Here is a 144,179-nt window from a genome sequence, read left to right as displayed (position 1 = left end):
TCCTCGGTTGCAACACTCACTACCGAGTTCCAAACTGCCTCTGGAAGAAACGTTAGCACAATAACTGTTTGTCAGGAGCTTCATGAAATGGGTTTCCATGGCCGAGCAGCCGCACACAAGCTTAAGATCTCCATGCGCAATGCCAAGCGTCGGCTGGTGTGGTGTAAAGCTCGCCGCCATTGGACTCTGAAGCAGTGGAAACGCGTTCTCTAGAGTGATGAATCACGCTTCACAATTTGGCAGTCCTACGGATTAATCTGGGTTTGGTGGATGCCAGGAGAACGCTACCTGCCCCAATGCATTGCGCCAACTGTAAAATTTGGTGGAGGAGGAATAATGGTCTGGGGCTGTTTTTCAGGGTTTGGGCTAGGCCCCTTAGTTCCAGTGAAGGGAAATCTTAACACTACAGCTAACAATGATATTGTAGACAATTCTGTGCTTCCAACTTTATGGCAACAGTTTGGAGAAGGCCCTATCCTGTTTCAACATGGCAATGCCCCTGTGCACAAAGCAAGGTCCATACAGAAATGGTTTGTTGAGATCGGTGTGGAAGAACTTGACTGGCCTGCCCATAGCCCTGACCTCAACCCCATTGGGATGAATTGGAACGCCGACTGCGAGCCAGGCCTAATCGCCTAACATTAGTGACCGACCTCACTAATGTTCTTTTGGCTGAATGGAAGCAAGTCCCTGCAGCAATGTTCCAACATCTAGTGGAAAGCCTTCCCAGAAGAGTGGAGGCTGTTATAGCAGCAAAGGGGGGGCCAACTCCATATTAATGCCCATGATTTTGGAATGAGATGTTAGACAAGCAGGTGTCCACATACTTTTGTCAATGTAGTGTACCTCTAACTTCCTTCATACTGGATGCAGAGACATAAAAATGGTATCCATGAGTTGATATGACGCTTGGGGAAGTAGATAAAAGGTCAAAACCCCTAAGTATTATTTAAATAAACAAAAATATGCAAAATAAGAACAGTTAAAATTTACTTCAAAAACAAGGTTCAAATTCAGTGCTGGAAATGCAAGAGAGGCTTGGAGAGGACTGAATTCAATGATGGGCAGGCCACAGAAACCAAGCATTCAATGCGAAGACCCCCTCAATTTTGCAAAAGAACTGAACATTTTTTTACTCCCGATTTGATTTGATCAAACAAAAGTCCTTGCAGTCAACATTATAATAAATTGTTTCAAGCAGATTTGACAAACGTGACATCAGTGAGGAGTGCCACACTATCTTTCAGGCAATGTGACAATAGAGGAGAGGGATGTCACCTCTGTGTTCCGAGGGGTCAACCCACGCAAATCTCCTGGACCAGAAGGCCTAAAGGGGAAGGTCCTGAAGGAATACGCTTCACAACTGGGAAATGTTTTCATCTGACTGTTCCAACTGTTTCTGAACACAAGCTTTGTCCCGGAGGCCTGGAAGGTGTCTACTATAATTCCTGTGCCTAAGATAACACATACCAAATCCCTCAATGATTTTAGACTCATTGCCCTGACCTCACTACTCAGCAAGGGCATGGAAAGACTGGTTATCAAATAACTAACTGTGCAAATAGACCCTCTTCAGTTTGCTTATCGGGCAAACCGGGGTGTAGAGGGTGCCTCACTGACTCTCCTGGACAAAGTCTACTCCCATCTTCACAAAGCCAACAGATATTTCAGGGTCTTACTCATCAGCCTTTAACACAGTGCAACCTCACCTGCTACTGAAACGGCTTTGTGGCCTAAATGTCAACTTGGCCTGGTGCTGTGTATCTGAGAGTTCCTGAGGGAGCGACCCTAGAGTGTCAGTGTTAAAGGCACCCTATCTGATCACCTTGGTTGTGTTAATGACGGTGATTCTGATCTAAACATAAATTCATATATTGTGCCACTGGCCTGAGACGATCGAAGTTCAGTATGTAACCTAATAGACTCACGTTAACTAGCTAGCTAACTTAGGGGGTACATTGTTGCCTATGTGAGTAAGTTAGGCTAGCAAACATTTTAGCTAGGTAGCCTATGAAAACAAAAGCTAAAAGAGTACAGAGCCATAGACCGTTTTGCCAACATGAAAGAGAGGAGGACGACATTAGCGTTTTAACTAGTCTACAAGTAGATCAGTCCCCCAAAAATGTTTTACTTACGCACACACACACACACGCACAGACAGAAATCAGTTCCATGGACAGCCACATGACATTTAGCAACATTGATTGTAATAAATAGTTTTTGGTATCTTTGTTTGTTTTCAGAAATCAGTACCATGGACAGCCACATGATCTGGTGCCAGAGGAGATGGCTGCAGTTTTACAGGCTCCTAACCAATTGTGCTATTGTGTGTGTGTTTTTTGTTGTTGTTATTTGTAACTTATTTTCTACATAATGTTTCTGCCACCGTCTCTTATGACCGAAAAGAGCTTCTGGATATCAAGACAGAGATTACTCACCTCGTACTGGACAAAGACTTTTCTTTAAGGAGTCGGACGCAAAGGATTTAATTCAGACACCGGACAAGGCCCAAATCCCTGTCATTCACATGAAGAAGAGACAGAGATATTGGGATGTAGCCCGGGGTGCCTTGTAAGGATCCGACAGCGAGTGGGTAATCCACCTCTACCATCAGTCCTATTAGCCAACGTGCAATCATTGGATAACAAACTGGATGAGCTCCGATCAAGACTATCCTACCAACGGGACATTAAAAACTGTAATATCTTATGTTTCACTGAGTTGTGGCTGAACGACGACATGGATAACATACAGCTGGCTGGGTTTTTGGTGCATCGGCAAGATAGAACAGCTGCCTCCGGTAAGACAAGGGGTGGAGGTCTGTGTCTATTTGTCAATAACAGCTGTTGCACGAAATCTAATATTAAGGAAGACTCAGGATTTTGCTCATCTGAGGTAGAGTATCTCATGATAAGCTGTAGACCACACTACATACCAAGAGTTTTCATCTATATTTTTTGTAGCTGTTTATTTACCACCACAAACCGATACTGGCACTAAGACTGCACTCAATGAGCTGTATACGGCCATAAGAAAACAAGAAAATGCTCATCCAGAGGCGGCGCTCCCAGTGGCCGGGGCCTTTAATGCAGGGAAACTTAAATCAGTTTTCCCTAATTTCTAGCAGAATGTTATATGTCCAACCAGAGGAAAAAAACTCTAGTCCACCTTTACTCCACACCCAAACACACGTACAAAGCTCTCCCTCACCCTCCATTTGGCAAATCTGACTATAACTATATCCTCCTGATGCCTGCTTACAAGCAAAAACTAAAGCAGGAAGTACCAGTGACTAGCTCAATACGAAAGTGGTCAGATGACACAGATGCTAAGCTACAGGACTGCTTTGCTAGCACAGACTGGAATATGTTCTGAGATTCTTCCGATGGCATTGAGGAGTACACTGCATCAGTCACTGGCTTCATCAATAAGTGCATCGATGACGTCGTCCCCACAGTGATCGTACATACCCCAACCAGAAACCATGGATTACAGGCAACATTCGCACTAAGCTATAGGGTAGTGCTGCCTCTTTCATGGAGCAGGACTCTAACCTGGACGCTTATAAGAAATCACGCTATGCCCTCCAACGAACCATCAAACAGGCAAAGCGTCAATACAGGACTAAGATTGAATCCTACAACACTGGATGTGGCAGGGTTTGCAAACTATTACAGACTACAAAGGGAAGCACATCCACGAGCTTCCCAGTGATACGAGCCTACCAAACGAGCTAAATTACTTCTATACGCGCTTCGAGGCAAGCAACACTGAAGCATGCATGAGAGCACCAGCTGTTCTAGACTACTGAGTGATCACGCTCTCCGTAACCAATGTTAGTAAGACCTTTAAACAGGTCAACATTCACAAGAAAAGGAGCTAGAAGAATTACCAGGACGTGTACTCCGAGCATGCGTTGACCAACTGGCAAGTGTCTTCAATGACATTTCAACCTGTCCCTGACCGAGTCTTTAATACCAACATGTTTCAAGCAGACCACCATAGTCCCTGTGCCCAAGAACACCAAGGTAACCTGCCTAAATGACTACCGACCCGTAGCGCTCACATCTATAGCCAAGTTCTTTGAAAAGCTGGTCATGGCTCACATCAACACCAATATCCTAGAAGCCCTAGACCCACCCAATTTGCATACCACCCCAACAGATCCACAGGTGACGCAATCTCTATTGCACTGTAAACTTCCCTCTCCCACCTGGACAAAAGGAACACCTATGTGAGAATGCTATTCATTGACTACAGCTCAGCGTTCAACACCATAGTGCCCTCAAAGCTCATCACTAAGCTAACGACCATGGGACTAAACACCTCCCTCTGCAACTGGATCCTGGTAAGGGTAGATAGCAACACCTCCGCCAATCTGATCCTCAACACGCGGGCACCTCAGGGGTGTGTGCTCAGTCCCTTCCTGTATTCCCTGCTCACTCATGACTGCACGGCTAGGCACGACTCCAACACCATCATTAAGTTTGCTGACAACGCAACAGTGGTAGGCCTGATCACAGACATCGATGACACAGCCTATAGGGAGGAGGTCAGAGACCTGACTGTGTGGTGCAAGGACAACAACCTCTCCCTCAACGTGATCAAGACAAAGGAGATGATTGTGGACTATAGGAAAAGGAGGACAGAGCACGCCCCCATTCTCATCGACGGGGCTGTAGTGGAGCAGGTTGAGAGCTTCAAGTTCCTTGGCGTCCACATTACCAACAAACTAACATGGTCCAAGCACACCAAGACAGTCGTGAAGAGGGCATGACAAAACCTATTCCCCCTCAGGAGACTGAAAAGACTTGGCATGGGTTCTCAGATCCTCAAAAGGTTTTACAGCTGCACCTTTGAGAGCATCCTGACGGGTTGCATCACCGCCTAGTATGGCAACTGCTCTGCCTCCGACCGCAAGGCACTACAGAGGGTAGTGCGTACGGCCCATCACCAGGGCCAAGCTTCCTGCCTTTTAGGACCTCTATGCTAGGTGGAGTCAGCCCTAAAAATTGTCAGACTCCAGCCACGCTAGTCAGAGACTGTTCTCTCTGCTACCGCATGGCAAGCCGTATCGGAGTGCCAAGTCTAGGTCCAAGAGACTTCTAAACAGCATTTACCCCGAAGTCATAAGACTCCTGAACAGCTAATCAAATGGCTACCCAGACTATTTGCATTGCTCCGCTGCTACGCTCTGTCTATCCTATCTATGCATAGTCACTTTAATAACTCTACCTACATGTACATATTACCTCCATTACCTCGACTCCGGTGCCCCCGCATATTGACTCTGTACAGGTATCCCCTTTATATAGCCCTGCTATCATTATTTACTGCTGTGCTTTAATTATTTGTTGTTCTTATCTCTTTTTTGGGGGTATTTTCTTAAAACTGCATTGTTGGTTAAGGGCTTGTAAGTAAGCATTTTACTGTGAGGTCTACACCTGTTGTATTCGGCGCATGTGACAAATACAATTTGATTTGATTTTACCCACGCACCGCTACTGAGTCCCGCTCATGACTTGATCTCAATGTCATCAAGACTAAAGAACACAACTCCCAGATCTCAACACCCACCCAGCATCCTTCCGTCCTGTCAGAGATTACAGGTGCCACCCACACAGAACAAATGTATAAAAAATCCTTTATACCCTCTGCAGGGACACTCCTCAATAAGACTATGGTGAACTGACATGGAAATGCTCAATGTGTGTAATGTTGATGTTTGTATGTCTTTCTCATATGTTTAATGTATGTTTTATGTCTCTTTTAATCCTTTAAATGCCAAGAGCGCCAAAAACTAATTATCCATTTTGTGCAAACCTAATGGGCAATAAAGATTTCTAATCTAGTCTAATAGGTCTATGCTTCCTACTGTACAGTATATAATCTTTAAGATGCCATTGCAGATCCATCGGCCTTTCCTAAGGTAATCACACTTACATATATTCTGAGCTGTCTACTTTCAAATACATTCAACAGGATGAGTTAAAAAGTGTGTTTTTACTCAAAAATGACTTTATTAAACAAAAACATTTACTGGCAATTCCACTCCTCTTCTCTCTCCACCCGGTGCTTTCCAGAGGAGATAATCAGTAGTAATCACATTTGATTTCTCTCCCCACATGGCTTCCAAACCCCACAGTGGACCATGAGAAGCAGGATGTGGTGAGGCCCCTGTAGATATGGCCACTGAGACACATTAGAATGTGGTCTCTCTCCCAGTGCTTCGTCTGATTGTGGCAAGAAGAAGTGGCACTGGCTTTGGGAACTCCATTAGTCTGAATCCTTCAACATGAAGGGCCTGTTGGCTCCCAGTAGACCGATAGAGAGGCACATGAGCACATTTCAAGTCTAACTACACCATTTGTTGTTCTATAATCATCTGTTCACATTACATAGGAGACAGGGGTGTGTGTGGGTGTTGGAAAGGAGCGCATTAGATCCTTAAAAAGGAAAGGAAAATCATTTTAGTATAAACTAAATGTAAATAATGTATAATCCTGGCTGAATCGCAGTACTAATCTCTATGTTGGACTAATCACTGAATATTTGTTATAGATATTAAAGGGACACTCCACTCAAAACAAACACTCAACCCCTCCAAAAATATTTATTGCCATAATGGTGAGTTATGTCAGCTTACACCAGTCTCACCTAAAGCAGCAACTGTAAGACTTGAAACCAAACATTGGCAAACCACAATCACATGATTTTCAACAGGTCTTTAAAAATCATATGGCATGTGAAACAGTTGCACCCAAAGAAAAAAATATGAAATTATGCACTTACAAATATTGTCAGCTAGGTGGAGCTGTCTGACTATTGGAGTTGTCTCACTACATAAAGGAGCATTGCCATTTAATTCTACTGAGATGTATTGGTGCCTGAGCACAGTCTGCACACTCTCAGCCTGGCCATGGATGGCTCTTCAAAGGGAGTCAGTAACAGAGCTGGGTTTTCTATCCAAGTTTCCACTATAGCCAGAAAGTAAAGGTGGTAAAAATCCCTGTTGGCCATTGGTTTTCTCTGTTCTTTAACTATTTATGTGGAACTCAACCTTTTTTGCATGAATGTACAAATCTCCATTAACAATAGTTGCAAATCAGATAATTGCATGTGCTTTGATAATATTATTGCTATGATACTTTGAACTCTCCTCTATTTTGATATGTTGTACAGTATGCCAACATTGTGGTGGTGTGGAGGTGAGTATAGTTCAATCCAGAAACAGAAGAGGAAGCAAGTCATCCCGCTCCCTAATTTCTAGGAAACTATACACAAGATTAATCATGTGACCAAATATTTAGGAAGAGGTCATCATTTCATGGAGTCTGTGAAGGAGGAAGCCACATCGAAAAAGTGGTAAGCAGGTTAGGTTCAATGTTAAAAAGCCTATGTTAAAAAAAAAAATTCTACAAGTGTTAGAAATGTGCCCCTATGCTTACCCTGTCCCTATGCTCAGTTTACCCCATACCAATACTAAGTCATACCAAGAGACCCCTTTTTTTGGACAACCTATGTTTTCTTAACTGTAATGTTTACATGAATTCTGATTATTTCCAGGGATACACAACATCCTGAAATATATTTTTAGATATCTTTGTTAGAAAAAATATTATATTTCCCTTTTAAAAGGTAAAATGAGAAAAGAGGTAGACTAAATTGATTACATTTACATTTTAGCCACAATATGAGAAAGTAGGTTTGGTGTCTCTAGCTTGAACGGTTTAAGAGTTACTATTGGTGAGGGATTTTATGCACATTTATGCAAATGTATATCATTATAATTGATACAAGTTTTTAAGAATTGGAAGTTAGGATAGTCTGAACATGTGAAAGTTGGTTTCATATCTTTAACTTGAACGGTTACTGTTGGTGAGTTATTTTTTTCCAATTTGTGCAAATGTCTATAGTTATAGTTGATAGAGATCTTAAAGAACTTGAAGTTAGGATAGCCTGAATGTTTTAAAGTTGGTCTTACACCTTACTTGGCCAAGGATTAGGACCATTTTAAATAGATACTGTACCACTGTATTACTGTGGTTCTAATTCAAACCCATGCGACCAAATGATGTGCTGGTGCCACCAACTGAAAAAATTGATTGGATAAAGTTAGTGAAGAACCTTATATATGATTTAGTTGATAGCTTTCAGAGTTCAATACAGGATTGTAACATTAGCTAGCTAGCTAGCTATCTTACCTTGTCCCGCTAGACTAGCAAGGTAGCTAATTTTAGGTTACCTCTAATCGAGAATCTTTAGAGGTAACTATCTCAGCTTTCATTGGAATGGATTCCTCATCAGTTCACCCTGAAAATCCCTGATAATCTTTGATCACCATAAGCATCATTCTTGATAGCTGCAGCCCACTGGCAGCATCGGGGTAAATCTGTAGTAGGTAGAACGGAAAAATACAACTTTTTTGCGCTTGTTTGTAATTAGCACAGCCAGCCACAGAACACCACACAGGCATGATGACAAACGTTAGTGAAAAACAAAAATCTTACCTAGAGAAGTTCTGAGATTACTTTGTGTTGTTCGTTCGAAGGTAACAACACCATCATCCAAGTTTGTTGGCACTATGATTGCCGGCGCTATGAATATGGTTCACCATGAGCAGAGGAATACACAAGAAGTCGAAACTTCCCAATTTACCAGTGAAATTAAAATGTGCTCATTGCAGCTGGTGGTTTGGATCATTGTGATGTTTATGACAAAAACTTGATGTTGTTAATATAGTAATGACTATATGCTGTGTCAGAGCCAGGGTGAACTGTCCCTTTAAGTTTGGATAATGGTCCTAAGAGATGCCAAAGAGATAACCTGAAGTCAAAGTTCTATTTGACATTTTACCAGATGGCCTTCGCGATTTTAAGATCAAAACTTTGTGGCAGTAAGGAGGTGAGTAGTGTTCAATCTCTCAATATGAACCCTGCAAGTTTCAAATGCATGAGGTGATTTGTAGAAACCAATTAAATTGGCTTATATTCTAGAAACGTCTGCCAAGATAAGGGTGTCAAAGAAATATGTGAAAAACAATTTTATCCTTCAATATTTTTTTGTAAGCACAGTCAAAGCTGTGGATTTTTATTATCTTAATTTGAGACTGACGTTTTTGGTGGTTTTGGTGTTCGGCAGTGTTCAGCAGGGTTTTTTACCAGCATTTTTCTTGGGGCAAGCCGAATTTCAGTAGTCAGTCTACGCCACTTTGTCGGTGATTGGTCAACAGTAGGGCTTCTTCAATTAAGTGTTTGTTTTTGTTCAACGACAGTTTCCACACAATTTTTTTCTCTTGAGAAATACTGCACCAAACATCTTAGTTAGATGTAACATTTTGTGACTAAGACCTCAGAAAAAACAGAAATGAATGACAAATTTCTCGATTTATCTTAGATTTTATCTTAGATTGATTCTGACTGTATGTTGTTGCTACGGCGTCTCAAGAGAGACAAGCAAATGTCTTTTTGAGGGAGAATGGGAGGCACAGACATTCATGTCGCCTAGCTGAGCTCTGCCTGGAGTAAACCAAACCTAGTATGGGGAGGCCTTTAGCCACAACAAGAGTGAGGTTGAGCCATTTTTTATATTCAACACCACTCCGTCAATGAAAATGTATTATTCTTTCTAACAAATATATCTACATATATTTCAGGATATGAATCCCTGGAAATGATAAGAATTAATGTAAATCATTACAGTTTTGAAAAGATAGCTTGTCCAAACAAAGTGGTCTCTTGGCACAATTTATGCCGGGTATGAGATAAGTTAAGCCGCGGAACAAGATAAGTTAAGCCACCTACAAATTTCTCCACTGAATGAAATATTACCACCACCTTTTTAAAACCATGTCTATCTTTATTACCCAAGCACAATTCAACACAATCACAATCACGTTTTTGTCTTTTAATAATTTTAAGCATCTTTTGGCACATATTTAACACCTAACAAACACTTTGTACTTATTTTTTTTACACTTTTAGAATAGGCCAGGCCCTGTTGTTATCTCATATCCCAGCGATAATGCCTGGGAAGAAAACACTTTACTCAACTTGCCATTGGCTCAACCGCTGGCTTAACTTACCCCAAGGCAACCATTTTGACTATTTTAGCCCACACAGCTACAAGGATGCACTTTCATGCTAGGTTTAGGACCTCATATTGAAACGTATAGAGACGCCAACTGATGAACCCAATCTTAAAATTATCTTCTTTGGTGTAGATACAAGGATCATGAAACCTCAATAAATTGATAACACAATAAATTTATTTGAATTGTTAAAAATCGGTTTTTGGACCTAACTTGTCCATGTGGTTTCTTCCTTTACAGACTCTTCCTGTATATTTGGTAAACTAATACATTTTGTGTATGGTTTCCTAGAAACAAGGGTTGCTCAACTAACCCTTTAGGCTCAATTTACCATACTCTCCCCTACTGGGCAGAATGCATTATGAAGAAAATCGTGTGCCTGTCACATATTTCATGTAAGTAATTTGATTATTTTTCACGATATTCTGTGATAGTGTGTTGCGCATGCAGGAACGTACACACACATGCAGGCACACACACCCATCCAACCAAATACACCGGTGTAGACGTAACATAGTAAATGTAAACCCAAGACACTCCAATGAATATGATACAGTATGTTACGTTTCATATAGTATGTATTCATTTGTGGCTGTCCATTATCCATTTTGTATGATATGTTACAAATTATAATTTGTATGATATGTTACAAATTTCAATTCGTACAATATGTAACGAATTGAAATTTGTATAATATGGTATGAATTTGCAAAACATATATGTTGTGAATTCTAATTTGTTGTAACTTACGTTAGCTAGGTGGCTAACATTAGCTAGGCTAGGGGTTAGGTTTAGGGTTAAGGTTAGGGTTAAGGTTAGGGTTAGGAGTTAGATTAAAGGGTTAGGGTTATGGTTAGAGGAAGGGTTTGCTAACATGCTAAGTAGTTTCAAAGTAGCTAAAAATAAGTAAATAGTTGCAAAATTGCTAGTTAGCTAAAATGCTAAAGTTGTTTGTGATGAGATTCGAACACGCAACTTTTGGGTTGCTAGACATTCACATTATACACCCACCCATACGGTTAAGGTTAGGGTTAGGTTAAATGGCTAAGGTTAAGGTTAGGGGAAGGGTTAGCTAGCATGCTAGGTAGTTGCAAAGTTGATAGAAAGTAGTAAACAGTTGCTAATTAGCTAAAATGCTTAAATCCGTGATGAGATTCGAACACGCAACTTTTGGGTTGCTAGAGGTTCACATTATAAGCCCACCCCACTTTCGTTTGTGCCTTTCTGTAAACTTCTGTCTTATGTAACCATACCAAATGTAACATATCATACTAATTCGAGTTTCTCGGATTTACATTTTCTATGTTACGTCTAGTCTATGAGACCATATGCCTGGTCACTAGAAAACACAGTATCTGTCTAAACTACTGGCACACTTTGTGATGGCTGTCCTGCCTTTGTGACATGTCACATATTTAAGGATTAGTCCTTCCCTTTGTAGATGACATTATTTATCAACTGTTTTCTGACATGATTCGCCTGTTTTACTTGCCTTGAATCGCTCTCCAATAGTGTCCTTTTGTGCTTTCTGATGTCAGTCCAGGCAGTTAATCTACATTCTTTGGACCGTTTTGTCTAGTACTCTAGTGGTGACGCTCATGTTTTCGGTCTATTCAGGAGATCATAGATCAACTTTCCACTGCAAATTTGAAAGTTTAGGAGTCTATCTGCCCCCAGAGAAGGAGGTAAGAAGGTGAAAATATGATATAATTAGCATTAATTTCCCTCAGCTGACCCTACAGTCCTAGTCACACTTCAGGAACTGGCTCCTGTTATCTAAGTATCGATGCAGAAAGAATGAAGCTCTGGCTGTAGCATTGGTGCCAAGATAAATTAGTTGGAACCATCTGTATTGGGAACACACTTACTGCAAGTGTCCTTAGAATTAGATACATGTAGTTATTGGGTTATGGCTAGGGTTAGGGTTGAGCCAGGGTGAAGCTTTGTGTTAGTATTAAGGTTAAGGTTACACACCGTAGGGTTTCAAACACTAACCTATAGCCATAACCCTAACCATTAGGGTTATGGCAAGAAATAGGGTTTAGCGGGGGTGTGGACATTTAGCTGGGCTTAGGGTTAGAATTATGACTAGGATTTGGGTTGAGCCTGGGGTGTGGACATGAAGCTAGGGTTAGGGTTAGAATTATGACTAGGATTTGGGTTGAGCCTGGGGTGTGGACATGAAGCTAGGGTTAGGGTTAGAATTATGGCTAGGATTTGAGTTGAGCCTGGGGTGTGGACATGAAGCTAGGGTTAGGGTTAGAATTATGGCTAGGATTTGGGTTGAGCCTGGGGTGTGGACATGAAGCTAGGGTTAGGGTTAGAATTATGGCTAGGATTTGGGTTGAGCCTGGGGTGTGGACATGAAGCTAGGGTTAGGGTTAGAATTATGGCTAGGATTTGAGTTGAGCCTGGGGTGTGGACATTTAGCTGGGCTTAGGGTTAGAATTATGACTAGGATTTGGGTTGAGCCTGGGGTGTGGACATGAAGCTAGGGTTAGGGTTCATAATGCACATTGTGTAGCCCTGATAGGATAAGATATCATGGACATTTTCCAAATTTGGTGTGGTTGTGTGACTGACTGTGACTGTCCTGGAGTGACTGAACATGTGGTCAGTCTAATTCTGGTTGGAGGTCAATGGAGTAATTGTACTCAGGACATTTGAGAATATCCTCCTAAACCCAAAGCTGTCATTTACTAAATCACCCAATAATCATGATTTACAGATGTTTATCATCATCTGAGTGAAATAGAGGGGGGAGTCATGCTGTTCTAATTGCTCTAGTGATCATCCACAAGGTCTTCTTGTTTTTCTGCAAGTCAATTAAGTCTGGATAATAGTAATAAGAAATTCTAACGTTTTATCTTGACTTAAAACTTGAAGTCAAAGTTCTATTTGAGATTTTACCAGATGGCCTTTGTGATTGTAACGATTCAGTCAAAAACATATTCAACAGAGGAGGAGAGAAAGACAGAAACATCTTACAAAAAATAATATGTATTGTGTAAAACAAATTCTGAAATGATGAGAAATGGACCGTGAAGTCATGTCTCATGAGCCAGTAGAAAGTGTAGCCAAGGGATCACACCTATGAGTCACAACACAAAGTTGCCCCTCACCCATACCTCTTAAAAAATAAATTAAATGTCTCTTTCTGCCCCTCCTTTGATCAAAACATACCAGTAAACTATGCCCTTTACTTTAGAGAGACTTGTAGGGTAAATTTAGGTTTTACATTCTGCAGCCACTGTTGAGATATCCCTGCAGCGCTAACCCTGGGAGCCTAAGTGAGTGAGTGGCCATATTTACTGACAGTTGATGACAACCTGTTCATTAAATCTTCCGCAGACTTTGCGGAAGAAAAGTTGAGCTGAAAAGTCTCTGAAGTTTTTTGTCTCCCTTTTTCCCCCTTCATCCATTCCCACATCATCTCACCTCAAGTATCTAATTGCTGTAGCCAGGGGCACAGTGAGCAAAGATGTTGTTTTGTGTTTCGCCAAGCCTTTAATTATCTCTCCTGAATGCAAAACTAAGCCTAATCTCAACTAATGAGAAGTCTAAAACTCGGCTAAATGGGAGTGAGGGTAGGAAGAAATAGCCCCTGTGGTGGGACTCAGAATACTCCAGTATACCTACTGTGATCATGTTACAGGCCCCAATGAAGAGTGCTCAGGGAAACTTTCACGCGGAGGGTCTTTCAGCATTAGGATACTCTCTCACCTTCACAGTTTCTAGATATCACACACAACCTCCAGCAACACAAACCACAACAATGATGTTAGTGCATCTGGGCTTTGATAGGATCCAAATGTGATGTGCAAATGGTATAGCCAAAGGATGGAAAATAAATCAACACTCTAACAAACAAAAAGCACAGGTTAAAGAGAGGAATATGTGAGTACTGTAAACTATTTTGAAGGCAGCAAAACTTTACCTAATACAAGACCAATACAAGACCCTGGCTTAGAGCAAGTAACAAAATGTCTGGCACACAGATGCGTTAATTGAGATGTTTCAATGGACTCTTTATTCTTTTAATTAAAATGTTGGTTTGCCACAATGGGTTTCCCTTGGTTTGGCTAAAAGACATGGTGCTAGACATCTTCCCCATATGAATTTGAGGATTTCCTCCAAAATACTTTTTTTTCTAGCTCCATGGACTTGTTCTTTAGACCTCTCTATGCCAAACATATCCTCAAAATCCACTGCCTGCTGGGAATCTGACAACTAATTATTCCCCAGTTCCCTTCCCACTATAACATCTGCTTTCCTTGTGCTCTGGTGCTGGACTCACCACAGTGCTCTATTCTAATCCCTACTGGCTTGGTCCTGTGACAACACCTTCAGCACACCTTTCGGTATGTGGTCAGAAACAATCCTCTCTCAAGGCAGCTCTTTCCTGCTGTATGTTATCAGTAACAGGCAGGCCTGCAGCACATAGCAGAGATGTATACACTTGGTGTATTGTATCGTTGCGCGCACACACACACACACACACACACACACACACACACACACACACACACACACACACACACACACACACACACACACACACACACACACACACACACACACACACACACACACACACACAAGTGTAGGGCTGTTGTCCATGTGTGGGACTGTGGGGGAGAGGAGAGGCAGAAGTAGTGACAGAGACAGAATCTGGGGAGGAGGAAGGGAGGGTGTGCTGGTGTCTGAGGTGCTGCTGCTCCAGACCAGTGCCTGGGACTGACTGTAGAGCTTGTCCATGCTTCACTTCTCACTGGTCCCTGCTTCTGGAAATATTGTCACTACTATTTTTGAATTTGGAGCTGTTTGTACGCACAGCTGTTTGGAACATTGGAACAGAATAATGGATCTCACTACTTTTTACTTCCTGACCACTACTTTGGTTTTGATACTGGAGCATGAAGGTAAAGACCTTTCTCCTACTTTTTTATTTTAGTTATGCTGTATTTAACTAGGCAATTCAGTTAAGAACAAATTGTTATTTACAATGATTATTGAGACCGTATGAGAAGCTTGCCCTTTTTGTTTTAACTGGCATAAAGTGTGCTTTACTATCCTGTGGGGTATACATGTTGCACCTGAGCTGTGGTTTAATAGAGATAACATGTAGTAGGGGATTGCGAGCGCTCATGTTGGTCATGCCTGTGAGAAGATGCAAGGGTCAACTGTCAGCTTTAACTGTGTGCTTTTATCTCTGTCTGTTTTGATATGTTCTTCAAAGGAGCAGTGTGTTAAATTGATTTATTGAATCTACTTTGGAACGAAAAAGCCTATTTTATATAATTTTTACTACAGTTGTTATGAAGGAGATGTCTGTATCCCCTGCTCAAGAGTCACAATATTCTGTATGAGATTAGAAAGAAATAGTTTGCATAAAAATTACCTCTGATATAATCTTTGCTGCTGATGCAATGGTGTGAACTGATCTAATGTTTGTGCCGAAGTCGAATGAGGAGAGTGTTATATATTACAAGTATCAAAACATGGTTCTGCGTGGTTCAGTTGGTAGAGCATAGTGCTCGCAATGCCATGGTTGTGATTTCAATTCACACGGGGGACCAGTATGAAATGTATGCACTCTCTACTGTAAGTCACTCTGGATCAGAGCATCTGCTTAAAGTGTAAAAATAGGAATAAACTCCAATGGATGAAATGTATTTATACTTGAAACTACAGTATAAGCAAAGCAGCATCCCACTTTAGAATTGTATCATATATGAACATATAAAGGGGAGAAATGTGGAGTTTCTGACCACCCAAAGGCCTTATCTATTCTTGAGGCCCATGTCCTGGACCATAAGAGTTAGATGGCCAGCTAATGTAAACCATAGTGTTCTGATTTATTTTCCAACCTTGCACTTAAACTTCAAGGATACCTTAACACATCCACATTCCAGTGGGCAACTCCTTCAATTTCCCTATAGCATTTGCCCAGGTTGTTGCTTTATCTATTTACCTGGTAAGATAAGGTCAAGTAAATTAATAAAATGGCTCACAGATAAACCGTCAATCACAACTTCCACATTTCTCATTACATAACATTTTACTTTAATCTAACATATCCTCAATAGGACTACGTTCATCAACCAAACAACATTTGATTGTGTGACCTGCTAGTATTGGTCTGCAGGACATTCTAAATGAGTGTGTTTTTGATCCATGAAGAATCCGAAACCACTCTGCCGTTGTGGTAGCCAGACATCTGATGCTTATTACAAGGGGTTAAAAAACAGCCATCTTTTTTTTTAATCTGAGGGAAAAGTTCAAACCACCTAGCTACGTTCTCCTTGATCGAAGAAGGACAAAACTGATACATTTAGGTCAGGACACAAATGAAAGTAAGAGGTAACTATCTAGAGATACGTACTCTATAGCTATGTACTATTTCTATAGATAGCTCGAGATTTTTAATATCTCTAGATCAAAAGATACAATGAAACAGGTGTTCACAATGGGGCTGTTGCCTTACTTCATGCAGTTCCTTTCAGGAATTTGGACTACTCATTCAGCCCAATATAAAAAATATACTGTTCTTTTGGTCTGAATATATCTACATCATGGGTTGCTGACCATGTGTGCTGCACATTCCCTTAGGAACCACAGACCATAAGTCAGTTCTATAACAGAGATCCCCAGGCAACACCCCACCTCAGTGTACAGGGCTTTAGCTGCAGGAAACAGGGATTCAGCTCTGGTGGTGGGCTGAGTTGAATAAAATGGCTTACAGATAAGGTATCAATTACAACTTCCACATTTCTCATTACTTGAAATTGAACTTTTTTGTTTAATCTAACATATCCTCAATATGATTACATGTATCAACCAAAACAAAATGTTATTGTGACTTGTTATTGGTCTGCAGGGCATTCTAAATGAGTGTGTTTTTGATAAACTGCGTATTGGTCATCCATGAAGAATCCTAAACAACGTAGTTGTGGTAGCCAGACATCTGATGCTTATTATAAGGGGTTGATCAATAGCTATTTTATTTTTTTTAATCTGAGGGAAAAGTTAGCTAGCTACGTACTCCTCGATCAAAGGACAAAATGTATACATTTAGGTCAGGGCACAAACAAAAGTAAGGGTTAGCTATGTAGAGATAAGTACTCTCTCTACCTCAATATCTCTAAATCAGAAGATACAATGCAACAAATGTTGGGGCTGTTTTTACATCGTGCTTTCGAGGAATTTGGACTAGTCATTTAGCATAATATTACAAATATATTTACTGCTCCTTGGTCTGAATATTTCTACATCATGTGTTGCTGCTGCAAATTCCCTTCGGAACCATAGAGCATACATTAAGTCAGTTTTATAATGGAGACCCCCAGGCAACACCTCACTGGTTTAGAGGGCTTTAGTTGGAGGAAACAATGATTCAGCTCTGGTGGTGGGCTGAGATTCTAATGCGTCTGTGTGTAGCTGGTGTAGATGAGTCAGGTGCAGGACAGCAGATATGAGTAATGTACGCAATTTTACTCAACAATTATAACAAAACACGTCAATAAATCCCAGGTCACAATTACGGACCGCAATACAATAAACAATCACTCACAAACAAACATGGGGGAACAGAGGGTTAAATAATGAACAAGTAATTGGGGGATTGAAACCAGGTGTGTAAGACAAGGAGAAAAGAAAATGGAAAATGAAAAGTGGATCGGCGATGGCTAGAAGGCCGGTGACGTCGACCGCCGAACGCCGCCCGAACAAGGAGAGGGACCGACTTCGGCGGAAGTCGTGACAGAGATTTAACCGCACCCCAATGATCTGAACCAGGAAAAACATTCTCCATTAACGTCAATCCTAATTGTATGGAGAAGGAGACTTTATGACTTTATGAAGGCAAATAAAAAATATATATAACACAAATTAAACATGGATTATTATTGTGGATTATTATAATGGATTTCATTAGATAGATACTTCTAAAAACTATTTCCTGTGTTATGGGTGTTGTTAAAGTACACTATGGTTTATTGTTTCTGATACATGATAATATGAGTTTAACATTGGTTAGTTCAGCAATGTCTGGAATCCATATAAACCATTATACACAGCAAAACTGTTGCTTGTGGTAACATTATTCATACCCCTTGAATTATTTCACATGTTGTTGTGGGACAGTCATCTACACACAATACCCCATAATGACAAAGAGAAAACTTGTTTTTAGAAATGTTTGCACATTTATTGAAAATGAAACACAGATATACAGTTGAAGTCAGAAGTTTACATACACCTTAGCCAAATACATTTAAACTCAGTTTTTCACAATATCTGACATTTAATCCTCGTAAAAATTCCCTGTTTTAGGTCAGTTAGGATCACCACTGTCACGGGTGTCGTAGGGTTGAGACCAAAACGCAGCGGGTATATGTACACTCATCTTCTTTTATTAGGACAAAGAAGGGAAACCAAAACAAACACGTATACAAAAACACAACGACGATAAACAGTCCTGTAAAGCATAAAGTTAAACACGGAAATAACCTCCCACAAAGTGACAGGTGAAAACAGGCTTCCTAAGTATGACTCTCAATCAGCAACAACGATGTACAGCTGTTCCTGATTGAGAGTCATACCAGGCCAACACAGAAATACAAAAGTAGAACAGCCCCTTAGAAATACAAACACAAGAACATACCCAGAACACATAAATCAAATACCCCTCTACAATACACACACACCCCGAACCACCTAAATCAATTTCACTCTACATCGACACTTACACCAATAAACCCCAGAAACACTCTACACAAAATATCCCTCTATCTAAACACATACACAAAACCATGAAAACAAATACCCTCTGCCACGTCCTGACCAAACTACAATAACAAATAGACCCCTTTACTGGTCAGGACGTGACAACCACTTTATTTTAAGAATGTTAAATGTCAGAATAATAGTAGAGAGAATTATGTATTTTAGCTTTAATTTCTTTCATCACATTCCCAGTGGGTCAGAAATGTACATACACTCAATTAGTATTTGGTAGCATTGCCTTTAAATTGTTTAACTTGGGTCAAACGTTTCAGGTAGCCTTCCACAAGCTTCCCACAATAAGTTGGGTGAATTTTGGCCCATTCCTCCTGACAGAGCTGGTGTAACTGAGTCAGGTTTGTAGGCCTCCTTGCTTGCACACGCTTTTTAAGTTCTGCCCACAAATGTTCTATAGGATTCATGTCAGGGCTTTGTGATGGCCACTCCAATACCTTGACTTTGCTGTTCTTAAGCCATTTTGCCACAACTTTGGAAGTATGCTTGGGGTCATTGTCCATTTGTAAGACCCATTTACGACCAAGCTTTAACTTCCTGACTGATGTCTTGAGACGTTGCTTCAATATATCCACATAATTTTCCTGCCTCATGATGCCATCTATTTTGTGAAGTGCACCAGTCCCTCCTGCAGCAAAGCACCCCCACACCATGCTGCTGCCACCCCCGTGCGTCATGGTTGGGATGGTGTTCTTCGGCTTGCAAGCCTCCCCCTTTTTCCTCCAAACATAACAATGGTCATTATGGCCAAACAGTTCTATTTTTGTTTCATCAGACCAGAGGACATTTCTCCAAAAAGTACGATCTTTGTCCCCATGTGCAGTAGTCTGGATGTTTTATGGCGGTTTTGGAGCAGTGGTTTCTTCCTTGCTGAGCGGCCTTTCAGGTTATGTTGATAGAGGACTCGTTCTACTGTGGATATAGATGCTTTTGTAGCTGTTTCCTCCAGCATCTTCACAAGGTCCTTTTCTGCTGTTCTGGGATTGAATGGTGGTTAGGAAATATACTAATATACTAAACAAAAATGTAATGTGTTGGTCCCATTTTTCATGAGCTGAAATAAAAGATCCCAGAAATTGTCCGTACACACAAATAAACTTTTACATTCCTGTTGGTGAGCATTTCTCCTTTGCCAAAATAATCCATCCACCTGAAGATGTGGCTATCATTACACAGGTGCATATTGTGCTGGAGACAATAAAAGGACACTCTTAAATGTGCAGTTTTGTTACACAACACAATGCCACACGTCTTAAGTTTTGAGGGAGCGTGCAATTAGCATTCTGACTGCAGGAATGTCCAACAGAGCTGTTCCCAGAATTTTCATTTCTGTACCATAAGCCGCCTCTAAAGTTGTTTTAGAGAATTTGGTAGTACATCAAACCGGATTCACAACTGCAGACCACGTGTAACCACACCAGCACAGGACCTCCACATCCGGCTTCTTCACCTGAGAAGGGGGAGTGGGGTGCTGAGGAGTATTTTTGTCTGTAATAATTCCTTTTGTCGGGAAAAACTCATTTGGATTGGCTGGGCCTGGCTCCACAATGGGTGGACCTGCCTCCCAAGTGGGTGGGCCTATGCCATCCCAGGCCCACCCAAGGCTGTGCCCCTGCCCAGTCATGTGAAATCCATAGATTAGGGGCTAATGAATTTATTTCATTTGACAGATTTCCTTCTATGTACTGTAACTCAGCAAAATCGTTGAACTTTTTGCATGTTGCGTTTATATTTTTGTTCAGTATAGAAAGCTGTGAAACGACGCAACATGTTTCTGATCAGATTTCAGTTCTGCTTGGATGCATATTTTACGTGGTTAAAATACTATCAGCTTTTATGATGCTGATAAAGGTAGCACCTTTACATATTCACGGGGGGGGGGGGTGAGATATTTTCGGAAGACACTGTATATATACAGGATTACCAGGGATATAATCTGTGGTAGTTCATAACGTTAGATCCAGAACTAATCTTGTAAAAACAAGGCCAGGGGCTCTGACAATGTTGCCTCAACATTCTGCCAGAGACCATTTCTCACTTAATGGGTTGGTATGGATTAAATAGTAATCTCATGGATGTCTTTGGCAATCAACTCCTGAACCGCTAAAGCAGTGAACTCTCACTTCTCCAAACAGGTCACTAAATAAAATGTAATCTCAGGAGGCACGCAAGGCTTATAGTGTAACATTTCCATAGTAAATGCCAATACAGTATAATCCATGGTCCAGGCGTCCGTTTGGCGCGGAGTCTGTAAGACCCCAACCTTTAATTTCCTTGCTATAAGTCTAAAGCAAGAAATCCACCATTAAAACAGTTCCATGCTCAAAAGATGATTTACCTTTAGCTATTTGCATCAGTCAAAGCTACTTACGTAAATCACTCGACACCTGTATGATCAGACTCTCTGTTGGGGCATTTTCCCTGAGACTTGTTAATAAAGAGCTGAAGAGGACCGCTTGGGTGTACAAGGGAAATCTGGTTTCCCTCAAGTGATAAAAAGTCAAACCCCAACCCAATTATCAGAAGCTGCACTCGTGGCTTGCCCCAACAGACGCCTGAATGCACTGCATGAACTTGCAAGGAACATGCAGGGTACAATGTGGTTGGCCACTGATTCATTGGAGTGCTTTAAACCCAAATCCACATGGCATTTGGAATTCTCCACCACTTGAGCTTTATAGCACATTTATTAAACTATTGACCTTTACAGGGTGTAACAGTTTGATACAATTTACAAAAGAAAATATAAAGCGTAAGAAATATATTAGGGTTAGATGTGGGAAACATAAGAACGTAGCTATGTGTAGACAGTGTCACTATCAGAAAATAAATCCCTGTCTATACTGGACATACAGTGGCAACCTAATCTAGACTTAATCTGGGCTATCAGACTGTAATAATACAGTTGAAGTCGGAAGTTTACATACACTTAGGTTGGAGTCATTAAAACTCGTTTTTCAACCACTCCACAAATTTCTTGTTAACAAACTATAGTTTTGACAAGTTGATTAGGACATCTACTTTGTGCATGACACAAGTCATTTTTCCAACAATTGTTTACAGACAGATTATTTCACTTATAATTCACTGTATCACAATTCCAGTAGGTCAGAAGTTTACATACAGTAAGTTGACTGTGTCTTTAAACAGCTTGGAAAATTCCAGAAAATGATGTCAGGGCTTTAGAAGCTTCTGATTGGAGGTGTGCCTGTGGATGTATTTCAAGGCCTTCCTTCAAACTCAGTGCCTCTTTGCTTGACATCATGGAAAAATCAAAAGAAATCAGCCAAGATCTCAGAAAAAAACATTGTAGACCTCCATAAGTCTGGTTCATCCTTGGGAGCAATTTCCAAACTCCTGAAGGTACCACGTTCATCTGTACAAATAATAGTATGCAAGTATAAAAACCATGGGACCACGCAGTCGTCATACCGCTCAGGAAGGAAGGAGACGCGTTCTGTCTCCTAGAGATTAACGTACTTTGGTGCGAGAAGTGCAAATCAATCCCAGAACAACAGCAAAGGACCTTGTGAAGATGCTGGAGGAAACAGCTACAAAAGTATCGATATCCACAGTAAAATGAGTCCTACATCGACATAACCTGAAAGGCCACTCAGCAAGGAAGAAGCCACTGCTCCAAAACCGCCATAAAAAAGCCAGACTACGGTTTGCAACTGGTGGGTAGAAGGATTACTTAATGGTTTGCAACTGCACATGGGGACAAAGATCGTACTTTTTGGAGAAATGTCCTCTGGTCTGATGAAACAAAAATTGACCATTGTTATGTTTGGAGGAAAAAGCGGGAAGCTTGCAAACCGAAGAACATCATCCCAACCGTGAAGCACGGGGGTGGCAGCATCATGTTGTGGGGGTGCTTTGCTGCAGGAGAGACTGGTGCACTTCACAAAATAGATGGCATCATGAGGGAAGAAAATTATGTGGATATATTGAAGCAACATCTCAAGACATCAGTCAGGAAGTTAAAGGTTGGTCGCAAATGGGTCTTCCAAATGGACAATGACCCCAAGCATACTTCCAAAGTTGTGGCAAAATGGCTTAAGAACAGCAAAGTCAAGGTATTGGAGTGGCCATCACAAAGCCCTGACATGAATCCTATAGAAAATGTGTGGGCAGAACTGAAAAAGTGTGTGCGATCAAGGTGGCCTACACACCTGACTCAGTTACACCAGCTCTGTCAGGAGGAATGGGCCAAAATTCACCCAACTTATTGTGGGAAGCTTGTGGAAGGCTACCTGAAACATTCAACAATTTGGCCAGTAATTAAACAATTTAAAGGCAATGCTACCAAATACTAATTGAGTGTATGTAAACTTCTGACCTACTGGGAATGTAATGAAAGAAATAAAAGCTGAAATAAATCATTCTCTCTTCTATTATTCTGACATTTCACATTCTTAAAATAAAGTGGTGATCCTAACTGACCTAAAACAGGGAATTTTTACGGGGATTAAATGTCAGGAATTGTGAAAAACTGAGTTTAAATGTATTTGGCTAAGGTGTATGTAAACTTCTGACTTCAACTGTATGTCTGACTGACATCAAATGAATAACCAGTGATGATCAGTGTCTTTCTGAGGGCTGGATAAAAGGCTGTCTGTTGCCAGGTGTAGCCCAGTGGCAGTAAGATGGCCTATAGACGGTGACATGGCTGGAGGACACTCAATAAGTGAAATGTTTTATAGACTATTGGCCCTTATGAGAAGCACATAATAGGATCGATGTGTCACGATTATAACAGCATTAGCAGTGCCAAATGAGCTACAGAACACACTGTTCTTCAGAAACTAATACAAATGGAGTGACCGCAATCTCACAATTCTGTACCCTATGTCCTTGTAAAAGTTTCATTAGCGTGTGTTATCTTTATATAATGCTTTATTCATGGGTTTTCCCTTTCTCCCAGCATACTCAGACTCCACCTCCATCCCTGGGACTGGTCCAGAGGAGGGCCCCGTGAAGCTGCTTAACCACAGGCCCCATCGGCGGGAGAAGCGTTGTTCCTGTGAGAACCTGAAAGATAAAGAATGCGTGTACTTCTGCCACATCGGCATCGTCTGGGTCAACACTCCTGGGTGAGTCCATCGAGACACTCACCCACTCACATCACAACTGGAAATCACCCTCACAAACATACCATAGCTAGAAAGATCTGGAAGACACATCTCTGTGTTGTGAAATCAGAGATACGTCTACACATAGTTTTGTTGGATTGAAAAGGTGGAAATGCATAACATTTGAATGATAAATTCTCATGCTGTATCATATTTTTGGATTGAGCCATGGTGTGTTGTGACAGCGCATTGAGAAGCCACAGGGTTTTTTTTTTTTTTTTGCGATTCATTATCACATCAGGGTGTAAGGAGCTGGATGATTTGTGGTACTCTGTAAATCTCAAAACCACAAAGTGTCAAGGATTTATTTTAAAATAAGAGACAGCTACTGTTTATCATCAGCTCAGACTGTCTCTCAGCTCTTTCCTGCTGAAGCTTCTTGTGTAACATAAATAAAGATATCTACTCACATTTTTCAAAAACAAGTAGTGTAACTCTTCAACATTTACTACAGTCAACCTACAATAAGATGGATCTGAACATACTTCCTGACCCAAATATCCCACATCCAATTAGTTGGAGCAGTGGTTAGGGCATCTGTCCTCTTGTTAATTCCTTGTTTCTTCAAAAGAGCTTTCATATGTGTTCTGGAAGTACCAGGTTTCTATAAGTTTGCCACTATGCTGTACTTCCCCATGGTTAGCCAAAAACAGCTACTAAAAACTAAGGCCTATACATTTTAGGTACTGTACTATGTTTAAACATGGAATCACAGTAGTAGTATGCAATTATGTAATCCCTTGTTGTTGCCATTATCATATCATTGGTAATACCACACGTCCTCCTACCAAACATTATTAAAACAAAGGGATGGATATCGGCAGTTAGGAACTGATATTACATTTCATATTAATGTTCACAAATAACCATTCATTTCCAAAATTAGCATAGGGTTTTATGAAACTCATGTGTGGTTTCTATTAAATTCTGTTGACTCAAGCTATCTACTTCCAACGCCAACTCTAGCAACTACGACAGGTCACAATTCCGAAAAATTCGAGGACATTTACTGGCAGTCATAGAGACAGGCATTCACCGTCCAAAAAACTACAACAGGGAGAAAGAAATGAGAAAAGAAAGGGTCACCTTTCAACAGCTGCCAAAAACACAGTATGGAATGCAGATGTGTTGGTGCTTAAAGAGCAGGCTGCTCTGACAGACAGACAGACAGACAGACAGACAGACAGACAGACAGACAGACAGACAGACAGACAGACAGACAGACAGACAGACAGACAGACAGACAGACAGACAGACAGACAGACAGACAGACAGACAGACGAGGTGCATGTGTGTGAGTGTGAACGTCAGCGTGCGAGGGATGAGTGCATGTGTGTGATGGTGTGTGGAGAACACAGGGAGGAGGTGACCCTGTTTGATGGGGATGCTTTGAGCCGTGCATGGCATCTGGAATCAGTTGACGGTTTGCATGGTCTTGTTAACATGTTCCAGGCATAAGATGGGCATCGAGCCATAATGGCGGGCAGGCAGACATGCTCTGGTTGGCATCAGGATAAAGGTTAATTCCCAGAGCAATGAAAGAGCAGCTTCAGGAGATATAGATGTGTTATTACAGACTGTCGTCCTCTCTGTATCCTGTAAGGCAGGTTTAGTACATTATACCCTCGAGACTCATTAGACACCAGTGTTTGCCCAGCTTTTCAGGGCCATGCAGTGGTATACTGTATATGGTATCTGCTTAATTGGTTCTGTAAAAGCATTTTGTGAGTGCCAATAGTGATAGGATATTGAGCTATTATGAGCGCTTCAAGATAAAATTCCAGACATCCTGTGCTGTGATAAAATAAAACAAAACACTGAGTTCCCTTTGTAGGTTAAGAAACACATCCATTCAATTCAAAGATATTGTTTATCCTTCCATGTACAAAATGTGCTCATCAATCCCTTAACTCTGTCTCTAGTCAGATAGTTTCATATGGAGTGGGTTCTTTCCCTGTTCGACTGAGGAGAGAGGTGGGACGATGCTTCTGCGCGGAGAGAAATGACTTTGAGTGTCTTCACTTCTGCTCTGCCTTGCGTACACTCAAAGAGTAAGTGTTCTTGAATCACATTTCAAGTGTGTTAATGTCATTGCTATGCCATGTCAAATGTTGCTAGGAAAGGAGTTTAAATTGTCATTTTTGTCCTAATTTCCATAGAGGTGAAAATGATTTGGACAAGAGGAAGTTTGCGACAAAGTTTAAGAAGAGATATAAGGCTGGAATCTCGGATAAAAGGAACCAACAAACACTAATTCAAGAAACCTGAAAGGAGATAATGGACATCACCCTAGTTCCATGTGTCATCCACTTTCATTGGTCTCTTTTACAATATGATGCAAAAGAACATTGTACAATGGTGGCCTGTGTCTGAAATGTATTTATGAAATTATGCCGTAACTTTGCCTTCTTTTTGTCATTGTGAATCATTTTTGAATGATTTTATTGTTGTACATAAATATTTCTACTTTACAACATTCAGTACATACATCATTTTGAAATCAGATATTGTTACATTAATGCAGAAATGATCAGTATTAAGAGAGTAAATGTAAATGTCTTGTATCTCTGTCAAAAGTATCTGTCATTTTAACATGTTTTGACCCCTTACATCCTTTGGACATGTTTTCTGTCATGAAGTTTGAAAGTGAAAGATGTACATGCCGTAGATGCAAAGCAATGCTGTTCATGGTTCTTCACAGTGAGTTATATGCCAAACCAGACAGGAAATAAGCTGTGTGATCGAGGACAGGTGGAAGTAAAACATTTACAGTTGAAGTCAGAAGTTGACATACACTTAGGTTGGTGTCATTAAAACTCGTTTTTCAATCACTCCACAAATTTCTTGTTAACAAACTATAGTTTTGGCAAGTCGGTTAGGACATCTACTTTGTGCACGACACTCGTAATTTTTCCAACAATTGTTCACAGACAGATTATTTCACTTATAATTCAATGTATCACAATTCCAGTTGGTCAGAAGTCTACATACACTAAGTTGACTGTGCCTTTAATAAACCGCTTGGAAAATTGCGGAAAATTATGTCAGGGAATTAGAAGCTTCTGATAGGCTAATTGACATAATTTGAGTCAATTGGAGGTGTACCTGTGAATGTATTTCAATGCCTACCTTCCAACTCAGTGCCTCTTTGCTTGACAACATGGGGAAATCAAAAGAAATCAGCCAAGACCTCAGAAAAAAAATTGTAGACCACAAGTCTGGTTCATCCTTGGGAGCAATTTCCAAACGCCTGAAGGTACCACGTTCATCTGTACAAACAATAGTATTCAAGTATAAACACCATGGGACCACGCAGCCGTCATACCGCTCAGAAAGGAGACGCGTTCTGTCTCCTAAAAGTGCAAATCAATCCCAGAACAACAGCAAAGGACCCTGTGAAAATGCTGGCGGAAACAGGTACAAAAGCATTTATATCCACAGTAAAACGAGTCCAATATCGACATAACCTGAAAGGCCGCTCAGCAAGGAAGAAGCCACTTCTCCAAAACCGCCATAAAAAAGCCAGACTACATTTACATTTACGTCATTTAGCAGACGCTCTTCGCCAGAGCGACTTACAAATTGGTGCATTCACCTTATGATATCCAGTGGAACAACCACTTTACAATAGCACATCTATATATTTTTTGGGGGGGAGGGTGGGGGGGTGGGTAGAAGGATTACTTAATGGTTTGCAACTGCACATGGGGACAAAGATCGCACTTTTTGGAGAAATGTCCTCTGGTCTGATGAAACAAAAATAGAACTGTTTGGCCATAATGACCATTGTTATGTTTGCCGAAGAACACCATCCCAACCGTGAAGCCTGGGGGTGGCAGCATCATGTTGTGGGGGTGCTTTGCTGCAGGAGGGACTGGTGCACTTCATAAAATAGATGCCATCATGAGGGAGGAAAATTATGTGAATTTATTGAAGCAACATCTCTAGACATCAGTCAGGAAGTTAAAGCTTGGTCGCAAATGGGTCTTCCAAATGGACAATGAACCCAAGCATACTTCCAAAGTTGTGGCAAAATGGCTTAAGGACAACAAAGGCAAGGTATTGGAGTGGCCATCACAAAGCCCTGACATCAATCCTATAGAAAATGTGTGGGCAGACCTGAAAAAGCGTGTGCGAGCAAGGAGGCCTACAAACCTGATTCAGTTACACCAGCTATGTCAGGAGAAATGGGCCAAAATTCACCCAACTTATTGTGGGAAGCTTGTGGAAGGCTAACCGAAACGTTTGACCCAAGTTAAACAATTTAAAGGTAATGCTACCAAATACTAATTGAGTGTATGTAAACTTCTGACCCACTGGGAATGTGATGAAAGAAATAAAAGCTGAAGTAAATCATTCTCTCTACTATTATTCTGACATTTCACATTCTTAAAATACATTGGTGATCGTAACTGACCTAAGACAGGGAATTTTTACTAGGACTAAATGTCAGGAATTGTGAAAAACTGAGTTTAAATGTAGTTGGCTAAGGTGTATGTAAACTTCCGACTTCAACTGTATATTCAGCTTCTTGCGAATTGAAGGAAATTTATGAAACACAGAGAGACAAAAGATAAATTATTTTGCATCTTTTTATATATTTTTCTTGGTCAATTTTTTGGGGAAGCCTGGCTTCCATTGGAATCTATGAATACACTCCACTGCCCAAATGTCAAGTCCTTATGATCATGTTGCACAGTACTGCAGCCAGACAGCAATCGCTCACCCTTAGGAACTACGGTGACGTCCTCTCTTGAGACGGCGAAGCTGATAATTATATTTTACTGTCTGGAAATTATTCCTTTCTTATTGTGATTTTACAACACCAACACAGAGCTGACAATAAGGGCTGGATTCCATCCGTATTGCCAAAGTATCGTGGATGGTCCATGTTAAAATGTCATGGTCATTTCCGATTGAGCCTGCGTACATTATACAGCATTGAATGCAGTCTCCGCGACCACAGGAACATTTAATGACAATTAATGCCATTCATATAGCCCTTACTAACAGGAAGCAGTAGGGTGAATTAAGAAAAAATGGGACACTTTTTGCCTTTCTGTCATCTCTAACATCTTTTGACATCTATCCAACAAATGAACCCCACACATGATACATTTCTGAAATGCCCAAGGTGTTGCCTAATCACACAAAAATATCAAATGTTTATATCGTATTCACAGGAGGCATTACACACCCATTTGTGTATACTTAGCCAAAATCATATTTTCAGTTCGCATTTAGTGAACTGGGACAGAAGGATAATAAACTGGGTCACCATTAATATAGTCCTAATTGTATCCCAATGACAATTCAATTCACACTTTGTTGTTATATAATCATCTTGAGGATTTCAGAAATGCATCTTGTCTTGGGATGGTGGATGCTGGATAGAGGTCGAAAGAGGTTACAGAAGACGGAAATGCAGAAAGTGGGACAGCTTAATCCTGACACGACTCTTCCACTTCCTGACGGGCCGCCCCCAGGTGGTGAAGGAAGGAAATAACACCTCCACTTCGCTGATCCTCAACACAAGGTCCCCACAAGGGTGTGTGCTCAGCCCCCTCCTGTACTCCCTGTTCACTGATGACTGCGTGGCCACGCACGCCTCCAACTTAATCATCAAGTTTGCAGGAGGCTGAAGAAATTTGTCTTGGACCCTAAGACCCTCACAAACTTTTACAGATGCACAATTGAGAGCATCCTGTCGGGCTGTATCACTGCCTGGTATGGCAACTGCACCGCCTGTAACTGCAGGGTCTCCGGGGGGTGGTGCGGTCTGCTTGTCTGCCCTCCAGGACACCTACAGCACCCGATGTCACAGGAAGGCCAAAAAGACCATCAAGGACATCAACCACCACAGCCACTGCCTGTTCACCCCGCTATCATCCAGAAGGCGAGGTCAGTACAGGTGCATCAAAGCTGGGACCGAGAGACTGAAAAACAGCTTCTATCTCAAGGCCATCATACTGTAAAATAGCCATCACTAGCTGGCTACCAGCCAGTTGTTCAACCTTGCTGCCCTATATACATAGACATGGAATCACTGGCCAATTGTATATACTGTATTCTATTCTACTGTATTTTAGTCAATGCCACTCCGACATTGCTAATCCTAGTATTTATATATTTCTTAATTCCATTCTTTTACTTTGAATTTGTCCAAATACTATTGACACCTTCAACTGGGGGGACTAGATACATACATAAAGTGCATTCATTTCTAAATGGTAAATCAGATATGTATGAAAATACCCTCAAATAAAAGGTGACATTCTGTACTGTTGCCTCATATAAAACATTTGATCTCAAATCCAAAATGCTTGAGTATAGAGCCAAATTAAAAGTTTAACCTTCACTGTCCAAATAAATACATTTTAGAGTGCATGTATAGTGTTACAACCGGTACATACAATTGTAGTAACCTTGGTGAGTAGCACATGTGACCTGCAGATCAGTGTAACCAGTAACGTTGTCTGTCTAGCCAGACAGAGTTTCTAAATGGCCCAATCATCTGGCTGTGTAATTACCCTTCCATTTCTCTGAGTTCCTTTCTTCCATGATGTTTTTTGGCTGCTGATACTTTGTTGACTCTGACTGCACCTACCACATCAGTGCCATGTCTGGGGAAGAACAGACACCGTCATACTCCCACACAGCCAGTTGAAGTTGTCGGGGAATGAATTCATTCCAGATAATTGTTGTGAGTGAACCCTGTCTCCACATTGTGGAGAAAGAGGAGGGGATGGGAGAATGGTAGGCAGGGCTGCTGCAGGCCAATAAAAGTGTCTGTGCCAAGGAGCCCTGGCATCAAACAGGAGCAAAATGATGGTTGAGATTAATGGGGAAGGCTAAATGTTTCCACAGCTCTAGGTACCTATTTTAAAACCCGACAATGTTGACTGCCTTTTGTCATTGTTGTTTGTTCTCCGTGTGCCACCCTTCAGTCTCAGGTAGGCTACTGTAAAACAAGTCAGGACAACAGGCAGATAACTGGAGAGCTATAGGCCACCCATACTTATGTACATGTATGAAAGTTTAGTAGTGTGTTACTAATATCTGATATCTATACCTTCATTTAGAATACACACATAAGTGAATTTGTCCAAATACTTTTGGTTCGCTAAAATGGGGGGACTATGTACAAAAAGTGCTGTAATTTCTAAGGAGTTCACCCGATATGGATGAAAATACCCTCACCTGTCAGTCTGCACTTTAACGTCAGCCATTGTATCATTTAAAATCCAAAGTGCTGGAGTACAGAGCCAAAACAACAAAAAATGCATCACTGTCCAAATACCTTTGGACCTCACTGTATGCACCAAACCACATATTGGATCTTCTGAGTAAACCACTTTGAAAAGACTTGATGATTGTGCAGAGAAGAGCAGACTGTAAGAGTAAAGGGAGAAAGAATTGAATTAAAAAAGACAAAAAAGGACAAAATAAATTACATATTCGTAGTTGTTATGTCTTGCATCAAGTTAATCTAGTACCGGTGTACAGTGGCTTGCGAAAGTACATTTTTCCTATTTTGTTGCCTTACAACCTGGAATTAAAATGGATTTTTGGGGGGTTTGTATCATTTTAATTACACAACATGCCTACCACTTTGAAGATGCAAAATATTTTTTATTGTGAAATAAACAAGAAAGAAGACAAACAGAAAACTTGAGCGTACATAACTATTCACCCCCCCAAAGTCAGTACTTTGTAGAGCCACCTTTTGCAGCAATTACAGCTGCAAGTCTCTTGGGATATGTCTCTATAAGCCTGGCACATCTAGCCACTGGGATTTTTGCCCATTCTTCAAGGCAAAACTGCTCCAGCTCCTTCAAGTTGGATGGTTTCCTGCTGGTGTACAGCAATCTTGAAGTCATGCCACATATTCTCAATTGGATTGAGGTCTGGGCTTTGACTATGCCATTCGAATACATTTAAATGTTTCCGCTTAAACCACTCAAGTGTTGCTTTAGCTGTATGCTTAGGATCATTGTCCTACTGGAAGGTGAACCTCCGTCCCAGTCTCAAATCTCTGGAAGACTGAAACAGGTTTCCCTCAAGAATTGCCCTGTATTTAGTGCCATCCATCATTCCTTCAATTCTGACCAGTTTTCCAGTCCCTGCCGATTAAAAACATGGTGTTCTCGGGGTGATCAGAGGTGTTGGGTTTATGCCAGACATAGCGTTTTCCTTGATGGCCAAAAAGCTCAATTTTACTCTCATCTGACCAGTACCTTCTTCCATATGTTTGGGGAGTCTCCCTTTTGGTGAACACCAAACGTGTTTGCATATTTTTTTCTTTAAGCAATGGCTTTTTTCTGGCCACTCTTCCATAAAGCCCAGCTATGTGGAGTGTACGGCTTCAAGTGGTCCTATGGACAGATACTCCAATCTCCGCTGTGGAGCTTTGCAGCTCCTTCAGGGTTATCTTTGGTCTCTTTGTTGCCTCTCTGATTAATGCCCTCCTTGCCTGGTTTTGGTGGGCGGCCCTCTCTTGGCAGGTTTGTTGTGGTGCTATATTCTTTCCATTTTTTTTATAATGGATTTAATTGTGCTCCGTGGGATGTTCAAAGTTTCTGATATTTTTTTATAACCCAACCCTGATCTGTACTTCTCCAGAACCTTGTCCCTGACCTGTTTGGAGAGCTCCTTGGTCTTCATGGTGCCGCTTGCCTGGTGGTGCCCCTTGCTTAGTGGTGTTGCAGACTCTGGGGCCTTTCAGAACAGGTATATATACTGAGCTCATGTGACACTTAGATTTCACACAGGTGGACTTTACGTAACTAATTATGTGACTTCTGAAGGTAATTGGTGGCACCAGATCTTATTTAGGGGCTTCATAGCAAAGGGGCTGAATACATATGCACACACCACCTTTTAGTTTTTTTGTTGACTTGTTTTTTTTATAACACGTTTTCCCCCCCATTTCACTTCATCAATTTGGACTATTTTGTGTATGTCCATTACATGAAATCCAAAGAAAAATCAATTTAAATTACAGGTTGTAACGCAACAAAATAGGAAAAACGCCAATGGGGATGAATACTTTTTCAAGGCACAAATATTAGGGTTATCATTATAACAATTAGCTAAAGTCACCTTTGTACATTTCAGTACTTTTAATTCCCTTTATTGGTGAAACACAATTCATCAATGGTGTTGAGACATACAGAGACAGCTTCAAGAAAATATATTATTGACAAAAGTTGTGGAAAAACTAATAACAGGGTTTGGAGAACGTTTTCAAATAGACCCAGACCATCCGTATTAAATCAGTGATACATCTTAAGTACAATATTGGTTTGGATCTAACCATCGTAATTTCCTAGCTCTTTGTCCTGGAAACATTATTTAATTATTAGGGAAATGTACAAATGAATCAGAGAAAATTATGTCTGGATTCTCTCTGCATTGATAGAACAATGTGCACCTCTAAATAATAGCCTATAACAAATAACATTACTTAATAAAGGTTGATTACTACTTTTCTGAATATTGGGAAATGTGTATTTTGGGATATCTTATTCAAATATGTATAAAGATGACGCCCGCAGTCATTTTCCAATTCATTGTAAAGATGAGAACTTCATCTTACGATCTCAAACCACTGTAATCCCTTCCCACAAATTCTTGAAATGAAGACCCCAAATCTGTTCAACACCACATTACCTCTTGAAATTTGGCCCCTGAGGGAATTTCTCATTGATGCTCCAATTATTTTCCCGATGCTGGAAAATAACAGTTGAGAACACTGACAGCTTCCAAAACATAACTGGCCCTATTCGCCTGCCCAGGTCAAGAGCGATGCTTTGTTTACCCACCAAGTTCCATCTTTCCAAAAACAGTATATCTATCTATCCAGGGGCATAGTCCTGATCAACTGGCATTGGGGATTCAAGAGGAACAACAAATGCAAAAAGCTCTATAGAAATAAATATAAAGACACTTTTAAACAACATTGTTCCATCGCTTCACAAACACAAACAACAATAGCTCACACAGCAACATTTATCATAATGCAATATATTCAGTTCCCCTATTGGTGGGACAATAAGACTACCATATTAAGTGAACTAAAACAACACTGAAGAGCAGATTAACATGTTGCCATTTTAAAATGTTGGCATGAACGTGGATGAACAAATAATGCCAGTGTTTGTCGTCCCTTTTCAATCATTACAGTATGTTGTGAGTTGCTGTATTGTGGAATAATTCAATGTGGAATGTTTATGAAACTATCTTACCAAATCTAAGTTTAATGGCTGCGGGTTTAGTAACCTCTACAGCCATATATTTATTTAAATACATGGCTCTGGTGACCTCTATCCATAGAAGAGTCAGACTAAATGACACTTTAAACACAGATCACCCACAGAGGTTGTCCTAAATCGAAGTGACCAAAATGAAGTAGTAGTGAATGGACCAATACCAGACATCCATTTCTGCATGTGTTATTCAGTAGTAGAGCATCTGAAGGTTTAAAAAATATATACACGACAAATATAACCGTTTTGATGATGATGTTGGTAGGCTGACCAAGATAAAGTACTTTATGCAAAACCTCCTCATGCAAGGCACTGTAAAGGAACATAACATTGCTTTCCAGCAAATAAACACATACAGGATTCACAAATAGATGACTAAAACCAGAACTACACCTCAACCTGTTCCTTTTGAGCACACATTGACAACGCTACAGCTTTTAAAAACTCCCTGATGTTTGGTAGTCTTTGGGATTGAAATATAGGCCTAAGCCTGAATATTTGGTCCAGATTGGAGGATTTTGCTTCCCTGTTGCTCATACTGGAGTTCGACAGATTGCAGAATGAGAACAGAACAGTTAAGATTGTTGATATTTCTGTACAGGAAAGGTGACCCTACTGAAAACCCAAGGCATGTGCAACACCAACTGAGAATCAATTACAGGGGGCGTATTAGATATACCATAAATATTTACACAACACATAGCCAGTTAAAGATTAATGTCACAGTATGTAAATCCCAAACTCCATTCTCCACTTAGCCCTTCCCTTTTCTACAGGACTATGCATTTCCCCACTTCCCTTTTCAGTACATCTCACTGACTGGACCAGCTGATTAAGTCAAATATTTGACAGTAAATACAATACAGCCCTGCTGCTCTGGAAGCTACAACCCTGGGGTGACACTGTGGACTGGGGGAGATCACCACTGGTTAGAGGCTAGCAGAAAAAGCAGGAGGAGGAAGAGAAGTGCTGGGTGGTCTAGAACTTGGTGCTGTGGCTGAAGCTGTCCGACATGATGATGTTCTTGTAGAAGTTGTCAGAGCGCGCCGAGCAGTAACCTTTGACCTTGTCAATGACTTGGTGCACTGGGATGATGGAGGAGGAGGAAGAGGAGGCCTCACCATCCGAGGAGACACTTTTAAGATTGGTCTGGTTGGAGTAACCTTTACCTGTCCAAAGGTGAGGAGAGATAATGTCAAGGTTCAGAAACAACACACTGATCTTTGTGCTCTTTAACAATAGTGCACAGTACATTTAATAATTTTCTTTCCTTAAACTCACAATGACACAAAACTAATGGCAAAAGACATTTGAAAAATAAGCAAGTGAAAACCACATCACTGAACACATACACAAAGTAGATCTTTAGGCCTAGATTCAATCAGATCAAGCGCTGACCGGCGATAGCAGACACCCGATGAGCAGATGTTTTGGCTGTGTCGGAGGTTGAACTGTGTTGTAGCTGTCAAATCGGTGAGCAGCTGCTCTTGCGATCACTGTCACAAAGCCACACCCGCCCACTCGCGGTAGAAGTTCAGAACAAGAAAGTGTATGCTATATAGAAATAATTTGCCTCAAATTGAAAAATTATTAAACTCATTTATAAGGATTTCTATCAGCCTTATCAAGGTGTAGATTACATTTCACATTTCAGTGTTCGAACTTGTAAACAAGGCTGCATGAGATTTCTCTTAACGCAACTCCGTGCAGCCAATGGCAATGTCCTCTTTAGGTATAATGCCTGGAGCCGGTTGTGGATTTGACAGCTCTAATGCAGTTCCACCTCCGACACCATCAAAACATCAGTTATGCGGATGTTGGCCAAAGCAGATATGATTGAATTAGGCCCTAAATCTATATACAATGATTGTGTATATATGATTGTAGGTTGAATATGTGGCACTCATTTTAAACAATTCTAATGCATAGGCTTTGCAAAGATGATTTGCCTGTGTTTTCCTGTAACACAGCATGTTTCTTTAGCTTAGAAAATGTTTCAAGTTTAGGTTTATGTCTAGTTATTGTTTAAATGGAGTCCCAATATTTTCTGAGCAACAATTCTCATGCATCTCTGCATTCTTGTAGAATTCATTCCTATACATGCATGCACATTCAAACAATCTTGAAATTCAACCACACACAACGGACAACTACACACATCCGTGTATCTTTCCAACATGTTTGAACCGTTTTCATCTGTTTTTATCTTATTCTTGTTTTGTTTGCCAAGTGATAATACATTTGGGTTGGTCTTTGACATTTGATGATGTCAGGGCTAAAACATCCATTGCAGTTTTGAATAGAATGACTTGAGTGGGTCAATTAAGCACAGAACACAGGCTATGCAAAGCCTTTGGCATCTTTAGTAACAGAACCGCTGGTCGCCTCCTCACCTCCTCACTCCTGACACGATATGTATGTCTATTTTCAGTTTGAGCGATAAACAGCTATAATCACGATCACATATTAATCACTGGTTATTCATGAAATGGCATCCTCACTTTGATCCTACAAAACAGTTATTTCACCAAACCAGTAATCAACTTATCTCATACACTCATTAGTCCTCACATTGCACATGTGTTCTTGATGAGGTAATGTAAGGTCATCCTTAAAGTGTGTACACTGAACCCATCCTATTACTCCTTAAAGTGTGTCCACAATAAAACCAAGTTTATTCTGCTAAGTCCCTGAGCTGCTATGTCAAGTAAGGTATTGGAGGACACCTTGTTGGCAGCTTCACACACGATTCTCACCCACTGCTTTATAGGCTCTGTCAGACTAGATTAGTCCACTAGCCAGGGGATGGCATTAATCATTGGATCAGTCCAATATGACAACATCACAGAGTAAATTGCAGATTATCTCACCAAGGCACACATCTGGAAGCAATAGGATAGTGTACTGCACTGCACGCCTGACACGGATGCACAATGATTTTCTCTTGACAAATTATCTTTCACATTACCTGAGATCTCCGTGAAATGAAGATAATAAATCATCTTATTATCACACGGTCTGTGTATACACATGTAATAAGGCACAAACATCATGCTTGAATTGTGCATTTGGTTGTAAAGTATAGGTGAGGGTGATAGCACTATCTCCATTCAATGGGTCAGGGATGCACACACACACACACACACATCTACCATTTTCCATGTGACAGTTGAATGCTGAAATGCAAGCTGTGTGTTTTACTGTGGTATCATTGCTGCTAGCAGAAAACAGAGGCATCCTAGGGGAGCAGAATTAGTGTGGTATGAGTGAGTGAGACTGACATCCAGAACCACTGAGAAGAAGGCAAAGCAGCTCCTCTGCCAAACTCTCTTATTGGTCAGATGATATTACTACAACTGTATTTATATTACTTCATGTCCATGTTTAAACCAAGTTAAACATGAATGTTATTAAGTTGTTATAGCATATTATCTTTGATTCAAATCTCGAAATGTTTTTCAATGACTTTAGAGAGAACAATGGCAGAATAGAGGTCTTTGTCATACAGGGTCTTCATGTCACCATTCAGTCTGGATTCAATCTAACTATCAAAGGAAGCATTTGGCATCGTAACTAAACGCACATATGCCAATTTTTGTGTTAATGTCAACACAATATTTCTGTTTTAAACGGTAAAATTTGTTATTGTACTGTGACACACCAGTGTTAAGGAAAAGTGCAACCGCCAGCTGTTAGGTTGAATCCAGGCCTTCATGTTCAAAAGGCGAAAGGCCAATAACACAACATTACATCACACTGTAAGGAAGCATGGAGTCAGGCTAGCTTTGATGCAGTTCAGTTTACCTCAGGAGGTTTTCCTTCGTGCTATTGGTGGGCTACATCTACACACCACAAACATAAATACATACAGGAGATCAGCCACCATGTAGCCCAGGAATAACTATTGTACACTAAAAGCAAGAAAATAAATGTTTCACACAGTCCTTGTAGACATACAGTGAGGGAAAAAAGTATTTGATCCCCTGCTGATTTTGTACGTTTGCCCACTGACAAAGAAATGATCAGTCTATAATTTTAACGGTAGGTTTATTTGAACAGTGAGAGACAGAATAACAACAAAAAAATCCTGAAAAACGCATGTCAAAAATGTTATAAAATGATTTGCATTTTAATGAGGGAAATAAGTATTTGACCCCTCTGCAAAACATGACTTAGTACTTGGTGGCAAAACCCTTGTTGGCAATCACAGAGGTCAGACGTTTCTCTGTAGTTGGTCACCAGGTTTGCACACATCTCAGGAAGGATTTTGTCCCACTCCTCTTTGCAGATCTTCTCCAAGTCATTAAGGTTTCGAGGCTGACGTTTGGCAATGTAACGGCTGTCGTAGGAGAGAGAGGACCAAGGCGCAGCGGGATGCGTGTTCATCATATCATTTAATGAATAAAGATGACACGAAACAAAACAATAAACAAAGAACGACAGGTGACAGTTTCACAGGCTACAATAATCACTAGCAGTGCAAAATACAACTACCCACAAAATCCCCAGGTGAAAACAAGCATCTAATATATGACTCCCAATCAGGAACAACGACGTACAGCTGTTCCTGCTCGGGAGCCACACAAACCACACAGAAATAGACAGACTAGAAAACCATAGAAAACCAACACTAGAACAATTACTCAAACCCCAGACTACATAAACCAAACATCCCTTAAATAACACACACAACCCAAACCGTATGAAACAAATACCCCTCTGCCACGTCCTGACCAAATATAATACAATTACTCCCTCTGCTGGTCAGGACGTGACAGGCAACTCGAACCTTCAGCTCCCTTCACAGATTTTCTATGGGATTAAGGTCTGGAGACTGGCTAGGCCACTCCGGGACCTTAATGTGCTTCTTCTTGAGCCACTCCTTTGTTGCCTTGGCTGTGTGTTTTGGGTCATTGTCATGCTGGAATACCCATCCACAACCCATTTTCAATGCCCTGGCTGAGGGAAGGAGGTTCTCACCCAAGATTTGACGGTACTTGGCCGTCCATCGTTCCTTTGATGCGGTGAAGTTGTCCTGTCCCCTTAGCAGAAAAACACCCCCAAAGCATAATGTTTCCACCTCCATGTTTGACGGTGGGGATGGTGTTCTTGGGGTCATAGGCAGCATTCCTCCTCCTCCAAACACGGTTGATGCCAAAGAGCTCCATTTTGGTCTCATCTGACCACAACACTTTCACCCAGTTGTCCTCTGATTCATTCAAATGTTCATTGGCAAACTTCAGACGAGCATGTATATGTGCTTTCTTGAGCAGGGGGACCTTGTGGGCGCTGCAGGATTTCAGTCCTTCACGGCGTAGTGTGTTACCAATTGTTTTCTTGGTGACTATGGTCCCAGCTGCCTTGAGATCATTGACAAGATCCTCCTGTGTAGTTCTGGGCTGATTCCTCACCGTTCTCATGATCATTGCAACTCCACAAGGTGAGATCTTGCATAGAGCCCCAGGCCGAGGGAGATTGACAGTTCTTTTGTGTTTCTTCCATTTGCGAATAATCGCACCAACTGTTGTCACCTTCTCACCAAGCTGCTTGGCGATGGTCTTGTAGCCCATTCCAGCCTTGTGTAGGTCTACAATCTTGTCCCTGACATCCTTGGAGAGCTCTTTGGTCTTGGCCATGGTGGAGAGTTTGGAATCTGATTGATTGATTGCTTTTGTGGACAGTTGTCTTTTCTACAGGTAACAAACTGAGATTAGGAGCACTCCCTTTAAGAGTGTGCTCCTAATCTCAGCTCGTTACCTGTATAAAAGACACCTGGGAGCCAGAAATCTTTCTGATTGAGAGGGGGTCAAATACTTATTTCCCTCATTAAAATGCAAATCAATTTATAACATTTTTCACATGCGGTTTTCTGGATTTTTTGTTGTTATTCTCTCTCTCACTGTTCAAATAAACCTACCATTAAAATTATAGACTGATCATTTCTTTGTCAGTGGGCAAACGTACAAAATCAGCAGGGGATCAAATACTTTTTTCCCTCACTGTACAGTACCGGTCAAAAGTTTGGACACACCTACTCATTCAAGGATTTTTTTTTTATTTTACTATTTTCTACATTGCAAAATAATAGTGAAAACATCAAAACTATGAAATAACAAATATGGAATCATGTAGTAACCAAAAAAGTGTTAAACAAATCAAAATATATTTTATATTTGAGATTCTTCATAGTAGCCACCCTTTACCTTGATGACAGCTTTGCATATCCTTGGATCTTCACTATTATTCTACAATGAAAATGGTAAAATGGTAAAAAAAAATGTAAAATAAAGAAAATGAGTAGGCGTGTCCAAACTTGTGACTGGTACTGTATATTTTTTGGTGAATAAAATTGAAGGGGAGAAAAAGTAATGTAAAGTATCCTTCTTTTCATAACTACAAAAAGTTAACTTTGGTATGATCAAAATGTGGTTCAATGAAACAGACCAACTGAAAGTAAACAAACAGCTGTGTGTGGCTCAATATTAGACCCTCCCATAGTGTCTTACCTGCATTACTGTTGCGCTTTGCAAAGGGGTTTAGAGTTGCTTTGGCCTTGGAAGTCCAGTTTGCTGTACTAGAGCCAAAAGAGCTGGAGGACAGGGACTTCCCCACCGTGTCTGAGCTGACCTTCTTGGTGTTGTTAGTGGCCGTCTTGCTCCAGTCTGCCAGGCAACAAGAAACATTTCACACATACTTATTCAGGCAAAATTAACAGTGAAGTGATCTTTGTTACTTCAGGGTTTTATGGAGTTTCTGTGTATCATATTTGATTGCGTATAAAGCTAAGACCTCTCAGGTTTTATAGTTTAATAACCATTTTTCTTTGTTACTGTGAGTCCACAGGGCACTTTTACTGGACTCCTGTGCAGATATGTACTAGCTTATATTCCAGTGACTTTCACTTCAATAGGAATTCTATTAACATTAGACAAGATTCAATATAAAATGTCAACTGAAAATATTTTAACAAGATTTTTAGCTTATATTCTTTATCACAATCATATAGCAAGTATGCTATATGCTTAGCATTGCTTAGCAATGTACAAGTACAGCAACTTCACCCCTCTCATAATAAAACCTGTTATGATAGTAGTGTTCTGAACATCAGGCCAGATATTTTCCCTGAAAAGGAGAAGTCTCTTTCTTGTCTGTTTTTTGTTAGATCTTTACCTGAGTTGTCTGCCAGGCGGAATCTGCCACAACACAAGTATCTCCTCCACTGTTTCTGGACATTCTCTTTCAGTGCACAGTGGAATATGAAGATGAATAAACCTGTTAGCCATAAAATAACAATGGAGGAAAAGGCTGTTTAATAACAAGGAAGATGACAGAGAGGACAAATAAAAGAGAGCAAGTTTGGTTCGTCTTTCAGTTGCCAGATGTTGTACCAATGAGACCTCTGGTGGAACAAATAGTATATGACATGACAATGAGGAGATGACTTATTATTGGTACCCACAGGAGGCTGCTGAGGGGAGGACAGCTCATAATAATGTCTGGAACGGAGCTAATAGAATGGCATTATGAATTCGATACCATTTCACCTATTCCGCTCCAGGCATTACCACGAGCCCGTCCTCCCCAATTAAGGTGCCACCAACCTCCCTTTGGTCTTAACATATAATACATTAGAGACCTGCTTCGTATAAGAGTTTAAAAATAAACAAAATACGCCTTTGATCCAAACATTCACATATTAGTAACCAATACTACTGTGTATTTTCCTTTAGGGTGCACAGCGCACCATAGGGTGGCCCTGTACCTTGCAGTGAGTTGAAGATGGAGAAGAGGTACATGAAGGCCAGGTTGACGGGTCCCCAGGCAAAGAAGGCGAAGCCCCAGGTCATGCCCAGGAGGAAGGTGAGACTGATGACGCTCCTCAGGTTCCTCAGCACCTCCTCACGCAGTGTGCGGTTGCTGCGCTTCCCGTTACGACCGCAGATCTGGATCATAACCACGATGAACATGGCGACATTCAGGAGGAAGATGACACAGAAGTAGCCCACACACGTTACATAGAACACCACATGGCTCCGGATCCAACAGCTGGGAGGAGAGGAGGAGGAAGAGGGAAGGAGGAAGGGGCCAGGAGAGGAGACATTAGTCAAATTGTTTGCCGTTGGTTAACTTACATGTTTTAGCTGGAAGGCTGGGCCAATATCACATATATTACATTCATTATGCACTATAATACATAGTCCTGGTCCTATGACTGACATATGGGAAGACATAAACTTGGATTACTCAAGTCTAAGACTCCATCTACATACAGAATGTCATGTTTTCTATCCTATCTCTTGAACTTGATGCAGGACTTACAATTCAGAAGAGCCTTGTCCAGTCTCCCCCTTCCCATACTCCATTTTCCCATAGGAGTTTTTGTCAATAGCTACCACTGTAGCAACTATCGCAGCAGGCAGACCTGGAAGTGAGACATGGGGGGAAATTATATATTTTTAACATTCAGGTATATGCAGGGTTGCAAAGAGAGGGTATATTACTGGTAACTTTCAAAGTTCACCAGTAAACTACCAGAATTTTGGTAACTTTCAATTGTAATTTTTGGGGTACTTCAGATTATAACAGGTTTCTGTAATTATCTCTGGACATCTTGTTTAAAATAATTAAATAAGATTATTTGAAAATAAAACAAATTGAATGACAAAGCTGTAAAACATTATTCTAGATATAAACCATCAACTAAGTGAATACCATTGGTGTTTAATATGAGGATTTCAGCATGAAATATCCTTCTATCTTTTTTTTACACACTTTTACTCATTTTATAATGTCAATATGTCTTTGTTGTAAATATTTTATCACCAAATTGGTGGCAGTGAAAAAGTAAATTGTTGGAATTCTGTAAACTGGCCGTTGGGGTGGGCTTGTTGTGGGATGTGGTATTTGGGGTGGGCTTGGTGGACTTGGTGTGGGATGTGGTATTTGGGGTGGGCTTGGGGTGGGATGTGGTAATTGGGGTGGGCTTGGTGTGGGATGTGGTATTTGGGGTGGGCTTGGCGTGGGATGTGGTGTGGGATTTGGTGTGGGCTTGGTGTGGGCTTGGTGTGGGATGTGGTATTTGGGGTGGGCTCGGGGTGGGATGTGGTATTTGGGGTGGGCTTGGTGTGGGATGTGGTATTTGGGGTGGGCTTGGTGTGGGATGTAGTATTTGGGGTGGGCTTGGTGTGGGATGTGGCATTTGGGGGTTCGTGGATGGCTTTTGACCATTTATTTGGATTCCTCACATCTTAATTATTGTTAAAAAGAGGTTTGGTACATTTTGGATATTGGGTACTACATTTATTGAATATTAAATGAATCCTATAAATTGAAACGACCAATCTGGGTTCAATTGTCTTTCAACAAAATAATGTTTCAGGAATTATAATCTTATCTGTTTCTAACTATAGAAACCGTTTCAGAACAATCTGAGATGGTGGGTGTTGAAATCCTCTTTCTTGTGCTTATTGAGGTGGAATGACTCGTTGATTAGATGCTTTTTTCATTAATTAAGCTATTTTCAAGAATACATTACTAAAGTTACCATAGATTGCCATAGACTACCTGTTAATTAAAAACATTTGAGACAGTTCTGGTAACTTTGGCAAATTACCGGTAGTTTTGCAACCCTAGGTACAAACTAAGTTTGAAATTCAGTGTATAGCGAGAATAATGCATACCATGCATTTGCATTTTAATAGGAATTTGATCTATGACATAGCCAGCATACTGCATAGTAATTAGTTTATCCAACTTTAGTGCCACTTACCCCAGCCGACGATGCAGAACTTGAGAATGTACCTCCGAATGTAGGTGTTGAAAACTTTGACCAGGGCGATGTACATGTGGATGGACTCAAGGCCCATCCAGGTGAAGGATGTGAGCAGGAAGAAGTGGAGGAAGACAGCCACAGCCACACACAGGCCCTCCATTTCGAAGGAGGCCAGCCAGCCATCCAATAGGAACACCATGTTGAGGAAGAGCAGTGACGTGCTCAGGTTCATCAGGATCTTGGACGGGTAGTCACGACGCAACTTCCTGTAGAGAGGACAGACACTGAATAACACTGTCTGACTACTACAGTTCTGGTTGTCTTTCTTATAATAACATGGCCAATAACTAGGATCAATAGTCCACCTGACGTAGACAGGAAGAATTCATAAGACTAGTTATAGGAGTATTTCCTGGTCACATGTTGGAGTTGTCCAAAATGGCAATATACTCACTCAAAGGCGATATAAGTCAGAAGCGTTACAGCAGAGAAGATGGCCGATATGCCACAGCCGATGTAGGTGATGAAGGTAAGAATCTTGGTGTTTTTCTCATCAATCTGTGCAGCGGATCCAGAGATATCCTTCACAGAGAATACAGAAAATAAAAGTATTCACCAAACAAGCAAGTCAAGCTATACTTCCAAGTTATATTGTAAGATTCATACTATACAAGGACAAACTGCTGGTTTAAATGAATCAGAGAGTCACAATTATAAGGGGAAAGAGTCTCCAACTGGTTTAATGTGAACACAAGTCTTACCATTAGGATGCCAAAGTGTGTGAGATGGTCACAGAGGCAGATAGTCTTGTTTCCATTGGACATGGGACTAACCCTGCAGCCTTTACTGTTCCAGCCACCTGAACCATCTTGTGGAGACAAACACAAACTCTATAGTATATTCTAAAATTGTAAGGCTTTAACTTAAATTGAGATTGACATACTCTGAGTGTACAAAACATTGTGCTCTTTCCATGACATAGACTGACCAGGTGAATCTAGGTGAAAGCTATGATCTCTTACTGATGTCACTTGTTAAATCCACTTGAATCAGTGAACAGGTTAAAGAATGATTTTTAAGCCTTGAGATAATTGAGATATGGATTGTGTATGTGTGCCATTCAGAGGGTGAATGGGCAAGACAAAATATTTAGTTGCCTTTCAGTGAGTTATGGTAGTAGGTGCCAGGCGCACCGGTTTGTGTCAAGAACTGCAACACTGATGGGTTTTTCACACTACACTAACAGTTTCCAGGTTGTATCAAGAATGGTCCACCACCCAAAGGACATCCAGCCAACTTGACACAACTGTGGGAAGCATTGGAGTCACCATGGGCCAGCATCCCTGTGGAACGCTTTCGACACTTTGTAGAGTCTATCCCCAACGAATTGAGGCTGTTCTGAGGGCAAAAGTGGGTGCAACTCAATATTAGGAACGTGTTCTTAATGTTTTGTACACTTAGTGTATATTTCAACAAGCAAAATATGAGTTTTTTTCCCGACTTACTTTTCATGATAAAATCCCAGAACATGCAGGTTGGCTTTGGCTTTGGCTGAAAGACACAATCACTGTCTGATTACAGGTAGACGTTCCAGGTGTTAATTTGTATTGTACTTACGACTTTAACTGTTGAACTACGATCAGGCATAAACAATCATCAATTGAGTGGTTACAGACAAAATGTTTTTACCTAAGTGGAATGAGAAAAGAAAAGAGAGGGAGGACAAAAAGTAAAAAACAGGGGGACTGGAGGGAAGCAAAGAGAGGAGAAAGGAACAGATTATATGAAGTTTATTTCCAAAATGCTATTTTTTCACATTTGTGTTTTCTCATCCAAATGATTGCTTATGAGTACCTTTATGTGTGTGTAAAGTATTACTGTTCTCAGATGTATAATTCCTAGATTTTAAATGTGTATGAATTTATTGAAAAAAATTCTAAACTTTCTATATATCCATTGTTTAGCTGTAATGGAATATTCGTATCCTGTATATTTGACTGTGATATGTGGTTGTCTCACATAGCTTTCTTAAGATGAATGCACTTACTGTAAGTCGCTCTGGATAAGAGCATCTGCTAAATGACTAAAATGTCAAATGTAAATGTTTTGCATACAGCTCCTCTCATATTACTGTATTGAAATGGTTTAAATATTGATGTCAATAATGTATCATTTGCACAGTTCTTTATTAAAAATGTAGTTATTTGTTACATTTGACTGTGCAAAGCCTAGCAGTACTACTTATTTCTCTGAGAGTGAGGAGGCATTTCGCCCCCCAAAATATTATTTGTCTCTCTGAAATGAAACCATCAAGTGATAGATTTTAAACAAGTAAGTTACATACGTCATTAAACACCCCCATGCCATGATTAGCTAGTGAAAAAACACCAATGTTTTTAAGAATTTCCTTAAACAATAAAAGCTAATTTACCAACATTTCTGAAAATTGATATATCATTTTGGAATGAAACTCTTCATATAGAGGTGAGAGGAGGAGGGCGGGTCGACTACCTGGTAGTTCAGGTGTAATATCTCAATCTCCACGGGATCCTGCAGGTTACTGATGGAGTAATTGCCCACACTACTGGCCACAACATAGCTGTTAAGAGACAACCCGTCCTGTTTATCCTGAAAATGATAAAAGAAAAGTTTGATTTCGAAATATAAACACATAACACTCAAAACTATAGATTCACATACCAGGCATACGAATTACCATGCATTAGTAGGAAACAAGAAAAATCACAACATGCTAAGTTGACACACCAGATGTATTGAATTGCATCAAAAAGAGGTATAAACCTGAAAATATCACTGAAATCTATAGATTCACATACCAGACACATGAGTTACCATCCATGAAAAGGATGTGTGAGAAAAGAAAACATATTGTTATATGCTGAAAATACACTAAATCAGATACATTCCACCAAAAAGAGGTATAAACCTGGAATAGTCCTATCTTGCTGAAGAACATGAAGTTAATCCTGGAGATGGCAGCGGTCTCAGCGTCGGTTAGGTTTTTGAGCAAAGTAGCTGGCAGTGTGACCTGAGCCAGGGGATTCAGCTGATTAGACTCAAAGTCAATCTGGTGGGAGAGAAGTTAGTTAGACCACTGACTTTGCCATTAACAATTTGAATTTGATCATCCAACGTAGACAGAGGTATGCTGATTATTATGCTGATTATATAATGAGTCCCCTGCTGTGCCATCTGGAGGTCACTTCCAAACCTCTGTGGTGGACAGGTGGCTTATGACTAAAGTGTGCCCATTCTGCTGGCACAGCATTGGCACAGCATTGGCACATATGGCAGGGGCATAGGGTAAAACACATGAAACCGAGCGTGAGGGAAGGCTGTGGTGGACTTGACGTTAGTCAGCTGTATCATGTTCGCTTAACTCTACGATCCTTGCAGAATGATAAATGACAGGACTCCCACTCCGTCCATGCGCGTCACAAGGTTGCGAGTGTGTTGTGGCTACAGAAAACACTCTTAACGACTGAAACAAATAGACATCCTGCCATTTATGTTAAATGGACTCAACAGGCCTGATGGGTTGTGAGTCACCTTTAACACACAACTAGAGTTTCCACGGGAAGGCTTTCCTGGAAGCCCTGCCTGACTGGTAGGACTGGCTCACACACACAGTAGGAGCGAGGCATAACATACCCTATTTACTCTCAAGGCACATTGACTGTGAATGAAACAATAACCTCAGCTCTCATCTTGGCAAGTATGTATGTTATGAACAGTCCCTGCATATATAGTACCACACGCCCAGTACAGTACAGTGCAGCAGATAATACTGATTTCTGTATTACACTTCTGTATATCACTGACCCTAACTGTCCGTACCTGGAGGTCTGTGGTGTTGGGCTGTATGAAGGCACTGAAGGAGGTCCCGTTGAACTTGCCATGGTTCAGTGTTGAGATGCCCAGAGCCAGATTTTTAGAGGTGATGCTCACTGAAGGCCCATCAAACTCTAACTTCTGAACCAGCTCATCTACCGTCTTCAATGTCCTACACGCAGATAGAGAGTTATCATACTAATGGACTGGATAGTGACTTTCACTAGGGTCTCACAGTGCTTTACTTTGGTAGAAAGAGACCACACAAAGTCAACATACAGTACATCTACCTGGGAGATATAGTCATAACTCATTTATGCTTACTCCCAGCATGCTGGACACAGTAAGAGGTGGGTTCTGAGGAGAGGAGAGACAGCGGCAGTGGGAGCAGACAGGGGGAAGATGAGGAGAAGGTATCTTACCTCTCTGAGGCTACAGCCAGGGCTGACACAGAGCTGGTCATCACGTTGGAGATGATGTTCAATACGGTGGTGGCCAGAGTGGTGTTGATCTTGGCCACGTTGACCAGCTCCTTCACTTTGTCCACCACCTTGGACACCTCGTCTGTGGAGAGCTCGTTGTTGGTGATGTCAGCAAGCTGGTCGGCAACTTCAGCAGCGTTCTCTGTTTGGGGAAAGTTAGGCAGAGAGATAAACAACTAGACGAGGGCTGTCAATAGATAATCATTATTAGTTGTCTGCTGACTGTCCACGCTCTGCCATGGTGAGGCTGTAAACACGTTTTATCTCTAAAACCGCATCTCAGTGGGCATCTCTGTCCCTCTATCGTGTTGAGATCAAATATATCTCAAGTATTCATTCTTGCAGCTGTTTTGATTCTATCTGCTGTGGAATCATTAAAGTGATTTAAGATGTCGGTGGCCTACCTGCCGAAACATTGATGGAATCGATATCAGTGCAATTACTGAGGTCTGGGGCGCCCCAAAACGCAGTGTAATTCAGGGGGCTGATCACACTGGGGACAAATCAACACAAAATCAGATCTAGTATTTTAGATTGATCCAAGATGAATTACCTCAAACAAGTTCATGCATACAATGTCAGAATATCAATAGTTTGACATAGTTTGATATAGTGAACGTGTCAGTCTCACCATGTTCTGGATGTGTTCTGGTCTTTGTTGGGGAAACAGGGGACATACTGAGTGACCGTTGGTCTGCTCTCTGGCCAGATATAATGGAGGGGAGTTTCCTCCGGGCAGTTCTCTGAATGGGAGAGAGAAAACCATGCAACTTAAAAATGTTAACACCGCACATCAGCAATATATTAATGTCCAATGACTACAAGAGGAAGTTGGGAAACGTTACAGGAATTCACATTTCAAACCTAATCAAATTAGGAGGTGCTTTAGAGACGATGTGCGACTGCGCACCATGAATTACATTTTTTTCTCTGGGCTGTGGGAGTGTCATGTTTTTTCCACAGTCACTTTCTGCAGTAAGAAGAGAGGCATTGAAATGATTAAAGCGGGTCTGGGTGAGATCATGTCCTACCGACAGACTGCACGGCGACAGTTTCTAGTTCCAGTCCATTGCCAATGTTAGTGCTTCTTCCCACCACCCTGGTGGAGATGGCTACTTCTCCCAGGGTCACATTGGTAGAGGTCTGATAGACCAGCAGAGCCTGGCAAGTGTATCTGGAGGGGGAAGAGGATGAGGGAGAGGAGGAGGGAGTAGGAAGAGGAGGAGCGATGGAAGTGGAGGAGGGGTGGGGAAGAAGGAAGCGGAGGAGCGGTGGGGAAGAGGAGGAGGAGGAGGGGTGGGGAAGAAGGAAAAGGAGGATGGAAGGAAGGAAGAGGAGGAGGGGTGGGGAAGAAGGAAGAGGGGTGGGGAAGAAGGAAGAGGAGGAGGGGTGGGGAAGAAGGAAGAGGGGTGGGGAAGAACGAAGAGGAGTGGGGAAGAACGAAGAGGAGGAGGTGTGGGGAAGGAAGAGGGGTGGGGAAGGAAGAGGGGTGGGGAAGAAGGAAGAGGGTGGGGAAGAACGAAGAGGGGTGGGGAACAACGAAGAGGGGTGGGTAAGAAGGAAGAGGGGTGGGGAAGAAGGAAGAAGAGGAGGGAAGGAAGAGGAGGAGGGGTGGGGAAGAAGGAAGAGGAGGAGGGGGAGGAGGGAGGAAGAGGAGGAGGGGTAGGGAAGAAGGAATAGGGGTGGGGAAGAAGGAAGAGGAGGAGGGGTGGGGAAGAAGGAAGAGGAGGAGGGGTGGGGAAGAAGGAAGAGGGGTGGGGAAGAAGGAAGAGGGGTGGGGAAGAAGGAAGAGGGGTGGGGAAGAAGGAAGAAGAGGAAGGAAGGAAGAGGAGGAGGGGTGGGGAAGAAGGAAGAGGAGGAGGGGTGGGGGAAAAGGAAGAGGAGGAGGGGTAGGGAAGAAGGAATAGGGGTGGGGAAGAAGGAAGAGGAGGAGGAGTAGCAGGAGACTTAACACACATGGAAAGGCAGGCCTAATGAATTACTATAATTTTTTTGTCACGTGACGTGGTCAGGAAAAACTCCGATCCTTACCTACTACAGTATACCATAGTAAAAATTGGCCTTACTTTTTACTGGCACTCCTCTTAAGCTGTGAGTCACTGTTAGGCTGGATACTGGAAACAAGATGAACAAATTAGGGTGGACATCATTATTGACCAGTAATACAACTCTAAAGAATAATACATTGAATGGACATGGAAGTGCATTTTATGATGGTACAAATATCTAATTGCTTACCTGAAATTATCGACATAGACCACATGTGTCCAGTTTTGGAATGTTTGATTGAGCTGTTAATGAATCAGTAAATCAGTCAATTCAGTGAGTTCATCTGGTATTCTATCCATGCTTTGATCCAAGATGAATTGAACATGACAACAAGCCTTACCCATTGTGCAACAGTTTTCTCAACATCAGACTCTGTTAGTTTGGCCTCCTTGTCATTGACAACAAAGGAGATCCTGTAGAAAAGACCCTCTGCAATTGAAAAGCAGAAGAAAAAAAAATCTGTATTTGACACAGGTAATTTACAACACTTAATGGAACATTTGTCTGTGCTGCATAGCAGGAGTGCAGGGGTTGAGACAAAATTTTGTCATTTAAAATCCAATTTCATATGACAAATGATGTTGAAAGGCTGCTACTCCACAGATAAAACATGTGGGGGGAGTGTTTCATCAGGAAAAGGATCAATTAAAATACTCGGTTATCATCCTAGATGACACTTATCAAAATGGAACTAATGGCCATAGTGCATTGTATGACTGATGTGTATTCACGGGCCAAATGGGTGATTGTAAATTACAGCATATCAGTGGAGGCTGCTAAGGGGACGACGGCTCATAATAATGGCTGGAACATAGTAAATGGAATGGCATCAAACACATGGAAACCAAACCTTATTCTGCTCCAGACATTATCACGGGACCAACCTCCCCAGTTAAGGTGCCACCAACCTCCTGTGGAGCAAATACTGTGTGGTACGTCACTCTGTTTGATTGTGTTGGTGGTCTGCTGCTATGCCTCACAGCCATCACAAGATGGCTCCCAAGCCTCTCCTGTTGTTAGTGCTGAACTAGCTGCAGTACGATGCTGTTTCTACTCCATGCCAAGACTGTTCTTAAGAGACTCCAGTGATTGCCGATCAGGAAGGAAGGCCACCTCAGAATGTTTTGAAGTATCCAAAATGTATGTGGTTTATCTTTGTTGATCAAGAGCGTTCTTTTCCTTTGATTTGCTATAGTATAGCAATAACATATTACATTTAGATGAGCAGTTATTTGCTCTAAAATCAAATGATAACAGCATTGGAAGTCTCCAAAGAAACAGGAATGATTGAAAACTTAAAATCACAAGAGGAGAGCTGCGCCCCCATGAGGGACGCCCCATCAGCCGAGCAGAGGCCACTATAGAGCTTAATGATTGGTAAACTACAGTACACGCCTATGTTAATGTTCTACGCCCCATCCAAAATCACAACACAACCTCAATCATCAACCTCCTCCAACAGGGCACCCCATTTTCACCAGATTAGATTTTCCCCTATCAACATACCACCACTACAACAGTAGCATTCAAAGCAGAGATTAGGTGGTCGAGAGGCTCTCTCTCTTTTTGTTTCTACATCTACGTTATTATTGCAAAACATACTGTTCCCGGTTGAAAGTCCACACAGACATGATAAATGAAAGCGAGCTTTACATTGGCATGGGGCAATAACAGGGGTGCCCGCGGTGCCCGCTGAGGTCTGTGGGGTGGCATGTGTGGTGGACACTGTGCCACTGCCTGCATTCACCCCTCTATGTGGAGTGGTAAGAGGCAAGTAGGGGCCCTTTGTGGCTACAAAAGACTGCTCATCCATGCCAATGACGGCTAGTGGATTGGAAGTTGTCTGTGTCTCGGTCTCTCGGTCTGTGTTGGTGTTCTGATTCACAGTCACATTGTTGCCAGGGACCATACTGCTTACTGACGTGCTTGCAGCAATAGAGGGTGTGTGATCGATGAGGGCCGGTCCATGTTTACCACCCTGTGTGTCCTCACTGTGGTTGGCCCTCCAGGGGACTGATAAAGGGCCAGCCCCAGCAAGGTAAGTGTTTAGGGCCATAGGAGGCTGGCTGTTGGAGGTATAGGTGGACTGGATATTTGGGAAAACAGTTGGCTGTTTGTTGGCAGTGGTGAGTTGTATGTTTGAGGCAGAAGAGGGGAGGATATTTCTGGTAACAGCGGTGGGCTGTATAATTGCAGCACTAATGGTGGGGTTACTGAAGGCAGCAGCAGTGAGCTGTGTGTCTGGGGCAGCGAGTGATACTGTGCTCTCTCTGCTCTCTCCATGCCAGGCCAGTGTTCCGTCAGTTCCAGCAGGCTGAGTGGGCTTTGATTGGCTGCCAATGAGTGTGGAGGATTGTTGGAATGCAGCCGTTGATCGGGTGGGCAGTGAGGCGCCAGCTCCCGAATCAGCCATGTTGGCTGCTCCGGCAGACAATGTCCCACTCAGAGGGGGGATATGGGTGGGAAGGGGAGTGGGGGTAGGGGTGGGGAGCAGCCTCTCCTCTCTAATACGAGGAGGGTTTGTTGTCATCGGTCTGTGGAATAAGAGGGCTTCAGAAGCGTCTGACATGAGCTGGTCTGCCCTGGAGGTCATGGTAGAGAGGGGCTCAGACACTGGGGTGTGTGTGTCTGTGTGAATCACACTGCCAAGACCACTGACCGGCCGTTTCCAGCCTAATTCATGCATGTAAGCATGCCGCTGGGGTTCATGGGTAACAACACTGCCATATTCTGATGCTGTGCTGCTGATGAGTGGCGTTGGCAGAGTCAGAGCACGAGAGGGGGCTAGCAGGGAGTAGAGGTGGAGGCTGGTCTGGGAGAGATATTCAGATCCATCATCATTGATGTGTGAGGTCCCATGGTGTCCAAGCTGGGCTACAGATGGCTCGCTCTGCGTGCTGGGGCGGAAGAGCGAGATCAGCGATGGAGAGGAGGACGAGCCACTTATGGGTGACATGTGGACTTTTTCTCCTTCCTGTCGAGCCGAGTGTCTCTCCATCCCATCTGCACTTTCCCATTCAGTAACCGTGGTGATATTAAGCTGCTCTGGCAAGTCTGTCTCAGACAGGAGGTCAGAGCTGAGAGAGACCAAGCTGAACGTGGTGCGCAATGCATCCCTCCACTCCTGTCTGCTTGGGGAGATTGTATTAGGAGGTGAGGACTGAGAGAAAGTCCATTCGTCCGTCACGGTGGCTGGGAGGAGGGCCTGGTGGTGTAGTTGCTCTGTGATAGGAGTGACAGATAGATGGGATGTATGTGAAAAACCTCTCAGGTTAGAACTGAGTGGATTAAAGCCCTCCTGCCCCTCTAAGCTGCCCAACACACTGTCTGACACACTGCTCATATACGACGATGGCTCCAGAGCCAGAGGTGAATATAAACTGATCCCCTCACTCTGGCTACCTGACTCAGAGGCAATACTCTCACTGGGAACCATACCGTCCACAGGATGAGAGTTAGTCAAGAAGGAACTTAATTGATTCCTCAAAGAGGGTAAAACCAGGTCACTGTGGTGTTTGCCAGAGGAAGAGAGGTATGTTTTCTCAAGGACGGGTGTCAGAGCTGTAGCGGCATCAGTAGGGACTGACAGAGACAGTGGACTGGGCCTTGTACCCTCCCGCATTAATACGTGTCTTTGAATCTCCATGGAAGGGAGCGATGTCTCTGTCTCAGTGGCAGCTGGCCTGACGTGTCCTGAATGACTAACATCACCTTGTTCCATACTGTGAACGGAAGAGGGGGAGAAGGCAGGATGGGGAGAGGTAGGGAGAGGTATGGTTGGAGTGGTGGGGAGGGAGTTAGGGGCCGGTATCTCTGTGATCACGGCTGTCCATAGGCTATTTGGCATAGCAGACGTGGTAGGTATGGATATGGGACTGGGACTGGGTGTGGGTGTGTAGTCTTTAGGTATAGAGACCTCCATTGTGGGGTCATTGTCAGTGGTAATCCCGACCCTCTCAGAGAAACAGAGCTTGGCTACTGTTAATAATGAGGGAGACTGTGTGGCGATGTTTGAGAGGGACTGAGTGGTTCTCTCTGCTGTTTGCTCACTGAAGCTGCTGCCGGGCCGGGCCTGATCCATTTGCACACCTGTCCTCTCCAGAGTCGTGCTGAAAGGATGGATTTGAGCCCAGCTGCTGTGTGCTGCCACCACCACACCCTGCTCCCCAGTCCTAGCCTCTCTCCCAGCCTCTGCCAGCGCGCCTCCTGCCAACGCCTCCTGGGGCAAACTGGGCTCCGATTGATTGTGTAAATGTTCCCCTCCTCCCATGGCGGTAACAGGGTCGCTCACAGTCACACAGCCTGGGCCCTCAGTACTGACTCCAGTCCCAGCGTGGGAAAGGTTCTGTGGGCCAGAGGCGGCCAGAGCCAGGCCTTCATCCAGGGAGTAGGACGAATCATATTGGAAAAGGCTAAAGGGGTCATCCCCTAGGTCCAGGTCGTAAATGAATGGCTCAGAGCCTGATGTGTACTCCTCCAGGGGCTCAGTCCAGTTCACAGTGCTGCTGTTGCTGTTCTCTCTGCTGGGACTCAATGGGATCCAGTGGGGGGGAGCCATGGGCTGATTCTTCTTACGGTTGCTGAGTGATGCTGACGCAGCTGCTGGGAATGACTCCACGTCCTCCGCATCGCTACTGTTCCCAACATCCACCGGTCGCCATGGGAACGACCCCTGGGGACTGGTCACGGCCCTGGATACAGCATGCGTTTTCCTGGCCACGGGCGCTGTTGTTGTTGTAGTCAACTTGGGCCTGAGGGACATAATTGTTGCTGGTACAGGATGAGGCTTGGTTAGATAGAGGATGGGTCTGACTGGGAGGCGGGTAACAGAGGCCTCAGGTTTCTTCCTCACGGGCCAGATGAGTGGGGTGGAGATGTAGCCCAGGGAGGTTTTAGAGCTGCGGGGGCCAGGCAGGACGTGAGGCCTGGTGTGGGGGGTGGTGGTGGTGGAGGGGGTCACTGGACGGGGGGTGAGCCGGAGCACAGACCACAGATACACCGCTCTCTCCTTCTCTGTGGCGCCTCAGTCCAGTCAATATAAAAACGGAGGGGTCAAAGCAGGTTACATATTTTAAATACAGACGATTTTGGAAACAGGGTCTTCTAGCTTATACTATAGCTGAATAAACAAATACAAAATAGTAGCCTATGGTCCTATTCCATAGGCATTAGGCAGACTGCATGGAAGAATACAGTATTTGGATCACCTATATTTACAGCAGTCAACTAGGCCTTCCCTGATATTGTTAACATCATCTTGGCTGAGAATAGGATAGAGTGGGAGTGAGAGGGAAGCAGACAGGTGGAAGCAGGCTGAGAGAGAGAACAGGAAGCTGCAGAGTCTCATTACAAACAAGACAAGGACAAGCTTAGTGAGAGTGTGTGTCTTACCCAGCTTAATGATGTTAGTGGACATGACAGTAGGAGACATGTTAGTCGAGGACGGTGGGGTAGTAGTGGCATTAGACACTGTTAGCAAGAGTGACAATACAACTAAGTCAGCAAGGAGAGCATCTCGAGATTTCCCATGTGTACGTCTTACCCAGCTGAGCAGAATTTTTGCAACGTTAGAAGACATGCCAGTAGAAGGAACCAACAATAATGTAAAAACTTCAACTACTGAAAAAGTGGAAGATAATATGTGTGATTAATCACAGTTCTTTTTTGAAGATGTGTACAGTAACTACTCATAAGCCTTTCTGAAATACGTAAAGCGACATTTAAAAAATGTTCAGCTTCATATTCATCATCTCCAGCACCACCCCAACGTCAACATATGTGAAAATGGTTCACTTCTATGTTTTGTTGGAAGAAGGATAGAGGAAGATAACTGTTTCCAATTACATCACTGGTGTGCATCATGCGATTTTAACCAATTACGAGTAGGAATTGCCTACTAATTGGTTGACAGTGGTGTAAAGTACTTAAGTAAAAATACTTGAAAGTACTACTTAAGTCGTTTTTTGGGGTATCTGTACTTTACTATTTATATTTTTACTCTACTACATTCCTAAAGAAAATGATGTACTTTTTACTCCTTACATTTTCCCTGACACCCAAAAGTACTCGTTACATTTTGAATGCTTATCAGGACAGGAAAATTGTCTAATTCACGCACTTATCAAGCAAACATCCCTGGTCATCCCGACTGCCTCTGATCTGGCATACTCACCAAACACAAACTGTGCCCCTGGCTATCCGTAAATTAAAAAAACAAGAAAATTGTGTCGTCTGGTTTGCTTAATATAAGGAATTAAAAATGATTTACACATTTACTTTTGATAGTAAAAGTCAATTTAAAACCAAATACTTTTAGACTTTTACTTGAGACATTTTCTTTTAAGGAATCTTTACTTTTACTTGAATAAAGAAAACTGGTACTTTTTCCACCACGGTCGGTTGATGATGTCATTGGAAACAGTTATCTTCCTCTATCTTTTTTCCTACTAAACATAGAAATGCACCATTTTCACATATGTTGATGTTGGGGTGGTGCTGGAGATGATGAATATGAAGTTGAAAGTTGTGAACCTTTAAACACTTACTAAACCCTTTTATCGTGTAGCCTACCTTGGTTATTTTAGTAATTCTATAGTTGTATCATAGATGCAAAACTTTGAAAAATGGACTCTCCATGTCCTACACTTTGAGATCTGTTTGCCCAATGTGTTTGAAAGTTACAGTGACATATGCAAATTGTACTGAACAAAGACAGCAGGTGTGTCTTACCCGGGGTAGTAGTGATATTAGCTGGGGTGTTAGTAGTAGGGGATAATGGGGGAGTAGTCGTTACTGTTAGCAAGAGAAAAGGGACAGAACATTTTATTCAAAAAGAAGAATAACACATTTGAGAAAAAAGTGAAGAAGTAAAAAAATATTGAATTCTCCCAAGTCATTCCTTAGTCAATAAAAGGCAAAAGAGAAAAGTGGGGTGTCTTACCACGCGCTGTGTTGTTAGTGGTAGGCAAGTTAGTTGTAGCTGGGTTTGAAACAATGGTTGTAGCAGAAGCTGTCAGTGCTGGTAGAACATGGGGGGTGCAAAATGGTTACAAAAAAAATAGAAGGCAATTACGGCAAAACACATGATACAGGGCTACAATAGGTGGCTACTATAGGGGTTTTCAAAAATAGAAGCCTTATCAAGAACCACTTAGACAGCATTCACTACTGAGTCCATTGTTTAAAGCGAGCTACATGAGCAAACATACCATACTCCCATTGAGAAGCCATGACAATTGCTTCTCAGCCTAATCCATCTGGAAAGTTCCAAGTTGGTCAAGGATGGAACCGCTTTCAAACCCATTCCCCACACATAAAGAAAAATGCCACAAGCAGATTTTTCCATGAGTACAAAACAAGAGAAAAACAAAAACACATCTTACCATTGGTTGTGCTGTAGAATAGAGTTGTGTTAGTAGCGGCTGCTGCAGATGGGATAATGGTTTGAGTAACTGGTGACAAGGACAGCAAATGTGAACTAAATGGTTTGAAAGAGTGAAATGAACACACACAAACAATAAGCAATGCTCTAGAGTATGCATGGGGTTTATATGGGTCAATACGTTGCCATGCAATTTTTAATTATAAGACGCAAATGGAATAAACAACAAACAACATCACTGGCAAGATCTCTCATCTCTACCTTTTCTCCTGAAGGTAAATGACAATGCAGTGACTGCCAAATGTCATGTGATCTGACTAAATTACGTAGACATATATGAAGGTAGCAAATTGAAGCATTCAGAAAAAAGATATTTGCACTATAACGATAATCAGATCAAATTGTCATCAACTGAGATCAGATCCATTGCTAGAGATACCTTACCAGTGGTTGTGCTGGGTAATGTCGGCACATTAGTTGTAGCTGCAGTAGTGGTCGTGGTAGTGGTTTGAACTGGTGACATTTACAGCACAAGTCAGCAAAAAGAGGGTATAATAACACAGTGGTTAAATAATGAGGGGAAATAATGTTGCGAACTAAAGATGGCACCTTACCAGTTGATGAGCTGGTAGTTAGAGGCATGCTAGTAGTGGTGGCAGATGAAGTGGTAGCAGAGAGAGCTGGTGATAAGGATGTACAGCAGACACAGTATGAGATGAGATGAGTAAAGGAAGGTGAAGTATTGAGAGCAAGAGGTTGAGATCATGGAGTTATGAATTGGCCATGAAGCATCCACATCTGATCAACTATCAGGACAGTTACACATTTGACTGTCAAATGAACCAGTGTACTCCGTTTTGGATAGGGGCTTAGCTACAGTGAGTTAAATCAACGTTGTTCCTTCATACAATTGATGCCATGCCAATAGTGGCTCCAAACTTGAAATGGAAACCCCAGGACCTTGTTTGCTTTACTTCAAGGAAGAGTCAGATATGAGAGAGATGGAGATCAAACGTCTTCTGCCGCAAAACTATTAGCTAGTACAGTATCAGAGGCATGGTGTTAACCTGCTGTATGGCCAGCAAACCACCAAACGGCCAATTAACTCATCAAACAACTCTTCTTCATTTTTTCATCAAACATGTCTTATTACGAGGCTTCCCACAGTATGGAATCCCACATGCTAAAACTGGTGGCTGATTTTCATAAATCTTTATTTTATTTGGGCTGGGAAATTAACTATATTTTAGAAATGAATCAAGTGTTGCAGATGTGCCTCTGGCGGGGTTAATCAAATCACAAATACGTTTTATTAACTCATTTTCTTAGGTTAGGTCGAAGTTTAAGTGAATGCACCTCCATGCCGCCAACAGTGGAGTCAGTATTATATGGGTTTAATAGACTGGAATTGGCTGTGCGTTTTTTTTAGAGGGAGCCATGAGAGCAATCACTGAGACCATTTTTGGATAAGACTGAAATATCTCTAGTTCAATGGGCCACCTGTCAATATCCCCTCAATCAGTTAGAGTGGCCATTTTCCATATTGATTAAAACACCCATCAGCTGCACTCTGTGTGGAGTAGATAGTATTGGTTTACCTTCACAATAACAAGACAGGCTGAAAATAACATGTGCTCATTACAAACAATGGGGATGAGGGATGGATGCTTACCGTGGGTTGTTGAATTAGTAGCAATCATGTTAGTGGTGACAATGGATGAGCTGGTGGAAGTTAATGTTGCTGGTTGCAGGGAAGGATGGAGAAAGGTTACATATGGATTAAATGGGTGTAAAGTGAGATGACACAAATGCAAGATGACTGATGAGGCAATGAATACAAGCGTAGCATGAGGAATATGAATACAAATATGCAGAGAAATCTTGTGGAGTCGCGTAATGCAGTAGATTGAAAAGCGATTAAAAGCTTTAAAAGTTGTAATAATATTCAGTATAATGTGGATTCTACCAGGATAGGATCACCAGATGAAGAGATGAAATCTATTTCTCTGTCAAATACAGTTGAAGTCGGAAGTTTACATACACTTAGGTTGTAGTCATTAAAACTCATTTTTCAACAACTCAACAAATTTCTTGTTAACAAACTAGTTTTGGCAAGTCGGTTAGGACATCTACTTTGTGCATGACACTAGTAATTTTTCCAACAATTGTTTACAGACCCCATTCCCTCCCTTCCCGCCTCTCTCTCTCCCCACGGAATGGAAGGTCTACTTCTCATGGTTCTTCAGTTGAATTTGGAAGCTTTATGGCAAATGACAAGGTGTGGAGGGTCCCATAACTAGGAGATCAGGGTACAGAGAGTATGTTTCCAGTGTACACACTACATCACTGGCAAGATCTCTCATCTCTACCTTTTCTCCTGAAGGTAAATGACAATGCAGTGACTGCCAAATGTCATGTGATCTGACTAAACTACGTAGACATATATGAAGGTATCAAATTGAAGCATTCAGAAAAAGGATATTTGCACTATAACGATAATCAGATCAAATTGTCATCAACTGAGATCAGATCCATTGCTAGAGATACCTTACAAGTGGTTGTGCTGGGTAATGTCGGCACATTAGTTGTAGCTGCAGTAGTGGTCGTGGTAGTGGTTTGAACAGGTGACATTTACAGCACAAGTCAGCAAAAAGAGGGTATAATAACACAGTGGTTAAATAATGAGGGGAAATAATGTTGCGAACTAAAGATGGCACCTTACCAGTTGATGAGCTGGTAGTTAGAGGCATGCTAGTAGTGGTGGCAGATGAAGTGGTAGCAGAGAGAGCTAGTGATAAGGATGTACAGCAGACACAGTATGAGATGAGATGAGTAAAGGAGGGTGAAGTATTGAGAGCAGAGGTTGAGATCATGGAGTTATGAATTGGCCATGAAGCATCCACATCTGATCAACTATCAGGACAGTTACACATTTGACTGTCAAATGAACCAGTGTACTCCGTTTTGGATAGGGGCTTAGCTACAGTGAGTTAAATCAATGTTGTTCCTTCATACAATTGATGCCATGCCAATAGTGGCTCCAAACTTCAAATGGAAACCCCAGGACCTTGTTTGCTTTACTTCAAGGAAGGGTCAGATATGAGAGAGATGGAGATCAAACGTCTTCTGCCGCAAAACTATTAGCTAGTACAGTATCAGAGGCATGGTGTCACGTCCTGACCAGCAGAGGGAGTAATTGTATTAGTTTTGGTCAGGACGTGGCAGAGGGTTTGTGTTTTGTATGTATTTCTACGTTCTGTCTAGTTTAGTTTTTCTATGTTTAGGTTTGGGTGTTGGATTCTCAATTGGAGGCAGGTGTTTCTAGTTGCCTCTGATTGAGAGTCCTATATATAGGTGTGTGTTTGGTTTGGGTTTTTGTGGGTAGTTGTATTTGCACTGCTGTTTGTCTAGCCTGCAAATCTGTTAGCTGTCGTTCTGTTTCTTGTTTTTCCCGTTACTCACTTTAAATAATAAATTAAAGTATGAGTATTCCGGTACCCGCTGCGCCTTGGTCTCATCTCTTCGACACTTGTGACAGAACTACCCACCACAACAGGACCAAGCAGCGGAGGAAATCTGGCGAGGACCGGGGAACACGGCTGGTAAAGGAGCCCGAGAGGCAGCCCCAATAAAACGTTTTGGGGGGGGCACAAGGGCAGTTTGGCGGGGCGAGGATGGAGCCCCAGGCCAGCTCCCCGTACCCTGTTTAGGCAGAGACGAACTGGACAGGTCCCGTGCTTTGGGGTGATGGGTACGGTGGCGAGACCGAGCATTTTCAGGCCAGTACGCGCAGTACCAGCGCCCCGCATGTGCCAGGGGAAAGTGGGCATCCAGCCAGTAGGGGTGATGCCAGTCCTGCGCTCAAGACCGCCAGTGCGCCTCTACGGTCCAGTGTTTCCTGCTACACGCACGAGCCTTGAGGTGCGTCAGCCCAGTCTGACTCGGCCTGTTCCCGCTCCCCGCACTAGCCCTAAGGTGCGTGTGCCCAGACTGGCACATCCTGTACCAGCCCCACGCATCAGGCATCTAGTGCGACAGCCCAGCCTCGCCAGTCTGGTGCCGCCAGAGCCACCCACCAGTCAGGAGCCGCCAGAGCCGCCCGCCAGTCAAGAGCCGCCAGAGCCACCCGCCAGTCAGGAGCCGTCAGAGCCGCCCGCCAGTCAGGAGCCGTCAGAGCCGCCCGCCAGTCAGGAGCCGCCCGCCAGTCAGGAGCCGCCAGAGCCGCCCGCCTGTCAGGAGATGCCAGAGCCGCCCGCCAGTCAGGAGCCGCCAGAGCCGCCCGCCTGTCAGGAGCTGCCAGAGCCGCCCGTCTGCCCGGAGCTGCCAGAGCCGCCCGTCTGCCCGGAGCTGCCAGAGCCGCCCGTCTGCCCGGAGCTGCCAGAGCGGCCCGTCTGCCCTGAGCTGCCAGAGCGGCCCGTCTGCCCGGAGCTGCCAGAGCGGCCCGTCTGCCCGGAGCTGCCAGAGCGGCCCGTCTGCCCGGAGCTGCCAGAGCGGCCCGCCGTTCCGGATCTGCCAGAGCGGCCCGCCGTGCCGGATCTGCCAGAGCGGCCCGCCGTGCCGGATCTGCCAGAGCGGCCCGCCGTGCCGGATCTGCCAGAGCGGCCCGCCGTGCCGGATCTGCCAGAGTGGCCCACCAGCCGGGCGCAGCCATCGCCGCCCGCCAGCCGGGCGCAGCCAGGGTCATCCGCCAGCCGGGCGCAGCAAGGGACACCCGCCAGCAGGGCGCAGCCATCGCCGCCCGCCAGCCAGGCGAAGTCAGGGTCGCCCACCAGTCCTCCGATGCGGCCAGGGCCGCCACCTAAGTGGGCGACGCCGAGGGTGGAGCGGGGTCCACGTCCCGCACCTGATATAGGTGCGGGACGTGGAGGGGTGTAGCACAGTGGGTTGGGGAGGGGTGTAGCACAGTGCCGTCGTTGACGGCAGCCACCCTCCCTTCCCTCCCTTTAGTTTAAGGGGATATTTTTTGTTGTTTGGGGGTTTTTGTCTTTTCTTTTAGGTGCATTCGGGGTGTGCACCTTTAGGGGGGGGTACTGTCACGTCCTGACCAGCAGAGGGAGTAATTGTATTAGTTTTGGTCAGGATGTGGCAGAGGGTTTGTGTTTTGTATGTATTTCTACGTTCTGTCTAGTTTAGTTTTTCTATGTTTAGGTTTGGGTGTTGGACTCTCAATTGGAGGCAGGTGTTTCTAGTTGCCTCTGATTGAGAGTCCTATATATAGGTGTGTGTTTGGTTTGGGGTTTTGTGGGTAGTTGTATTTGCACTGCTGTTTGTCTAGCCTGCAAATCTGTTAGCTGTCGTTCTGTTTCTTGTTTTTCCCGTTGCTCACTTTAAATAATAAATTAAAGTATGAGTATTCCGGTACCCGCTGCGCCTTGGTCTCATCTCTTCGACACTTGTGACACATGGTGTTAACCTGCTGTATGGCCAGCACCACCAAACGGCCAATTAACTCATCAAACAACTCTTCTTCATTTTTTCATCAAACATGTCTTATTACGAGGCTTCCCACAGTATGGAATCCCACATGCTAAAACTGGTGGCTGATTTTCATAAATCTTTATTTTATTTGGGCTGGGAAATGAACTATATTTTAGAAACGAATCAAGTGTTGCAGATGTGCTTCTGGCGGGGTTAATCAAATCACAAATACGTTTTATTAACTCATTTTCTTAGGTTAGGTCGAAGTTTAAGTGAATGCACCTCCATGCCGCCAACAGTGGAGTCAGTATTATATGGGTTTAATAGACTGGAATTGGCTGTGCGTTTTTTTAGAGGGAGCCATGAGAGCAATCACTGAGACCATTTTTGGATAAGACTGAAATATCTCTAGTTCAATGTGCCACCTGTCAATATCCCCTCAATCAGTTAGAGTGGCCATTTTCCATATTGATTAAAACACCCATCAGCTGCACTCTGTGTGGAGTAGATAGTATTGGTTTACCTTCACAATAACAAGACAGGCTGAAAATAACATGTGCTCATTACAAACAATGGGGATGAGGGATGGATGCTTACCGTGGGTTGTTGAATTAGTAGCAATCATGTTAGTGGTGACAATGGATGAGCTGGTGGAAGTTAATGTTGCTGGTTGCAGGGAAGGATGGAGAAAGGTTACATATGGATTAAATGGGTGTAAAGTGAGATGACACAAATGCAAGATGACTGATGAGGCAATGAATACAAGTGTAGCATGAGGAATATGAATACAAATATGCAGAGAAATCTTGTGGAGTCGTGTAATGCAGTAGATTTAAAAGCGATTAAAAGCTTTAAAAGTTGTAATAATATGGATTCTACCAGGATAGGATCACCAGATGAAGAGATGAAATCTATTTCTCTGCCAAATACAGTTGAAGTCGGACGTTTACGTACACTTAGGTTGGAGTCAATAAAACTCATTTTTTAACCACTCGACAAATTTCTTGTTAACAAACTATAGTTTTGGCAAGTCGGTTAGGACATCTACATTGTGCATGACACTAGTAATTTTTCCAACAATTGTTTACAGACAGATTATTTCACTTATAATTCACTGTATCAGAATTTCAGTGAGTCAGAAGTTTACATACACTAAGTTGACTGTGCATTTAAACAGCTTGGAAAATTCCAGAAAATGATGTCACGGCTTTAGAAGCTTCTGATATGCTTATTGACATAATTTGTACCTGTGGATGTATTTCAAGGCCTACCTTCCAACTCAGTGCCTCTTTGCTTGTCATCATGGGAAAATCAAAAGAAATCAGCCAAGACATTGTAGACCAACACAAGTCTGGTTCATCCTTGGGAACAATTTCCAAATGCCTGAAGGTACCACGTTCATCTGTACAAACAATAGTACGGAAGTATAAACACCATGGGACCACGCAGCTGGAAGGAGACGTGTTCTGTCGGCTAGAGATGAACGTACACAGGGCGGAGCTAGCAGGTTGGAGTGAACGGATGTTTGTGAGATTGGCTCCTGCAACTTTTTTGCGAAACAATCTAACTTAACCTACTTCACGGCACTTTTTACAACAAACGACTCTTTCTAATACAATATTGTGACTTTCTATGTGAATATGCCGAGTAATAAGCGACCAAAGGACAATAAATCCTCATCGGAGGCCTCCTCCCCACCAAACAACGAGACAGACATGGCGGATGGCACAGGTAACAACGTGACACTTACAGAACTTACCCGGGCTCTGGGCGAACTACATGTTGCTATAGCTGAGGATTTTAAGGCTACTATTGCTGAACTGGACACCAAAATTGAGAGCACTATTCGAACAGTTGCTTCGCAGGGCCAGAGTATTGTGGACCTTGAGAAAGCTTCTGAATTCAATGCTGGTAGGATCGACGAGTTAGAGAAGCTATGCACGTCCTTGCAGGATAGTGTGCAGAGGCTTTCTGTGAAAGTGGTCAGTGTAGAGGTGCCGATCCAGACGTCATAACCTTCGCGTTGTAGGTCTGGCAGAAGGGGTGGAGGCTGGCTCTCGCCCCACCGACTTCTTCGCCAAGCTATTGTGGGATGCAATGGGGTCGGATGTTTTGGCTTCGGATCCCTAGCTGGACTGCACATCGCGCTCTTGTCCCAGTGCCTGGACCGAGCCAACGTCCTCGCCCAGTAATCATCTGTTGTCACAGTTTCAAGACCAAGGATCTTATCCTGCGCGAGGCTCGAATGAGGGGTAACCTGTTACATAAAGGACATCCCTTCCATGTCTCTGAGGATTATGCACCCGATGTGGCAAAGCATCATGCCGGCTACAGAGATGTCTTGCCCAAACTCTACAAACTCCATCTTTGCCCAGCCTTGCTCTTCCCTGCTAGACTCAGAATTACCCCGCCTTCCGGTGAGAAGATTTGGCTCTCCTCAGTTTTGGACGCAGAGAAGTTTATCCGGGAATATACACCAATCCCCCGTACGGGTTAGAGCGCCTTGTCATTGTGTGTTATGGTCTGCTCATGGACTCGAATCCATACTATACCATAATGGGTGAAACCTTATTAAACTGTCTCAGCAAGGGCTGCCGACTGAAGGTTTATTGTCGCTACCGAACATGTAAGACGCTGAGCCGACCAATGGAGGGTGGTCAGAGCTCTCATTTAACGTTCATTTCACTTTCAATCCGGCTGGACGACTGACCTGTCGTTGGAGGTCAGAGCGATGCCTGTTTGAGTGGCCTTCCAGGTCTGATCATTGACACTTTCAGATGGATATACTTATATTCCCCCATTTTTGTTTTGCTTCATTGTTTATTTCTCAATTCTTACATTATTCTTATTACCATACCATTTATTTATTGCTTGCAGAGGAATGGGGGTGATGGTTGGGGCGGGGCAGACACAGACACCTGGATAGCAAGTTGGTGTTTTGTGCCGTTCTGCTTCTGTCATAGCCGTGGGCCGCTCTCCCGATTAGATTCCCACCAGCCTTCTGTGCTTGTGTCTACGTGTAGGTGTGCATACATGTAATTATTATTTGTACTTTATTATTATTTAAAAAAAAATCTCTTAGCATTTTATTATTATTATGTATGTGTATATTTTAAATGATTGTAGATTATTATTTTGGGGCATGAATGTTTGTGTAGATATGTATGTATGTGTACATATATATATTTTTGGTGTGTATATATATATATATATATATATATTTATTTATTTATTTTTTGATGGGGGTACGTTTAATTTAGAAAAATCCTTGTTCCGATCTCCTAACACACAATATGTAAATGTACTGCTGTCTATGTCGGTTGCTGATGGTTTATGTTTAGACCAGCATTTCTTAGCAATATGATCTTGCGATGCTATATCTTGCTTATCTCAGGGATTGACCAAAGATGACACTTAAATGCAAAATATGTTTCAGTTGCAACTTATTCTGTTTAGGTTTAATAGATGCTATCTGAACACTTTATTTGCGGGAGCCTCCTCAGTTCATATGTTAGTAGAAGTTCTAGGATAGTGAGAGGTGAACGTATAGTTGGGATTTTATTTTTGTTTTACCTCTTGTTCGAGGTCCCGCCATGCATTTTTGGCATCGGCCAGACAATGTGTTTATTATTTTTATTTTAAAAATGTTTCTCTCCTATTTGTGTATGCCTGTCAAAGGTGGGTTGGGGGGGGGGGGGAAATGTTGGGGAAAGTTGGGGGACAGGGTGGAGAGCAAAGGTGCTTGCCGGGGGGGAGGGGTCGGTTGGATACTGCTCGGGTGTAGGTGCTATATATGCTGATCGTGATGATTTGGTGCGCTCTCTTACCTTTGTAGTGAGTTACATGTTATGCAGGCCACCATAGGAACTACAAATGAGAGGAGGGTGGTGCTTACATCCATACTTTCTGTAATGTCAAGGGTTTAAACAAACCAATTAAGAGAGGCAAGGTCCTAGCCCACTTGAAAGCACTCTTGTCTGATATTATATTTTTGCAAGAAACTCATCTGAAAAACAATTCTCATAGCAGACTTAAATGTAGGTGGGTGGGTCAAGTGTATCATTCTAACTTCTCTGCCAAAACGAAAGGCACAGCGATTCTGGTACGGAAAGGAATTCCCTTTCTACATAAAACCCCTATTGCGGATAAAGAGGGTCGTTATGTGATCGTAATAGGAGAGATCCACTCTACTTCTGTAACTCCACTAAATATCTATGGGCCAAACATTGATAACCCCTCTTTTTTCAAAAGAGTCCTTGCCTTCATTTCAGATATCTCCCATACTAATTTGGTCATTGGAGGGGACCTTAACTGTGTGCTAGACCAATATTTGGATCGATCCTCTACCCGGCGTACCCCTACCTCTTATTCAAGCAAATTCTTGAAAACCTACATAAAAAATTCTAACTTATTTGATATATGTAGGATCTCTCACCCTAAGGGAAGGGAATACTCCTTTTACTCTCATGTTCACAATGTTTACACTCGAAATGACTACTTTTTGGTTGATGCGAAATTACTCCCCTATACCTGTAATGTGAGGTATCATAATATTATAATCTCTGACCACAGTCCACTCACCTTCTCCCTGAGATTGGGTGACATCGTACCAAACGAGAGGGTCTGGAGGTTGAATCCTCAGCTCCTCACATAACCAACATTCTGTGAACATCTTAAAGACCAAATTACATTTTTCTTTGATACCAACGACAACACAGAGACTTCCCCAGCATAATTCTGGGAAACACTGAAGGCTTATTTGAGAGGCTGTATCATCTCCTTTCAGGCTGCCAGGAGTAGGCAAAACAGAGAAAAATTGGTAGAATTGGAGAGACAAATTCACTTACTGGATAGGGCGAATGCTAGCCATCCATCTATGGAAAAACATAAAAAAATTACCTCTTTAAAATTTGAATATAATCAGATTCTCTCAGCTAAAGTTTCTAAATCTTTTCTCTATGCCAAGCAAACATATTTTGAGTTTGGTGACAAACCACACAAATTACTCGCCAGAAAACTTCGAAAAAATGTGAGTGACCGAATGATTCACAAAGTTACATCTGCATCTGGGGAATTACTCTCTTCCCCCAAAGACATCAATGACAGATTCCGTCAGTTTTACGAGACTCTATATACATCTAAAGCGGATCCTAACCCCTTAATTATGCAAAACTTTTTGGAGGACTGTAATCTCCCTGCCTTGAATCAGGAAGATTCCAACTTCCTGAATAAGGAAATATCTCTTGGACAAATTCAAGAAACAATTCAATCTCTAAAGAGTGGCAAGACCCCAGGCCCAGATGGATATTCTGGTGAATTCTATAAAACATTCAGCAACATGCTCTCTCCCTACCTGCACAAAATGTTGGTTCAGGCCAATGAGGATGGAGCTCTCCCACCTACTTTGGAAAGGGCGTTCATTTCAATTATACATAAGAAGGGTAAAGATCCAGAAGAGGTAGGGTCATAGACCAATATCTCTCCTTAATACAGACCAAAAGATTTTTGCAAAAACTCTGGCTAACAGGCTTAGCACTTTAATTAGCAAATTGGTCCATTCAGACCAGACCGTCTTTATCCCTAACAGAAACTCATTCTTCAATCTCAGGCACCTCTTCAAGATTATGTGTTCTCAGAGGTTACCTAACGTGGACCTTGCCGTTATATCGCTTGACGCCAAAAAGACCTTTGACCAAGTTGAGTGGTCCAATCTATTCAAGGTCCTACAGAAATGTAATATTGGAGATGGGTTCATAAATTGGATCCAGCTTTTATATAGGAACCCCTTTGCGAGAATACTCACTAACCAATCATTGTCGCCCTGATTTAACCATGATAGAGGGACAAGGCAGGGTTGTGCGCTGTCGCCTATGCTCTTTGCTCTAATTATTGAACCTCTCACTCAGGCAATCATGCAGGAATACACAGCTATAATACTAAAGATACTCTAAAAAAGATTTCCCTATACGCAGATGACATTCTCCTCTATGTAACAGAACCCCAAACTAGTATCCCAGCTATTCTTGATGTGATTAATTTGTTTGGTACCTTCTCGGGATACAGAATAAATTGGAACAAAAGTGAATTAATTCCCATACGGTTGCAAAACACCTCTTGGCTAGAACATCTTCCAGTTAAGTTATCTTCAGAAAAATGTACCTAACTAGGAATTGTAGTTACCAAACAATACTCCTCACTATTTAAAGAGAATTTCCCCTCTCTGATGCAAAAACTCAAGACAAACATATCATTTTGGAGAACACTCCCAATTTCCCTGCTCGGAAGAATTATTGCCATTAAAATAGTCTTCCTCCCACAACTGCTCTACCTATATCAGAACATCCCAGTATTCATACCTAAGTCCTTTCATAAACAACTGGACTCAATTATCAATCCATTCATCTGGGATTATAAAACACACAGGATAGGTAAAAAAAACACCTCTGTAAATCCAAGATGGAAGGAGGATTGTCTCTCCCCAATGTTATATTTTACTATTGGGCCGCTAACCTCTGCGCTGTTATGTTTTTGCTGGATGACACACTTCCGTCATCCAGCTGGCTTAGTATGGAGCGTGAGGAGTGTCACCCCTTCTCTATTGGAGCTGTGATTTTGTCTCCTGTCAATCTGGAGATGATAACAATCCTATTATACATAGCACAGTCCGAATCTGGAAGCAAATTAAAGTCCACTTTGACCTTAGACCAATATCATTAATGCTCCCTGTTGCGAGGAATCCCTCCTTTGCCCCCTCTAACCTTGATAACACCTTTGAGCGACGGGGAGAGCTAGGGATAAATACCATAGGGTATCTATATATAGAAGGGACCTTTGCCTCCTTTGAGTTGCTGAGGGAAATTTATAATCTTCCCAGAAGTAACTTTTTCAGATACCTACAAATTAGAGACTATGTTTGGAAACACCTCCCGACATTTGGAAATGCTAAACCTTCCATGTTTGACGGATGCATAAAAATATGCCCCACCTCAGACAAACTGATATCTCGTCTATATGACGCTTTTCAATCTGTTAGCATACCTTCTACCGATGCCATTAAGGTAAAATGGGAGGAAGAACTAGGGACTGACATTTCTGTGGCAGACTGGGAAGATGGCTTGGAGTATATCCACACCTGCTCAATTAACTCCAGACATCATCTCATACAATTCAAGGTATTACACAGATTACACTATTCCAAAACTAAACTGCATAGGATATTTCCTGGTACATCCCCTATGTGTGATAAATGTCAGGCTGAGCAGGGTACACTACTCCACTGCTTTGCCCTATGCTCTAACTTGTATGGTTATTGGTGTGGAATTTTTAGGATCCTCTCTGAAGTTCTGGAGACTTCAATTGACCCAGACCCGCTTCTGATAATCCTGGGAGTGTCTGATTCCCGAAACGGATTAACCAACCCCCCAAAACAACTCATCTCTTACAGTCTCATTTCAGGAAAGAAATTCATCTTGTTGTTTTGGAAAAGGAGGGAAGCTCCCTCTACCAAATTATGGCTCAGCGAATTGGCAAACACTGTACACTTAGAAAGAATTAGATATATTCTGAACAATAAGTTATCAACATTTGATCAAATCTGGCAGCCTTTCCTCTCTTACTTGGACCAGTCGGCGCTGTGAATTTGTACATTTTAACACATTCTCAATTGTAATATTTTAATCTACCTTTGGACAGCATGTGCTTGCCCCGGCACCCGAGCAGTTGGGGGGATGGAGGGGTGACATCTACCCTCTTTCTACCTGTCCTTGTTCTGTATGTCTTGTTTTGTAATATTTGTTTTGTACCTAGAACTCTGGGTACAGCACATGGGGACAAAGATTGTACTTTTTGGAGAAATGTCCTCTGGTCTGATGAAACAAAAATAGAACTGTTTGGTCATAATGACCATTGTCATGTAAGGAGGGGTGGCAGCATCATGTTGTGGGGTGCTTTGCTGCAGGCGGGACTGGTGCACTTCACAAAATAGATGGCATCATGAGGGAAGAAAATTATGTGGATATATTGAAGCAACATCTCAAGACATCAGTCAGGAAGTTAAAGCTTGGTCGCAAATGGGTCTTCCAAATGGACAATGACCCCAAGCATTCTTCCAAAGTTGTGGCAAAATGGCTTAAGGACAACAAAGTCAAGGTATTGGAGTGGCCATCACAAAGCCCCGACCTCAATCCCATAGAAAATGTGTGGGCAGAACTGAAAAAGTGTGCGCAAGCAAGGAGGCCTACAAACCTGACTCAGTTACACCAGCTCTGTCAGGAGGACTGAGCCAAAATTCACCCAACTCATTGTGGGAAGCTTGTGGAAGGCTACCCGAAACGTTTGACCCAAGTTAAACAATTTAAACGCAATGCTCCAAATACTAATTGAGTGTATGTAAACTTCTGACCCACTGAGAATGTGATGAAAGAAATAAAAGCTGAAATAAATCATTCTCTCTACTATTATTCTGACATTTTACATTCTTAAAATAAAGTGGTGATCCTAACTGACCTAAGACAGGGAATTTTTACTAGGATTAAATGTCAGGAATTGTGAAAAACTGAGTTTAAATGTATTTGGCTAAGGTGTATGTAAACTTCTGACTTCAAATGTATACTGTACTCTGGGCCATCATAAGCCACAGTGCTGGTCTTCAAGAGGTCACCCTCTTCCTTCCTAGTCTCATTTATTTCCATCCATTTCCATCCAACCTTGTTGATTCTACAGCAAAGTCTGTCACAGGGGACTTTCTCATAAGCAAAGCATATAAGAGTTAACCTTCAAATAGTTGTCTAAATCCATCATCTCACAACGCTTAATAGATTTGCTTGCAGGGAGAGAACTGACTTTTGGGGAAGTGTCGCTTATCAGTCAACATGCATCTGTGGCTGATGTCTATGGAGAGCATATGCCATAAACCCTGCATCATCTCTGCAGCTGCGACCTCATCCAGAACAGGGGACATACTGGACAGGAACACTAATTTCCCCATTCCCTCCTTCCCGCTACTCTCTCTCTCCCCACGGAATGGAAGGTCTACTTCTCATGGTTCTTCAGTTGAATTTGGAAGCTTTATGGCAAATGACAAGGTTTGGAGGGTCCCTTAACAAGGAGATCAGGGTACAGACAGTATGTTTCCAGTGTACACACTACTGGGTGAATGGGTACAGAGAGTGTGTTTCCAGTGTACGCACTACTGGGTGAATGGGTACAGAGAGTGTGTTTCCAGTGTACGCACTACTGGGTGAATGAGATAGTGGTGTCGTTTTTTCCACAAAGACTGCATAAAATGACGTCATAGTCTTGTTATGTAATTGATACCGTGGTCAAGACTGCAAAGTGACGTCGAGGAGAAAGACTGATGTACCGTGTGCCTATTAACATGATGGCATACTGTATGTCAATATGTCTAAGATAATATGATGACTAAAACAGAAAAAGGGAGATAACACACAAACACACATTAGAGGTGAGATCGGTAAAATGGTATGTCTGTTGGTTGTTTATCAATATGAACTCATATGTAATACGAATGATAGTGTATGATTGGGGGGTGCTTAATAACCATTGTACGGTCTGTTGTAAATTATTGACATGTGTAACAGTCATTGGTTTCCTACCTGGGCAGCCCAGTCCAGGAGAGGCACAGCTGGTGATCTGTGATGTATAGACGGGTACAGAGGTACCTTCAAAGTGGATTGGAAATAAACATGTTAAATCACCATTATCAACAGCATTTACAATGGTGAGAGGTTAAAGAGAACACAAACAACTCTATGCAGTTTTATATTAATTTCAGTACAATCCCACACATGATAAATTCATGAAAAATAAAGATTTGGCACGACTTCGGCCCTGGGTATTAGGTACCTCCATTGTAACAGGATTGACAGTATTCTCAGCAACTGCTCAGCTCAGCTAGCTACATGCTCTCAGGCTGGTATGTGACCCAGAAATGTCAATAAATATTCAGTATGATCTGCCAAATAAATGTTGGAATATCATAAGCCTGAATAGTTGTCATCTTGTTGAAAAGGGCAGGGAGTTTGATCTTTTACCCACTGTTCTGAAGCTGTGCCCATTCCTACCGCCAACACCTCCTGTGTCATATAAAATATGCAGCACTTTGTGATACAGCGATGAATGCTGCTTTGTTTGCCCCCCCCCCCCCCCCCTCACATATTTGCTAATGCTGTTGTACACGAAAGTGCTCAGAGCAGAACACTGCGAGACAGACCCACCTGGACTCGATGGACATGGCTAATAATTATGATAATCGCTGGCAATGAAAAGTAATGACTTGTCAGAGGAGAGAGAGGGCATCTTTAATATCAGTTAATGGATGTGAGTTGTCATTATTGGGACTGTCCTATGGTCCAGTGAACCATTGTTCTGGTGGACCGTGGATTCCAGTCTTCAATCTTCAACTATTACCTCATGCACTGCTGAGTTCTAATCATTGAAGTGAAACTGAAGAAACTAGTCTCTCTTATCACTCGCAGGCCAGTACCCATAACTCCCACCCAAAGGTCTTGTGCCTTTAGGGGATGTGAATGAATGGCTAGTGCTATTCCATATATCTGAACTAGTAGACCCACAAGACTAAACTACCCCATCGTGCCTGGGCCAGGACCGTGAGGAATGTGAAGACTCAGCGGGTAATGGATCTCTGACAGAGTGTAGCCATGCAGACAGTCACTCCCCCGCTGACCTCACAGAGAGATGAAAGGAGACCCAAAGAGCTTCACTGGGCCAGTCCTATTCACAAGCCTGATAATTAGCCCAGAGCTAGTTTACCCCAGGTAGACTACAGCTACAGCTGTGCGCGCCACACTGCTGGCCAACCAGACTACCAACCAGACTACCTAAACTAAAATTTGGGCACCTCAGCCTCCTGCCAACATCATAGGCCTCGACTGGCATTCACAGTGTACAGGGGGGTTGTTACATGCTAGTTCCTAAGAAGTCACTGTTTGGTCTTGTAAAAAGTAAATGTTCTTCCAGCATGAGAACCCCTGGAAAGACGAGACAGGCAGATACAGTACATTGATGTTATTCAAAGCAAGGACGGACGGACAATTAGTAAGAGTACCACTGCTGGTCGACTTGCGTCATGCAGAAGAGCCTTGTTATGTCACGGCACAAAGTCTGCAAGCAAAAAAATTACTTATAACTTTACCTGGTTGGTCTTGAATGGAGGCTTTTGATGCATGACACAAGACTAATAATCGTCTATTTGTGTATAGATTTGGCATATTGACTGTAGATGAAGCAAACTTAGAATTTATCATTGACATGTTACGTCCAGAGGCTTGGTAAAAAAGTGAATCCATAATATGACTAATGCAACTCTCTGTTTCCTGGGAAACCTAAAGTCTACACTTTATAGTGATTAGCACCGTATTTCTCATGCATCCTCTTGCATGGTACTCAAGCAAGCAACTTTCACGAAGCAATCAGGTTGTTAGCAGCACACTCACCACTAGATGGAGCAGCCGTTGTTAAGTGTATGCAATGTGGGAAACAGACTGTAAAGAGAAGACTTAACATTAGTAGGTATCATAGCAATCAGACACAGGCAATTATTAAGCAGCAGCTGCATCAGCCAGTGACATGTAAATAAACTCATGTGGGCAGAGCAAAGCATTTATTGACTAATTAATAAGTTAATACATGTTGAATAATCTAATGGACCACAATGAAACATGGAGGTGTTGATGTAAAGACAAACAAGGACACAAGGACTAAACTCCACTCCTTGGTGAAGGAAATTTCTGATGAACTCCACCGACTGCGTGGAGCAGAGACCGGGCTTTTTGGAATTCAGCTCAGACTACATTGATTCGCCCAAGGTCAATACTTAAACAAACTGTAAATTATGAAATTCTTACTATTTACCTATGTTTGTCCTCTGTAGTTGCGTCCCTTTCTTTATTTGCTGAAATCCATACTTTTTCAATAAATGTTAATTAAATACAACCACTGACTGTTTCTGTAGAGTTTCAGAGATAAGTAGCATGTAATTATGCACATCTGGCTAAAATAGTATGCGCTTGTTCAGTGCATGATATTGGAAACATGTATCTGATTGGATACGCATAGCTTAATTGGCAGGTCCTCATTGGTTGTTGGCCAGGGTATTCAAGTGTGCTACCTTTGAGAGGGTGCAGATGAACTCAGCTTGGAACAGGCTATGTTGAATCCGCTGTCATGTTGGAAATAACCATCTTCGTGATGTTAATGCTTTATACTGTCGAGTTTCCCTTTGCATAAACTAAAAAGAACCCGCTTCCTTTAACCGGGGATGCAACAGTTTCCTTGTTGAGATTCAATTGGCACATGCATTTTTGCGCTGAGTTGCCATCTTAGAGCAATGAGCAAACGGTCAGTGGTTGTATTTGACTAACGTTTATATAAAAAGTATGTATTTCAGCAAACAAAGAAAGGCATACAACTACAGAGGACAAACATGAGTAAAAAGTGGGTATTTCATAATATTTTTTTTTTTAAGTATTAACCTTTGGCGAATTGATGTAGTTGGAGCTGAATTCCACAAAGCCTTGTCTCTGCTCCCCTCCGAAACTTCCTTCACCATGGAGGGGAGTTTAGTCCGCTACTATAGAGATGATATAATGTAATGGAATTGTAATGTTTGTGCTTCTCTCATAACTAATTTCTGTGTTCTATTCATGTGCAGTTTTATAAACCAATTTCTGTGTTCATGCAAGTGGCTGACAATACAAATCCTCACTATCAGTAGCTGCAATTTGGTAGTACGCCCAGACCTTGTTTTGAGAACGAACGAAAGATATCTCCATTTCAAGGTCTCGGCTTAGAGAGAAGAAGCCTTGTGAGGTGTTGGTCTGTCACATGTTATGAAACCGTATTGGTCGGTCACATGAATGAAACAAAACGGTAATGATGAATTAATTAGGCTAAATCATGCAACTATAATTTCACTGTGTATAGCGCTAATATAAGACAACTGCTGGGTCTGCCCAGGCAGAGCTCCTGATTGACATGTGTACTATGGTGCATTGAGTTGGTTGGAAGCTCTCCAGCGCGCTGACAAATAAACAATGATTCATTAAGATTGACATCGAGTGTCCCTGTGTAAGAATTTCCACAACAATACTCAAACAACAGTTAGAGCTGGCACAATTACCATATAACCGTGTAACCGACGGTTATGAAAAAAGACTGTCATGAAAATAAATAACCGTCATAACCGCTTATTTTGTAATTTTTTGGTGAAATGAACAGCTGACTGAAGACAGGTGGCGGGGCATTAGTGCGGTTGAGTCCGTGGACTCTTAAGAACTTGATGAAATCAGAGAGGAAAAGGCGAAGCGAGAGGATTTACTCTGCCCAAAATCTGTCTGCATGAGATAAGCCCTTTTTTTGTCTATGACTTACTTGAGGCGTATTTGATCGAATATACATTTCGTAATGTTTAGGCTGTCACAAATGTACAGATATACTGTAAGTGGATGCACGTGGCATTCTGGCAACCTGGAAAAATGTCTTAGTTTTGCCTGTTGTTCACACGTGTATCTGTCCTCTCATTGGCTAGAATGGTCCCGCCTGATCTCGCCTGCCTTAAATCATTGAGAGCATGTATTTCCATTTTTAGAGCGGTCATCCGGCTATCTTGCCAATATAATATATCATCTTTGATGAAACTCTGTTGCTCCTTGCTGAAATGTAGAATGTTCATTCAAATGATGTTAACTGATGTGGCTCATGCAATTTAATGTAGTTTTTGTAATGTCAGTTGAATCAACAAATCACAGCACACATGATGGGTACATTTCCTGCTTTTACTTCCTGCTTTGCTCCTATGGGTACACTTGGGATGGATACCAATCCACCCATTATGACATCATTGACTAGAATGGGGACACCCAAATTATGAATTATACTTCTATGGCTGCACATGCAGTCAAGACCAAAGTAGAACATATATTTTTTCATTATTATTTATTATTTTGCTATTCAAACGGATATGACAGTGACTGCGGTCATTTGGCTGGCAAATTACCGTCATCCAACATTCCATGACAGTCACAGCCCTAACAACAGTATATTGTTTACCCTACTACTCTAAACAGTGTACAGTATAGTAGAACTAGCCTATCGGTTTTAACATCTGGTATGTATGATTTTCAACTGGAACAGCAGCAGAGATGTAAACTCAAAGAGTACCCAAGGGGAGTTGGTTGTTCCAGATCATCCACACCCATGAGCAGTTCCAAGACTAACACAGAGCAAGCTAATGTTCAGAGAGACAGGCATCTTTCTCTGTGCACCTCTGTGAAAGGGAGAGCTCAGCACTGGGAAGGGAACTCCTACCATTTGGTCTTAAAAGTCCTCTGAACACCCCTCTCTTTCACAAGCTCTCAGGCCAAAGCTGTGGCAGAGCAGATAGTGTTTTAGGAATGGGGCTAGGTAAAAAGATTCCTCAGCCATGGGGCCTATGTGTGTGTGTTCCTGTGAGCCTTATAATGGGTTGGAGAAATGCATGATTCTGCACTTCATACTTTCCCCAGCTAAACCACACACAGCACCATTTTCTAGTCGGCTCCGGGCGGTTGGGCAGACATATCCCGACACCCTTGGCTCCTTCGCTGTGGCTACCCTCCTATCGCTACAAACAGATTCCTAATACTATCATTGTTAGAGACATCGAGCATATCTTTGTCCTGCTGCTTTCATCTCCCTAAGCAGTTTAGATAACCTTGGACTGTTTGAGTTACTAAGGATTTTTATGTCATTTTCGGCACTTTCATAACTGGTATGCATTAACTGCTACTAATGAACCATGAAATTGTCCCAATAACAACATAAAGACTATTGTCAGTCAAACTCTTTTGAATAATAACAATTATTATTTTCAGAAGTTCTGCTGACTGGAAATCAGTAATCATAAATACAATAGACCAGTGTGTTGAGGATGACTATATTGGGATACTTACTGCAGCTCAGTGCGCTGTCCGTCTGTGCCAGTGAAGAGGGGATGTCCCAGAAGCTGTTGTCCCAGTCGATGACGTTGCCGACGGCGTCACAGGTGAGGGCGACCAGCTGTGTCCTGTCCATGGCGTAATCCCACAGGCGGAAGTTATAGATGGTCCCATCAAAGCTGCTATGGGACCCCAGCCTGAAGAGCCCCCCAGCCCCCACCGAGCGCCCAATCGTGTTGGAGCAGGTCTTGACACTGTAGTTGCTGTTGTAGTAGAGGGTCACTTTGCCTGTGGTGGAGGCCCACGTGAGACAGAATTGCTTCATGGTGGAAGTGAAGTCCGAGGCGTTGAGGATAGAGTCTATCAGACATGTCTCGTTACTCATGACCAGCGCCACTCCATTCTGGTTATTTCCGAAGCTGAGGGCTTCTTCACCGCTGCTGTCCTCCTGCCGGGTGTAAGAGAAGATAGTCTCCTTGCTCTTTTGGTTGGGCTGGGCTATCTCGAAGCACACGGTGAACTGCTGAAGGGTAGGTATGGTCACCGAGTTGGAGACTTGGACCACTTTGCCTGCGCCGTTGGACACTGTGACCTTCTGGTTCCTTAGTGCCACGGCAACTACAGCACACAGGTAGAAAGAAGAGCATTAGAGAACAAAGTGTTGTTCAACTACAGGCCTAAGGACTCACAACCACCTGATTCAACCAATCAAGTCATCAACTAATCATAAGCCTTTGATCAGTTGAATCAATGTTAGTGCTGGGCTGGAACAAAGACCAGCACTATGGTTCTCCTGGATTGGAGTTGGGAACCACTGCATTAGATGAATGTCAGATGTTCAGTAGAACCAGGGGCTCTAACAAACTGTACAGAACATCTTGTCTAAAGCCCGATGCGACTAATAACATACAGTATGTCTGGGTAAACACACCACTTACCTGCCATTACTGCTATACAGTCATACTCTGACTTCAAAACAAATTATCCTTTCAGCATTCAAAAGGAATGCTGAAAGGCCAATTCATGCTATGTGAATCCAAAGGCTACAGGTTGAATAATCCTCATTTGTCACTCTCCTGCTGTCTGTCATTATTCACTATTTGCATCTAACAAGACACCGTTTCCACATCATCATAATTTGACCTCAGACAGTGTTCCACAGCCCAGAGGATGAACGGTGCCAGTTAGGCAGGGACCTCAGCTTCTAACATCTCAGGCCTACCTCTTATCACTAAGATTAAATGTCAACCAGCACTCCATTTCCACATTCCCACCAGTCAATGAGGCTTTTCAACAGGAAAATTAGTGTTCTATTCCTTTTTAAATGTACATATGCTCATGCCATACTTTCTGACATTTCATTTAATGAAGCTCAGATTTGGTCGGCAGGTTTGTTGCTGTTGGCCATCCCATTGCCAGAGTGACAGCCAATTTGGAATGGAAAAACACAGCTCAGCTTTGAATGTGGTATCAGGATTTGACACAGCTGAGAGGCCCTTTTTGATATGTCCTGCAGGGCTTTGTTTGTGTTGTTGATCTCCGATCTGCTTTGCGAGCCGTACGGAAAGACCAGGGCTTACTGTGACAACGTCATATGATTCCAGAGCTCCAGGCAGGACATTGGGCTGCCAACAGGTTGAAAGCCAAGTTCAATAGGTTCGCCTGCCGGTTGGGATACCACCACAGAGCCCAAACCCAATAGGAGCTTAGACCCCAACTGATGGGTGTGGGAGAATAAAGGTTCATGTGATGTGGTGTATAAATGACTCAATCTAACTCATCTAACTCAATCTAGCTCATCTAAATCGTCTGGCGACGACAAAGGAGCCAACTAGAACCAAGCATTGTGGAAACCTCCCAACGCCGGTTTTCCTTAGCCTCCCTGGTGTTTCACAGCAAGATTGCTTGCATAATGCAAAGCATACCATGTTCCAACATGGCTGGCTGAAAATCTCTCACAGTAAAATGTTGTGAAAATGTTATTGAATCATTTGAAGGCGTTGGAAAGCTACGGTACCATTCCCTGACACTTCATTCACACTTGGACTCGTTGTGAATAAGAGGTTCTATTCATGCTGGGAGAGATTCGAATTGATTAGGCCATGTGAAGGGATAATGTGGTGGAGGAGCTATGTGTTATTACGTTTAGTGTACCTCTTTGATGTGGAGGGTTTATGGTGCCTAGATAAAGGCTGGGACTAGGATTCTATAAACTGAACATAGACTAAACACTATAAAACACTCAATTTTATCATTCACTCACCCTGTCATTGGTTTCTCTGACTACTATATTGAGAATTCAAAATTATTTTATTTTAAGTCGCCTGTGCTTATTAGAGTCCTTTATATATGAGAAAAGGGAACTGAATATTTTTGAAGGGAGACGCACATCATTGTGTCAGGAATAAATAAAAAAAAGGTGTAATTGTGAAGTTAGCATAGTGGATGGAAGACATGTTTGTCCTGAGCCATGTTGATGTTTGGTTAGTAGAAGGGCGGAGATGTTTGATGCTTGCGTAATGTTTCTTTGGGGAATGACTTATAAATACCATGAAGCTTACAGTCATAGGACATGGCTAAACCTTAACATCTAAATAAGCATGTTGAAAATAGAGAAGAAAATGTAATGTAAAAACATTCAAACTACAAACATAAGAAGAATCATAATAATCATAATAAACTTAACAATCAAGATAACCATAAAAATATACCTGTAAAAACAGAAGCAAGTAAACAGAAAAGAAAGCTTGCCTGCTTTAAAACATACCTTGCCTGTAACTGACACTGAATCCTTTCTTTTGGACGCTAAAGTCTGAGTTAAATGACACCTCCATCACATTGCCGGTGGAGTTTAGCGTCAGTCCGTTGGCTGTTAAGCCACAAAATTTAACATCTTGGTTGCCGGTGTTGACAATGATGCGGTCGTAGATGCACCCAAGGGCCTCCTCAAGCTCAAAGTCGAGGAAGGTTATTTGCACAATGAATCCAGCTGGAGCCTGCAGAGTCCACTTGCAGGCCTGACTACTGGGGTAATCTTGGGGGTAGCAGGGGGAGGTGAATGCACCCTGGGAGTCCTTGAGCACCACAACGCAGTTGGAGTTACTACAGCTCAACACTGCTGAACCAAAAACAGGGACATGTTGTCACTACTACACCCCAGGACAGGAAGACACCAGGAGACACCAGGGGACACCAGGACAGGACAAGGGACAAGTAAGGCAGTGGAGGAGGAGTCAGGTCAGTAGTGCAACAGTGCAAGGCCAGGTAATAAGGTCAGAGGTCAGAGAGACTGTGTTAGTGGACTAGTGACAGAGTCAGACAACAGGGACCATCTCAGGTTTAGACTCACAGGAGACTTCAATTAGGAGTAGCAAAGATTCAAGAGTAAGTCAGTGGAAAAAGCTACTCACACTACACATGCAGTTGAAAAATGTATGTTGAGATGATAAAATACCAGAGGTATGATTTATAGGTAACCTGAAGACTATGCGCAGAGAAAATGTTTAAGAGGCTGGAAAGAAATCTTCACTCAGAAAACAATGACTTCTGTTTACCCAGGCCAGTCTAATATGTGAGCCAAAACCATTGCAAACATTGGAGTGGGGCAGAAACATTCAAGAGCAAAAACCCACTGCGGAGCAATTAAAGTTGGTCAAGTGGCGTTCTTGATCGGCATCCAACACAAAGTACAAGACCGCTTATTCTATTTAGCATAAACAAACAATAAATGTGAATAAAAATGAGAGCGGTCTGCAGACATCTAAACATAAGCGCAACTCAAACAAGTAGTACAGTCAGAGAACACATAAAGCCTGCATAATGACGGGATCTCTTTCAGAACTGTTAACAGTCATTTAACTTGGGTATGTAATACAGTCTTCTAGAACTTTAATAAGACAGAATTAAGTTCCGCAATCTCAATATGGCCAGTAATCGTTTTTGTCTCTTCTCCATAAGCTTCCTGATCCAACTTTTGAACTTGATTGTGAGCAACAGTAAATCTTCTGTAACTATGTCTTTCTCTATGAAATGTCAGTAAAATTTGGATTACACATCAAAAGCCAAACCCTGGACAAAACCCATACAATGGAAATCAGCAGTGGTTATGTTGGGTGTTCTCGTTTGCTCGCCTAACTCTCTGATCCTGGTGGCTGATGGCTTACAGGCTGGAACAATGCTACCTTTGCGGTGTCATTTCTCTACAAACTGAATCAAATCAGGGATCAGGAAACCTGGATGGCAAAAATCCAGAGAATTCTACCCTTGGAGAGGGTCGAGGGAATTCTCTATAACAGTAAGAGCAAAATCTCCAATTACTGGAAACAATTCCTACCAAAACCACACGTTTTTGTTTATCGCCTGATCCAGGCCAGAGTTGTCCTTGCTTCAGAAAATCGACTCATTAGAAGTGTTATGCACCCCACAATGGATGGCTGATGCTGGGTCAGATTACAGCCTGGTCCTCCTGTGGCACTGTTATACCTGCCAACATGTGCCCTCTTCTCAGCTGAGAGGGTCAAGAGAGCCCTAAAAACTAAATCCACTCACTCAGGCTGACCGAATTACAGCATAGAGTGGCTGTTCCTTGTCTAAAAACACCTCCTAATATGTGAGGCCTAGTCAAAGAAAAAAATATTACTGCCAACAACGTCTCAAGCATTCTTATACATATCACATGATAGATAATCATGGCAGACTAGCTTCAGAACCTTGTACCTTTAAAGGTCAACTGCATCCCACATCTACCTGTCATCTAAATATGAAGCTGACTGCAAACACTATCCACTTGTCTTCTTTTTTTTTTTATCCATTGAAAATTAACAAATGATACTAAGTAACAGCCACACGTATCTACAAAATAAACACATATTGATACAATTATAGTGCTTCAAGTGAAAGATATTATACTCTTATGGATGTAAGGGATTACCAAACAGTCCAATTAACGTCCTAAACATAATTGAATGTGGCATACTGGCGCTGTGCACTGGTTTCATTAGGAGTATTTGAGTGAAAGATTAAACGCAGAGCGAGCGAGAGCCCCTCTCATTTGCCTCTATGATTCATCAGGGTCATAATCCTGGGCACAGTCCCAAAAATCTAAGATAAGTGACGTAATAAAGTGGCTGGGTATCTTTTTTTAACCAGTCAGAATAGCTAGTGATTTACCAGCTATGCCCAAACAGAGAGAAATACGAAGGATGACATTGGGTATTGTGATATGACTTTAAAATGGCACAAACTGCTACAAAGGGACAGTGAGATGAACAAACACTGGCGAGGAAGTAACACCAATGCAAATGATGATCGTGATAGCCATCGATAGGAGACATGTAAAAAGGGAATTAAGGTTACAATGGCGCACATTTGTGAGCTCAGGAGTTGTGGTTGGGTTTGCAAAACGGTTTCTAGATTGATCTCAGGAGAAACAACCAAGTTCTTTGCCTCATTGATGACAGACCGGTATTTTTTACGTACTTGCCATAACAAAAGCGCTTGTAGGTAACTGTTTAGTGAACGCAATTGTCATGATGACAAGTATGAATTATTTATTCAAATGTTTAAATGCTATGAAATTCCATTATTTCTTTCGTAAACCAAACATAAACACATCTAAATGTAAATGTTGTTCTTAAATAAAGGAGATAAGTCCCAGAGGTATTTAATCCAACAAGTATTAATGATTTATCCTAGCAAATTTACTCTCAGAATGTAGGTTTGGTATTTTCTGTGATTCCAATTGCACAAAGCAATTAGCCTCAGTATCTAGCTACACTGTAGGTTACATTATGTGGGATCCCCACATTTCTATGTAATAGAAGACTGGCCTCTGAGAATCATACAACTTTAATAAAACATTTGACAAACAGTATCAGTGTCACGTCCTGACTATGGTAAGCTGTTATTTTCTATGGTAGAGTAGGTCTGGGCGTGATAGGGGGGTTTTGTAGTTTAGTTTTTCTATGTTGTTATGTTCTAGTTTTGTATTTCTATGTTGGGCTTTGTTTGAGATGATCTCCAATTAGAGGCAGCTGGTCATCGTTGTCTCTAATTGGAGGTCATATTTAAGTTGGTGTTTGTCCCACCTGGGTTTGTGGGAGATTATCTTTGAGTAGTGTATGTTTCACCGCTGCGTCACAGTTTGTTGTTTTTTGTTAGTTCAGTTTATTGTTTATGTATTGCATAGTTTCACGCTGAAAATAAAATGTGGAACGACACACACGCTGCACTTTGGTCCGCTCAGTCTTCTTCCTACGACAACCGTGACAATCAATCAGCTTTATTTCCACATGTCATGCCAGCACTTGAATAAAATTAAAATACGACTGAATTAGAAAAGTAAAAAGTGAGTCAACATTAAAATACTGATTTTGGACAGTCTTGGAACAAGCACAACTGCAAGGAATAAAGGTAATTTGTTTTATTACCCTTCGCTTCTAAATGTACCACTTAGCACGTTGGCAAGTCTGAATCTTTCTTGATTCTGCCACCAGTAGGGAGTTCTAACACAATGGTTTGCCATAAAATGAAATACCTGGATCCACTATGCTTTGAACATGTTTTTTTTCTCCCTTTTTCCATGTTATGAGAATAATATGAATCATAAGGCTTTAACTAAACTAATGCAAAACAGACACTCCATGTAATTAAATCATGTTATTGAAAATGTGAACACATGTTGGAGAGTGTGTCAGGATGTCCCGACGAACCATCTGTTTTACTTCCACAACATCAAAAAGAAGATACATTAAACAACGAGTGATTCCTCAGAATATGACATAACATAGACAACAAGAATACCAACAGAACTGTGGTTGTGCTGCTGTGGTTCTAATTAAGTGGAGTCAACTAGAATCCCTCCCAACAAAATGGTGGCATTTTCATAACATTTGGCAGGGTCCAGAGAAAAAACAACAGCATGAACGAACTCCCTTCACGCTAAGGAGTTGAATAAACAAGTAATGGGATCAACGTTTGACAACTGGTCTGGGTCTGTGTTTGTGTGTGTGTGTGATGCTGTCAGCCACTGGTGTGGTGTGGTGTGTGTGTGGTGCGCAAAAGGAAAAACAACATGCCAAATGATGTTTACTCAGTTTGTATGTCAAAAAGAAACACTAGAAACACTAAGCCCTGACCGCTGCTGAGGGACTGACCAAGCCCCTCTGTACTCACATGGCCCAGAGGACACACACATCCACACACACTAGAAACACTAAGCCCTGACCGCTGCTGAGGGACTAACCAAGCCCCTCTGTACTCACATGGCCCAGAGGACACACACATCCACACACACTAGAAACACTAAGCCCTGACCGCTGCTGAGGGACTGACCAAGCCCCTCTGTACTCACATGGCCCAGAGGACACACACATCCACACACACTAGAACCACTAAGCCCTGACCGCTGCTGAGGGACTGACCAAGCCCCTCTGTACTCACATGGCCCAGAGGACACACACATCCACACACACTAGAAACACTAAGCCTTGACCGCTGCTGAGGGACTGACCAAGCCCCTCTGTACTCACATGGCCCAGAGGACACACACATCCACACACACTAGAAACACTAAGCCCTGACCGCTGCTGAGGGACTGACCAAGCCCCTCTGTACTCCCATGGCCCAGAGGACACACACATCCACACACACTAGAAACACTAAGCCCTGACCGCTGCTGAGGGACTGACCAAGCCCCTCTGTACTCACATGGCCCAGAGGACACACACATCCACACACACGCACGCATGCAGACATACACGTTAAGATCCACATCGACACACGTACACATTTAGACCCACATCGAAGTATCTCTTTTTCAGTTAATGCAGGTTATGAAGTAAGTCAATGAACATAATTACTACAACTGATTGCTGCCAATGTGAGAGTCAACTATAGCTGGCTTCAGCACATCGTGTGCAGCAACTCCTGGAAAGTAATTTTATGTTAAATAAAAAGGCATCTTTGTTTTCAATATTCAAAGTCTCTTCCATTCTGACTGGCAATGTGTTCAATAATTGCGGGTTTCAAAAAGTGATTGTGTACAGTACAGAATTTAAAAGAGCAACATTTGCATACATTTAACTTTCAAAGAGATGGGAATCTGCATTTCCATGATTAAAAGCATTCTAATCTTAATGAGACATTAACATAAGAACACAAAACCCCATTGTTACTGTATAAACCTGAAGACGCTGACCTGTAATGAAATTCGTACGGTGTTGTTGCTGCAGCATGACTGAAATGTGAAGGGCGATGAAGGTCAGTGAAGAGAGTGCCTAAAAAACAGGGTTTGATCAGAAAGCTCCTTTGAGAGGCGGCAGGGCAGGCTGCAGTGGGATGGTGCCAAGGGATGGAATGCCAGATACGCAGAGACGGGCAGAAAGGGGCTCAAACATTCACTGATTCTCCCACCGCCTAAAAATAGACTCTTTCAGATAGAGGACCTCTGAGGAAAGTTTAATCCTCCAGATTACTCGGTTGCTCTCCTGGTCTCCTGGCAGCACACCTGGGATACCTGTATCTCAGCTGGTCTCTGTCCCGCCCCTGTCTTTCATGAGAGGGGTAATTGAGTGGGGGAGTGAGGCCCATGCAGTTTAATCACATATGACCCCATCTTCTTAACACACGGGAGTTGTGCTGCTGTAACATGGCGGAGCACGGAACAGCTCTGCCAATTTGTATTTTGTTTTCAAAGGTCTGCTGAGACCATAGCTCATCACCAGGAACACACCCACGCATGTTATGACAATGTCAAAACTTTAACATAGCGTAGATCATATTTTGTGGAATGCCAATTGATGGGGGGGAAACTTGACATTCTGTTCATTTGTGGTTGTAAGAAGTGTCCTATCACAATTAAAATACAACAGAAATGGGAGTTCTCTGCCGTGTGGTGCCAGACACCCATGTGGATTTAATCATAAACTGTTGACATGTCTGAGTCAAAATTCCTCTCTTGATGTCCTGCTTAATAAAGGAACTCTATTGACATTTTCCTTGTATCTTCAATTTTATATTCTTTTTTTGTGAGTATATATCTTTCTCCCCTGTTTCTTGTGATAGATGGTATATATTTAATAGTCAAAATGTGGCAGTATCTTATGACAATAATTGTTTGCGAGTTGAGATCACTCTGTTGATTCTCTCTCTGGCACCAAAAACACTTTAAAAAAGGCCCCGTTTCCCGGCACTGAATCTCCTATGATCCAAGCCTTATCTGAAAACCAACCAGAACTATAAATGTCTCTGCTTCAGGTCTGCCTGCCAATACCAACCAACACAGCCAGCTATGACATGTAACAAATAGAAAAAAGACTATGCTTTCTAAAATACTACAGAACACACAGAACTGCATAAAATACCCAAGTCAGTCAGACTTACAACATGCAGGAAAACAATGTTTTATCTCCTAGGTGTGAGAAGTGGTGTGAGCTTTATAAAGCCGGAACTGGACCAGAGTGGAGACCTTTTTCTGGCTTCAACAGGGCTAGCTCGTGTGGTAAACACATTAGCCTAGACCTACAGACATGCTGAGCCTAAAGACTCTTAGCAGAACATCCAACGGCACTCTCGGGAGAAATTATATTTTGTCACGTGTTTGTTTTTTTGCTGTCAAACATCGCACGTGACAAAATGAAAACGCACTAAAGCAAAGTCATAAACATTTTTATTTGTCATTTGGGAAACATTCACCCTGTTTCAGAGTCTGTTAGGGTAATGAAACACATATTTAAATCCCCTTTCGGGATTACCTGGTGGTGATAAATAAAAAAGTGTCTTGTCATCGCGGTTTAAAGTGACACTATCCAATACTGCAGAATGACTGCATTTATCCATCACGGGTACTGCCACAAGTATTTATCCAAGACTTAACTGCCCATGTACTGTAAGACATTTCTTTAGATATCATCACTGTCTTGTGCTTTCATGGAATCTACAGTACTTGTATATCAGTTATCACCAATGAACGGATTAATGAAGGTAACACCAATGTTTCTGCCCAGTGCATAGTTTGACTTGCAACAAAGTTTTAAAATAGGCCTGATAGCTACTGGTAACAAACTACTGTACTGTGGATAACAATTGCCTTTCGGTGTCCAATCATTCTGAAGGTGCATATGTAAAACAATGACTGCCAGTGTTAACCGAAGCAACGAACATGAGAAAGCAGAAGCGCAACAAGCACAATCATTGAAACAGAAAAAAAGACATAGAATGAAAGGAGGGCAATGTTGAGAGAAAGCAATGGTATACAGTTTAACAATCATAATGAAACAATCATAAATCAATATCCATTTGTATTTTTTTTCTTCAGGAGGCATACTATTCAAAACATAAGAAAACACAAGCGACGCCAATAGTTGAATCAATGTGTACCTTGTCTTTGCAGGGACATCCACAGCAGGGCAACTGGCAGGACGTTACGGAACTTCCATCGCCACCATCCTCCACGGATGTAAGACTCCCTGTCAATCACCAATCACAATTAGGACGGAGACATACTGGTTATCGTCTTATAGTCGTACACATGCAGTAACACAAATGACATAAATACACACACACGTACAGTATCTTTATTCATACTGATGGGTCTGCAATTTGAGTCCACTTTGAAAGTTTGAATTATGTATTTGTGGTATGGAAAGATATTTTTTCTGCACAAAGAGGGACCACAGCGAAGCAGATGCAGTTTTGTTATATAATTGTAAATAATTATCCCATGTCAGTTGTAATGACTTCCAGAGTTGGACAGCACCCGTGGTAAGTATCCGACAGACTGCATCAGTGTGGTGGTTCATTCAATGCTCCTTGTTTGGATTTAACATGAAAATTGTATTATAATAACGAAAGGGAAAATACACCAATTACTGTTATTAGCCATGCCCATAATAACCAATGTGGCTGTTTTGATCTCTGGGTACATACAGTATATGCAACCCCCTTGCCTGTAGACTTTACATTCCAGGAATATCATTCAATTAATAGATAAAAGCTGTGTCTTTAATATTTAATAAATAAATAAAACAATTACATCTGAAATGTCCACATTGTCTGAGAGGAGTTCACCATCGATATATAAAAATGTATACACAAGTCAGTCAGCATAAATTCACTGAAATCTTATCTAACATGAACGGAAGTGAATTCAATAAATCACTAACAAAACAATCAAACAGTACAAATCTAAACCAGGTTCACAGCAAGAATACAAAATGAAAAATGCAATGTGATGGGAACAGAGAAGAGAAAAATAGCAAGCAGAGTCAATCCATTCTTCTTAACACATTTTTATTGCTGGGTCTCTGCTGTCCAGATACTGTACATCGATGTGGGGTTATTACAGAGATACTACAAAACCAACCTCTTGTCATGTGAGGATGTTTCTCTTTGGTTTCTAGTTGTCATTTTTCTCTGAATTCACACGTGACCCATGACCCCATCTGAATCTGCTTCTCAATCAAGAGTCATTTTAACATTTCTGTATCACCTCATTTTCTAACGTTCTCCCAATCAACTCAAGGCCACACAAACAAACCTCTCAGTCAGTCAGGAAATTACAGTATACTCCAAACCCAAGTAATTTCACAGAGCTGGGTTAGCTACTATTAGCTACTCATATGGTTGAGCTGCTGTGGGCCTAAACTATAATGGACAGGATGGAGCATCTGCCAAGAGGCCCTGTTCGCCTCCTCAATCTTGGAGAGGAATGGGCCTCCTCTGTTAACTTCCACTACACTGAGCGATACTCTATCTGGACGGACTGTTTTTCCGCTTCACCAAACACGTCTGGTCTGGGCTTAATTGATACCAATTACTCTAGGTGTTGCCTGAGCTCTGGGTGGTGCTGGAAGAAGATTAAAAATAACATTTCAAAGCTTCTGTGAGTCTTTCTATGTTGCATTTTCTCAGTAGGCAGTAGGTATCACCCATTGAATGATTCCTCAAGAGATGCATTCACTGTAGTCACGGGATAGTAATTTACTGACATCAATGTGATCCTGGTGACTCAGAGCATCTTCGCAGCGACAGCATCAGATTATGGAAAAATACCAAACCCTCTCCCTCGCTTCCATGAAGACTTTAAATAACATCATTATATTCACAAAATTCACTAAACTTGACCCACTGTTGTTTTGTTCACTGTGTGCCCTCCCAAGTTCACTGCGTCCTAACTCAAAGCCCTGCCGGGGAACTCACTTAGACAAGATGATGAGTATCGCAATTCAACTTCCTCGCAAGCAGAAGGAGCACCGAGAGAAGTGATATGGAGTATATATAGGCCAACCACACAAAGGACATAATCCCTGGTCATATTTTATTCAGACAACAGTATTTTGCCTCATTACGTTCATCATGGCTATCAGGAAACAAAGATCAAGAGAGGTGATCTCATCAAGAGAAGGAAGGAAAATCTTATCTTATAGTCATTCAGAAGACAATACTCAGTAGTGAAGAACTGGCGTGTTTACGACTCCACGACCTTATAACTCCACGACCTTATCTCAAAGGACAGTCAATATTCTTTTTAAACAGACTCAGTATAAACAGTATACATATGGCAAAGTAGACTATTCAAATTTCACACAAAAAAAGCCAAGTATATACTTTCTCATAATTCTAAAGTCATCCATTGTTACTTTGACTATTCAAATAGTAACTAATATGGTTATTGGAAATGATTGGATATGATTGTGTGTTGTACAAAGGAAGGAAACCTCTAAAATAAAGTTGACATTTCTAACAATCCCCTTTTTTAATTTAGTAGCCTAAACAGTCGAGTAGACAGTAGCCTTTTCAAATGTAGAAGAAAAAAATAAGGAAGTGAATTACATCTTTACACATATTTTATAGCATTAGGCCTAGAGAACAAGACTCAATTAACTGCTTGCTTATTACATTCATTCATGCAATTCCTGACATTAGAGAAAAAGTGTTCTTTGTTGAAAGTTGTTTCTCTCAAAATATGTAAATATTAATGCAAAACAAGCAGAGAGAGGTCAGTGCTTTGGGTCCCATGGAGAACACATAAAGACTGATTCATCTGATGGCTAGGGTGGATTTTCATTGTACGTACGTCCATCAAACCCATTGACGCCAGGCCCTCATAATAAAAAATGGCCAGTAGTAACATAGATGAAGACGGTATTGTCAATATCCAAACTAGTAGGAATACATGTTTAGAGTGTACTTATAGTAGAGAAGACTGGTTGGACAAGAGTCATGAACCATCTTCAGACATATTCATTATGATAGCTAAACGCCTGTCTTTCTCACCCTTCACAGGGCTCTCCTTTGAGGATGCCTTATAATGGTATAGTGTCATCACTGACGTCTGGGTCTCAGGATATGAGAGCCATCAGATCAAGACTTTGATTTTTAATTAAATCCTCCAGTTTATTGGAGTGACTGACATCAGCCACCTGGGGCAGGTATTGGCTTTTCATCTTCTTTTCAACAGATTCCCTATGACTTCATTTCACATCTCTTAATATTTGCTGTCCTGTCAGAGAAGTCCCACATTGAGGACCTGGTGGAACTGGCTGGAAGTTGTGAGTTTAGTCTGTAATCGTTCAGTTTACATCACCTTTTGGAACACATTCTAGGGTTGTGTAACACCAGTGAAGAACATTATAAGAACACTCTTTCAACAGCAATTTCTCACATGCTGATTACACTTCAGAAGACAACACATGTCATTGTATAGTCTTTAGGAAGATACAAAATCTGGTAGAAATGATATTTAAAAAAAAAGTGGTATACATCAATACAGCATCCAGAGAGATGAGGAAATAATACGAATTTCACTCATTTGATTGTTCAGTAATGTCAGTAGTGTGTTCAGTAGAGCTAGGCGGAAATCCATGTTAGTGAAAAAGCTGTTCTCTATAGTGTTAGCAACTTTCACTTCTTCTAAAGTAGTTGAGTTTACTTTGTGTCATAATCATGTAGTTTGCATTTAGCATGTAATACTTTACCATGTCTTGAGTGCTATTGAACATGAATTTATGAAAACCCTATAGCAATATGGCCAGCGGCGTTACATTAGCAGTCAAATGGGTTAACTATACAGAACAAGTTGTTGACTGTGTTTTGAAAACATTATGACCACCCTCAAAGTCAATAGGCTAATTAATACCTTTAGTAAATAAACACAAAGTGTAGCAATGTAACATCCATGAAGTTATCCTCTGGTCACACTCAGAACAATCTCTAAGACAATGAAAAAATCAAGCATTGACAATAACGCCATGAGCAATCCATTTTTTTCAAAACTTACATTATCTTATTGGAGAGGGAGCTGGTCTCCTTGAAGAATCATATTATCTCCTCTCCTGTCGTCCGACTGGAGTTTGCGATTTTGGAAAACTTTTGTAAACTTCTTCAAATTCGTGACACGCCGACGTTTGAAAACTTAATTCAGGCAATCACAATTCAGTGTATAAACGCTAAACACGCACTTATCCCAAAGTCGAAACTCAAATCGATTGATGAACCTTTTCCCCGTCCCGCAAGATGCTTGAAACAGCAGTAAAGCTGTTTTACCGTTCAGGGCCGTGTCCTTGCACACAGCTAGAGGACGTTCTCTCTCCCTCTGGCGCCCCACCCTCAACTAAAGCCAGGCAGGCAAGTCCCAGGGGTTAAGAAAATGTGCTCAAAATGCTACAAACCCATCCAGAATTCTACAGCAGTTGCTTCTCCACCACACTGTGAAAATTGACAAATTGGACATTCACAGATTCCACACAATTAGGTCCCATGATAATTATTTTATTCTGTGTCTGTGACACATACTGTTGCAGCATGGACTGACAGACATGCCACAATGAAAGTAAACATTCTTTAAAGGGGTAATCTGCGATTGCTACATATATTTTTTTACTTTTAAATTCATAATACACGGAGTAGTCAATATTGAGTTGCACCCCTTTTGCCCTCAGAACAGTCTCAATTCGTCGGGGCATGGACTCTACAAGGTGTCGAAAGCGTTCCATGGGGATGCTGGCCCATGTTGACTCCAATGCTTCCCACAGTTGTGTCAAGTTGGATGGTATCAAGAATAGTGGTGGACCATTCTTGATACACACGGGAAACTGTTGAGCGTGAAAAACCCAGCAGCTTTGCCATTCTTGACACACTCAAACCGTTGAACATCGCACCTACTACCATACACCATTCAAAGGCACTTAAATATTTTATCTAGCCCATTTTCCCTCTGAATGGTACACATACACAATCCATGTTTCAATTGTCAGAAGGCTTAAAAATCCTTCTTTAACCTGTCTCCTCCCTTCATCTACACTGATTGAAGTGGATTTAACAGGTGACATCAATAAGGGATCATAGCTTTCACCAGGATTCACCTGGTCAGTCTATGTCATGGAAATAGTATGTTCCTAATGTTTTGAAGAATATCTTATAAATGCTTAAGGAGCTTAGTTCAACTGTCTAACACCATCAGAACCCAAAACCCCAAAAGTTGTGTTATAGATCTGTCATTCTCATTGAAAGCAAGTCTAATTGGCATTCTATGTGCGCTAATTCTATGCTTCCCGTTCTTAAGTTTTTGCCTGTTTTACATTACACCAGCTTCAAACAGCTGAAAATACAATATTGTTGGTTATGGAAAATATATTTCACAGCGGTTTAGATGGTACAATGATTATCTACACTATACTTGCTTGTTTTGCCACATAAACTGAAATTAACTATTAGAATTTTAGCAACCATGAAATGGCGGAGTGATTTCTGCATAGTGCATCTTTTATGGAATCTATTGTGACATTGAACTGAGGGAGGACAGGACTGAAACAAGTTCCTGCATAGTGGAATTTAGTATGTAGGCCATGAATGAAGTAATTTGCTTTCAATGGCAGTTTAGAATGATCTTCCTTTGAGATAACAGGGTTGGATATCTGAATTCAGCCTGGTCTCATAGACTAGATGTAACATAGTAAACATACATCTGGGACACTAAAATTAGTACGATATGTTATGTTTGGTTACATAAGACAGGTTACTTAAAGCAAAAATGAAAGCAGGGTGGTTGGAGGGGTGTCTATATAACGTGAACGTCTAGCAATCCAAATTTGATCACGGATAACTTTATAATTTTAGCTAATTATCAACTTTTCAACGAGTTACTACTTTTTAGCTACTTTGCAACTACTTAGCATGTCAGCGAACCCTTCCCGTAACCCTAACCTTAACCCTTTTAGCTAACCCTTGTCCTAACCCTAACCCCTACCCTAGCTAACGTTAGTCACAACAAATTTGAATTCGTAACATATAAGTTTTGCAAATTCGTAATATATCATACGAATTATTATTTGTAACATTACGTACAAAATGGATGGACATCCACAAATGAAGACCTACCATATGAAACATATCATACTAAATGGAGTGTCCTGGATTCACGTACAGAATAATACAGGTTGCTGAATTCGCATGCCGTATACACTTTTTCATCTTTTCGTTCTCCAAAGCCATCACTTTTGTGTAGTTGAGGTTTAACCACAGCCAAAATACAAAATGACATGTCTTCTATTGTTGATAGAACTATTGACTTTATTGTAGCTCCTTAATTGGGTTGGGGGGTTCTATTAAGATAATTAGACATGACAGATCTTTGAATGAAACTATGGGAAGCACTTTATCCCATCTTCCAAAACATCCCAAAATAGAATAGAACATTGACTGTTTTATGGGGTGACAATACAGCTGTATACTAACTTTCAGATATGGTTCCCTAAATGACGGACAATAGCCTGGCAAAAGTGATTCCCTTTCCAGTTGTGACTTATACAGTTGGGGACACAGCTGATTTCTAATGGCAGGGAGGCTTTAAACTATTACAAAAGCCAAAGAAGTAGCTGTTCTCCTACCAGTACATAATGAATCATGACAAAGGCATGATCAAACCCAGCTGATGTTCCCACAGTACTGTCATGTGAGCTAAATAGGGCCAGTATTGATGTCATGTGAACAGTGTTTACATTGTGTGTATGGGTGGTATACTAACCATAACAACAATATAAATTGAAATGTTGCAAAATAACTGTGGAAAGCAATACATCTCTGCATCTTGTCCCTATCACCTCCAGTACTTACCATACCTCAAGCCACTCATTGGCTGACTGGACATGGTGCACAGATTTAAGGTGCAGTTGCTCACGGCCACAGAGAGAGAATTATCGATTTCAATTGACGTGTGACTTTTCTCCCCCATTAACTTTACAGCTAGAAATAAATACGTAGAAGGAATCCACCTGATTTCCATTTGCATCAACACCATGCCCATCAACAAGGAAGGAAGGGACTCAGGCAAATACAGATGCTGGTGGTGATAGTCCAGCCAGTCGAGAGATAAAGGGCCAATGCCTTTTGTATAACTCTTAAGGCAACAGGCAGGCAATGAAGAAAAACAATGAGCGTGATGACATCAAGAAACTAGGCATAGTAATCACATTGAACGGGGTGAGCAAACCTAGACATGAACCCAGACGACTAATTATTTATTACCTGAATGAGTAGAAGCCTAAGGACACTCAAAGGACTTGGTATTCATGGTACCTCTCCTGTCTCATTGATATTTGAATGGAGAGTAACCTGATTGATTTAATAAACAAAATGTGCTGGAAGGTATCAGTGTGGTGTTTTGGAAATGCAGGACTCAATGTCAGTCAGGGATCATGCCGTTCATTAAAGGTTTCATTTCCAGCATTTCATTTCAATGCCCCTTGTAATGCAGCAGACGACTCCCTGGTGATATTACACATGTTCTAAATGTAATTGTTCACTCCTTTCATGTCATTGATTTACACATTTAAGAATTTTTTTTATATGATGAGACTTCAGAGTGAACATTCCAGTGAGGTCCACTCAATTATCTGCTCTTAGAGTTTCAGCACATTTTAATAATCGCTAATGGCTGTACATTACAGTTCAATTACTGTTATCAAACAAACACTAAAAGAGAAGAGAAGGTCATCAAAGCTTGGCTGGATAAATCTATTCAAATAACCCATCAGACTGTTGCCGTCTCTACGGTGTGGAGCACTGGCATGCTTCAATATTTCCCAGTTCAACATCACTATGGAAATGTATAAAATGATGACCCAAATACTTTCATTGATTTGTTTTAATAACGGGCAAATGAGTCCTTCCTTTAAGTAAAACATCGATAAATAAAAGGAACAATTTTGAAATATTAGAAACACAAAATTCACTCAAACTTCTGCATATTTGAGGATGGACCGATCTACTGCTCAGTCAAAGATAAGAGCGTACAAAAGTACAAGTTTCGTGAAGGGCGTTCAACTAAAGTGACATTACTGTACCCATGGAATTACTTCTCTATGGGGCGGTTTCCTGGACACAGATTAAGCCTAGTCCTAGACTAAAAAGAATGCACAATGGCTAATCTCCCTTAAAATAGCTTTTTCGTCTAGGACTACGCTAAATCTATGTCCAGAAAACCAACCGTATATTTCCCCTTCTTGTTGAACAAAAGTCCTCCTCTTGCTTGGACAGTTTTGTTTACTAAAGCAGACAGTATCAGTATATACAAACAGGTCACCAACCACCAATCAATTTACACATTTTATTTAAATTGTGTTGATGCAGAAATGACAGTCCTTTCACCCGAGAAAATAAGACAAATAGATACTGTATTGAAAACACAGTAAAGGGCAGATCAATGTCGCCTGAAAATAGGGGATTATATCTACTGTCTACTTGAAGCATTGGGCTACTTACTGTACATAAAATCCATGAGAAATTTGGTATTTTTTGAACTGCAAAACGAGTACGTTCCCAAAACGTGCATGCAGACAAAAGGGGATATGTGTGTTACACAAAAGTGTTATCAAACTACAGTGAATAGGTTGTTTGTGTAAACTAATATAAGGAGTATATTAGCAGGGGATAAATGCACTGTTTTAACATACAGGCTCAGGAAGTCTTTAGTGAGCAACTCACTAGTTATAGACAGCCATGTTGGAAGCTCCACAGCAGGAGGCCAATATGGAGACACAGATGTCATTGTTGTTTACAGTGATGTTGGGACAGAATTGCTTTCTTCAGACGGATACAGCTGGGGTTGCTGTAGATTATAGGGTAACGGTCTCAGTTCTTCTGGGCCAGATCAGCGCTATAGTGATACAGTGACGCCGGGGGACAATGGGTCTCATTCTTTGCCAGTGGTAAGCAACTTCAGGGCCTTCTGCAGATTCTGCACCGCCGTGCCCACGTCTTCGTACTGCAGGGCACTGCCGGCGTACTTGCAGTACTTCTGAGCTCTGGTGTAGTCCTCTGGCGTGAGGCGCACGTCACCTGCCGAGACGAAGAATAAGGAGTTCCTTTGAGACAAGTGTAATTATTGAAAATAAAAGTTACATTCTATAATGTGATCTCTTAATTAAGAGAGATTGTGTGTGAGTAACACACACCGCTCCTATTTTACTCCCTCACTGACCCGCCCTATTAGGTCATAAATTGTCTGAGGCAGACGAGCCTGAAACAGCTCTCTGATTTCTCCCTTAACTCAAAACGTATTTCACAAATCCAACCACACTCTGCAATATCACCAGAATTTGAGACACTGGCCATGAGTCCCATGCCCATTTTTACAATATAAGACACTATTTAAAACTCTTAAAGAACCATGTCGGTCTAGACACATATGCTAAGCATTTTCAATTTCTTCAGAATTCAAAATGGTTTAAAGCACATTTGCGGTAACATGAGCATAAACATTCAATGGTGTGTCTCAAAATTATAGGTTTCTTGTGTATATGTTAAGTAATGTTAATTCCTAGTTATCGGTATGAACAATGACTAAGAACATGTGGTTTTGAAACTTGTTAAAAACTAGAGGGAGGAAAAACTGAGGTGAATAATAACATGATTCAGGATAATTGCTTACCCTTTCACTCCGCTACAGTGATATACTAAAATATGATGATCATGGACCAAATTTCCCCAATCTTGCATTGTCTACCGGTCCCATTTACAAAAATGTTTAAATAAACATTACGGGCAGAAAGTATTCATGTATTAGCCACATGGCAAGGGATGCATTTGTGGCTTGCCACAAGAAGCTCCCATTTACCACCAGGCATTTAAATGATAGGGTTAGGCTGAGGTTGGGTAGATTCTGAACACTTGTGTTAAATCAAGGCAGACGCTGGTGGGCATTAAGGTAATTTTATAACCTTGGCCCTTCAGAATATACCACTATGCAAATGCTGTTCCATCTGAGGAAAGATCTGCACAGCTCTGAGGGTGGTTACTCTGCTTAATATTTGGGGGCAGGTTAAATGGTCTGGTCAAAGACCATCACTGCACTCTCAACTGTTTTCAAAACATCGCCTAAAGCCTCCTCAAATAGAGAAACAGAATGTCAATATTCTAACGTTTATCTGTTTCTTCTTATTTTGCTTGGCTTTGAAGGTCATAAATTAAAGTGATACTTCAGGAATTTGGCAATGAGGCCCTTTATTTACATCCCTAGAGTCAGATTAACTCGTGGATACCATATTTATGTTTCTGTGTCCAATATAAAAGGAAGTTACGAGGTAGTTTCGTGAGCCAATGCTAACTAGTATTAGCACAATGACTGGAAGTCTATGGGTATCTGCTAGCATGCCAGTCATTGCGCTAACGCTAGTTAGCAATTGCGCTAGTGCTAGGAACAGATCAGGCCAAATCACAGGTGAACAGCATTGTGTAAATAATATACTGACACTTTTATTCTATAAACTTCTAGCACAGAATTTTTTAATTTGCCTCAGTGTATTTGGTAATGTTATGTAAATAAGTTATGCTGTTTTTATTTTTAAAACATTTGCAAAAAATTCAAAAAACTTTTCTTTGTCATTATGGGGTATCGTGTGTAGATTGATGAGGAAAAACATGAATTTGATCCATTTTAGAATAAGGATGTAACGTAACAGAATGTTGAAAAAGTCAAGGGGTCTGAATACTTTCCGAATGCGCCGTACGTCCTGTGTAACACTATCACACTGGTTCCTGCTGAGTAAGCCATGTAATTATCACCTCTCATGCCAACCAAACGCTGTGTTTTCTGCTCTCTATTCATTAACATTTATTAAGGCTGCATTGTCATGACACTGCAATTGGTAATGTAGTCATTTTCTTTTCATCAGCATGTGATTATTTGGGTTTTGTCTGTGGTCATATTTTTCCCACCAGTGCTGGAAACCAAGAGCCCAAAGTCTGTTTTCCATAAAGCATTTTATGAAGAGACCTGCCGTGTGCCAGTCTTTCTCCACCCCTCACGCCCCCCACCCTTCGCCTCCTCACAGCCAGGAGGTGGTGGTTTTGGGGTGTGGGTGAGGTGAGGTGAGTTGAGCCCCAGGGTGCCTGGTGAAGGGAAGGGGGTACTATGCAGTCCCTGTCCTGTTCTCACTCCTTACCTTCCTGCTCTTACTCCTTACCTTCCTGAGTGGCACTCCGCAGTGAGGGGTCGACCGCTGGAATGCTTCGGGGAACAGGCACTGGTTTAATGGCTTCTCCTGCTAACACAGGGGAACAGGGCAGAGTTAATCCAGTCCACCTTTCTAGTCCACCCAGAACCTCTAGAGTCCAGGAAAAACAACACAGGGAACTTTCAACTTCTGCTACGCCACAACCAAGAAATGTGTTGGCTAACGCTGGGATATGACTTTATGATGTATAAAGACAAGTGGTTTGAATGCACTTGGAGACCAGCCCTCAGTCCATTCCCTCCAGCCAAACGGATGATTGACTGCAGATCTATGATGAAAACAAGGTCACATTTGATGATCATAATCTGGAACAATGTTCATTTTTCTCCTCACAGCCAATGTATAGACTCCCGAAACAGGTTCCAGCTACATTGGTCCAAAAAAACAAGGAAAGTCCTGGGGGAAATCTGTGCAGCTATATTTCATGTGTTTGTATTGCAGGATCTGGGGTTTGCAGCGTGGCGTGCCGCCCCCGATTCAATTAGCGCCTGAGCACCTCTGGGGTCACTGGGTGGAGACCAGTCATTTCCTCTGTGCCTGGGAGCCAGTGGGCTAATCACAGAGGACACAGGCAGGCCCTGGGCCTACGGGGGAAAGCACCCTATCAGGGCTTCAGAATGGACCCTGCTCTCACTGACCCCCTGCCTTCACCCCTGGCTCTGCTCTGGCTCTGATCTTTAAAAGGTAGAGTGAGAGATTGATAGCAGGGAAAACAGGAAGACACGCAGGGTAAAGTCAGCAAGGCCAAGACCAGGAAAGACCTCTCCCGCCCACGGCCTGCCAAGACTGAGTCAATAAGGAAACTATGATAAATCTCAACTGTCCATATTACATCCACAACCTATGTTGGTGTCCTTTATCATCAACAGCAACCTTAATGAGCCTGTGGCATATTAATAATAACCACTAGAGAATGAATAAACAAACATATCTGTTGGTCTTTGTCTGGTGAGGCTGTTACAAATGACTGAGTGTTGGCTGCTTTGTGTGAGGCAACTGTCCCCTGGGTGATATGGGACACAACAAGTCAGCCGCAAAGAAAGCAGTCATTAGGGTTCATTACACAATCCTGTCTCTCCGCTCACAAAAGACCTGCCACAAGACGGGTATAATGGCAAAGTGTATCCCATAGGCTTGAGCAGAGCTGTACTCAAGTTATGCCAGGGGGAACACCACTCTGTTATAGATCAGGAGAAGTTTGCGAAAAATGGTCAGATGAAGAATTAGCCTAGTCAACCTAGGCAGGCAAATAATTAGTCAAGTCTATGTAGTCTTCATCATGACCATTCTGTCTCTCTGCTAGAGCTGATCATGTTTGTAATCACAAAGAAAGACTGCACTGATCCATCTAAAGATATGAACAGCTCATGGGATGCAATCTAAAGGCTCTGATGAGTGTTGTGGATGACAGGGTGATGTGTTGAGCTCCTATACTGTACCTGCAGGTGGAGGGAGCTCTGCAGGTGTGTTGGCTGGGCAGTGGGCTCCAGGGGGGATGTGGATATTGTTGTAGTTGGTGGGGGGGTAGGGTGGACCCCCCATGGACCCAGGCCCCTGGTTTGGATCCCCGAAGCCGGGCTGGGAATGAGGTGGAGACTGGGGCTGAGCAGACTGGGAGGAGGGTCCCCCTCCACCCTCAGCACCATACTCCTCATCTGGGGAGACGAGGAGGGAAAAAAGAAGGGAGGAATTTAAAGATACAGTTGAAGTCGGAAGTTTACATACACTTAGGTTGGAGTCATTAAAACTCGTTTTTCAATCACTCCACAAATTTCTTGTTAAACTATAGTTTTGGCAAGTCAGTTAGGACATCTACTTTGTGCATGACAAGTAATATTTCCAACAATTGTTTACAGACAGATTATTTCACTTATAATTCACTGCATCCCAATTCCAGTGGGTCAGAAGTTTACGTACACTAAATTGAGTGAAAATTATGTCATGGCTTTAAAAGCTTCTGATAGGCTAATTGACATCATTTGAGTCAATTGGAGGTGTACCTGTGGATGTATTTATAGGCCTAACTCCAAACTCAGTGCCTCTTTGCTTGACATCATGGGAAAATCAAAAGAAATCAGCCAAAACCAAGAAAATTGTAAACCTCCACAAGTCTGGTTCATCCTTGGGAGCAATTTCCAAATGCCTGAAGGTACCATGTCCATCTGTACAAACAATAGTATGCAAGTATAAACACCATGGGACCACGCAGCCGTCATACCGCTCAGGAAGGACACGCGTTCTGTCTCCTAGAGATTAAAGTACTTTGGTGCGAAAAGTGAAAATCAATCCCAGAACAACAGCAAAGGACCTTGTGAAGATGCTGGATGAAACAGGTACAAAAGTATCTATATCCACAGTAAAACGAGTCCTACATCGACATAACCTGAAAGGCCACTCAGCAAGGAAGAAGCCACTGCTCCAAAACCGCCATAAAAAAGCCAGACTACGGTTTGCAACTGCACATGGGGACAAAGATCGTACTTTTTGGAGAAATGTCCTCTGGTCTGATGAAACAAAAATAGAACTGTTTGGCCATAATGACCATCGTTATGTTTGGAGGAAAAAGGGGGAGGCTTGCAAGCCAAAGAGCACCATCCCAACCGTGAAGCATGGTGGTGGCAGCATCATGTTGTGGGGGTGCTTTGCTGCAGGAGGGACAGGTGCACTTCACAAAATAGATGGCATCATGAGGATATATTGAAGCAACATCTCAAGACATCAGTCAGGAAGTTAAAGCTTGGTCGCAAATGGGTCTTCCAAATGGACAATGACCCCAAGCATACTTCCAAAGTTGTGGCAAAATGGCTTAAGGACAACAAAGTCAAGGTATTGGAGTGGCCATCACAAAGCCCTGACCTCAATCCTATAGAACATTTGTGGGCAGAACTGAAAAAGCGTGTGCGAGCAAGGAGGCCTACAAACCTGACTCAGTTACACCAGCTCTATCAGGAGGAATGGGCCAAAATTCCCCCAACTTACTGTGGGAAGCTTGTGGAAGGCTTCCCGAAAAGTTTGACCCAAGTTAAACAATTTAAAAGGCAATGCTACCAAATACTAATTGAGTGTATGTAAACTTCTGACCCACTGGGAATGCGATGAAAGAAACAAAAGCTGAAATAAAATCACTATTATTCTGACATTTCACATTATATAAATAAAAGTGGTGATCCTAACTGACCTAAGACAGGGAATTTTTACAAGGATTAACTGCCAGGAATTGTGAAAAACTGAGTTTAAATGTATTTGGCTAAGGTGTATGCAAACTTCCGACTTCAACTGAATGTAGTTTGCAGTCCCTCAGACCTCGGTCATGGAGCTCATATTGTTTGCACACAGATTTATACTAAACTTTTCACGTTGACAATGGACAACTAGCCTGCCCCATATCACGTCAGTTATCATCTGATAAGGCTGAACTTACGCAAGACTGAATGTTAAGTACTGATATGAGGTATAAATCTATAAACAACCCAATAAAATATATTACGGCAGATGAAGTCAGAGGAAAACATGCAGATTTACTGCTCACTGAGTTATTTAATTTCCTTGCTGTGGCAACAATATTAGAGGCTGACTCAAGTTTGTAGGATACAACAATAACTCAACCAAATAGGCCACAAACACTTTTTCATCAAAGCACAACAGGATGTTACACTTTATCTCGGTAAATCTCTGAAAAACATTTCCCAAATATTTATTTTCTCCAATCATGTGGATTTTACTTCTGAAGCTTAAATTCGCAATATGCTTCAATCTAATCCGAAGACCATGATTGGTTCATTTGTCACTGTGGAGACCGTGGCGTGGGTATGTTTCAAGATGAAACCACGTGCACCACCAGGTCCTAGACCAGCCATCCTCTCCTCACGCCGTCTTGCGCAAACAGGAGGAATGAGTCACCAAGGAGGCCCTTTTTTCCTTCATGCAACCAGTGATGCAAAGGAACGTTACAGGAAACCTTACAGCCATGGAAGTGGATATGAGCTTCCAACACACAAGGACAGCTTCTTGGCATAGATTGGCTGAGATGAATTAGAGATGGCCACTTTGGGGCAATGTGCCAAGTGCCGACATACTGCTCAAACGGAACGATGTGAACACTAAGTTGTGGAGAAACATACCAGGCATTAAGCCTAAGTTTTCTTATGCAAAGATGAAACCTAAGATTGAAAGAGAAGTACTTGAGTAATGACAACATATAAAAGACTAAACATATTTGACTTTAAAAGACTTGTTTTTGTCTGAATAGACTTCAAAAAGTGTCAAGTGTTTTGTGTGTACTGAACTTCAATTGGCTTAACAGGAAAAGGTTATCCACTCAGTCTTTGAGCTGCGATATACACCATATGTTTCTAAAGCACAGTGAGCCAAATCCCAGAAGAACAAGCTTAAATCCTGTAATGCAGAGAGAAAAAAAAAAAGAGGAAATTCCATTTCATGGGTATGGCGCCTGTTTTTTTAGACTCATTAAAAGTAATACTACGCGCCAAACATATTTTGGAGTGACCAGATTTCATTTAAAGAAAATATTAACCTCAAACATATTTTCAGAGATTAAAAATATTACATTGTATGTGCCTACATGTGCTATATTTGACACCACTTTGGACATAGATCCCTAACCTCCATAAAATGACATTATGAAAAACAGACCTCAACACATTTTCATAGATGTTTCTGTGTCAGTCTTAAAACCATTTCCTCTGCCAATATTTGTGTTTCTCTAGCATATTGTTCCGTTTTCCCCCAGACTCGAGGTGAAATAATATGGCTGGGGGAGGCTAACACAAATAAACCGTCTAGGCTTATGTGACAACGTCGGCATTTGTCGTGGTGCGAAAGGCCGTTAGTCTACGGGAAGACCCAGAGGATTGAGGTGGCTAATTGGAGGGAGTAGGCCACATGAGGATGGGGAGGCCTGGTCCCAGAACATCTCTCTGAGATATGGAGAACTATGGAGCTGTGTAACCGGAACCGGGTATTTTCCCTGCAGACACTCTCCTTGCTCTGCTCTGGTCACTCACAGCCCAGCTCTGCACAGCCTCAGCCTCACACACTGAGCAGCATTGTATCCTACTTACTTACAGAGGGGGGATCTTGATTGCTCCGAGATAAAACCCCCCTACCTCGCTCCTCTCTTTGGATCAGATGAAACTCCCACGATTAGAGCCACGTGAGAGAGACAGACAGTAAAGATAAAGTCTCACATTATGTCTGAATCAGTGAAAGGAGCAGAGACAGGAGCTGTAGTTGAGTGTTTCGCCAATGGCCCACTTAATCTTGATTTGTGCCAATAACAGTTGGGAGTGATGGGCGTTTTAAATGGGTGTTGACAGCGACTCTAGCACAAGGGCTTGGTTCAGTCTGACCCAATAAATGGCCAGCAGGGTGAAAGAATGCACAGGGATAATGAGTGACAGAGACTGTGAAGAAGCGATCGTAAACAGATGGAAAGATTTTATCGAATGCAAGTCTCGAGGCTCGGAATGATGCCTTGTGCATAGGACAGACAATCCCAAAGACTGAAAGGATATGCATTCAATTCAGTCCTGCAGTCACAGCCCAGTGATACACTGCATAGAAACTTTCCTCCTCGTAATGACACTCCGAAATGATATATCAGTATCTCTACTTGCACATTCATCTTCTGCACATCTACCATTCCAGTGTTTAATTGCTATATTGTAATTACTTCACCACCATGGCCTATTTATTGTCTTAACTTTCCTCATTTGCACTCACACTGTACATAGACTTTTTGTTTTCTTTTGTTCTACTGTATTATTGACTGTATGTTTTGTTTATTCCATGTGTAACTCTGTGTTGTTGTATGTGTCGAATTGCTACGCTTTATCTTGGCCAGGTCGCAAATGAGAACTTGTTCTCAACTAGCCTACCTGGTTAAATAAAGGTGAAATAAAAAATAAAAAATATATATATTTTAAACCAATAATAAGATTCAAACAAAGTAGCCGCAAGGCAATTTTTGTGCTGCTTCTTATCAGAGTTGAGCTGGTGACAGTCTTCTACTTGGCCAAAAGGACAACTCTCAAACATGGCAGATGATGGATAATGTAATTGATTGGCAACTGCAGAGGTACTGAATGTTCTGAATGTTCTAATCCTAATGATAGCCTCAAAAAGACACTTCAGCACATTGATGCCCTGTGAGAAAACGTTGACCGTATTTGTAGCTTGTGAAGTTGAATTGGAGTTAAACTCTACTTTCCATGCTTTGCCCTGAACACATTGCTTATTTGAGATGTGACCTTATTTTTCGTGAAATGTTAAGGAATCAAATACGTCTGTACTAGTTTCCATCGTTTGGTGGCATGGCTACAAAACAAGCGTGCCTTCACTGACTGGACTGGACTTGTGGGCAACATGGCAAGCAGCTTGCACTTGTTTGTTCTGCCTCTGGCTCACTCTTCCATTGGGACAGGGTTCAGCACCACGGTTGAGGCCTGGGGAAAATATGCTAATCAACAAAGTTGCTTCCTATTGGCTCTCTGTCATTTCAACAGTGTTTTCCTCCATTCCGTTCCCCTTGCTAATCATCTCTTCCTCCTTGGAAGTGGAAAGTCAAGCAAATATGTATCTGAGACAATGCAGTCACTGTGGGCCCTAAACAAAGCAAGATTTATTCCCACACGTAGGTTTCAATAACCTACTAAACAGGTCAAATATAAGACAATAAAACCAATAAAAATGTCAAAATGGCTATGAATCTAAAATAAGCTAATAGAAAAATCTGAAAATCTATCCCATATCAAAATACAGTAAAAACAATCAAGAGCAAAAAGGCCAAAATCCCAAAATGAACACCCAAAGTACAGTCTCTGCTCATCATTGTAACACGTGCTATTTTATTTTCCATTTACACTCTGTTTTCATGTAATAATGAGCAACGGACCACCCTCTTCCTGAGTTTTTTGACAGACATGTGGAAACAGTGAGATGCAGTGATAAGATCCTGATGTGTGTGGACTGAGTTAGACTCAATACGAGGGAGAGGAGAGAGTATGATATCAGCTTTTTCTTGGCAATGTTACACATCAGTGGGAATAACCATGCATGATGTCACCACTTACAGAGGGAGGCCCACATTCAAAACAGGCGGAGAGGGAGGGAGGGACGTTACTCTCCCCACACAAAGAGATGAACTACACCAGAAAGTAGGCTGTGTCTAAAACTAGCCTTCAGACAGTCATACTGTAACTTCTATACATTTGTGTGGCTAAAACAAAAGAGATGAAATAGGTGACAGACCAGCCGCATGTTGATTTAGAGACCCTGTCCCCATAGTTTCAGTCTGAGTGCAGGTTGGGTCGCAGTAGAGTGGAGGGCTCCAGAGATGACTTCATCGCTGACACGTGGTGCTCAGGTCAAAACGTACTGTATCACGCCCAGCAGATGTTCGGAGAGGAGCACAGTGATCTAACCGCGCCATGCTCTGCTTCATATCACACTCTAACCGGTGGTTAGGAGGGTCCCCCGGCCCTGTCCACCACAGGCAACATCCGTCCCGCCTGGCCGACCACTCAGTTCTAAGTCTGAGATGTTGTTACTCTGGGAGTCTTGGTCTCTAAAGGGTGTTAAAATGTACGCTGACAGACACACATGGGCCCTCACACACAAACCAACATAAGACTGACGTATGTAACACAATAATACACACTCATTTTAAGACTGTTCTTAGCCAGTGGATGTCAGCCGCAACCTTCAATCCAAAGGTTTAGTAACATATACTTCTTACACCACAGCCACGGGGTAAAACTACCTACCCTGGGCCCTTCCTGACCCTCTAAGGATAAGGGGTTGAAAAAAAAAAAAAATCATTAAACAAATATCAGCTCTCTCTCACACACAAACACACACAAACACACACAAAGCCACTGCGAGCCCCCGCTGCTGCACTCTCAGACTTGATAAGGCACACAATGACGGCCAACCTTTACTGACTGAAGCAGCACGTCACCCAGACGGAGGAAAGCGGGTCTAAAAGGTTCCTGAAGGAAAGGCCAGGAGAAGAGGTATTTTCTTAACAGGTCATAGTTTGTTTGGGTGGCTGTGCTGATAGAATATCAGTCCTTACCATATGTTTCCTCTTCATAGCCAGCAGGGCCAGCCTGTGGGGTTTCACCACTCTTCAGACAGTTGTGGATGTAAGTGGCCTTCCATCTCGCATACTTCCTGTGCTGGATGTTCTGAAAAAGGGTGAGGAGAGAGGGAGGTGGTGGTGAATAACACAGAAATAATCAAGATAAGAGAAGTGAATTAAAAGCAATTAGATAAACAATGGCGACTGGAGGAAAAGGGCTTATGATACGACTGTTTTGATTTTCCTTTGGTTTACGGTGGAGGGATGGGGACAAGGTGAAGAAATTGCTGTGGTTTCTAACACCAAGGTCACGAAATTCATTAGAAGTTCTATGGACCTCATTTAAAAGTTCCCTCCTTGGTAATCTTATCTGTGGATGAATTAACTGGAAATTCTTTGGAGGAGCTAGTGAAAAACTTCACTAAAGTACAGATTGACTTTAGTCAACAAGCAAATCCAGGTAGTTTCTGATTTACCACAATGAATTCAATTAGATGACTATCAGTCATAGGCACAGGGTCGCAGACGTAATTGCACGGTACAATGAAAACTAAAAGTCAAGTAACTTCTAAAGCAACTAACACTATCATAATTCTAATCTAATCTACCCCTGGAGATAACAATATACTAGACCTGAGAGAAGGTTTGGGACTGATGATAGCTACGATTTAACAGGCTCACATACAATCTGAAGAAGCTCTCTAGATCACCATCCACTAAAAAAGTTTTGTCCCTCCTCTCTCTGGTGCTGAAATGTCCCTTTTTTTTGGTAAGAAATCCAATCTCCCACAATGCATTGTGACGTGCTTTGTATAAAAACGTATCTCCAGTAATCAGCGAGTGGGGGACTCTGAGGCGCCATTGTCTGGGTTAGTGTTACAGAGAGAATGCTCCGTGTTAAAGCAGCCTGTCCAATGAGCTTTCTACAGAGGGAAAATGCCTGGCCCTTAGGGGGGAGAGAGCAGCCATTCAATGAAACATTGTCTGTCATCTGCCACAGTACATCTGCAGCAATGGAGACCCATGGAGATGCTTTAAAAAAGGCCTCTGCTGCGGAGATATAGTCGGTCTAGTTGTCTACTGTCCTGGAGAGTCTATACGTTACAGTGTTCACTATTTTCCCCCTCTTATTCTTTCCATGTCTTGGATTTTTTATGGTTTTGAGAGCAGCTGTGGACCGATGGAAATGTGGATAGCCAGTTCATAATACTTCAGACACATTCACACAGTGTAAATGTATTAATGTGCTGAAATAAAAATGTAGATGTATTTACAATATAGTCTATAGGGCCTATAGGGTCGTATAAGGGTATTCCATATTGATGACTTACCTCCTCCGATAACTCGCCAAAAACTGACAGGACATCTAACAAAAGGCTAGATGTGTAGAAGGACTTAATCATATTCCTGCAAAGACAGACAAATATATATTTTTTACATTTTAAAATTCATCACACTGTTGGATTCTTAATTAAAGCATTCTGAAGCCATTAAACTCAAGTGTTGAAAACCTGCCAGCCAATTGTGACAAATGTCTACAACAAGAAATGCTGCTTCACAGAACATGGATAATTCAATAATTCTCAAATAAACTCAGCAAAAAAAGAAACTTCCCTTTTTTAGGACCCTGTCTTTCAAAGATAATTTGTAAAAATCAAAATAACTTCACAGATCGTCATTGTAAAGGGTTTAAACACTGTTTCCCATGCTTGTTCAATGAACCAAACAATTAATGAACATGCACCTGTGGAACGGTCATTAAGACACAAACAGCTTACAGAAGGTAGGCAATTAAGGTCACAGTTCTGAAACTTGGACACTAAAAAGAGGCCTTTCTACTGACTCTGAAAAACACCAAAAGACATCTGCGTGAACGTGCCTTAGGCATGCTGCAAGGAGGCACGAGGACTGCAGATGTGGCCAGGGCAATAAATTGCAATGTCTGTACTGTGAGACGCCTAAGACAGCGCTACAGGAAGACAGGACGGACAGCTGATGGTCCTCACAGTGGCAGACCACATGTAATAACACCTGCACAGGATCAGTACATCCGAACATCACACCTGCGGGACAGGTACAAGACGGCAACAACAACTGCCCGTGTTACACCAGGAACGCACAATCCCTCCATCAGTGCTCAGACTGTCCGCAATAGGCTGAGAGAGGCTGGACTGAGGGCTTGTAGGCCTGTTGTAAGGCAGGTCCTCACCAGACATCACCGGCAACAACGTCGCCTATGGGCACAAACCCACCGTCGCTGGTCCAGACAGGACTGACAAAAAGTGCTCTTCACTGACGAGTCGCGGTTTTGTCTCACATGGGGTGATGGTCGGATTCGCGTTTATCGTCAAAGGAATGAGCGTTACACCGAGGCCTGTACTGGAGCGGGATCGATTTGGAGGTGGAGAGTCCGTCATGGTCTGGGGGCGGTGTGTCACAGCATCATCGGACTGAGCTTGTTGTCATTGCAGGCAATCTCAACGCTGTGCATTACAGGGAAGACATCCTCCTCCCTCATGTGGTACCCTTCCTGCAGGCTCATCCTGACATGATCCTCCAGCATGACAATGCCACCAGCCATACTGCTCGTTCTGTGCGTGATTTCCTGCAAGACAGGAATGTCAGTGTTCTGCCATGGCCAGCGAAGAGCCCAGATCTCAATCCCATTGAGCACGTTTGAGACATGTTGGATCAGAGGGTGAGGGCTAGGGCCATTACCCCCAGAAATGTCCGGGAACTTGCAGGTGCCTTGGTGGAAGAGCGGGGTAACATCTCACAGCAAGAACTGGCAAATCTGGTGCAGTCCATGAGGAGGAGACGCACTGCAGTACTTAATTCAGCTGGTGGCCACACCAGATACTGACTGTTACTTTTGACCCCCCCCCTCCCCCCCTTTGTTCAGGGACACATTATTCAATTTCTGTTAGTCACATGTCTGTGGAACTTGTTCAGTTTATGTCTCAGTTGTTGAATCTCGTTATGTTCATATAAATATTTACACATGTTAAGTTTGCTGAAAATAACCACAGTTGACAGTGAGAGGATGATTCTTTTTTTGCTGAGTTTATGTGGGTTTGTCTCTTATGTGGTTGCATGATAATTGGATCCAAGGATCCAAACAGGTCCAGAATGACTAAACTAACTGTCTTGGGATTCAAATAGCAAACTATTTGCCCTGATACAACATTAGTCATGACACTAAGAGAGAGGACTGTGGGTCTGGAGCTAGAGTTCAGAGAGGACACCATTTGTGGGCATTCAGTGTAGATCACACGAGCGGAACCAGGGAAGGTAAACATGTCATAAAATCCCACAGCTGGTTCCAGAAAGCATAAAAACAGGGATGTAAAAAAACACAGAAACATAGGGGCTTGCTTTCTAGGGGCTTCCAGTCCAGAGGTGTGTCATGTCAATGTAAGCCTTGTATTGGAGCCGAACAGAGCAGTGCAGAGTGGAAAGTAGACCAATGTATTGAAAAGCTGAAGGAAGTTTCTTATTTCAGGGTTAGTTCCCATAAACATTCAACTCTGCACCTCCACACATAACATAACATTTATGGCTTGTTTATATAGGTCCAGTTTCTTGTAAATCAATACTTTTTGTGCCGGAGTAGAATATTAATATAGCCTAATTCTCGTAATACAGATATGTATTTTGAAAGTTTTTCCCAAATGTGGTTCTACATAGAACTGATGGCACCAGTTTCACTACAGACAGAAATTATGACAATCTATCCATCCATATACCCATCCATTCCTATATACAGTGCATTTGGAAAGTATTCAGACCCCTTGACTTTTTCCACATTGTTACATTACAGCCTTATTTTAAAATGTATTAATTTGGTTCCCCCCCCCTCAATCTACATACAATACCCCATTATGACAAAGCAAAAACAGTTAAAAAAAATGAACAAAAAACCTGGAAATATCACATTTACATAAGTATTCAGACCCTATACTCTGTACTTTGTTGAAGCACCTTTGGCAGCGATTACAGCCTTGATTGTTCTTGGGTATGACGCTACAAGCTTGGCACACCTGTATTTGGGGAGTTTCTCCCATTCTTCTCTGCAGATCCTCTCAAGCTCTTTCAGATTGGATGGGGAGCGTTGCTGCACAGCGGTTTTCAGGTCTCTCCAGAGATGTTCGATCGGGTTCAAGTCTGGGCCACTCAAGGACATTCAAAGACTTATCCCGAAGCCACTCCTGCATTGTCTTTGCTGTGTGCTTTGGGTCGTTGTCTTGTTGGAAGGTGAACCTTTACCCCAGTCAGGTCCTGAGCGCTCTGGAGTACGTTTTCATCAAGGATCTCTCGGTTCCATTCATCTTTCCCTCGATCCTGACTAGTCTCCCAGTCACTATCGCTGACAAACTTCCCCAAAACATGATGCTGCCACCACCATGCTTCACCGTAGAGATGATGCCAGGTTTCCTCCAGAAGTGACACTTGCCATTCAGGCCAAAGAGTTCAATTTTGGTTTCATCAGACCAGAGAATCTTGTTTCTCATGGTCTGAGAGTCCTTTAGGTGCCTTCCGTCTGGCCATTGTACCATAAAGACTGTTGGAAAGGCATTCCAAGTGACTACCTCATGAAGCTGGTTGAGAGAACACCAAGAGTGTGCAAAGCTGTCATCAAGGCAAAGGGTGGCTACTTTGAAGAATCTCAAAAATAAAACACGTTTTTGGTTATTACATTATTCCATGTGTTATTTCATAGTTTTGATATCTTCACTATTATTCTACAATGTAGAAAATAGTAAAAATAAAGAAAAACCCTGGAATGAGTAGGTGTGTCCAAACTTTTGACTGGTTCTGTCTGTATATACACAGATTAGATTAATAGATTAGATTAAAAGATGAGAGAGAGAGTCGAGAGAGAGAGTCGAGAGAGAGAGAGTCGAGAGAGAGAGTCGAGAGAGAGAGTCGAGAGAGAGTCGAGAGAGAGAGAGAGGGAGAGAGAGAGAGTAGAGAGACACACACATACACATTGACCTTAAGTGCATTCAATTATTAGACACTGGGTTCATTTAATGTCTTCAATTTCCTATAAAAACACATTTTGTGAGCCTGAAACCATACTGCGTCAATATACAGTGTAGAGCAGCCACTCTGTCTGTGGCCATCATTAATCCAGGCTGACCACATTTCATCCATTCCCATTTAATGGACGGCTTCTCTAAAAACCAGTCCTGCACAGCGCCGTGGAAACCATCCTGATGTCTGGGACAATCACAGTAAATGCCTCCACACCGGCTCACTTAAACCTGAGGTTAATTAAGATCGGATTCAGTGAGAGGACGATTCAAGGCCAGACCGCTACTTCTGCAGACCTAACTGAAGGTTGTGCAATGTTTTTGTGGGTTTGTTGTTCATCTCACTGTGGTGTTGTGGAAAGCCTGTTGACAAATGGAGACCCAGGCCTATTGCAGATTGTTCAACTCTGCCCATTTCTCAGCTGTACACATCTGATGTACGTCGTTGGCATTTGGTGTCATGTCGCAGAGGGTGGGGAAGGGGAAGTAAATGTGAAAACAGGAAGAGCTGAAACACCATGGAGGTTCATTTACAGCACATTCCAGCCTATATTCTCAACACAAGTGTGCGCTTTCATGGCTTTTATCTGGCTGTTCAGCACATTGGACAGGAACTGGGCCTGCCTCAGGCTATTTACATGCATTATGTCAAAGGCTCTGGACAGAGATCCTCACAAGAACTCAGCTATGAGATATTTTATCTCACCCCACTTTCATGCACTGTATTTCTTTTCAATATGAGGAAACAATCTTTCACTGGAACAGATGGATTTGAAAACACTTATTTTTTTTTACAACTGACCTGAGCTTAATTCTGAAAGATATGTCAACACTGGTAACCTCGTCCCCAGGCTTAATTGACACCGTACTGTATATAGAGCCTGGTAACACTGTGCTTCAAAGTGGAAGTTGAAAGGGTGTAGTACAAAGTTACAGTTGCATTAGATGTGACTATGAACAATTTAGAAAATCACCTAGCAAAATGAATGTATTACATTGACCATATTATTTAGAAATTGATTCGGAGTTCGGACATATAAAGTATAAATGTGAAAAATATTTCCAGATGCATACTTTGAGATTTTCCAAACTCACTTATTTGTTTAAATCACTTGCGCTGCCCGCTTTGAAGTCCACAATGTACAGTAGGGGGAGGTTCTAAGGGTTATGCTAGATGGTAATGGACTGTGAGATCAGCCAATTAAAACCAGCAGTTGTTTCATCCACTTCTGCCATAGGCTTTCTTTCAAGTTCCATTCTGAGGCGTTGTGAAACCAGACGGTTCGACAGAGAAAGAGCCAGCTGGTGGACGAGATTAACACTGGTACTGACAAGATTTTAAGCCTTTGAAATTCAAACCCATAACTGGACAGAAACATAATAGGATAAAAGTCCAATGCATGTTAAATTATTTCCCTTTTATACTCAATGGATTCCCTAAAATACGTGACCATGCTGTTATTCCTGCAATTACCACCATTTAAGACTAGACTAAGTTATGTACACACTTAATGGCAATCAACAGATGAAAAAAAACACACATTTTTAAAAATGATGCATTTAGGGAAGCTACTTTTGTTTCATCAAAAGTTCACTTGTTGAGAACAGGATATGAATCATCAGAACCGTCGATTTTTCTTGCAACTCAAGTGATGAGTGAGTTTAATGAGGCTTTAATAAAAACATTGCTTGTTGCTTAGAAACAAATAAGCGGATTAGTGAAAACTTGTCAGCTTAAAATATGGGAGCAACGTTTTTAAAATCTAAATTGCTACCTTGCACAGGATGAATGGGGGAGAGAGACATATGCAAAACGGATTGTCTTTAATTAGACCTGCTAAACTAACATTTTCAACTTCTCTCCAGTGTTCAGGACTGTGGCTGGCACTATATCTGGGGCTTGGAGTCACCACATAGGAGACAACATCCTGTACGCCAGGGTTCTCCAACCTTTTCTAGCATGAGAGCTCCTTATAAATTGGCACATTATTTTCTTCCCCTCTCCACTGCAACTCTTCCCCAGGTTTTTTCCTGTCAATATACCTGGTAAGATCTGTGTTTTTGTCCCCCACATTTCTGTTTTATATTTTCCCAAATTATGTTCTCAGTTACATTTTTGCTGGTTTTAGATGATTAAAAAAATAAAATTCACTCTTAAAATGTCAATTGTTCATAGATAAAAAAAATAAATAGGATGTTGAGTCCATGTCAACGCTTAAATTCTTTTTAGGTCTGGAAGAAAACTAACACATTTAGATTTGTTGGTGTAATTCCCCTTTTTAATTGGTCATCTGGCCCTTTATTGCGCATCTAGCGAGAGAAGAATGTGTGTCTAATGTGCCGGTCTAGTGATGGCTCTGTACTGCTGCTCATTTCATGCCAAAGTTTGCAAATAACAAATAATACATACAAATGATATACTTCTGCCAGGTAAGCCTACTTTGCAGTTAACATTTAATTGAGAAGGTTTTGAGGAAGTATCTCTGTCAACCCACAGGACGGTTATCACATCAACTGGCTACACGTGGAGTGAGACACGTGGAGTGAGACACACAGACACAGGCAATATTGCTGGAAATTAATTGGCACGTTTTGTGTTAGGTTTGGCTTTTTAAACCAGTAGTGGCTAACTAGGGGTGGAATAACGTCAATGTTGCGTTGATTAGAATGGTAGCTTTGCGGATACTTCTGAGATTCGTTTACGACAGTTTGCAGTGAAACACATGAACATTGCATGAACTTTCAGAATTGTTTGGCGAGCTACTCATACGTGGGCTGCGAGTTACTGGTAGCTCGCGATTGACCTGTTGTAAACTTCTGCTGTACGCATTAGTGTTGATTGTGGTTCCTGAAGTAATGGGAGTGCTGCTGTGTAAAACAGGGCTGTTATCTCTCACAGGCAGTGGAGCTGCTCCAGTCCAGACCCGGACTGCATAAATGGAGACCCTGGCTGGCCTGGCACCCACAGTTTATGGAAGACTCTGCTTTACTGTCCAGTCCTGCTGATGTTGTCAGTACCCACAACACACTCACAATGCCAGCCAGACCTGTAACGCTACACCTGAATGGCCAATAGGAATCATCTGGCCCCTGTGGCAATATATTCACACAGACATGGCTTTGTTGCTAATTTTAGACTCTGGACTGGACTCCATGTGCAAAAGCAACAGTGTGATTATTTTGTGTCGTGGTTCAGTGAAAGGAAATGGTAATCATGAGGGCTTACGTATTGGAACCAGAAGAAGATGAAAAAAAACCTACATTGGAACCAGTCCATTACCATGCTGAAATTCAAGAGGCAGGGAGCGGCCTGCAGCTACAGTACAGCAGGCTGACTCTACACAAGCTACGCGGGTAGTAATGGTGAGTGAAGACATAGCCTTACTTGTGGAATCTTCCTGACCGATCCTCGTTGTCAGCATAGAGGAACATTTTTAAGGCATAGTTTTCGATGTGCGCATTGCCGACAACTTCATGGGTGATTGAATCACTGTCAGTCAGCTCCTTCTTCATCTGAAAAACACAACAGCATCAAATCACACCACTATGTCCTGCAGGCAGGCACATCCAAACTGAAAAACCACAGGCTCTAAGTGGCAAACATTTTTCAAAAGGCAAATAAATCAATACAGAGTAGTTTGGAAACGCACATTCACTACTTTTTCAGGTGTTAGAGTGTCTTCAGAAAGTATTCACAACCCTGGACTTTTTCCACATTTTTGTTGTGTTACAGCCTGAATTTAAACTAGATTAAATTGAGATTATTTGTCACTGGCCTACAGACAATACCCCATAAATGTCAAAGTGGAATTACGTTTTTCGAATATTTTGTAAATGAATTAAACATTTAAACTATTCAACCCCTTTGTTATGGCAAGTCTATATAAGTTCAGGAGTAAAAATGTAATTAAGTCACATAATAAGTTGCATGTTTAACATGATTTTTGAATGACAACCTCATCTCTGTACCCCACATATACAATTATTTGTAAGGATCCTCAGGTCGAGCAGTGAACTTCAAACACAGATTCAACCACTAAGACTCTTTGAGCATGGTGATGTTATTAATTACACTTTGGATGGTGCATCAATTCACCCAGTCACTACAAAGATATAGGCGTCCTTCCCAACTCAGTTGCCGGAGAGGAAGGAAAACACTCAGGGATTTCACCATGAGGCCAATTGTGACTTACAACAGTTAGAGTTTAATGGCTGTGATAGGAGAAAACTGAGGATGGATCAACAACATTGTAGTTACTCCACAATACTAACCTAATTGATAGGTTGAAAAGAAGGAAGCCTGTAAAGAATATAAATATTCCTAAACATGCACCCTGTTTACAATAAGGCACTAAAGTAATACTGCAAAAAATGTGTCAAAGCAATTGACTTTTTGTCCTGAATATAAAGTGTTCTGTTTGGGGCAAATCCAATACAAGGTATTACTGAGGACCACTATATATTTTCAAGCATAGTGGTGGCTGCATCATGTTATGGGTACGTTTGTCATCGTTAAGGACTGGGTAGTGTTACAGGATAAAAAAGAAACGGAATGGAGCTAAGCACAGGCAAAATCCTAGAGGAAAACCTGGTTCAGTCTGCTTTCCATCAGACACTGGGAGATTAATTCACCCTTTAGCAGAACAATAACCTAAAACACAAGGCCAAATCTACACTGGTGTCGCTTACCAAGACAACATTTAATGTTTTTACTTAACTCTACTTGAACATGTATGGAAAGACCTGAATATGGTTGTCTAGCAATGATCAACATCCAATTTATTAGAGCTTGAATGATTTTGAAAAATTCAGATTTTTTTTTTTAAAAGGGCCAATGTTGCGCAATCCAGGTGTGGGAAGTTCTTAGAGACTTACCCAGAAAGACTCAGAGATGTAAATCACGTATTGACTCAGAGATGTGAATACTTATGTTAATGAGATATTTCATTCTCAAATGTGCAAACATTTCTAAAAACATGTTTTCACTTTGTCATTACGGGGTGTGTAGATGGGTGAGAAAGAAACAATCCATTTTGAGTTCAGGCTGTAACAACAAAATGTGGAATAAATCAAGGGGTATGAATACTTTCTGAAGGCACTGTAAATCTTTCAACTGACACAAAGTGCTCCTCCTAGATTCCTGGATGCTGAACAGCACACACAGACGCAGTGCATACATAAAGGGAGCCTGTGTACTGTTCTGTGCATGGACCGTGTGACAAATCTGCAATGGCTGTGTTTTTTTTCAGAGAAGTGAGGCTTTCCATGTGTGACTCATTGATTCCTGGGATGCAGCAGAGAGCACACACTTTAATTCCACTCCAGAACACTCTTATAATTAATAGAGTATAGCATGGTGGGGTGGAGGGTCTCTGGAGACGCACCAACAGATAATAACATGGACAATAACCAAGGGATGGTTTTACCACACTCATTTCAACAACGCTGGACAATAAACCTTGTACAGAAGACCACTAGTAAACCACTGACCAAAAGGACATTGGATTTCCCCGGAAACATCAAAGCCAGTGGCCAAGAACTGGCACTTAACTTTATTACACCTCTCTTACATGGCAATGAGTCATCTATGACAATACCAGTGACTTTAAAACTTAAGTCATTCTTCTCTACCCTAATTGTGATTGGGTAGTGTTGTCAAGTTGATTTTGTCTACATCCTTATATGTTCAACCCGTTTGCCCCTGACAAGTTAAATGATTGCTGTGTCTTAATGCTATTGTGTCTTAATGGTTTGTAGTGGCCAGTGCCCAAAAATGCATCCGCAAAGCTCACTTACTGCGGCGGAGGCAGCCTCTCTCTGAGATGTTACAGTCTGCTAGAGAGCGTCAGGTTTCCTTGTAAAATCAGTAAAGCAAATAATACTGGTTACATTTCAACAGGTGGACTCTGCTCTTCTGAATGGACGTACTGTTCACGTTTTAATGAAATCTCAACCTATCCTTAAGGCAATACACAGCACAGTACATCACTTGTGCTAAAGTGTAGCGGAGGACTTTAAAACCAACTTGGAAGGAAGCATGCCGACTTTATAGAAAGAAGAGTCAAGGATCAAACTCCTAATTAAATCAAAGGATTCAGTTTGGATCACACCACCACTCTGGGTTCTCTAGAAATCCATGTGGTACTAGAACAGCTTTAAAAAACACAATTTCCCATAGTTCAGGACAACATTTCCATGAAGGGCCGCTTCTTCTTTGATGGTGTGAGTGACATGTCTTGTAGGGTTTTCTTTAAGACGCTTGAAAAGGGCTAACAGACCAGAGCTAGACCTATTGACACTCTTGTAGAGGGACTGTAGGAGAACAAAAACAAAAACAGCCAGTGCATTGAAGTGACTGGGCATGCAATGTTGAAGACGCCCAATGCTGCGATCAGGAAAACAACAACAGCCGTTTCCATGAAACCGTTGCCCATTACTGTATAGCCTAACTACTGGCAATATCTTCCACCAGACCTTTCTTGCCTAATCCACTGCTCTAAGAAAGCTAATTAAACGATGCAGGGAACGAGCCAAGATTGCTTCTACCCCGGCCCAAACAGCAATCAGCAGCCTGAGTGATGGCACTCAGCCAGCCATACTGGTCAATATGCTGAGGGCTGGGCTGCGGGCACGATTAAGCTTTTCAATGCCAGAACAAAATACCGATTGTCATCTTAATTATCCATTCTCTGCTCAAAATAACAATAATGGGTTGTTTGTTTACCTAGAAATGTGTGGCTTTAGTGGAAATTAAACTGTCATTTGGTGAAATGAGAAAGTTCCACATGGTGTGGTGTAAGATTTCTGTTTCTTCAGTTTCATACCCCGCATCCACTTCTGGAATGAAATGAAAGTCTTCCTTACTCATTTTCCCATGATTAGGGAGGAAACATAAAACAATGATTCCACATTCACTTCCAGAAATATCATACAAGGCGCAAGACAAGTTTTACAATCTGTACCGAGTCCATATTGACCTAATTTGCGATAGTGGGTTAAAAGTTAAACGTGTATTTCATGGTTTCTTCACCACCTTTTTAAAAGCCCTTTAGACCGGATGTATCCACTGGGGCTGGCTAAGACATCCCGTTGCTGTGACATTTAATGAATCTTACTACAGCAACAGTAAAACCTGGCTCAGGGGACAAGAAATCCCAGGGCTTTCTTTAATTGGTTCCAAAATGTCTATAAAAATCCCTGGGCACAGGAGCAAACAGCATCCCGAGGTTGCTTCCTGCTCCCCATTTTAGAGGAACACCATAAACCCTGTCTTTTGAACTCTGATGTGAATACAGTGCTCTCAAAACGTTGGGGTCACCACATTTCTCAAAGGAAACCATTTAAAAAGATAGAATAGCTGTTCAGAAATTGCACTTTTTTCATAATTACGTAAATAGATGATATAACAGTTCATTTTTACATGAGAATGTATTGGTTTATTATTGGAGCTTCCTTTCCACGACATCTCACAAACATTCTTCAATGAAGGATGTACATATCAAAGAGTGAATGTTTGACAGAGAATAGATAAAGAGAACATTAATCGTCATATGCCAAATCTTAGTTTTCATGCGACTCAACCACCTATGGTGCATTAAAACCTTTTTTGAAAATCTCTAGGAAAATATATGGTGATCTGGTATTACAATAAAAAGCAGAGCTTGAAACTTCAAGTAGATATTATGCATTTTTCATTACATTTCACAATTGCACTCAAAGGATTTCTGAAGTACATTTCTGAAGGAATTCATTATTCAAAACATACAGTGCATTCGGAAAGTATTCTGACCCCTTGACGTTTTCCACATTTTGTTACATTACAGCCTTATTCTAAAATTGATTCAATGTTTTCCCCCTCCCCCTTATCAATCTACACACAATACCCCATAATGACAAAGCAAAAACAGGTTTTAAGAAGTTTTTGCAAATGTGATATTTCTGTTTTTTTTTATTTTTATATACATTTACATAAGTATTCAGACCCTTTACTCAGTACTTTGTTGAAGCACCTCTGGCAGCGATTACAGCCTCGAAACTTCTTGGGTAGGACGCTACAAGCTTGGCACACCTGTATTTGGGGAGTTTCTCCCATTCTTTCTGCAGATCCTCTCAAGCTCTGTCAGGTTGGATGTGGAGCATCGCGGTACAGCTATTTTCAGGTCTCTCCAAAGATGTTCGATCGGGTTTAAGTCCGGGCCCTGGCTGGGCCACTCAAGGACATTGAGACTTGTCCCGAAGCCTCTCCTATTTTGTCTTGGCTCTGTGCTCTGGAGCAGGTTTTCATCAAGGATCACTCTGTACATTGCTCCGTTCATCTTTCCCTCGATCCTGACTAGTCTCCCAGTCCCTGTCACTGAAAAACACCCCCACAGCATGATACTGCCACCACTATGCTTCACCGTAGTGATGGTGCCAGGTTTCCTCCAGACGTGACGCTTGGTATTCAGGCCAAAAATTTAATCTCGGTTTCATCAGGCCATAGAACCTTGTTTCCAGAGTCTTTAGGTGCCCTTTGCCAAACTCCAAGCGGGCTGTCATGTGCCTTTTTCTGAGGAGTGGCTTCCGTCTGACCACTCTACCATAAAAGGCCTGATTGGTGGAGTGCTGCAGAGATGGTTGTCTTTCTGGAAAGTTCTCCCATCTTCACAGAGGAACTCCAGAGCTCTGTCAGAGTGACCATCGAGTTCTTGGTCATCTCCCTGACCAAGGCCCTTCTGCCCCTGATTGCTCAGTTTTGCCGGGCGGCCAGCTCTAGGAAGTCTTGGTGGTTTGTTCTGGGGACCTTCAATGCTGCACAAATGTTTTGGTAACCTTCCCCAGATCTGTGCCTCGAGACAGTACTGTCTCAGAGCTCTACGGAGAATTCCGTCGACCTCATGGCTTGATTTTTGTTCTGACATGCACTGTCAACTGTGAGACCTTATATACACAGGTGTGTGCCTTTCCAAATCATGTCCAATCAATAGAATTTACCACAGGTGGACTCCAATCAAGTTGTAGAAACATCTCAAGGATGATCAATTGAAACAGGATGCATCTGAGCTCAATTTTGAGTCTCATAATAAAGGGTCTGAATACTTATGTAAATAAGGTATTTGTTGTTGTTTTTTAATATATACACATTTGCATTTCTAAAAACCAGTTTTAGCCTTGGCATTATGGGGTATTGTGTGTAGATTGATGAGGGGGAAAAAAACATTTCATCCATTGTAAATTCCATAACTTACCTAAGCTTTGACTAAATGCGTGAGCCGACTTTCTCAAAAATTCCAAATTGTCCTTCGATAACTTTTAAAAGTTTACCTAATCAAATTTGAGCTACATTATTTATTTTAGAGAGATGTGAATACCTGATGGAAAAGCTAAATCATAACTGCTAGACATTTGGCATCTGAAATAAAACATTTGGCATTCACCTTTTGAGAACATTGCGAATGTGAATCAAGGAATTCATCTTCAAATTGGATTACACAGCAATGACTGTACATTACAGATGTTTAGTTGAATCAAAGAGTATCTCACTCCTATAATTGAAAATGAGGTGCAGACATTTCAATCATGTCTGCAGAACTCAACCATGGGAGACTGCCACTGCTGTTAATGGCCTTTCTGTGAGGCAGTGCCATAATCCACTTCTGAAGGGAAATTGAATCTGCTAGAAGGCCTGTCCCTGACTAGCTTTGAAAAAAAGTTAAATGCCAATACTCCTAAAGAGCTCTTAGCAGCTAGGATGGGTTTGAAGATATTCATTACTAGAGTTCCCCAACAGACATAAGTGGTGTGATAAGTTTTACTTAGTGGATATTTGTACAGAGTTGAGGAACTAGATAGCATTATCCATCTAGCCTACCTCACATTCTAGTGTTTAGTGCATTATGATATCTGACCAAAAATCTATTAAATCAACAAATAATAATGTGAATACAATGGGACAATAGTAGATAGACTTGTTCTACTGTGAGCAAACCTGTTTAAACATTGCAAATTGTAGGCTAGCTGATATCTTACCGTTTCTAACTGGTCCATCAGTTTCACAAGAAACTTCCGACATTCTGGGGTTTTGCTGTCCAGTTTCATTCCCGTCTGCATGGCATAAAGCCGACCTGACAGAGAAGGAAACAGGTATCACTATTTAAATCTCAGAGCAATGCGTCACTGGTGATGCTTCATGTTTCACTGAAAATGTTTCTACAATATCAAAATGTCAACACCCTCTGGTTCCCAGATCTGATCATCTGTCAAGTATTTCATTTTAGATTTTTGGTTATCGTAGATGTTTTAAGATTAAAACACCAAGTTGATATGGTAAGAGCAAAAGTGGACTGGGTACATTGTTCTGTATGTTATGTGGAGGAAAGAAATCCAAAATGTGTTTTTGCGTTCACGATGAGGTCTTTCAAATTAAAAGTACCCTAATAAATTTGTCCAGCATGCAGTCTGAGAACCTCTAGAAATAGGCCTTACTAGTTTCTTAAAACTTGAGCCTTACTTGATTGTTTTCACATTCTTCTGTTAGTTATGCCACTCACTTTGGGTGAAATTATTCATCCTCTCAACAGTGCAAGTCTGTGAAAGAGGCTGTGTAAATATTAGCATTATTGCGGTTGTCTCCTTAGCATTGTACCACTGAGCACATAACAGCCTGGATACACAGTCTTGGCTCTCATGTATTTAAAAACACACTGTCCGTCCACCCTCTCCTCCATGTTGCCAGATCCTTGCATGCTTCAATTGTATGCATCCAGGCTCTGGACCATTAGCGCCCTTCTCTCAGTTTTCAGAGATTTAAAACATGCGCACACCCAGACATCTGGTGAAGGATAGTCCCATGAGCCTTAACGTCTTCGCTGTGTGCAACTTTTGGACGCACACTGAATGTTTGAGTCGTCACTGCCAAGTCCAACAACTCTGGGCTTACAGCTGTTTCGAGTGCTGCAGTTTCCAACCAACAAAGAACTGTCTAAGTTCAGGTCCTCTTTTTTGGACTTGGTGGGAGACGTGTGTGTGTGTGTGGGGGGGGGGGGCTCGGATGGTTGAAGGGTTGAAGGCAGCTCTCGGGGAACTGTGGGGTGATCTTGGAGAGTTGGTGGCCTGGCGCTTGGGAGCTTGGACCGGTGGCCGATAGGTCGCTGGTTCGGGTCCCCGTTTTTGACCTTGTGAGAGATCTGCCCACTTGCCCTTGGGCAGGGCGTTGACCCTGGTTGGTCCTGTGGGTCGCTCTGGATGGGAGTCTGTTAGATGACTGAATGTAATGTAAATGTTGGGCGGCTTCACTGCAAGTAGATTGTATGTTTTAATATTCCATAAAAAATAATAAAGCAAATAACATATAGGAGGATAAAAAGACAGACAACATGACTGTCAAAAAGAGGGAAGACACCTGGGTCGTTTTATGCAATATATTTAATGGATTGACAGATTAAAGAGAAGAGGGACACAAATCAGATGAAGGCGTGCTGGAAAAACTTAAAAGCCAAAAAGGATGTGGCAGAGGAGAGGGTGGGGGTTATTTCAGACCGGAGGGAGACATCCATCCAAGGGAATTGATCCTCTCCCCCAGAAGATATGCAAGATGATTCCCCAGCATTCTGACCCTCTCCTTAACCCTTATGATGATGAAGGACAACTCGACCCACCAATATTTAGTAAGCATAAATAACTGGTATGACTCAACGACTATAATGCATGTTTTCACTAACGTTAATGCTACTTCACTACAATATCATTATCAGTCCCGTTAGAGCATGTTGCCTAACATCATCATTTGTACCAAGGCTGGGCCTACCATAAACCCCAATTAAATCTACTGCAGATTGAGGTCCTGAATTTACAAAAAGAGCTACTGCAAATTCAGGAACAACCAAATTGACAGTTCTATTCACACGTGATACATGAATGAAGATGTGGGAAGTGACACCTATGACTACAGGTGTTGGATCTTAATTTGATCAACCGGTTGCAGAAATTGGTCAAATTAAGATCCTACATATGTAGGCTGTAGAACAATAATACAAAACAATACTTGGAAGAAGCCAGTGAGAAAACGAGTATAACCAGAAAAGGGTAGAATAAAAAGCAGAATACTGACTGCTTTGAATGTGTAGTCTAGAGCCTGAGGTGTGAGGCTCTGAGTCCCTGAAGGACTTCAGTCAGAGCCTTAATAATGTGCCGTCTCCAACCGGGAGAGAACAACAAATCGCTCCAGCTGTAGTTCAAAGTCATTAGCTAGACAAAGTAAGGCAGGCAAATGGACTCTGCTTACCCAGAACCCATGTAGGTGTCCTCCTCTCTAATGAAGATAACACCTTTCACCACCCACACATTTGCAATTTAAATGAACACAGGTAGATGGATGCTGCTGTCCCAAAGGAAATTAAAAGGTGTGCCACTAGAACAGCTTGTAGCCTATACCCTGTCTAGCCAAGGAACATGGAACAAGGGTCTGCCATTCTTCAAAGAGTGACCATGCAATTTGCTAAGCAGGGGATCATAGAATAGGCTACACCAAACCATGAGCAAGCACAATATTTCAGCTAATGTTTGTTACCAAAATGACAATGTAAAGTACTGTATTTTATTGAGCTCTTCAGTAAGACCAGTGATGCACTTGTCATTCTGACCTATAAGTTTTGACAACTACCTGGCCAACTGTCTTTGCCTCAAATGCAACAGGCTTCTATAGACCTGCCTGTGAGCTGAAGAGGCCAGAACGTAGGTAAGCCAACATCAGCTTCCATTTCAGCAGCACATCAATAGGCCTTTTAGTCAAATAAAATATTCAGTTAGACTAAATCAGCAAAAGTCACATTTCCAGTCAGTACATTGTAAAACACGGTGATTCCCAGCAGAAAATAAAAAAGCAAATATGCCCAGCTGGGAGTGCTCTAGGTAAGGCAAAAATACAGTGGGTTAATTTAAATAAAGGCACCTGTCTTTGATACAAGGCTGCTCTCAGTATGAAGCCTATGAGTGGGCAAAATTAAATGTTTTACTGTAAATGTCAATGTTTACAGACCAAGGAATTCAGTAATCATTCTTGTCCAGATGAACAGTGATAGGTATGAGGCAGTGAGGAAGTAACAGATAGCTTACAGTGCATTGGAAAGTATACAGACCTTCACTTTTTCCACATTTTGTTACGTTACAGCCTTGTTCTAAAATTGATTAAATACATTTTTCCTCATCAATCTACCCACAATACCCAAAAAGGACAAAACGAAAACAGTTTATTAAAAATAAAAAACAGAAATACCTTATTTACATAAGTATTCAGACCCTTTTTTTTTATGAGACTCGAAATTGAGCTCAGGTGCACCGTGTTTCCATTGATCATCCTTGAGATGTTTATACAACTTGGAGTCCACCTGTCGTAAATTAAATTGATTGAACATGATTTGGAAAGGCAGACACCTGTCTATATAAGGTCCCACAGTTGACAGTACATGTCACAGCAAAAACCAAGTCATGAGGTCGAAGGAATTGTCCGTAGAGCACCGAGACAGGATTGTGTCGAGGCACAGATTAGGGGAAGGGTACCAAAAAATATCTGCAGCATTGAAGGTCCCCAAGAACACAGTGGTCGCCATCATTCTTAAATGGAAGAAGTTTGGAACCACCAAGACTCTTCCTAGAGCTGGCCACCCGGCCAAACTGAGCAATCAAGGGAGAAGGGCCTTAGTCAGGGAGGTGACCAGGAACCCGATGGTCACTCTGACAGAGCTCCAGAGTTCTTCTGTGGAGATGGGAGAACCTCCCAGAATGACAACCATCTCTGCAGCACTCCACCAATCATGGTAGAGTGGCCAGACGGAAGCCACTCCTCAGTAAAAGGCACATGACAGCCCGCTAGGAGTTTGCCAAAAGGCACCTAAAGGACTCTCAGACCATGAGAAACAAGATTAAGTGGTCTGATGAAACGAACACTTTGGACTGAATGCCAAGCATCACGTCTGGAGGAAACCCGGCCCTATCCCTAGGATGAAGCATGCTGATGGGATGTTTTTCAGCGGTAGGGACTGCAAGACTGGTCAGGATCGAGGGACAGATGAACGGAGCAAAGTACAGAGAGATCCTTGATGAAAACTTGCTCCAGAGCGCTCAGGACCTCAGACTGGGGCGAAGGTTCATCTTCCAACAGGACAACGACCCTAAGCAAACAGCCACAATGCAGGAGTGGCTTGGGGACAAGTCAATGTCCTTGAGTGGCCCAGCCAGAGCCCGGACATGAACCCGATCGAAAATCTCTGGAAAGACCTGAAAATAGAGGTGCAGAGACGCTCCACATCCAACCTGACAGAGCTCGAGAGGATCTGCAGAGAAGAATGGGAGAAACTCCCCAAATACAGGTGTGCCAAGCGTGTAGCATCTTACCCAAGGAGACTAGATGCTGTAATCGCTTCCAAAGGTGCTTCAACAAAATACTGAGTAAAAGGTCTGAATACTTTTTTTATTTATTTAACTAGGCAAATGTGATATTTCAGGTTTTTAAAGATGTAAGCATTTGCAAACACCTTTTTCTGCTTTGTCATTATGGGGTATTATGTGTAGATTGATGAGGGAAAGAAAATATTTTATCAATTTTAGAATAAGGCTGTAACGTAACAAAATGTGGAAAAAGTGAAGAGGTCTGAATACTTTCCGAATGCACTTCAAGTCTGTTTCAATTATAAATGAGACAATCTAGGCTAAATTCCGCATTCAAGGCGGCTATATTACACGGCCTAAAAGAGTGAGAAAATACATATATTTCTTTGTTTCTCAAGTTTCTGACAGCAGTACCCCACCTGGAATGCCATCATAGTGTATGGCCGGTTGAATGCGGCTGCATTAAAAATGAACAAGGAAAAGCCTGGGGCTGGAACCAAAATGCCAGACTGGGCCTGTTAAATGGTTATCTCCATCTCTCCAACGATAACACTGACTCAATTCAAATGACAATTGAACATAAAACCCCGGAAGGACACGGGTTAAGGTCACCAACTTATGAGACAGAAGCAGAACATAATAATACAGTCACTACTTTAAGGTTACTGAAGGCATTCAATTTGATTCTATTCAGTTCAGTTTAGATAGACAATATTTAATATGCGCACCATAATTACATGTATTGTTAATGGGCTTCACCCTCTATCATCTATCAAAACAAAGCATGTCAAAAAACAGGAGAATATTAATAATTGAGAACACTGTTCAAAGTTTAGGGGGAAAGAAATCACTGTCTTTAACTACAGACAATGGCAAGCTGAGAATGAAAATGTCTCGCAAAACTATGCCAAAGTACGCCTGTCGATATTTCCTAAACAGTTAACCACAACCAAAGCCATGGGGATCAATTTGCTCATATGATGTTGGTCACAGCACATCACAGTGGGAACCCACAATCTCATCCTTTGTCAAGCCATTACGCTCATACAGCTTAACATCCAATTTTCCTCCCGTGAAACAATGCTACACTGAGACCATTCACGATACAAGGCCATGAAAATAAAAAACATAATTCAACTGTACTTCAGGGGGAAAAAATGATTTTGCCATAGGCAGAACTTTTTGTGCGAGTGTGTTGAGTAAGGGAACAACATGGACGGCCAGAGTGGTTACAGTATTCTCTCACAAGTTTTTGGAAATCATCTCTCGCCCAGACTGAGATGAAGGAGAAGGACAAACTACAGTGTCCAATGATATGTTTTCTTAAAAAGGTAACACAAAAATAGACAGTCAGCAGCAGTCATTCGTCCTCTAGCCTACTTTGATTACATATAAATATGGAATGCAGCTTAAAAGGATAACTCTTTTCATTAGTCCATTGTTGACATAGTCACAAAATGTTTTGCTTGTCAGCAATCAAGTTGTCAAGATATTTAAACTGTCAAAATACAGAAATCATCCCTGTGTGATGCACTATGTGGCCAATTTTCCCGGGATCAGTGTCCTCTACTGTAGACAGTTGTCTTCGAAGAGAATGTTCAATAATACTTCGCAATCTTACAAGCAGCCATTTAATATTTTTCCCCTACAACGGTTCTTTCACAGAAACAGGAGGATGGTAGTTGAAACACAACTATGTAGGCCTACACTAAGACATCCTTGTCAATATATCTTGAAGCAACAAAACCGCCTATAACATTAGGTCAATAATCTTTCGGGTTCCAGAAATATTAGAATGTAACTAGCATCCTTGTTAAATGGTTGTAAATGGGAAGAATACATGCTTGTCCTGGCATGCATCCCCTACGCAAGCTTGACGTTAGACATAAAAAATAAATGTAAAACTGTGTGAGCCGAGACCTCAGTTTGGACGTGACCAAGTATTTTCACTGACATCTGCAGTGAGAACAGAATTGTGTATTCTGGAATGCTAGCCTGCGTACTCTCTCTCCTCACTACAAGGATGTTATTATGTAGCTGCATTTCAATCCGAAGGCTGGATGAACTCCAGGAAGCGGGAGGGAAAACAATGTTAAAGAGAGCCTTTTCCATAAATGAATATTGTAGTACAGTGCCATGGTGCAGGGGCCTACACTAGTAGGAAAGATACAGGTGTCACAGTCAAGAAAAGGGGCACTTAGGTAAAATAATGGTGGTTAAAGGGGAATGGAAACACTAGGATTTAGAACGCCAGCTAACTAACTGTAAATGACAATATTGGCACGTTTTCTTTTGGGGGGGGGGGGGTTTAATATCGCAGATACATTGATGGAAACTACAATGTAATTGTCTGCATCACCTCCAATCCACCATATACTTTTTTGCAAAACATTTTTTAAATTATATATATATATATAACTTTCAAACTGTGCTGTATCAAAAAAGTTCTTAACATATACATGTTTTACGGGCACAGTATTTTTTACATGAGTTATCTAGTTGATATTAGTTGTTATTACTCCCAACCTTCAGCTCCATTCAACCCCTCCCATCTATCTCTTAACACCATCCATATTGGATTTCTATTTGCCATGTATTTTTTTACTGTGCTGTGATGTTTCACAAAAGTTCTGAAGCTTTCGGTTCTCATTGTTTATTTTTGCTAAAAGTATTATATTATCGATCGATTGACGATTACTTTTCAGATCGCCCATTCGTGCTATCTGCAGGGTTATCTCCAGGCAAATATTGTAATTCTTCAGGCATTCCTGGACCTGTGACCAAAAACAAGATGCATTTGGACAGTACCAAAACAAATGATCTAATGATTCTGACTCTTCGCAGCAAAATCTGCAGAGCTGGGAAGGTTGCATCCCCCATATAAATAATATTTTATTAGTTGCAAGAATTTTGTATAATAATTTTGAATCCGGCGTCGTTTTGCGTATCTGTTCATAAACCATGTGCCATGGAATAGGTACGTCAAAAGTATATTCCCATCTATAATGGCTTGCCTGTCAATTGTTTGGTCCTTAAATTTAACTGGTATACTTTTTTATTTATCATAATTTTCTTTAACCAATTATGGTCTTTAATGCAGGGCTGGCTTTTGCGTGACTCTGAAGTCAGCGATGTTGATGATGATCGGTCGGTAACCCCTACACACCACAACCCTCGAAATTGAAAAGGGAGGGGCAAGCAGAGCGCCTCAACGTAGGCCTATGACTCGTTTCCATTCGTAAACTCCCGGTTGCCGCATCGAAAGTTCCCTTCGCGATGAATTCATCCTCCGCGAAGTGCTGGCTGCAGATCCTGCTAGCTCGAGCTGAGCTGTCATTTACTGAGTGATTTTTTTGGAGCCAATTCCTACAGCCTGTTGCTATACAGTTCATGTTTGAATTACTACTTGATGTTGCCATCTTCCTGAGCTCTCGAAAACTCAATACCAGACAATTTGCTGATTCCTGCCAGTGATGAACTGGCGTCTATCGTTACTATGGCAATTTAAAATGGCGCTGACCATAGCTCAAATAAACCTTGTCGACGATCAAAATACTAAATATAGAGATGTTTTTCTGCTACATGCACATGTTTAGTATTAGTGGATTGAATACACCTGTTTGCTTAGATTTACTTCCTAAAGTGTTTCCATTCCCCTTTATTTATAGGGAAACAAATAATTGCTTCTTTAAAATCATAAATCATGAATCATGAAATAATCCTAATGTTACACTACTTCAAAAGTCGATTAATTAATTGGATCCTATACAGTCTAGTTCAAATAATGGTAGCTATTTTCTTCGTGAGTTTGATTTACATTAGGCTATTTAGCTTCAAAGGTCCAGTCTGACTGACACCTAACTTGAATCCTCCTGATTTCAGTGTCTGGAAAGGCTCCTTGATGTTGTCAACATGATGTGATTATAATGAAGGGGGCTTTGCTTTTTACTGGTTGGTTCTCCTCTGCGTCTTTCTCACTCAAATACCCACATGGACAGCCACACACAGACCCTGAGTGCCGCCCCCTACCAATACAACCGTCAGATTTTCTAATCCAAACAACGAGAGGTCTTAACCCCCAAGGAATTTATTGTTCAGAGAACAAATCAAAGCTCTTGCACAATTTCTGTGCGAATTCTAAATTGACAACGGGCTCCTGTCCAGAGCAGTGCGTCCAAATCACGTGGGTCGCGTTAGCCAGGCTAAGAACAGCCTGGGCTATAGGCTACTCTGCAATCAAGTGGGGGGCTACATCTGTTTTGATGCTTTGAATTATACTAAACAAAAATATAAACGTAACATGTAAAGTGTTGGTCCCATTTTTCATGAGCTGAAATAAAAGATCCCAGAAATTCTCAATAGGCACAAAAAGCTTTTTTATCTCAAATTTTGTGCACTAATTTCTTCACATCCCTGTTAGTGAGCAATTCTCCTTTGCCAAGATAATCCATCCACCTGACAGTTGTGGCATATCAAGAAGCGGTTTAAACAGCACCTTGTGCTGGGGACAATAAAAGGGAGTGTGCAATTGGCATGCTGCATGGAGGAATGTCCAACAGAGTTGTTGCCAGATAATTTAATGTTAATTTCTAGACCATAAGAACATTCTTTTTGAAAATGTGGCATTTCACTCAACCGGCCTCACAACAGCAGACCACCAGCCAATGACCTCCACATCCGGCTTCTTCACCTGCGGGATCATCGGAGGGGGGGGGGGGGGCTTAGGAGTATTTCTGTCTGCAATAATGCCCCTTGTGGGGTAAACAAATTCAGAGGACCACCCCCGCATAGTCATGTGAAATCCATAGATTAGAGCCTAATGAATTTATTTCAATTGACTGATTTCCTTCTATGAACTATAACTCAGTAAAATCTTTGAGACTGTTGCATGTTGCATTTCTATTTTTGTTCTGTATAGATTCAGAACAATGAAGGATTGCTCAACCATAACATTTCCAAACAAAAAGGCAGAATCAGTTTGAGAGAAGAAGTCAGTGATTATGGCTCTCAGCTTTACAACCTCCCAAAGACAATGGTTGAGTCATTCAGAGACATGTTGGTGCTGACCTCCAGTGGCATGCTGAATTAATGGTCCACTCTGCCGCACATTGGCCGTGCAACAAGGAACTCTGACGCTGATAGACATTCAACCATCTTTGCTTCAGTCCAAACAAGCCTAAATAAAATCAGACAAAATTGGAAAAGTTAAGAAAAAAACTAAGTTACCACAACTATACTTTGTCTAAACCCCATCAACTGACAATCTCCCCTGCCATAGCATTATTTTTTTGCAGATCAATATTCATAATAGTACACACAAAAAAAACAGGACAGACATCATCCAAAGGACACCAATTACTTTACTAATTTCCTTTCAATTCTACCAACACACCCGCCATTCCAATTTGAATAAACAACCCAGGCGGGCAGTGAAACAGCACAGCGGTCCCAAACTGGAAAGACATGTTTCCAAGCATATTTGGCTAATCCACCTCACAGCATGTTCTGCACATCCCATTCAACCAAAGGCAGCCATTGTCAGTCAACTGTATCTCTGTAATAAGCCATGTTAAAGCTTGTATTGGAAGACAGCAGCCCCTCTCAATGGGAGCCTATCAGGCTCCAGCTTCCAGGCAGGGACCAAGGCCACAGTATACTCTATCAGTGAGAGAACCGTTCTCCAACATTTTACACATGGTACCCTATATGTAACCTGGTAGAAACGACCAACGTGGATTTGTTAGGGCCGATACTGATACCAATTTTTGGAAGTCAAGGAGGGTGAGGGCCGATATTCAAAATCAAACATTTGAATATTGATGACATTTCTCAGACACAGCCATGTATGCATTAATTTATCAATTTTAAAATCAAACAATACATTTGACTTCGTTTTTAACAAACTACATAACGTTTTATTTATTTTTTATGGTACATTTCTTGATAAACTGGGTAAATTAAAAGGGCATAGGCCAACTCACAACACAGGTGAATGCAGATTAAATAGAAGTGTGCATTGAGTTATTGAGCTTGTTTTGGAGTCTATGGTGCTGCAGATGACAATCTGTTTTCCTTCCATTTGGGACTTATATTAGTCTACTGATCAACAACATTTGCATCGAAACACCACTCCAGCATGTCACGCCTGTATGGAAGGACATCATATAGGCACTGCTGTTGGTTTGAGAATATAAAATAACATCTATTCAATGCAAATGGGTACAACGTAACGTCATGATGTGATCACAGATGCTTATGAAAGCAGTCCTTTTATATCATTTTCCGTGATCAAGAATGATTTTTTTTCAGCTGCCCGGACGAAATTCAAAACAATTCAATTGACTGTTAAGAACTGGGTGGGTTGTAACTTGATCCTACTGCTACGATAGAGCGAGGCTTTAACTAGTGACCATATCCCCCGTGCATCCCGCAAAGGCGGAGGTGTTGCTAACATTTACGATAGCAAATTTGAATTTACAAAAAAATAAAAACACAGTTTTCGTCTTTTGAGCTTCTAGTCATGAAATCTATGCAGCCTACTCAATCACTTTTTTATAGCTACTGTTTACAGGCCTCCTGGGCCATATATAGCGTTCCTCACTGAGTTCCCTGAATTCCTATCGGACATTGTAGTCATAGCAGATAATATTCAAATTTTTGGTGACTTTAATATTCACATGGAAAAGTCCACAGGCCCACTCCAAAAGGCTTTCGGAGCCATCATCGACTCAGTGGGTTTTGTCCAACATGTCTCCGGTCCTACTCACTGCCACCGTCATACTCTGGACCTAGTTTTGTCCCATGGAATAAATGTTGTGGATCTTAATATTTTTCCTCATAATCCTGGATTATCGGACCACCATTTTATTACGTTTGCAATCGCAACAAATAATCTGTTCAGACCCCCAACCAAGGAGCATCAAAAGTTGTGCTATAAATTCTCAGACAACCCAAAGATTCCTTGATGCCCTTCCAGACTCCCTCTGCCTACCCAAGGACATCAGAGGGCAAAAATCAGTTAACCACCTAACTGAGGAACTCAATTTAACCTTGCGCAACACCCTAGATGCAGTTGCACACCTAAAAACATTTGTCATAAGAAATTAGCTCCCTGGTATACAGAAAATACACGAGCTCTGAAGCAAGCTTCCAGAAAATTGGAACGGAAATGGCGCCACACCAAACTGGAAGTCTTCCGACTAGCTTGGAAAGACAGTACCGTGCAGTATCGAAGAGCCCTCACTGCTGCTCGATCATCCTATTTTTCCAACTTAATTGAGGAAAATAAGAACAATCTGAAATGTCTTTTTGATACTGTCGCAAAGCTAACTAAAAAGCAGCATTCCCCAAGAGAGGATGGCTTTCACTTCAGCAGTAATAAATTCATTAACTTCTTTGAGGAAAAGATCATGATCATTAGAAAGCAAATTACGGACTCCTCTTTAAATCTGCGTATTCCTCCAAAGCTCCATTGTCCTGAGTCTACACAACTCTGCCAGAACCTAGGATCAAGGGAGACACTAAAGTGTTTTATTACCATGTCTCTTGACACAATGATGAAAATAATCATGGCCTCTAAACATTCAAGCTGCATACTGGACCCTATTCCAACTAAACTACTGAAAGAGCTGCTTCCTGTGCTTGGCCCTCCTATGTTGAACATAATAAACGTCTCTCTATCCACCGGATGTGTACCAAACTCATTAAAAGTGGCAGTAATAAAGCCTCTCTTGAAAAAGCCAAACCCTGACCCAGAAAATATTTAAAAAACTATCAGCCTATATTGAATATTCCATTCCTCTCAAAAATCTTAGAAAAAGCTGTTGCGCAGCAACTCACTGCCTTCCTGAAGACAAACAATGTATATGAAACGTTTCAGTCTGGCTTTAGACCCCATCATAGCACTGAGACTGCACTTGTGAAGGTGGTAAATGACCTTTTAATGGCGTCAGACCAAGGCTCTGCATCTGTCCGAGTGCTCCTAGACCTTAGTGCTGCTTTTGATACCATGGATCACCACATTCTTTTGGAGAGATTGGAAACCCAAATTGGTCTACATGGACAGGTTCTGGCCTGGTTTAGATCTTATCTGTCGGAAAGATATCAGTTTGTCTCTGAATGGTTTGTCCTCTGACAAATCACCTGTAAATTTCAGTGTTCTTCAAGGTTCCGTTTTAGGACCACTATTGTTTTCACTATATATATATATATATATATATATATATATATATATATATATATATATATATATATATATATTTTTTTACCTCTTGGGGATGTCATTCGAAAACATAATGTTAAATTTCACTGCTACGCGGATGACACACAGCTGTACATTTCAATGAAACATGGTGAAGCCCCAAAATTGCCCTCGCTAGAAGCCTGTGTTTCAGACATAAGAAAGTGGATGGCTGCAAACGTTCTACTTTTAAACTCAGACAAAACAGAGATACTTGTTCTAGGTCCCAAGAAACAAAGAGATCTTCTGTTGAATCTGACAATTAATCTTGATGGTTGTACAGTCGTCTCAAATAAAACTGTGAAGGACCTCGGCATTACTCTGGACCCTGATCTCTCTTTTGAAGAACATATCAAGACTATTTCAAGGACAGCTTTTTTCCATCTACGTAACATTGCAAAAATCTGTCCAAAAATGATGCAGAAAAATTAATCCATGGTTTTGTTACTTCTAGGTTGGACTACTGCAATGCTCTATTTTCCGGCTACCCAGATAAAGCACTAAATAAACTTCAGTTAGTGCTAAATACGGCTGCTAGAATCCTGACTAGAACCAAAAAATGTGATCATATTACTCCAGTGCTAGCCTCCCTACACTGGCTTCCTGTTAAGGAAAGGGCTGATTTCAAGGTTTTACTGCTAACCTACAAAGCATTACATGGGCTTGCTCCTACCCATCTTTCCAATTTGGTCCTGCCGTACATACCTACACGTACACTACGGTCACAAGACGCAGGCCTCCTAATTGTCCCTAGAATTTCTAAGCAAACAGCTGGAGGCAGGGCTTTCTCCTATAGAGCTCAATTTTTATGGAATGGTCTGCCTACCCATGTGAGAGACGCAGACTCGGTCTCAACCTTTAAGTCTTTACTGAAGACTCATCTCTTCAGTAGGTCCTATGATTGAGTGTAGTCTGGCCCAGGAGTGTGAAGGTGAACGGAAAGGCTCCGGAGCAACGAACCGCCCTTGCTGTCTCTGCCTGGCCGGTTCCCCTCTCTCCACTGGGATTCTCTGCCTCTAACCCTATTACAGGGGCTGAGTCACGGGGTTACTGGTGCTCTTCCATGCCGTCCCTAGGAGGGGTGCGTCACTTGAGTGGGTTGAGTCACTGACGTGGTCTTCCTGTCTGGGTTGGCACCCCCCCCACCCCCCCACCTTGGGTTGTGCCGTGGCGGAGATCTTTGTGGGCTATACTCGGCCTTGTCTCAGGATGGTAAGTTGATGGTTGAAGATATCCCTCTAGTGGTGTGGGGGCTGTGCTTTGGCAGAGTGGGTGGGGTTATATCATGCCTGTATGGCCCTGTCCGGGGGTATCATCGGATGGGGCCACAGTGTCTCCTGACCCCTCCTGTCTCAGCCTCCAGTATTTATGCTGCAGTAGTTTATGTGTCGGGGGGCTAGGGTCAGTCTGTTATATCTGGAGTATTTCTCCTGTCTTATCCGGTGTCCTGTGTGAATTTAAGTATGCTCTCTCTAATTCTCTCTTTCTCTCGGAGGACCTGAGCCCTAGGACCATGCCTCAGGACTACCTGGCATGATGACTCCTTGCTGTCCCCAGTCCACCTGGCCGTGCTGCTGCTCCAGTTTCAACAGTTCTGCCTGCGGCTATGGAACCCTGACCTGTTCACCGGACGTGCTACCTGTCCCAGACCTGCTGTTTTCAACTCTCTAGAGACAGCAGGAGCGGTAGAGATACTCTCAATGATCGGTTATGAAAAGCCAACTGACATTTACTCTTGAGGTGCTGACTTGTTGCACCCTCGACAACTACTGTGATTATTATTATTTGACCATGCTGGTCATTTATGAACATTTGAACATCTTGGCCATGTTCTGTTATAATCTCCACCCGGCACAGCCAGAAGAGGACTGGCCACCCCTCATACCCTGATTCCTCTCTAGGTTTCTTCCTAGGTTTTGGGCTTCCTAGGGAGTTTTTCCTAGCCATCGTGCTAGGCATCAATGACAAAATCCCGAAGTATCCCCTTTAAATTTAGGTGGCTGTCGGTCATAATATTTTGATGGCAAAACGTCATTTGTGTAAATAAACTACCGGCAATCCATCAGAAAGTATTTAAGGTTGCAGGAGGGGGCTAAGTCAAGTAATTTGAGGACGTTTTGTTATGTTTATTCTTCTAGAGAAAAGGGAGTCACAAAATGTACCCAGCGTTAGGCACATATCGTCCTTACGCTGTCTGACAAGCCAGATAACCAGCCATGATCTTACCATATAAACTGCTTTTTCGCAAAGGTGGCAAAGCATGTTAGCTAGCTAACGTTAGCTACTAATGTTACTTTGAGCATTGTCTAAAGCCGACCTTTCTAAACCAGTTGACTAACAACTAACAGTAACTAGTAATAAATGTTATGCACCTCGACTACTTTTGTGGAAGCAAAAAGACGACTGAAGCAAGCGAAGGTGCAGGAAGTGCGCTTACTTAGCTACCCACTAGTAAGACTGTCAGCAAGATAACTTGTCAGTTGTAGCTCGCAAGATGATTCGTTAGCCGCTGCCATTAACTACCTGGTGTTATGATTCCATAGCTAACGTTAGCTATCTAACCTCTCTACGCATCTCATAACATTACGGATTTACATGTTCGCAATAGTTAGCTACCTAACGTTAGCTATTTGACTTGACGACGCATAGTTATGCTGATACGTTTGCAGATGATTGGCAACTAACGTTAGCCGAGTTGGCTAGTACAAACTCACAGTAATAAGCCACGACAGGATCCCTCTTCTCATGTTCCTGTGCAGTTCTTAGATAGTGCTGAATGGCTTTTAGCTGTGGTGGAAGAGCCATCTCTAAGAATGTCAATAACACTAACTATAACAGATTAATCAACAATCGAAATGTGGATCGCTAGTTAGCTCTAAAAAAAAGTCTTCCTAATCGCGCAGAATTCTTCTGCTCTTTGTTCAATACGTGTAGCGCCATCTGCAGGACCGGAGGACTATCAAAGCAAAACAGCATCATATTGATATATTCATTACAGTGTACTGCAATGCATTCCATTGTGATCTCAAGAGCTGTGTAGCCAACAATATTATAAGAATATGAATGTAATAACAATCAATGAGAATGATGGTATACCTGTGCCGTAAACTGTCATCAATGAACTGCATGCAGCTTGTAAGCTATATGGTTTAGGGAGATTTTCGACACCACAATGATCTGCTGTGATTACACTGCATATTGACCTTTCACCCCCAAGAGATAGCATGGGGCTATCATGAACACAGGGTATGTATAGAAAACAACTGAAACTGGGCATGCAGCAGTCCTGTTATTGTAGGATTGCTTTGTCAATACAAAAGTTTGTCAGTACAAAAAAAGCTGCAGCATAGCCCCACCTCTAACAACAACAAAAATATAATCTAACATACTTTTGAAACATAAGAAAATGTTTGATCCTGAGCTAAAAAGCAACACAGACAGATTTTTTTTAGAAACATCATACTGTAGAACAATATTGTCCTAAGATACGAGTTGGTCATAAAATGTGCCCCTTTTATTAAACAATGATGAGAAGTTCTATGCATTTTATAAAGAACACTCAGTCAAAACAGACAATAGATGTAATGCAATGAAATTCAATTACCCTAAGAAATGTAAACATTGCAACCAAACATTAGTAAAAATAAAAAACCTACGTAACAGATATGTGTTCTTGTGGGGTATTTCAGAATGCAGGATTAATTACTTTGTGAGCTAGATATTCATAGTTTCTATCAAGCCTGATTTCTGATTAATAAAGGTAACTGGATTTGAGCTTATTTCAAGTTCAACATCTCGTTGAACCATACAATCCGCAGAATTTCAGACTGTGTATATCGGAATTAGCTTGATAACTAATTGATCCCACTTTCCCAAAATACTCCTCAGATTTACTGACAACCAAATGAATGTCATTGCATCTTTTAAGTTACCTCAGATTTTTGTACAAAATGAAAGAGGCAAACATTAAAACTATCCATCTGTCACAAATACCAGAAAGCAGTATGCCATATTGTACCTGAGATGATACATTTAGCTGAAAATAATAACAAAAGTTGGATGGATGCCTGATAATAACTTACAGATACAAAACAAAAGAGGTAATCATTTTCAGTACAGTTAAATCAAAAGCATAATACTACAAGCTATGAAAAGGGTCTTAAAATAGTCAAATATATGAGTTAACCATTCACACTGTGACCTGCAGACTTATCAGCAATTACACTTAAATCTACAGTGATGTGCAGAATCTGCATGATACATCTGGTAGCTTGGAAACCCATCTTCTTTAACTGTTATTAATACCATTCCTATATATAGTATTTCAAAACCTTAATTTCACAATCAAAGGAGATGTGCAAAAATCTTTCAAATTTAAAACTAATTTGAGAACCTTTATATAGTCCGGTACTTCAATTCATACAAATGTACAATTACTAATTTATTATGACCTGAAAATAATAAAGGCCAAATATTGAAATCAAATCTAAGCTTCAATGGGTGACATTTTTGCCTGCCTTTTTTCATCTGAAGGTATAGTCCAATGCCTTAAAATGACCCATTTTCAGCTTGTGTCGTAGGGTATCAGGATGTTACCATTGATGACATGACATTGGCCATATGTTGTACTGGACAATTAGATTACTTTACTATGGGATGTAGGTTTGTCTATAGGCCCCTAAGAAGACTACAACAATGCTATAATACTTTTCACTTGGTACAAATACTGAAGTATGGATGTGGAAAATATTAGAATTACTGGTAACACGTTTCTTTCTTACGTGGGCCAATGATTAAAAGCTGCATATGTCACAACAATATCATTAGTCTATTGACAAAATAAGTTTTAAATCTGTGTGACTTGACTTAAACAATGGGATTATGGAAAGAAGTGTCTGAGTGTCAACTCCCAACAAAAAAATGCAGAGGTATGTAGTTTCGGCATTGGTGTCCATGCGAGACCTGGATAGACACACAGAAATTTGAAATATGACCAATTACTCTGTAGCAAATAACACACAGGTCATTGATTGGTCAAATAACCCAATCTCCTACAGAGTATCTCAAATATCTCAGCAACACACAGCAGCACCGTGATCCCAGTGAAAGTGTACATTGCACTTAAAAATATGGTCTTTTCAAAGTGTTCTGGCACCATGCATTTTGTGACGTTGAACGTCTTTTCTAGAGCACTGGCATCACACATGTAGAGTGGGTGAACCTGGAAACCAAAGAGATGGCTCTGCAACCAAAAAGCGATGACTTCCAGAATAATTCTTAGTAGGACAGAGATTATGTAGAAGACGGTGTATATAGGTCTCTGAAGGATTTCCTCCTGGTCAATGTTTTTACAGGCAGCATAGAGATGAAATACAGCTCCAGGGACTAAAACAGTTACCAGCTGCAATGCCCAGAATACCTGCAAGCAGAATAACATTCTGGCTAGTGGAAAAACAACCTATTCACAAGTCCACATTGAACAACAGCACATCTTTGAGTCCCTCTCTTAATGACGTTGTTATTTACATTGACTTCAACTGGAATTTAATGACTGGAATGAATACTGTTGGGGTTAAATCACATTATACAATATCATCAGAATATTATAACGACGGTAGAGTGAAAATTCACAACTGTTTATGGATCCTGACATATTACCAATGGTTTCTGTCTAGATTGTATTCTAATATCAGATAAGTTAATGCAGGAAGCTGTCTTACCTGAGGTGTTATCGGCCTAAATTGGTTGTAACAGTAGAGGTTTAACTCCCTCCTGTCTGGATCACAGCTGAAATGGAGAGCTTCATTGCCATAGACTGCAAAGCCCAGGACGCCCAGAAAGAACATCCGAACAGAGCCAAAGAACAGTGTGTGGAACTGGCCTATCACTGTCGGAGGCCTGAGCTAAAACAAACACACAGACACAGAAAAAGGCTTTAAAACAGCATTTGTTTGTAAAAGATAAAAAATTGTGTGTGAAAACTGATTGAGGAAGCAGAAGTATGATGATCATTTTATGAATTACACAAACATTTGTGAACAGATGACACATTGGAACACACCACCCCCATGAAAAAAATAGCAGATGGACCAAATATCAGATCTAAATTAAACAATTTCAAACATGCTTATTAATCAGTAATGCATGGAGTATTTTGGTAATAGGTTATCTGTCATGTTTCAAACACAAACCTATTCAGATGGTAGGATATTTACTATGCTATATGTAACACTTAGTCATCTATCAACAAATGCAACAGTCTATCCACTCTATTGTACAGGTAGATGATATGGATGAATAATTCAGAGAACTCACTGGGCTCAAAGTGACCACGACCATCGTCCAATATTCTATATATTCTTGGTATCACCATACTTACACATCCTTCGTAAAAGTTCTTAATGTAGTTTAAAGACATGACTTGGCTGCTATTCTCCCAGTTCAATTATTGTAACCTGGGGCCGTCATTGTCAATCTGCTGGCATCAGGCAAAGCCAACTATAAGTCTGAAGCTCCTAATGACCTTTTGCCGCTGAAAGCCCTTGTCAATGCATATTTGTCTTTTATCCGCGGTGCCTTCATCAATTTACTCACTCAGTAGAAAAAAGACAACAGAAAGGAAAAACAAAGGCACGGGGCATGCGGTCGGCCCATAATCCCCATTGAACAAAGTCAGCGGAAAAAAATATTTGTAAAACACAATAGGAGAGAAAACTAAATAGTAAAATACAATAGTGGCACTTGAGAGCGTGTTATTTTGAGCTTCCAACTGAACAATATGAGATAAATTGTGTTTGAAAGTTAGTTTATAACTCCATCTAAAGAATTTGCATGTCAATTTCCACTTCCATTAGTTTTTAATTTCACGGATGACATTTGAAATGATAATTGTAGAGAAGTGATTTAGGAGCTACTAAACAACTTCTGACAAAAGAGCATTTATAAAATACATATTTCTGCGAAACTTGTATAATCTTTGAGTAAATTAACTCAGAATAATTTCACTGTGACATATTTGAACTGACATGAGGCACACGAACAAGTGATTTATATAACTACGCAGTCAAAAGGAACTTCTCCCTGTTGGAACATCGCGATACACACCCTGCACTGTAAGTAGCCTACATCTGAAAGATCATTCACCATGTTGACCCAGCTTCAACAAGCTAGAGCAAACACACAGCAGGAAAACACGACAAAATAAACAAAGCAGGTAATAAAATGAAGTCCACACACCAACCGTAATCCAGGCGGAGTGCTGTTCATTCCCCCTCTCAATCAGAGTTTGTGTCCTAAACTCATGCCACTCTTGCACTCCCAGGGAGAGACCTGCTGGAAGAGTACCATGATGGATGTGTTTCTTTTACTGAACGCATACTTGTCAGAGCACAAACAACAAACCAATAAGCAAAGCATCAATGAGATCAGGCATTTGGAACTGTCAATAGAGAGAGCATAATGGACAGAGGTACTATTACTTAAATAAAGATAACACCGTCCCGCAAACATCCAGAGAGAGCACGTGGTCCACACGACGCAATCACTCAGCTGTTCCTGTCCTCATCAGTCAGCGTAAAAAGCAACATCCTACCTGAGGAACATAAATGACTGCTCTACCACGGACGTATATCATATGTGACCCGTTTCAGGAAACTAGGCGGTAACTTCGATAGGTAACGCACACAAACATAAGGACAAGGCATAGGCCTATAACTCAACAAATAGAATAGCCTACACCTGCATTAACTATGTGGTCTGAATAGGAATCCGTTTTACGCACAAACGGATAGAAAATAACAGTAGATCACATTGATATGGACATTCTCCAAGGCACATTGGCATTTAAAGCAGGTGTTTCTGTGATAGGCCTACAGTTGAAGGGGTTTCAGTCGTTGCCAAGTTATTAAATAAATGTTCAAATGCAACTCACTGCAGTAACCATTTCCATTGGCACTGCAGACTGCAGAGCTCTGCATAGATAGACAGAGACGAATAAGTTTAGCATAAAATGGCTTCATTCATATTAATCAGTCATGGCAAAGCACTGTGAATATTACATAATTGCAAATGTGCTTTCCTGATTGTAAATGATAGAGTCTTGATTTGCCCCAAGTGCACTGCACTGTAGCCTATGCTCCATATAAATGTTTCTTAATATGATGCATGTGCCAGTAGATGTCACTAAACAAGCACACACGATTTGGGAAAGCATCACAACAAATAAAACGATCAAGCACATTAAAGAACGACTGAACATTCCAATTCCTCATGTGCTTCTCTGTTGCCCATTAAGAAAAACTACATTTCCGTCTTGGGGGTGTGGTGGTTCGATGTGGCAGTTCTGGATATTTGTCCCACATGAGACACCATAGCAACTAAACCAGAATCACTTCCTCAAAATAGTCAGAATGAATAACTCAAGAAATCTGTAATTAATTTTGACATTTTTAGTGGTGCAATTTGCGTTTCCCTAACTCAGTCCTCGGGACCCCAAGGGGTACACGTTACGGTTTTTACCTAAGCCCTACACAGCTGATTCAAATAATCAAATCTTGATGATGAGTCAATTATTTGAATCAGCTGTGAAGTGCTAGGGCAAAACCCCCAAAGGGCACCCCTTGTAGTCCCCAGGACCGAGTTTGGGAACACTGAGTTTAGGTGTTTGGTGCCATATTTCTTAGGTTAAAGAAATGCATTAGGTATTGTCTTATGTAAACAAAGTCTTATCTG

The 144,179-nt window shown here is 41.8% G+C and overlaps 3 protein-coding genes across 15 annotated transcripts; all 3 read right to left on the bottom strand.

Annotated features, from left to right (window-relative positions):
* Positions 1-33,138: 33,138 nt before the first annotated feature.
* LOC106607820 (adhesion G-protein coupled receptor G6) lies at positions 33,139-92,822 on the bottom strand. 7 transcript variants are annotated; one of them, XM_082976884.1, is made up of 29 exons: positions 92,476-92,822; positions 88,575-88,663; positions 80,965-81,315; positions 78,213-78,815; positions 74,718-74,765; positions 72,858-72,923; positions 63,841-63,909; positions 60,548-60,613; positions 59,498-59,566; positions 50,785-50,873; positions 50,634-50,686; positions 50,462-50,509; positions 49,427-49,569; positions 49,027-49,138; positions 48,800-48,888; positions 48,336-48,537; positions 47,920-48,085; positions 47,009-47,149; positions 46,573-46,689; positions 45,567-45,612; positions 44,823-44,929; positions 44,516-44,643; positions 44,059-44,327; positions 42,609-42,711; positions 42,052-42,335; positions 41,460-41,561; positions 40,796-40,951; positions 38,094-38,131; positions 33,139-35,458 (listed from the first exon to the last, which is right to left on the bottom strand). In XM_082976884.1, coding segments are annotated over exons 1-28 (3,735 nt in total). In that variant the 5' UTR covers positions 92,478-92,822; the 3' UTR covers positions 33,139-35,458; positions 38,094-38,114. The 7 variants fall into 7 exon arrangements, with proteins under 7 accessions (XP_082833010.1, XP_082833007.1, XP_082833008.1 ...); XM_082976881.1 differs by lacking the exon at positions 38,094-38,131; XM_082976882.1 differs by lacking the exon at positions 38,094-38,131 and having other exon boundaries at positions 80,965-81,312; positions 92,476-92,821.
* A 3,965-nt stretch (positions 92,823-96,787) lies between these two features.
* Positions 96,788-138,380, bottom strand: LOC100194664 (Vps20-associated 1 like 1). 5 transcript variants are annotated; one of them, NM_001139748.1, is given in 9 exon segments: positions 96,788-97,532; positions 99,659-99,739; positions 101,149-101,260; positions 101,262-101,364; positions 107,805-107,916; positions 109,142-109,217; positions 116,232-116,359; positions 122,855-122,949; positions 138,164-138,261. In NM_001139748.1, coding segments are annotated over 9 exon segments (918 nt in total). In that variant the 5' UTR covers positions 138,255-138,261; the 3' UTR covers positions 96,788-97,412.
* A 561-nt stretch (positions 138,381-138,941) lies between these two features.
* On the bottom strand, positions 138,942-143,138 carry LOC106607819 (gap junction epsilon-1 protein). Of its 3 annotated transcripts, none has more exons than XM_014205194.3 (4): positions 142,928-143,138; positions 142,690-142,778; positions 141,170-141,352; positions 138,942-140,868 (listed from the first exon to the last, which is right to left on the bottom strand). In XM_014205194.3, exons 1-4 carry the CDS (start codon positions 142,956-142,958, stop codon positions 140,473-140,475), a joined length of 699 nt encoding a protein of 232 aa, XP_014060669.1. In that variant the 5' UTR covers positions 142,959-143,138; the 3' UTR covers positions 138,942-140,472. The 3 variants fall into 3 exon arrangements, with proteins under 3 accessions (XP_014060669.1, XP_014060671.1, XP_014060672.1); XM_014205196.3 differs by having other exon boundaries at positions 142,686-142,778; positions 142,928-143,129; XM_014205197.3 differs by lacking the exons at positions 142,690-142,778; positions 142,928-143,138 and adding an exon at positions 141,765-142,302.
* Between the last annotated feature and the right edge of the window lie 1,041 nt (positions 143,139-144,179).

Source organism: Salmo salar, chromosome 06, assembly GCF_965601325.2.
Source record: "Salmo salar chromosome 06, fSalSal1, whole genome shotgun sequence".
In the NCBI taxonomy this organism is placed as follows: domain Eukaryota; kingdom Metazoa; phylum Chordata; class Actinopteri; order Salmoniformes; family Salmonidae; genus Salmo; species Salmo salar.
The sequence above is the reverse complement of the archived record's forward strand: the minus strand, read 5'-3'. Positions and strand labels throughout refer to the sequence as shown.

Bases quoted from the DNA above. Each gene is read 5' to 3' on its own strand.
- LOC106607820 (XM_082976881.1), bottom strand. The intron at 60,614-63,840 runs GTAAGCATCCAT...CCTTATCACTAG, and splicing joins TACTAATTCAACAACCCACG to CTCTCTCTGCTACCACTTCA. The intron at 50,510-50,633 runs GTAAGCAATTAG...TCTTGTTTCCAG, and splicing joins GTCTATGTCGATAATTTCAG to TATCCAGCCTAACAGTGACT.
- LOC100194664 (XM_014204698.3), bottom strand. From the start codon at position 138,254: ATGGCTCTTCCACCACAGCTAAAAGCCATTCAGCACTATCTAAGAACT. The intron at 101,365-107,804 runs GTAAGGACTGAT...TCGTCTCCCCAG, and splicing joins CTATGAAGAGGAAACATATG to ATGAGGAGTATGGTGCTGAG. The intron at 99,740-101,148 runs GTACAGTATAGG...CCCCTGTGTTAG, and splicing joins AGAGCTCCCTCCACCTGCAG to CAGGAGAAGCCATTAAACCA.
- LOC106607819 (XM_014205194.3), bottom strand. From the start codon at position 142,958: ATGTTTGCGGGACGGTGTTATCTTTATTTAA. The intron at 141,353-142,689 runs GTTGGTGTGTGG...TGTTTGTTTTAG, and splicing joins AGCACTCCGCCTGGATTACG to CTCAGGCCTCCGACAGTGAT. The intron at 140,869-141,169 runs GTAAGACAGCTT...TTCTGCTTGCAG, and splicing joins TTAGGCCGATAACACCTCAG to GTATTCTGGGCATTGCAGCT.